The sequence below is a fragment of the Nerophis lumbriciformis genome, linkage group LG11 (assembly GCF_033978685.3).
Source record: "Nerophis lumbriciformis linkage group LG11, RoL_Nlum_v2.1, whole genome shotgun sequence".
NCBI lineage: Eukaryota > Metazoa > Chordata > Actinopteri > Syngnathiformes > Syngnathidae > Nerophis > Nerophis lumbriciformis.
Window position 1 is genome coordinate 53,335,471 of NC_084558.2, and position 144,179 is coordinate 53,479,649.

The 144,179-nt window shown below is 41.7% G+C and overlaps 2 protein-coding genes across 2 annotated transcripts in view; one reads left to right on the forward strand and one right to left on the reverse strand.

The window, feature by feature from the left end:
* Positions 1-8,505: 8,505 nt before the first annotated feature.
* On the forward strand, positions 8,506-87,241 carry LOC133610155 (uncharacterized). Its single transcript, XM_061966241.1, has 26 exons — positions 8,506-8,578; positions 11,283-11,485; positions 15,881-16,463; positions 17,947-18,050; positions 18,121-18,186; positions 24,038-24,214; positions 24,284-24,417; positions 24,489-24,583; positions 24,668-24,722; positions 36,739-36,882; positions 36,955-37,176; positions 37,244-37,307; positions 37,381-37,582; positions 42,642-42,757; positions 49,098-49,383; positions 51,119-51,250; positions 51,492-51,528; positions 53,283-53,384; positions 53,465-61,529; positions 61,615-61,736; positions 61,818-61,915; positions 75,295-75,358; positions 75,444-75,588; positions 75,678-75,762; positions 85,009-85,100; positions 86,944-87,241. The coding sequence occupies exons 1-26, from the start codon at positions 8,564-8,566 to the stop codon at positions 87,239-87,241; spliced, it is 11,706 nt and encodes a 3,901-aa protein (XP_061822225.1). The 5' UTR covers positions 8,506-8,563.
* A 52,374-nt stretch (positions 87,242-139,615) lies between these two features.
* arid6 (AT-rich interaction domain 6) overlaps positions 139,616-144,179 on the reverse strand; it is a 10,384-nt gene continuing 5,820 nt past the window's right edge. The window contains exons 3-6 of the mRNA XM_061966030.1: positions 142,054-142,106; positions 141,519-141,616; positions 141,269-141,434; positions 139,616-141,109 (exon numbers count right to left, since the gene is read on the reverse strand). Of these exons, the coding sequence (XP_061822014.1) occupies positions 139,733-141,109; positions 141,269-141,434; positions 141,519-141,616; positions 142,054-142,106 (1,694 nt within the window). The 3' untranslated portion in view covers positions 139,616-139,732. The remainder of the gene's footprint in view (positions 141,110-141,268; positions 141,435-141,518; positions 141,617-142,053; positions 142,107-144,179) is intronic.

Sequence of the window (144,179 nt, forward strand, 5' to 3'; positions counted from 1 at the left end):
CTAACGACGGAATGCTAACGGTTAGCACGCCGCACATTTCAAGTAACACGGCTGTAAGGTGTACGGCTGCGGAAATGGAAAAAAAAAAGTGTAAAATTAGATGAAAAAAGTTAGCTTGCTAGCATGCTACCTTTAGCACAGTAACGGTTAACAGCTGTCACGTACCGAGTTATGTGACTCTAGGTTAAATGGTTGCAAAATTAGCTCAAAAAGCTTGCACTTTAATTAGGGTGACCATTTCCATGACACCAAAAAGGAGGACATTATGCGGCATATCAATAAATTACTATGGTGTACATAGGACTCTGGTATACTCTTATTTATAGTACAATTTTGAGTGGTTTAAAGATGATGTTTGTGTGGCTGAATAGGAAAAAATATTAAAGTCAAGTGTTTGTTAACAGTATTTGTATTTATTCAATACATTGTGGTGTTCAAAAAGTGACCACTGAGATGAATCTTTTCAAGTGCAGAGTGCCACAAAGCATAACATGTGTGGACTTAAATGTAGTTAACATATATAATTAAAAAAAAATGCCACAAAATTTTTTTCCACATCAACATCAAGGCTGCTTGCTGCATATCTGGTTGCGTTATGCAGAATATGGGCCAAACAGTTTGCAGGGAGCACATCTTTTTGGCTCAGTTTCAGCTTCTGATACACACTGTTATGTTTGCCACAATTGACACTGGCATTGTCTGCTGCATATGCAGACATGTTTTTCACCTCTAAGCCAGACATCTCAAGTTTTGCCAGCAGCTGGTTTGTTATGGCTTCTGACGTTTCGTTGCTGTCACTATAAAAATCCAACAGGACATGTTGGATGCCTTCATCAAAGTGAAAATACCTTACCACAATGGGAAAACACTTATTTGTTCCTTTATTTGAGGCGTCGGTTGCTACGGAAAAGGGTAGGTTGTTTTCTTTTATGTAGTCGGTATGTTCCTGTACCGAATAGTGAGCGATGACGTTCTCGCACAATTCCTTTGCTTTTGTTCGGCCACAGGCCATCCCTTTAGCTGTGGGATAGTCACTGAAAATCTCCCGGTCCACTTTCATGCCGCAGTATATGACACCTGGTCACCCTAACTTTAATGTTAGCATGCTAACATAAACATGTTAACGGTTAGCATGTTTGTTTTTTTACTGTAAATAAAAAAAACCTGCAATTTTACAGTAAAATTTTGGCACATGTGCTGCGAGTTTTTTTTTGTTTAAAAAAAAAAAATCATTATTAGTATTTATTTCTATTTAACAATGGTTTGAATATTTGATCATATATTTTTTTGCATAATAAGACAATATTTAATTGAACATAATTTGTGATTACATGGAGTATATATATTTTTTTCCTCCCAAAATAGAAAGAAAGAATACATTTAGTCAGAAAAGTTACAGTACTTTATTGATACATATTATTTACAGGCTTTCCAGAGCCAAATAAAATGAAGCGGGGGCCCACATCTGGCCCCCGGGCCTTGAGTTAGACACCTGTGCTCTAAAGTCTGGTGCCACGGACTCGGAAGGGTCTTGGTCATACAACTGTAGAAGGGTTACATATTTTTAAACATTTTTATGTTTTATGCACTTTTTGTCAAAACACAGTTTTTTATGGCCACAACAAAATGTGCAATATTTGCTCCCCATTTTCCCCCAAAATGTAATATACAGTATGGTGTGTGTCCATAATTCATAACATTGATTTTAATTCATTATTATTTGAGTAATGAGATTTAAAAACCATAAATAAAACAAATTTCCACTAAAATGACCCCACTCACAAAAGTGTTAAAAATAAGTCAAACATATTTATTAATTTTTTTTACTTTCAATGCTTAAGTCTTTAGATCAACTTCAGATCTATCCGTCAATTATACGTTATTTTTTCCCCATGTTTTTGTTTTATGCCCATTTTGTCAAAGGTAAACTTTTTTTTGTACGGCAAACACGCAAAATATGCAATATTTTCTCCCAAAAAATATTTCAAAGTGGAATTTTTCTATATGCAGTACTTGAAGCTTTAATTAGGTCTAATTCAAAATATTTATTTCACAGAATGTTTATGTACTGAATTTTTACACTATTTTTTTACACTGAATTTTTATGCACTGAATTTTTATACAATTATTTTTTTACACTGAATTTCTATGCGCTGAATTTGTATACAATTATTTTTTACACTGAATTTGTATGCACTGAATTTTTATACAATTTTTCCCATGAATTCTTATGCACTGAATTTTTATATAATTATTTTTTACAATGAATTTTTATGCACTGAATTTTTATACAATTATTTTTTACACTGAATTTTTATACAATTATTTTTTACACTGAATTTTTATACAATTATTTTTTTACACTGAATTTCTATGCGCTGAATTTGTATACAATTATTTTTTACACTGAATTTGTATGCACTGAATTTTTATACAATTTTTCCCATGAATTCTTATGCACTGAATTTTTATATAATTATTTTTTACAATGAATTTTTATGCACTGAATTTTTATACAATATTTTTTTTACACTGAATTTTTATACAATTATTTTTTACACTGAATTTTTATACAATTATTTTTTTACACTGAATTTCTATGCACTGAATTTGTATACAATTATTTTTTTTACACTGAATTAGTATGCACTGAATTTTTATACAATTTTTCCCATGAATTCTTATGCACTGAATTTTTATATAATTATTTTTTACAATGAATTTTTATGCACTGAATTTTTATACAATTATTTTTTACACTGAATTTTTATACAATTATTTTTTACACTGCATTTTTATACAATTATTTTTTTACACTGAATTTCTATGCGCTGAATTTGTATACAATTATTTTTTACACTGAATTAGTATGCACTGAATTTTTATACAATTTTTCCCATGAATTCTTATGCACTGAATTTTTATATAATTATTTTTTACAATGAATTTTTATGCACTGAATTTTTATACAATTATTTTTTACACTGAATTTTTATACAATTATTTTTTACACTGAATCTTTATACAATTATTTTTTTACCCTGAATTTCTATGCGCTGAATTTGTATACAATTATTTTTTACACTGAATTAGTATGCACTGAATTTTTCTCATGAATTCTTATGCACTGAATTTTTATATAATTATTTTTTACAATGAATTTTTATGCACTGAATTTTTATACAATATTTTTTTTACACTGAATTTTTATACAATTATTTTTTACACTGAATTTTTATACAATTATTTTTTACACTGAATTTCTATGCGCTGAATTTGTATACAATTATTTTTTACACTGAATTAGTATGCACTGAATTTTTATACAATTTTTCCCATGAATTCTTATGCACTGAATTTTTATATAATTATTTTTTACAATGAATTTTTATGCACTGAATTTTTATACAATATTTTTTTACACTGAATTTTTATACAATTATTTTTTACACTGAATTTTTATACAATTATTTTTTTACACTGAATTTCTATGCGCTGAATTTGTATACAATTATTTTTTACACTGAATTAGTATGCACTGAATTTTTATACAATTTTTCTCATGAATTCTTATGCACTGAATTTTTATACAATTATTTTTTTACACTGAATTTCTATGCACTGAATTTGTATACAATTATTTTTTTACACTGAATTAGTATGCACTGAATTTTTATACAATTTTTCCCATGAATTCTTATGCACTGAATTTTTATATAATTATTTTTTACAATGAATTTTTATGCACTGAATTTTTATACAATTATTTTTTACACTGAATTTTTATACAATTATTTTTTACACTGCATTTTTATACAATTATTTTTTTACACTGAATTTCTATGCGCTGAATTTGTATACAATTATTTTTTACACTGAATTAGTATGCACTGAATTTTTATACAATTTTTCCCATGAATTCTTATGCACTGAATTTTTATATAATTATTTTTTACAATGAATTTTTATGCACTGAATTTTTATACAATTATTTTTTACACTGAATTTTTATACAATTATTTTTTACACTGAATCTTTATACAATTATTTTTTTACACTGAATTTCTATGCGCTGAATTTGTATACAATTATTTTTTACACTGAATTAGTATGCACTGAATTTTTCTCATGAATTCTTATGCACTGAATTTTTATATAATTATTTTTTACAATGAATTTTTATGCACTGAATTTTCATACAATATTTTTTTTACACTGAATTTTTATACAATTATTTTTTACACTGAATTTTTATACAATTATTTTTTACACTGAATTTCTATGCGCTGAATTTGTATACAATTATTTTTTACACTGAATTAGTATGCACTGAATTTTTATACAATTTTTCCCATGAATTCTTATGCACTGAATTTTTATATAATTATTTTTTACAATGAATTTTTATGCACTGAATTTTTATACAATGTTTTTTTACACTGAATTTTTATACAATTATTTTTTACACTGAATTTTTATACAATTATTTTTTTACACTGAATTTCTATGCGCTGAATTTGTATACAATTATTTTTTACACTGAATTTGTATGCACTGAATTTTTATACAATTTTTCCCATGAATTCTTATGCACTGAATTTTTATATAATTATTTTTTACAATGAATTTTTATGCACTGAATTTTTATACAATTATTTTTTTACACTGAATTTTTATACAATTATTTTTTTACACTGAATTTTTATACAATTATTTTTTTACACTGAATTTCTATGCGCTGAATTTGTATACAATTATTTTTTACACTGAATTAGTATGCACTGAATTTTATACAATTTTTCCCATGAATTCTTATGCACTGAATTTTTATATAATTATTTTTTACAATGAATTTTTATGCACTGAATTTTTATACAATTATTTTTTTACACTGAATTTTTATACAATTATTTTTTTACACTGAATTTTTATACAATTATTTTTTTACACTGAATTTCTATGCGCTGAATTTGTATACAATTATTTTTTACACTGAATTAGTATGCACTGAATTTTTATACAATTTTTCCCATGAATTCTTATGCACTGAATTTTTATATAATTATTTTTTACAATGAATTTTTATGCACTGAATTTTTATACAATTATTTTTTACACTGAATTTTTATGTAATTATTTTTTACACTGAATTTTTATACAATTATTTTTTTTACACTGAATTTCTATGCGCTGAATTTGTATACAATTATTTTTTTACACTGAATTAGTATGCACTGAATTTTTATACAATTTTTCCCATGAATTCTTATGCACTGAATTTTTATATAATTATTTTTTACAATGAATTTTTATGCACTGAATTTTTATACAATATTTTTTTGCACTGACTTTTTATACAATTATTTTTTACACTGAATTTTTATACAATTATTTTTTTACACTGAATTTATATGCGCTGAATTTGTATACAATTATTTTTTACACTGAATTAGTATGCACTGAATTTTTATACAATTTTTCCCATGAATTCTTATGCACTGAATTTTTATATAATTATTTTTTACAATGAATTTTTATGCACTGAATTTTTATACAATATTTTTTTTTACACTGAATTTTTATACAATTATTTTTTACACTGAATTTTTATACAATTATTTTTTTACACTGAATTTCTATGCGCTGAATTTGTATACAATTATTTTTTACACTGAATTAGTATGCACTGAATTTTTATACAATTTTTCCCATGAATTCTTATGCACTGAATTTTTATATAATTATTTTTTACAATGAATTTTTATGCACTGAATTTTTATACAATATTTTTTTTACACTGAATTTTTATACAATTATTTTTTACACTGAATTTTTATACAATTATTTTTTTTACACTGAATTTCTATGCGCTGAATTTGTATACAATTATTTTTTTACACTGAATTAGTATGCACTGAATTTTTATACAATTTTTCCCATGAATTCTTATGCACTGAATTTTTATATAATTATTTTTTACAATGAATTTTTATGCACTGAATTTTTATACAATATTTTTTTGCACTGACTTTTTATACAATTATTTTTTACACTGAATTTTTATACAATTATTTTTTTACACTGAATTTATATGCGCTGAATTTGTATACAATTATTTTTTACACTGAATTAGTATGCACTGAATTTTTATACAATTTTTCCCATGAATTCTTATGCACTGAATTTTTATATAATTATTTTTTACAATGAATTTTTATGCACTGAATTTTTATACAATATTTTTTTTACACTGAATTTTTATACAATTATTTTTTACACTGAATTTTTATACAATTATTTTTTTACACTGAATTTCTATGCGCTGAATTTGTATACAATTATTTTTTACACTGAATTAGTATGCACTGAATTTTTATACAATTTTTCCCATGAATTCTTATGCACTGAATTTTTATATAATTATTTTTTACAATGAATTTTTATGCACTGAATTTTTATACAATTATTTTTTTTACACTGAATTTTTATACAATTATTTTTTACACTGAATTTTTATACAATTATTTTTTTACACTGAATTTCTATGCACTGAATTTGTATACAATTATTTTTTACACTGAATTTGTATGCGCTGAATTTTTATACAATTTTTCCCATGAATTCTTATGCACTGAATTTTTATATAATTATTTTTTACAATGAATTTTTATGCACTGAATTTTTATACAATTATTTTTTTACACTGAATTTTTATACAATTATTTTTTACACTGAATTTTTATACAATTATTTTTTTACACTGAATTTCTATGCGCTGAATTTGTATACAATTTTTTTTTTTACACTGAATTAGTATGCACTGAATTTTTATACAATTTTTCCCATGAATTCTTATGCACTGAAGTTTTATATAATTATTTTTTACAATGAATTTTTATGCACTGAATTTTTATACAATTATTTTTTACACTGAATTTTTATACAATTATTTTTTACACTGAATTTTTATACAATTATTTTTTTACACTGAATTTCTATGCGCTGAATTTGTATACAATTATTTTTTACACTGAATTAGTATGCACTGAATTTTTATACAATTTTTCCCATGAATTCTTATGCACTGAATTTTTATATAATTATTTTTTACAATGAATTTTTATGCACTGAATTTTTATACAATATTTTTTTACACTGAATTTTTATACAATTATTTTTTACACTGAATTTTTATACAATTATTTTTTTACACTGAATTTCTATGCGCTGAATTTGTATACAATTATTTTTTACACTGAATTAGTATGCACTGAATTTTTATACAATTTTTCTCATGAATTCTTATGCACTGAATTTTTATATAATTATTTTTTACAATGAATTTTTATGCACTGAATTTTTATACAATTATTTTTTACACTGAATTTTTATACAATTATTTTTTACACTGAATTTTTATACAATTATTTTTTACACTGAATTTCTATGCGCTGAATTTGTATACAATTATTTTTTTACACTGAATTAGTATGCACTGAATTTTTATACAATTTTTCCCATGAATTCTTATGCACTGAATTTTTATATAATTATTTTTTACAATGAATTTTTATGCACTGAATTTTTATACAATTATTTTTTTTACACTGAATTTTTATACAATTATTTTTTACACTGAATTTTTATACAATTATTTTTTTACACTGAATTTCTATGCGCTGAATTTGTATACAATTATTTTTTACACTGAATTTGTATGCGCTGAATTTATATACAATTTTTCCCATGAATTCTTATGCACTGAATTTTTATATAGTTATTTTTTACAATGAATTTTTATGCACTGAATTTTTATACAATATTTTTTTGCACTGACTTTTTATACAATTATTTTTTACACTGAATTTTTATACAAAAAAAATGTTTGCACTGAATTGCAACTTTTTGTCTTACCATTTCACTTATTTGTTCTTTTATTCCATTTTTGTTTTTTAATAGTATTCTTAGAATGTGTTAAAAAAAAAAAAAGCTGCGGGCAGCAAATGGCCCCCGGGCCTCACTTTGGACATCCCTGCCGTAAAGTATAAAAATAATAATTTCTTCCTCATTTCTCAGTTTTTATTTTTGATATATCTCAATCATTATACTGATACCTTTAATTGTTTGGTTAGGCAATATAATAGGTGAACATTATTAAATCTAAATAAAGATACGAGAGAGTGTCTTTCTCCTTAAATGAGTGCATTGTTGTGAGTCATAATGATCAGCCAATTAGTATTTCCAAAATAATAAAAAGTATATAAAAAATACATTTAAACAGTCCTACAGTACAAAATATATTTACTTTCTTTTATCGCTATTTTCCAACTACATTTCCCACAATGCCTTTCACCGGCGACAAAATATTGCGTCATTGGCAAGATGGCGGACGAGCGTCGTCTGCTCCTTCGTTGCTGATACTTGATGATTAATGGACTTTTATTTCTGCCAGGAAAGGCATTTGTGACGAGGTATGGATTTAAAAAGCGTAGCTTTAAATGAAGAGTAAAGTGTGTGCGGTTTCTTAGGCTGGAACAACAGAAGCGTACGGCTTCTTAGCTGAATGCTAACAACAAGGGTGTGTGAAGCTAACTTACTACTAAACTATTACAACTTCCGTTATTCATCCTTACTAAGTATATATTTTGTTCACTTTAGTTTTGTTTGGTCGTTAAGCCAACTGGCACGACTTGATGCTTGATGGATGGAGACTTGCGTATACATTTAATATATAAAATATATACAGTGAGGTGTTTATTTACTCACCTGCAGAGAGTACTGGGCGTCTATTTGAGTTTACCATCAATTATAAAAATGAACGTTTTTATCCATTCAGGTCATTCAATCGATCTCAACTGGACTTTTCAGTAGTAGCGATGTAGCTGAAAACTGTATCACCATATAAGGGTTTTATATCGGTCATCATTTTGGTATTTGTATGACCTATGGAAAATAAGGGCCAGGAGAAAAAATATATGAAATGTAACTTCCTCTGATTATAATGCCCTCAGCTATGGAGGCAGAAGGGAAATGTCAACACAAGTAAGGCTGAAACGACGCGTCGACGTAGTCGACGTCATCGGTTACGTAAATACGTCGACGCCGTTTTTGTGCGTCGGCGCGTCGCATATTTACGTCACACTACTGTCATGGCGGAGCGCAAAGCAGACGATGCGAGCGAGGGGAAAAAAGCTCGCCAAAAGTCGTCAAAAGTGTGGGACTATTTCAATAAACGGCCTAATAATGTTGTATGCACACTGTGTCGAGCGGAAATGGCCTATCATAGCAGCACAACGGCTATGAACGAACATTTGAAAAGAAAACCCCCGACAGCGTTCTTGCCATCACCATCAACAAGTCAATCGTCCGCGTGCGTATACGTTGTCATCATTACACAAAAACATGAATGTGTCATTTGTATCTGCGTTGTAAATTCATAAACTAAAGCACCGTTTCGCTCTGAGAGGCGCGTTTGGCGTGCCTGTTCAGTGTTTACAAAGACGCGCTCCTCTTTAACGCTGTGGAGAGGCGGCGGCGGCGGCCAGCGAGCGGCGAGGCGGGGCGCGCCGGGAGCGACGCCGCAATCGTGCCCAGGTGCGCGATCCGCGCAGTTGGAAGAGAAAAGACTTTGTGTAAAATTAAAAGATTGTAAACCTGGCAAAGCCGCCTGGCGTTCAGTCTGTCGGTCCTGAAAGAACCCCACGGCACAAGACGTGTCACAAACGCTAACGTTAATTAGTTGTGCAAATACCTTTTACAACATTAACAGTTACATATACTATGTACAAACCAACAATTAACTTTCACTTTAATCATACTATCATTGTTGTGTTATTAAGCAAAATAAGCAATACTTTTACTTTTGTTGAAATGTTTACACTGTACACTTTTTTGTATTGGATGTTTAGCTTTATTTTTGCACATTTTAGCAAATAAGCAATACTTTTACTTTTGTTGAAATGTTTACACTTGTTACAGAATATTTCCGTTTTGCACTTTTTTGTATTGGATGTTTATCTTTATTTTTGCACGTTTTAAAGCAAAATAAGCAGTACTTTTACTTTTGAAATGCTTATACTATTCCAGAATATTAAGATTTGCACTGGATGTTTACTTTTATATTTGCACATTAAAAAGCAAATAAGCTACTTTTAATTTTGTTAAATGTTAAAAGTTTTAAATGTTTACATTGTTACAGAATATTTTGTCATGTTGTTGTCAATGTTGACTGAGTGGCCATACTTTTTTTTTTTGTAAATAAAAGCCATGCCTTTTGAAAAAACTGGCCTACATTTATTTTTTCCTCTTCATTTTAAATAAAAAAAAAAAATCGGTAAAAGGAAAAATAATCTATAGATTAATCGAAAAAAATAATCTATAGATTAACCGATTAATCGAAAAAAATAATCTATAGATTAATCGATAGAAAAATAATCGTTAGCTGCAGCCCTAAACACAAGCATGGAAAACACGCAAACAATGTCAACAAAATAGTAAAATCATATTGAAAACTTAACAATAACTTCTTTAAATGAATAAGGTATCTGTATGAAATGCTTAATAAAGTGCAAGAAAATAGTGCAATGAGTGTAAATGTAAACAGAGAAGAAGTTACAGCTGTGCTCTAAAGCAGTGTTTTTCAACCACTGTGCCGCGGCACACTAGTGTGCCGTCAGATATTGTCTGGCGGGCCGTGGGAAATTATGCCACTTCACCTAATTGGTCCAAAAAATATTTTTTTTTGCAAATCAATAATTATAATCTGCAAATAATGTGTCGTTACCACGTAATACTCCACGTCAGTAGGTGGCAGCAGGTAGTTAATTGCTTTGTAAAAGGTGAGACCAGGGTGGTTTGTTGTGATCCCAATATGCAGACCACAGCGGGAGGCACTGTGCAGGTAAAAAAAGGTATGAATTGTTTAAACCAAAAATGAACAAAAGGAAAAGACAATGAAGCATGGGGATGTCTGTGCAAAGCAAAAGTAAAACTGAACTGGCTACAAAGTAAACAGAAACAAAATGCTGGACGACAGCAAAAACTTACGGCGTCCACAAAGTACATCCGTGGACATCTCTGTGTGGAGTTTGCATGTTATTCTCGTGTACGTGAGTTTTCTTTGGGCTCTTTGGCTTCTTCCCACATCCCAAACATATTCATGGTAAATGATCAATAATGTGAATGCTTATTTGTCTACATGTGCCCTACAATTGAATGGCGGCCCAGTCTCGTTAACAAGATACAAAAAATTGATGGATTTTTTTTTTTTTTTACATGCCCAGGTTGGGATGTTTCGGCGCTCGAGATTCAGCGTTCGTCCCAATGTGGGCGGACCTGGAAGGACGGGTGCCGCGCCGCAGGAAGCCACTCCAGGGGGAAAGGAGGCCAGCCAGGCCCCCAAAGCCATCAGCGAGGGTGCGCCTTTATCCACAGTGGATGACTGCAAGCCTGGTGACACTCCTGTGGCTGCACCTACTGCCTTGGGGTGAGACATTTTTTGATTATAGTGAAATATTATGAATTTTAATTTGTGTTTTTACCCCGAAAGCCCTTTTTCGACACTGAATTTTTGTGTTTGAATTTTGTGAACTGGCATTTTTTACATCAAATTATGCTGAGAATTTAATTGAATAAAAATTCCGTGTGGGAAAATTCAGTGCCGAACTATTTGTTGCTTCAAAACTTAAGACTCACTTCTGGTCATTTAAGACCAAAGCACCTCATTACAAGCGGTAGAAAATGGATGGATGGATTAATTTTTATACAATTATTTTTTTACACTGAATTTTTATACTATTATTTTATAGAATGACTTTTTATCCACTGAAGTTTTATACAAACATTTTGTACACTGAATTTTTATGAACTGAATTTTTATGCAATCATTTTTTTTACACTGAATTTTTATTCACTGAATTTTTATACTATAATTTTTTTAGAATGACTTTTTATCCACTGAATTTTTGTACAAACATTGTTTACACTGAATTTATATGCACTGAATTTTTATACTATTATTTTTTTAGAATTACTTTTTATCCACTGAATTTTTATACTATTATTTTATAGAATGACTTTTTATCCACTGAAGTTTTATACAAACATTTTGTACACTGAATTTTTATGCACTGAATTTTTATGCAATCATTTTTTTACACTGAATTTTTATGCACTGAATTTTTATACTATTATGTTTTTAGAAATACTTTTCATCCACTGAATTTTTATACAAACATTGTTTACACTGAATTTTTATACTATTATTATTTAGAATTACTTTTTATCCACTGAATTTTTATTCACTGAATTTTTATACAATTATTTGTTTACACTGAATTTATATGCACTGAATTTTTATACTATTATTTTTTTAGAATTACTTTTTATCCACTGAATTTGTATACTATTATTTTATAGAAGGACTTTTTATCCACTGAAGTTTTATACAAACATTTTGTACACTGAATTTTTATGAACTGAATTTTTATGCAATCATTTTTTTTACACTGAATTTTTATTCACTGAATTTTTATACTATTATTTTTTTAGAATGACTTTTTATCCACTGAATTTTTGTACAAACATTGTTTACACTGAATTTTTATGCACTGAATTTTTATGCTATTATTTTTTTAGAATTACTATTTATCCACTGAATTTTTATACAAACATTGTTTACACTGAATTTTTATACAATTATTTTTTTACACTTAATTTTTATACAATTAATTTTTATACAATTCTTTTTTACACAGAATTTCCATGCGCTGAATTTGTGTACAATTATTTTTTTACACTGAATTTTTATGCACTGAATTTTCATACAATTATTTTTTTCACTGAATTTTTATGCACTGAATTTTTATACACTTATTTTTTACAATTAATTTTTATGCACTGAATTTTTATACACTTATTTTTTTACACTGAATTTTTATACTATTATTTTATAGAAGGACTTTTTATCCACTGAAGTTTTATACAAACATTTTGTACACTGAATTTTTATGAACTGAATTTTTATGCAATCATTTTTTTTACACTGAATTTTTATTCACTGAATTTTTATACTATTATTTTTTTAGAATGACTTTTTATCCACTGAATTTTTGTACAAACATTGTTTACACTGAATTTTTATGCACTGAATTTTTATGCTATTATTTTTTTAGAATTACTTTTTATCCACTGAATTTTTATACAAACATTGTTTACACTGAATTTTTATGCACTGAATTTTTATACTATTATTTTTTTAGAATGACTATTTATCCACTGAATTTTTATACAAACATTGTTTACACTGAATTTTTATACAATTATTTTTTTACACTTAATTTTTATACAATGAATTTTTATACAATTCTTTTTTACACAGAATTTCCATGCGCTGAATTTGTGTACAATTATTTTTTTACACTGAATTTTTATGCACTGAATTTTCATACAATTATTTTTTTCACTGAATTTTTATGCACTGAATTTTTATTCAATAATTTTTTACAATGAATTTTTATGCACTGAATTTTGATACAATTATGTTTTACACCGAATTTCTATGCGCTGAATTTTTATGCAATTATTATTTGCAATTAATTTTTTTAAACAGAATTTTTATACACTTATTTTTTACACTGAATTTTTATACTATTATTTTATAGAAGGACTTTTTATCCACTGAAGTTTTATACAAACATTTTGTACACTGAATTTTTATGCACTGAATTTTTATGCAATAATGTTTTTACACTGAATTTTTATGCACTGAATTTTCATACTATTATTTTTTTAGAATGACTTTTTATCCACTGAATTTTTGTACAAACATTGTTTACACTGAATTTTTATGCACTGAATTTTTATACAATTATTTTTTTACACTGAATTTTTATACAAACATTGTTTACACTGAATTTTTATGCACTGAATTTTTATACTATTATTTTTTTAGAATGACTATTTATCCACTGAATTTTTATACAAACATTGTTTACACTGAATTTTTATACAATTATTTTTTTACACTTAATTTTTATACAATGAATTTTTATACAATTCTTTTTTACACAGAATTTCCATGCGCTGAATTTGTGTACAATTATTTTTTTACACTGAATTTTTATGCACTGAATTTTCATACAATTATTTTTTTCACTGAATTTTTATGCACTGAATTTTTATACAATAATTTTTTACAATGAATTTTTATGCACTGAATTTTGATACAATTATGTTTTACACCGAATTTCTATGTGCTGAATTTTTATGCAATTATTATTTGCAATTAATTTTTTTAAACAGAATTTTTATACACTTATTTTTTACACTGAATTTTTATACTATTATTTTATAGAAGGACTTTTTATCCACTGAAGTTTTATACAAACATTTTGTACACTGAATTTTTATGCACTGAATTTTTATGCAATAATTTTTTTACACTAAATTTTTATGCACTGAATTTTTATACTATTATTTTTTTAGAATGACTTTTTATCCACTGAATTTTTGTACAAACATTGTTTACACTGAATTTTTATGCACTGAATTTTTATACAATTATTTTTTTACACTGAATTTTTATACAATGATTTTTTTTTACAATTAATTTTTATGCACTGAATTTTTATACAATTATTTTTTACACAGAATTTCCATGCGCTGAATTTGTATACAATTATTTTTTTTACACTGAATTTTTATGCACTGAATTTTTATACAATAATTTTTTACAATTAATTTTTATGCACTGAATTTTGATACAATTATGTTTTACACTGAATTTCTATGCGCTGAATTTTTATGAAATTATTATTTGCAATTAATTTTTTTAAACTGAATTTTTATACACTTATTTTTTACACTGAATTTTTATACTATTATTTTATAGAAGGACTTTTTATCCACTGAAGTTTTATACAAACATTTTGTACACTGAATTTTTATGCACTGAATTTTTATGCAATAATTTTTTTACACTGAATTTTTATGCACTGAATTTTTATACTCTTATTTTTTTAGAATGACTTTTTATCCACTGAATTTTTATGCACTGAATTTTTATACAATAATTTTTTACAATTAATTTTTATGCACTGAATTTTTATACAATAATTTTTTACAATTAATTTTTATGCACTGAATTTTTATACTATTATTTTTTTAGAATTACTTTTTATCCACTGAATTTTTATACAAACATTGTTTACACTGAATTTTTATGCACTGAATTTTTATACAATTATTTTTTTTACACTGAATTTTTATACAATGTTTTTTTTTTACAATTAATTTTTATCCACTGAATTTTTATACAAACATTGTTTACACTGAATTTTTATGCACTGAATTTTTATACAATTATTTTTTTACACTGAATTTTTATACAATTATTTTTTACAATTAATTTTTATGCACTGAATTTTTATACTATTTTTTTAGAATGACTTTTTATCCACTGAATTTTTATACAAACATTGTTTACACTGAATTTTTATGCACTGAATTTTTATACAATTATTTTTTTACACTGAATTTTTATACAATGTTTTTTTTTACAATTAATTTTTACGCACTGAATTTTTATACAACTATTTTGTTTAAACTAAATTTCCATGCGTTGCATTTTTTTACAAATATTCTTTGACACTTTTTACAAATATTCTTTGACACAATGTACTTTAACATACCACATTTTTAAACACACACGGTATTCTTGCAAGTTTTTATCTAATGAAATTGGCAGCATAATTTGATTCAAACAAAATTCAAACACATAACATTCAGGTACATAAATTCAGTGTCAAAAAAGCTTTCATAACAGACACAAATTAACCTCCATAAAATATGACTTGATAAGAAAAGTGATTTTCTGGTTCAGCGATGGAAACGAGCCAAGTGGGGAAGCCTCGTCAGCTGCCGTCCAGAGGAGGAAGCGCTTCTCTGTCAAGCCCAGGGTGGCCCCGGGTCGCCCCTCCATTGTCCCTCGAGTGCCCAAGTCCCCCGCCAAGTTGGTCCCTGAGAGTCCGGCGAAAGTCTCAGAACTTGAGTCGACAACATCAAATGAAGCTAAAAGTCCAGCAGCCACACCCCAGGCCCCATCTTCCCCGATGCCCACGACAGACACCAAGCTACCTCACGTGCAACCCACCTTTTCCCCGCCTGAGGGGTGTGCTGACGCCCTAAAAGAAGCCCCCCCGCTGCCAGACCTTGGCAAACAGACAGAGAAGAGCCCTAACAGTTCCATAAAGGTTCCTCACAGACCGCTGGATAAAGTTTCTCTGCCAGACAGAGAGGCTGCTGAACTGTCAGAGAAGGCCAAGACTCTTCTGTCGTCCAAGGGCAAGAAGTCCATTGCCAGATTCTCCCTGAGCCGACTTTTAAACGACCCCTCAGATATTCAGAGGCTGGAAAATGCTGAGAAGCTACGGGATCTGCTCAGACAGGAGATGCGGAAAGAAAAAGTAAGTAAGGCGTGTCTAACTCTTATTTTGCATCCCTGAAGAGTTTTTCATTATTTATTTTCCAGACCATAGGGCGCAACAGATTATAAGGCGCACTGCCGATGAATGGTCTATTTTTGATCTTTTTTCGTATATAAGGCGCACCGGATTATAAGGCGCATTAAAGGACGCATATTATTCTGATTATTTTCTAAATGTAAAAGACTTCCTTGTGGTCTACATAACATGTAATGGTGCTTCTTTGCTCAAAATGTTGTATAGATGATGATTTACACATGAAGTGTAGTTGGCGGGCCAATTTAGAACAGAAATACCATGGTCCGTAAACCAGGCACGGGTAGATTTTGCGCTGTGTGTAGGCGCCAAGTCCTGTTGGAACTTGAAATCTCCATCTCCATAGAGCAGGTCAGCAGCAGGAAGCATGAAGTGCTCTAAAACTTGCTGGTAGACGGCTGCGTTGACCCTGGATCTCAGGAAACAGAGTGGACTGACACCAGCAGATGACATGGCACCCCAAACCATCACTGATGGTGGAAACTTTACACTAGACTTCAGGCAACGTGGATCCTGTGCCTCTCCTGTCTTCCTCCAGACTCTGGGACCTCGATTTCCAAAGGAAATGCAAAATTTGCATGGTTGGGTGATGGTTTGGGGTGCCATGTCATCTGCTGGTGTCGGTCCACTCTGTTTCCTGAGATCCAGGGTCAACGCAGCCGTCTACCAGCAAGTTTTAGAGCACTTCATGCTTCCTGCTGCTGACCTGCTCTATGGAGATGGAGATTTCAAGTTCCAACAGGACTTGGCGCCTGCACACAGCGCAAAATCTACCCGTGCCTGGTTTACGGACCATGGTATTTCTGTTCTAAATTGGCCCGCCAACTCCCCTGACCTTAGCCCCATAGAAAATCTGTGGGGTATTGTGAAAAGGAAGATGCAGAATGCCAGACCCAAAAACGCAGAAGAGTTGAAGGCCACTATCAGAGCAACCTGGGCCCTCATAACACCTGAGCAGTGCCAGAAACTCATCGACTCCATGCCACGCCGCATTAACGCAGTAATTGAGGCAAAAGGAGCTCCAACCAAGTATTGAGTATTGTACATGCTCATATTTTTCATTTTCATACTTTTCAGTTGGCCAACATTTCTAAAAATCCCTTTTTTGTATTAGCCTTAAGTAATATTCTAATTTTGTGACACACGGAATTTTGGATTTTCATTTGTTGCCACTTCAAATCATCAAAATTAAATGAAATAAACATTTGAATGCATCAGTCTGTGTGCAATGAATAAATATAATGTACAAGTTACACCTTTTGAATGCAATTACTGAAATAAATCAAGTTTTTCAAAATATTCTAATTTACTGGCTTTTACCTGTACTATTTTATTTTTTTGTAAATTTTAAAAACAGTTGGAAGATTTCCATTGGGATCATCTGGGCGATCCGCACACTATCTAAAGAAGTTCATCTCGAATCTTTCAGGGTATCAAGAAGCGGAAGAAGCCCGTAAAGGAATTTAGTGTGGATCCTACCAAAATGACTATGAGGGACCTCATCCGGTACTTACCGCTGTCCAACCCCATGTCGTAAGTGCTTCTTACTTTTTACACTCATCACGCTGCACTTCTTTGTTGACTGGACTCTCACCTGTTTTAGATCCAGTTTAGAGGACGACACCGAGCAAAATGAGACCGTGACTCCGTTTACTCCAAGAATGGAAATGTAAGTTTCCGCTAAGACAGACCTGGGCAAATTAAGCCTTTCTATCTATTCCCAAATCATTTTTTTTACATCTTTAAGTTGGAAACTATAGCTGCCATTATGCTGTGCAGTCATGTTTTCTAATGATCGTAAGTCTTGAACTATATAAAGTATTTCAATGGTTGGAATCTGCGCTTTTGCATGATATACTAGTTACTATGGTCATGTAATTAGTTACTATGGTAATGTAAGTCACAGCAGCTCAGTCGAGGCACCAACAGAGGTGGGCAGAGTAGCCGGAAATTGTACTCAAGTAAGAGTACTGTTACTTTAGAGATTTATTACTCAAGTAAAAGTAAGGAGTAGTCACCCAAATATTTACTTGAGTAAAAGTAAAAAGTATGTTGTGAAAAAACTACTCAAGTACTGAGTAACTGATGAGTAACATACACACACATATTATATATATATATATATATATATATATATATATATATATATATATATATATATATCTATCAATCAATCAATCAATGTTTATTTATATAGCCCTAAATCACAAGTGTCTCAAAGGGCTGCACAAGCCACAACGACATCCTCGGTACAAAGCCCACATAAGGGCAAGGAAAAACTCACCCCAGTGGGACGTCGATGTGAATGACTATGAGAAACCTTGGAGAGGACCGCATATGTGGGTAACCCCCCCCCTCTAGGGGAGACCGAAAGCAATGGATGTCGAGTGGGTCTGACATAATATTGTGAGAGTCCAGTCCATAGTGGATCCAACATAATAGTAAGGGTCCAGTCCATAGTGGGGCCAGCAGGAAACCATCCCGAGCGGAGACGTGTCAGCAGCGCAGAGATGTTCCCAGCCGATGCACAGGCGAGCGGTCCACCCCGGGTCCCGACTCTGGACAGCCAGCACTTCATCCATGGCCACCGGACCTATGCCCCCCCCCCCTCAAGGAAAAGGGGAGCAGAGGAGAAAAGAAAAGAAACGGCAGATCAACTGGTCTAAAGGGGGGTCTATTTAAAGGCTAGAGTATACAAATGAGTTTTAAGATGGGACTTAAATGCTTCTACTGAGGTAGCATCTCTAATTGTTACCGGGAGGGCATTCCATAGTACTGGAGCCCCAATAGAAAACGCTCTATAGCCCGCAGACTTTTTTTGGGCTCTGGGAATCACTAATAAGCCGGAGTTCTTTGAACGCAGATTTCTTGCCGGGACATATGGTACAATACAATCGACAAGATAGGACGGAGCTAGACCGTGTAGTATTTTATACGTAAGTAGTAAAACCTTAAAGTCACTTCTTAAGTGCACAGGAAGCCAGTGCAGGTGAGCCAGTATAGGCGTAATATGATCAAACTTTCTTGTTCTTGTCAAAAGTCTAGCAGCCGCATTTTGTACCAACTGTAATTTTTTAATGCTAGACATAGGGAGACCCGAAAATAATACGTTACAGTAGTCGAGACGAGACGTAACGAACGCATGAATAATGATCTCAGCGTCGCTAGTGGATAAAATAGAACAAATTTTAGCGATATTACGGAGATGAAAGAAGGCCGTTTTAGTAACACTCTTAATGTGTGACTCAAACGGTAGCGTTAGCGTCTTTGTAAACACTGAACAGGCACGCCAAACGCGCCTCTCAGAGCGAAACAGTGTTTTAGTTTATGAATTTACAACGCAGATACAAATGACACATTCATGTTTTTGTGTAATGATGACAACGTATACTCACGCGGACGATTGACTAGTTGATGGTGATGTCAAGAACGCTGTCGGGTGTTTTCTTTTCAAATGTTCCTTCATAGCCGTTGTGCTGCTATGATAGGCCATTTCCGCTCGACACAGTGTGCATACAACAACTGTCAAGTGTTTTGCTTTTTTCGCTGTGCTTATCCCACACTTGAAGGGATGTACCAATGCTGAATGTGGCTTCTGGATTTCACTCAAAAGACCAGACCCTAGTTACTTTTTCCTTTTATTTTCCTTTAGTTTGCAACAGTTTTTCCAACCAAGAAACAGCTTCTTTTTTCTTCTTTAGTCTTTTTAGCAGTCTTTAGCAGTGTTAGTCGACTTTAGTTTCTTTAGCTGTCAGTAGCTGTCTTTAGTAGCCTTTAGTAGCCTTTAGCTTCTTTAGTAGGTGAAAAACCTTTAAGGACAAAACACCACAAGATTAACATGCTGTAAAAAAATCAATCAATTATCAATCCCATAATTTACAACTATTAATTAGGCTATCAAACTCTTAACCATTAAACAAGTGCAAGAAAATGGACACATCTTTTCCCTTTAAGTTAAAACAGATTTTAAATAAATTGTCTCAACATAAATGCACCAAGATACATATAAAATACAATTAAACCCAGAAACACAATAGATAAATGCAACAGAAAACCCAATATGCAAATACATAAATACCTAACCAATTAACCACTTATTTAGATACATATTTAAAATCCATATTCAATATAAATATATTATTAATTTAGCACTCAATCTTAAACGCTGTCTACTGGTAGAAAAATGCCCCTTTTTCTATGCCCTCACCAGCAGCCAATGATCCAACACAGTTAAATCCAACACTTTAAATTGAGCGACTTCACCCTCCTGATGAAGCAAACTGCTTCCAACATTTATCAAACTAAGCAAAGAATATCAACACTAAACAACAGTTACATAACACACTGTGTGTATTTAGCCTCCAGACTAAGCACGCTACATGCACACAACCCCCCCCAATCTCACCAGCGCAACAGGTGCGCCACACCCACGAAGAGAAATATTAAATCTTACATACTTTTGGCACTTCTAACTATCGTGGGATCACACTCCTCAGCCTTCCCGGTAAGGTCTATTCAGGTGTACTGGAGAGGAGGCTACGCCGGATAGTCGAACCTCGGATTCAGGAGGAACAGTGTGGTTTTCGTCCTGGTCGTGGAACTGTGGACCAGCTCTATACTCTCGGCAGGGTCCTTGAGGGTGCATGGGAGTTTGCCCAACCAGTCTACATGTGTTTTGTGGACTTGGAGAAGGCATTCGACCGTGTCTCTCGGGAAGTCCTGTGGGGAGTGCTCAGAGAGTACGGGGTATCGGACTGTCTGATTGTGGCAGTCCGCTCCCTGTATGATCAGTGCCAGAGCTTGGTCCGCATTGCCGGTAGTAAGTCGGACACGTTTCCAGTGAGGGTTGGACTCCGCCAAGGCTGCCCTTTGTCACCGATTCTGTTCATAACTTTTATGGACAGAATTTCTAGGCGCAGTCAAGGCGTTGAGGGGATCTGGTTTGGTGGCTGCAGGATTAGGTCTCTGCTTTTTGCAGATGATGTGGTCCTGATTGCTTCATCTGGCCAGGATCTTCAGCTCTCACTGGATCGGTTCGCAGGTGAGTGTGAAGCGACTGGGATGAGAATCAGCACCTCCAAGTCCGAGTCCATGGTTCTCGCCCGGAAAAGGGTGGAGTGCCATCTCCGGGTTGGGGAGGAGATCTTGCCCCAAGTGGAGGAGTTCAAGTACCTCGGAGTCTTGTTCACGAGTGGGGGAAGAGTGGATCGTGAGATCGACAGGCGGATCGGTGCGGCGTCTTCAGTAATGCGGACGCTGTATCGATCCGTTGTGGTGAAGAAGGAGCTGAGCCGGAAGGCAAAGCTCTCAATTTACCGGTCGATCTACGTTCCCATCCTCACCTATGGTCATGAGCTTTGGGTTATGACCGAAAGGACAAGATCACGGGTACAAGCGGCCCAAATGAGTTTCCTCCGCCGGGTGGCGGGGCTCTCCCTTAGAGATAGGGTGAGAAGCTCTGCCATCCGGGAGGAGCTCAAAGTAAAGCCGCTGCTCCTCCACATCGAGAGGAGCCAGACGAGGTGGTTCGGGCATCTGGTCAGGATGCCACCCGAACGCCTCCCTAGGGAGGTGTTTAGGGCACGTCCCACCGGTAGGAGGCCGCGGGGAAGACCCAGGACACGTTGGGAAGACTATGTCTCCCGGCTGGCCTGGGAACGCCTCGGGGTCCCACAGGAAGAGCTGGACGAAGTGGCTGGGGAGAGGGAAGTCTGGGCTTCCCTGCTTAAGCTGCTGCCCCCGCAACCCGACCTCGGATAAGCGGAAGAAGATGGATGGATGGATGGCTTACAAAAAAACTACATTTGACGGGACTATTAATTGTAATGAAGTTAGCTTACCATGTTTACAGTATGATAATTGTGATAGAAATGTGAATTTTAGGCACATAATATTTTTGACAATTGAACAAGGCAGTAGATTATACAAGCTTGGACAGAAAGTTAATAATGACACCAATTTTTTTTTTTATGGAATTGTTTAGTACTGTTTTACCATTTGTTTACTGTAAAAAGTGTTTATACTTTCAATTAACAAATTGAAGTCTTGTGAAAGGTTGACAGAATAACTGGCATTAACTGTCAAAATAATTTCAAACTATTGAAGTTAGCTTACAGAATAAACATGTCAATCAACCCATATGATATTTGCTGTAATATTTTTGTTTTGAAAAGTCACTGTGACTGATAGAAAAGTGATGGTTTTAACAACATTTTAACCTGTCTGAATGCTAATAATCATTTTGCGTCGGGGGGCGAAGGAACCCCCACCAGGACTTTGTCCTGGACCTACCGGGGCCTGCGGCCCTTGGACCCTGGCTACTAGGTTTTTCTGATTTCAAAAGTTGGCAGGTATGCGTTTGCAATAAGCGTTTGAAAAAAAGAGTTAAAAGTGGGGCCACATGCTGACATATGTTCAACTCATCATGCTTAATATATTACAGCATTTGGGAAGCTTGCAGAGGTGGGTAGTAGAGATGCGCGGATAGGCAATTATTTCATCCGCAACCGCATCAGAAAGTCGTCAACCATCCACAATCCACCCGATCTAACATTTGATCAGAACCGCATCCGCCCGCACCCGCCCGTTGTTATGTATCTAATATAGACGATGAAAGGCATTAGTGAGGTTATAAAGCTTTTGCCTGTTAAAGAAAGGAGACTGATCCAATGCAGCACAGACATTCGCGTGCCACGCTGTCACGACCCAGACGCACACCAGTGCGCAATCATATGGGAGCCGCGCTGAGCGCACCTCCAAGCGCGTCTCGCTGCCGGCGACGGCCGGGTATATGGGCCCGACGCTCCAGCGCCATCCATTTTCAGGGCTAGTTGATTCGGCAGGTGGGTTGTTACACACTCCTTAGCGGGTTCCAACTTCCATGGCCACCGTCCTGCTGTCTATATCAACCAGGGTGAGCCCCACCCCTTTCGTGAGCGCACTGCGCGCGGAGTGACCCCTGTTACGCGCCCCCGGCAACAGGGGTGGCGGGCAGGTAAGCTGCGCGGGCGTAGCGCGTGGAGTGACCCCTGTTACGAGCCCCCAGCCACGGGGGTGGCGGGCAGGTAAGCTGCTTACCTGCTGCGCGTGACGCCGGCCGCGGGACGAGGCGGGGTGTCGGTGCGGTGGGCGCGGTGGTGACCCTGGACGTGCGTCGGGCCCTTCTCGCGGATCGCCTCAGCTACGGCTCCCGGTGGGGCCCTCTCGGGGGAAGGGGCCTCGGTCCCGGACCCCGGCGAGGCGTCCCTTCTCCGCTCCGTAAAAGTGTCCATCTCTCGGACCCTGGCTACTAGGTTTTTCTGATTTCAAAAGTTGGCAGGTATGCGATATTATCGTACATCTCTAATTGTGAGGTTTTATATTAGTGTTCCTAAAAATAGATATATGGGCCCCCAGACACATTTCTTTCTCTAAATTTGGCCCCCCAAGGCAAAATAATTGCCCAGGCCTGCGCTAAGGTCTATAAGCGGCGTGAGTGATTCATCAGTTGTGTGAGACATCATCCTGGCGTCTGTTCCTAGACTGCCAGAGAGAACACAGGAACCGGAAGCAGAAGTTGTCCCCGCCGTGGTGGACCAAACGGAGGAGGAAGAGGAGGACGTTGAGGGGCCAGGCCAGGGTGACGAGGAAGACGACGCACTGATGGTTCCGCAGGTCAAAGTTGCAGAAGATGGAACCCTCATCCTGGACGAGGAGAGGTGGGTGCATGTTTGGACCCATGAAACTGAGTGATGCTTTAAGGCTGTTGTTGTATCTGCTGTTTAAAGTTTGACTGTGGAGGTCCAGAGAGCCAAAGGACCCAACCCGGCAGAGGGCAGAGACCCCATCTTTGAACGCGGCTCCACCACCACCTACTCCAGTTTCAGGGCCTCCACCTACTGCAAGCCTTGGTCCAGCGAAGGTTCGGACTATGGCAGGATGTAGCCAAAACTGTATCTTCAATCCACTGACTTCTTGTCTCCTTCCCCGCAGAGACAGACATGTTCTTCCTGGCGATCAGCATGGTGGGGACGGACTTCTCCATGATCTGTCAGCTCTTTCACAACAGAACGCGGTCAGAGATAAGGGTACGTCAGGGCCACCGCTGCGTCTGTTGGCTTGTCGCAGTAACAAAGTGCCACGTTGATCTTTGTTTGCGTCTAATTTTGCAGAACAAGTTTAAGAAAGAGGAGAAACAGAACTCCTGGAGAGTCGACAAAGCTTTTCGTAAGCATCCCTGTGGCTACACTTTGTGGAAGACCGAGTTAAAAAACAACAATTTGAATACACAGTTGTACCTAGTTGTACATTTGTACCGATACAAGGGTTTTATATCCCTCAATACCGATAATTAGGGCCCGCATGGCCCATTGTAAAAGGAATCCCAACTCAGTGGCCTAGTGGTTAGAGTGTCCGCCCTGAGATCGGTAGGTTGTGAGTTCAAACCCCGGCCGAGTCATACCAAAGACTATAAAAATGGGACCCATTACCTCCCTGCTTGGCACTCAGCATCAAGGGTTGGAATTGGGGGTTAAATCACCAAAAATGATTCCCGGGCGCGGCCACCGCTGCTGCCCACTGCTCCCCTCACCTCCCAGGGGGTGATCAAGGGTGATGGGTCAAATGCAGAGAATAATCTCGCCACACCTAGTGTGTGTGTGACAATCATTGGTACTTTAACTTTTACTTTAACTTTACAATGGGACATAAGGACCTATTGTTTTTCTAAGGTTTTATTATTATTCCGCCGCCTCTTTGAGCACTAATTTGACCCACTTAACATGCTTCAAAACTCACCATATTTGACCCACACATCAGGACCTGCGAAAATGGTCTTTTAATAAAAAAACCGAACCACAAAACTCAAAATTGCGCTCTAGCGCCCCCTAGAAAGAAGACTGCTTATAACTCCCAGTACGAATGTTGTAGAGACATGAAACAAAAACCTCTATGTAGGGCTCACTTAGCCCTACTTTTCATTAATTAATTTCCTCGGGCAAAAATCAACAGGAAGTTGGCAATTCCCCCTTCAAGACAAAAATGTACTAAAAACAGTCACTTTTGCCTCTTTGAGCTGTAATTTGACCCCCTTAACATGCTTCAAAACTCACCATATTTGACCCACACATCAGGACCTGCGAAAATGGTCTTTTAATAAAAAAAACCGAACCCCAAAACTCAAAATTGCGCTCTAGCGCCCCCCTAGAAAGAAAACTGCTTATAACTCCCAGTACGAATGTTGTAGAGACATGAAACAAAAACCTCTATGTAGGGCTCACTTAGCCCTACTTTTCATTAATTAATTTCCTCGGGCAAAAATCAACAGGAAGTTGGCAATTCCCCCTTCAAGACAAAAATGTACTAAAAACAGTCACTTTTGCCTCTTTGAGCTGTAATTTGACCTCCTTAACATGCTTCAAAACTCACCGAACTGAACACACACATCAGGACTGGCAAAAATTGCGATCTAATAAAAAAACCTACGGTAACCCCAAATCTCAAAATTGCGCTCTAAAAATGCAGAAAAAACTGCTCCTCAAAAGTATGGACAAAAGTATTGGGACACTTAGGACTACAACTTGACAAAAGTATTGGGACACTTAGGACGAAAACTGGACAAAGGTATTGGGACACTTAGGACTACCACTGAACAAAAGTATTGGGACACTTCGGACTAAAAGTAGACAAAAGTATTTGGACACTTAGGACTACCACTGGACAAAAGTTTTGGGACACTTACACTGGACAAAAGTATTGGGACACTTAGGACTACAACTTGACAAAAGTATTGGGACACTTAGGACTACCACTGGACAAAAGTCTTGGGACACTTACACTGGACAAAAGTATTGGGACACTTACGCCTAAACTTGACAAAAGTATTGGGACACTTATGACTACCACTGGACAAAGGTATTGGGACACTTAGGACTACAACTTGACAAAAGTATTGGGACACTTACACTGGACAAAAGTATTATTCCGCCGCCTCTTTGAGCACTAATTTGACCCACTTAACATGCTTCAAAACTCACCATATTTGACCCACACATCAGGACCTGCGAAAATTGTCTTTTAATAAAAAAACCGAACCCCAAAACTCAAAATTGCGCTCTAGCGCCCCCTAGAAAGAAAACTGCTTATAACTCCCAGTACGAATGTTGTAGGGACATGAAACAAAAAACCTCTATGTAGGGCTCACTTAGCCCTACTTTTCATTAATTAATTTCCTCGGGCAAAAATAAACAGGAAGTTGGCAATTCCCCCTTCAAGACAAAAAAGTACTAAAAACAGTCACTTTTGCCTCTTTGAGCTGTAATTTGACCCCCTTAACATGCTTCAAAACTCACCGAACTGAACACACACATCAGGACTGGCAAAAATTGCGATCTAATAAAAAAACCTAACCCCAAATCTCAAAATTGCGCTCTAAAAATGCAGAAAAAACTGCTCCTCAAAAGTATGGACAAAAGTATTGGGACACTTAGGACTACAACTTGACAAAAGTATTGGGACACTTAGGACGAAAACTGGACAAAAGTATTGGGACACTTACACTGGACAAAAGTATTGGGACACTTAGGACTACCACTGAACAAAAGTATTGGGACACTTCGGACTAAAAGTAGACAAAAGTATTTGGACACTTAGGACTACCACTGGACAAAAGTCTTGGGACACTTACACTGGACAAAAGTATTGGGACACTTACGCCTAAACTGGACAAAAGTATTGGGACACTTAGGACTACAACTTGACAAAAGTATTGGGACACTTACACTGGACAAAAGTATTATTCCGCCGCCTCTTTGAGCACTAATTTGACCCACTTAACATGCTTCAAAACTCACCATATTTGACCCACACATCAGGACCTGCGAAAATTGTCTTTTAATAAAAAAACCGAACCCCAAAACTCAAAATTGCGCTCTAGCGCCCCCCTAGAAAGAAAACTGCTTATAACTCCCAGTACGAATGTTGTAGAGACATGAAACAAAAACCTCTATATAGGGCTCACTTAGCCCTACTTTTCATTAATTAATTTCCTCGGGCAGAAATCAACAGGAAGTTGGCAATTCCCCCTTCAAGACAAAAATGTACTAAAAACAGTCACTTTTGCCTCTTTGAGCTGTAATTTGACCCCCTTAACATGCTTCAAAACTCACCGAACTGAACACACACATCAGGACTGGCAAAAATTGCGATCTAATAAAAAAACCTAACCCCAAATCTCAAAATTGCGCTCTAAAAATGCAGAAAAAACTGCTCCTCAAAAGTATGGACAAAAGTATTGGGACACTTAGGATTACAACTTGACAAAAGTATTGGGACACTTAGGACGAAAACTGGACAAAGGTATTGGGACACTTAGGACTACCACTGAACAAAAGTATTGGGACACTTCGGACTAAAAGTAGACAAAAGTATTTGGACACTTAGGACTACCACTGGACAAAAGTCTTGGGACACTTACACTGGACAAAAGTATTGGGACACTTACGCCTAAACTTGACAAAAGTATTGGGACACTTATGACTACCACTGGACAAAGGTATTGGGACACTTAGGACTACAACTTGACAAAAGTATTGGGACACTTACACTGGACAAAAGTATTATTCCGCCGCCTCTTTGAGCACTAATTTGACCCACTTAACATGCTTCAAAACTCACCATATTTGACCCACACATCAGGACCTGCGAAAATTGTCTTTTAATAAAAAAAACCGAACCCCAAAACTCAAAATTGCGCTCTAGCGCCCCCTAGAAAGAAAACTGCTTATAACTCCCAGTACGAATGTTGTAGAGACATGAAACAAAAACCTCTATGTAGGGCTCACTTAGCCCTATTTTACATTAATTAATTTCCTTGGGCAAAAATCAACAGGAAGTTGGCAATTCCCCCTTCAAGACAAAAATGTACTAAAAACAGTCACTTTTGCCTCTTTGAGCTGTAATTTGACCCCCTTAACATGCTTCAAAACTCACCGAAGTGAACACACACATCAGGACTGGCAAAAATTGCGATCTAATAAAAAAACCTAACCCCAAATCTCAAAATTGCGCTCTAAAAATGCAGAAAAAACTGCTCCTCAAAAGTACGGACAAAAGTATTGGGACACTTAGGACTACAACTTGACAAAAGTATTGGGACACTTAGGACGAAAACTGGACAAAGGTATTGGGACACTTAGGACTACCACTGAACAAAAGTATTGGGACACTTCGGACTAAAAGTAGACAAAAGTATTTGGACACTTAGGACTACCACTGGACAAAAGTCTTGGGACACTTACACTGGACAAAAGTATTGGGACACTTACGCCTAAACTTGACAAAAGTATTGGGACACTTATGACTACCACTGGACAAAGGTATTGGGACACTTAGGACTACAACTTGACAAAAGTATTGGGACACTTACACTGGACAAAAGTATTATTCCGCCGCCTCTTTGAGCTGTAATTTGACCCCCTTAACATGCTTCAAAACTCACCGAACTGAACACACACATCAGGACTGGCAAAAATTGCGATCTAATAGAAAAACCTAACGCCAAATCTCAAAAATTGCGCTCTAGCGCAATTTTTGAATAAAACGCAGAAAAAACTGCTCCTCGGAAGAAAAAAATGACAAAACTGCCTGTAACTCCCACTGGGAAGGTCGGAGAGACATGAAACAAAAACCTCTATGTAGGTCTCACTTAGACCTACATTTCATAAATTGACAACCCCCAGCAAAAATCAACAGGAAGTTTGCTATTCCCCCTTCTAAACTAAATTTTTGTAAAAACCGGTCACCTTTCTTCAAACATTATCTCCTCTGAGCGCGTTTGTTGTTTCGGCTTCAAACTAACACAGGAGAGAGATTGAACCCTTCTGATTAAAAGTTGGCGAAAGAGTTTTGATACCTGCTCCCGTTTTGATTTTATGACCCTTCAAAGACCCGCTGATGCTGCTGCGCTGCTGTTTTTTTAAGATGGCTGCTTAAAAGCAGGAAGCACCAGCGTGCCCACACAATGCAGACAATATATCATTTACATTTACTTATTTATGAAATATATGTTTTTGTTAACAAGTTAAAGGTGTTTAATGATAATGCAAGCATGTTTAACACATATAGTTAATATTGTTAATAAGTTAAAGGTGTTTAAAGATAATACAAGTATGTTTAATACATATAGTTAATATTGTTAACAAGTAAAAGGTGTTTAAAGATAATGCAATCATGTTTAATACATATAGTTAATATTGTTAACAAGTTAAAGGTGTTTAATGATAATGCAAGCATGTTTAACACATATAGTTAATATTGTTAATAAGTTAAAGGTGTTTAATGATAATACAAGTATGTTTAATACATATAGTTAATATTGTTAACAACTTAAAGGTGTTTAAAGATAATACAAGCATGTTTAACACATATAGTTAATATTGTTAATAAGTGAAAGGTGTTTAAAGATAATGCAAGCATGTTTAACACATATAGTTAATATTGTTAAAAAATTAAAGGTGTTTAATGATAATACAAGTATGTTTAATACATATAGTTAATATTGTTAACAAGTAAAAGGTGTTTAAAGATAATGCAAGCATGTTTAACACATATAGTTAATATTGTTAAAAAATTAAAGGTGTTTAATGATAATACAAGCATGTTTAATACATATAGTTAATATTGTTAACAAGTTAAAGGTGTTTAATGATAACACAAGCATGTTTAACACAGTTAATATTGTTAAAAAATTAAAGGTGTTTAATGATAATACAAGCATGTTTAATACATATAGTTAATATTGTTAACAACTTAAAGGTGTTTAAAGATAGTACAAGCATGTTTAACACATATAGTTAATATTGTTAATAAGTTAAAGGTGTTTAAAGATAATACAAGCATGTTTAATACATATAGTTAATATTGTTAACAACTTAAAGGTGTTTAAAGATAATACAAGCATGTTTAACACATATAGTTAAATGATAAATGGGTTGTACTTGTATAGCGCTTTTCTACCTTCAAGGTACTCAAAGCGCTTTGACACTACTTCCACATTTACCCATTCACACGCACATTCACACACTGATGGAGGGAGCTGCCATGCAAGGCGCTAACCAGCACCCATCAGGAGCAAGGGTGAAGTGTCTTGCTCAGGACACAACGGACATGACGAGGTTGGTACTAGGTGGGGATTGAACCAGCGACCCTTGGGTTGCGCACGGCCACTCTCCCACTGCGCCACGCCGTTAATATTGTTAATAAGTTAAAGGTGTTTAAAGATAATACAAGCATGTTTAACACATATAGTTAATATTGTTAATAAGTTAAAGGTGTTTAAAGATAATACAAGCATGTTTAACACATATAGATTCCTTTCTTTCATGAAGACAAGAATATAAGTTGGTGTATTACCTGATTCTGATGACTTGCATTGATTATGCAGTGGTGCTGATAAGGTCCGCATTTTCGAATGGAGGAGAAAAAAAGTCCTCCTTTCTGTCCAATACCCAGAGGTGGGTAGTAACGCGCTACATTTACTCCGTTACATCTACTTGAGTAACTTTTGGGATAAATTGTACTTCTAAGAGTAGTTTTAATGCAACATACTTTTACTTTTACTTGAGTATATTTATAGAGAAGAAACGCTACTTTTACTCCGCTACTTTTATCTACATTCAGCTCGCTACTCGCTACTAATTTTAATCGATCTGTTAATGCACGCTTTGTTTGTTTTGGTCTGTCAGACAGACCTTCATAGTGCCTGCGTTTCAACAAATACAGTCACTGGTGACGTTCACTCCGTTCCACCAATCAGATGCAGTCACTGGTGACGTTGGACCAATCAAACAGAGCCAGGCGGTCACATGACCTGACTTAAACAAGTTGAAAAACTTATTGGGGTGTTACCATTTAGTGGTCAATTGTACGGAATATGTACTGTACTGTGCAATCTACTAATACAAGTTCCAATCAATCAATCAAAACTGTGAAGGAAAAAAGACCATTTTTTATTTCAACCGTACATCCCGTCAAAAGCCTAAAGACTGACTGCACAGTTCCTGTCTTCACAATAAAAGTGCCGCTCCATCGCGCCTGCGCTTTCAAAATAAGAGTCTCCGAAAGCCTGCGCAAACAAGCTAGCAAGCTACGGAGTTTGCCGCCAATGTATTTCTTGTAAAGTGTATAAAAACGAATATGGAAGCTGGACATATAAGATGCCAAAAACCAACCACTTTCATGTGGTATTAGACAGATAGGAGGAACTTTTTTTCTCCTCCATTTGAAAACGTGGACGTTTGTCATCACTACTGTCTGATTCCAATCAATGCAAGTCATCAGAATCAGGTAATACACCAACTTATATTCTTGTCTTCATGAAAGAAAGGAATCTATATGTGTTAAACATGCATGTATATTCATTAAAACACTATTAACATGTAAACAAAAACGGCAAAAAATATATATATAAATTATATACTGTATATATCAATGTATGTGTATATATATATATATATATGTGTGTGTGTATATATATATATATATGTATATATGTGTGTGTGTGTATGTATATATATATATATATATATATATATATATATATATATATATATATATATATATATATATATATATATATATATATATATGATGTGTGTGTGTATGTTACTCATCAGTTACTCAGTACTTGAGTAGTTTTTTTACAACATACTTTTTACTTTTACTCAAGTAAATATTTGGGTGACTACTCCTTACTTTTACTTGAGTAATAAATCTCTAAAGTAACAGTACTCTTACTTGAGTACAATTTCTGGCTACTCTACCCACCTCTGCCAATACCACATGAAAGTGGTTGGTCTTTGGCATCTTATTTGTCCAGCTTCCGTACTCCTTTGTATACACTTTACAAGAAATACATTGTCGGCAAACTCCGTAGCTTGCTAGCTTGTGCACGCCAGCTTTCTGAGACTCCTATTTTGTTAGCGCAACTGTGCAACTGTGCAGTCGGTCTTTGGAGTTTTGACGACAGGTACGGCGCCAGAGTCTGTTGAAATAAAGTGTTTCTCGCCTTCCAGTCGGTCATTTTAATGAGCTGGCAGCAGCCAGCGTCATCTCAGAAGACCCTCGGGTGCCGTGAATGTCAATCAAGTGACGAAAGTGACGTCATAGTGAAGATTTATGATCGCTCATTTTTAGGACTATTTTTTTTCATGCCTGGCTGGCGATCGACTGACACACCCTCCACGATCGACCGGTAGCTTGCGATCGACGTAATGAGCACCCCTGAGCTACAAGGTAAATGCTGATTTTTGTTCTGCTTGAAGTTTTCGAGCATTGACTTACCAGCCTCCCTGCCGCTGCAGTTAAAGTAGGGACTATCCACAGATCGACACAATCCTGCCCGCCAACATTTGGAACTGAGACAGTGCAAAGGAGGGGGAAAAAAAGAACAGCTGAATCAGAGAAACAAATGAATAAAAACGTCTTACCGGTGAACTACAGTGGGGCAAAAAAGTATTTAGTCAGCCACCGATTGTGCAAGTTCTCCCACTTAAAATGAAGACAGAGGTCTGTCATTTTCATCATAGGTACACTTCAACTGTGAGAGACAGAATGTGAAAAAAAAATGAAAAAATCCAGGAATTCACATTGTAGGAATTTTAAAGAATTTATTTGTAAATCATGGTGGAAAATAAGTATTTGGTCACTTCAAACAAGGAAGATCTCTGGCTCTCACAGACCTGTAACTTCTTCTTTAAGAAGCTCTTCTGTCCTCCACTTGTTACCTGTATTAATGGCACCTGTTTGAACTTATCTGTATAAAAGACACCTGTCCACAGCCTCAAACAGTCAGACTCCAAACTCCACTATGGCCAAGACCAAAGAGCTGTCAAAGGACACTAGGAAAAGAATTGTAGACCTGCACCAGACTGGGAAGAGTGAATCTACAATAGGCAAGCAGCTTGGTGTGAAAAAATCAACTGTGGGAGCAATTATCAGAAAATGGAAGACATACAAGACCACTGATAATCTCCCTCGATCTGGGGCTCCACGCAAGATCTCATCTCGTGGGGTCAAAATGATCATGAGAACGGTGAGCAAAAATCCCAGAACCACACGGGGGGACCTGGTGAATGACCTGCAGAGAGCTGGGACCAAAGTAACAAAGGTTACCATCAGTAACACACTACGCCGACAGGGAATCAAATCCTGCAGTGCCAGACGTGTCCCCCTGCTTAAGCCAGTGCATGTCCAGGCCCCTCTGAAGTTTGCCAGAGAGCACATGGATGATACAGCAGAGGATTGGGAGAATGTCATGTGGTCAGATGAAACCAAAATAGAACTTTTTGGTATAAACTCAACTCGTCGTGTTTGGAGGAAGAAGAATACTGAGTTGCATCCCAAGAACACCATACCTACTGTGAAGCATGGGGGTGGAAACATCATGCTTTGGGGCTGTTTTTCTGCTAAGGGGACAGGCCGACTGATCCGTGTTAAGGAAAGAATGAACGGGGCCATGTATCGTGAGATTTTGAGCCAAAACCTCCTTCCATCAGTGAGAGCTTTGAAGATGAAAGCTTCCAGCATGACAATGATCCCAAACACACCGCCCGGGCAACGAAGGAGTGGCTCCGTAAGAAGCATTTGAAAGTCCTGGAGTGGCCTAGCCAGTCTCCAGACCTCAACCCCATAGAAAATCTGTGGAGGGAGTTGAAAGTCCGTGTTGCTCGGCGACAGCCCTAAAACATCACTGCTCTCGAGAAGATCTGCATGGAGGAATGGGCCAAAATGCCAGCTACTGTGTGTGCAAACCTGGTAAAGACCTATAGTAATCGTTTGACCTCTGTTATTGCCAACAAAGGTTATATTACAAAGTATTGAGTTGAATTTTTGTTATTGACCAAATACTTATTTTCCACCATAATTTACAAATAAATTCTTTAAAAATCCTACAATGTGAATTCCTGGATTTTTTTTTCACATTCTGTCTCTCACAGTTGAAGTGTACCTATGATGAAAATTACAGACCTCTGTCATCATTTTAAGTGGGAGAACTTGCACAATCGGTGGCTGACTAAATACTTGTTTGCCCCACTAGAGAAACAAATGAATAAAAACGTCTTACCGGTGAACTAAGTCAGCCCGACCGCAGCACCGTCAACCCTCGGCAGCATGCAGCCAAAAAGGTCCATTTATCGGACATTTATCCATGAAAAAAAATGGAGTAGCTGCTGATGCAGTATTTGATGTGTTTTAGTTTGGTATGTCTAGTACTGACTCTACAAATTGGCCTGCTGTCAATTCAAATATTTTCATCGTCACTCAAAAACTTCTGTGTGCAACATAAACAACAATAACTCCTTTGGTCCCCATTACATTATTTCATAAAACTTCTGTGGTATTATTTGGAGTGGAAAAAGTTGTTTTTTTCTGACTAAAGTGGTTGAACATGAGCACATGTTATTGTATTGTTTTTCAAACTATATTTCTTATGTACAAGTACATTTTTGCTTTTAAAAGCAGGCTAGATGTTGAAATTGTGGTGTTTTGAGAGGACCGAGCACAGTTTAAATTGATTTTTAATTCATTTAAATGGGGGGAGGCAGAATTGAGATGCGAGTGTTTTGAGGTACTGCACAATTGTAGCCTGTAAGTGGAGGCGCCGCTGTACAAACCCCGTTTCCATATGAGTTGGGAAATTGTGTTAGATGTAAATAGAAACGGAATACAATGATTTGCAAATCATTTTCAACCCATATTCAATTGAATGCACTACAAAGACAACATATTTGATGTTCAAACTCATAAACTTTTTTTTTTTTTGGCAAATAATAATTAACTTAGAATTTCATGGCTGCAACACGTGCCAAAATAGTTGGGAAAGGGCATGTTCACCACTGTGTTACATGGCCTTTCCTTTTAACAACACTCAGTAAACGATTTGGGAACTGAGGAGACACATTTTTGAAGCTTCTCAGGTGGAATTCTTTCCCATTCTTGCTTGATGTACAGCTTAAGTTGTTCAACAGTCCGGGGGTCTCCGTTGTGGTATTTCAGGCTTCATAATGCGCCACACATTTTCTGGCCTGGACTACAGGCAGGCCAGTCTAGTACCCGCACTCTTTTACTATGAAGCCACATTGATGTAACACGTGGTTTGGCATTGTCTTGCTGAAATAAGCAGGGGCGTCCATGGTAACGTTGCTTGGATGTTGCTCCAAAACCTGCATGTACCTTTCAGCATGTGTAAGTTACCCATGTCTTGGCCACTAATACACCCCCATACCATCACAGATGATGGCTTTTCAACTTTGCGCCTAGAACAGTCCGTATGGTTCTTTTCCTCTTTGGTCCGTAGGACACGACGACCACAGTTTCCAAAAACTATTTGAAATGTGGACTCGTCAGACCACTTTTCCACTTTGTATCAGTCCATCTTAGATGAGCTCAGGCCCAGCGAGGCCGACGGCGTTTCTGGGTGTTGTTGATAAACGGTTTTCGCCTTGCAAAGGAGAGTTTTAACTTGCACTTACAGATGTAGCGACCAACTGTAGTTACTGACAGTGGGTTTCTGAAGTGTTCCTGAGCCCATGTGGTGATATCCTTTACACACTGATGTCGCTTGTTGATGCAGTACAGCCTGAGGGATGGAAGGTCACGGGCTCAGCTGCTTACGTGCAGTGATTTTTCCAGATTCTCTGAACCCTTTGATGATATTACGGAGCGTAGATGGTGAAATCCCTCAATTCCTTGCAATAGCTGGTTGAGAAAGGTTTTTCTTAAACTGTTCAACAATTTGCTCACGCATTTGTTGACAAAGTGGTGACCCTCGCCCCATCCTTGTTTGTGAAAGACTGAGCATTTACTTTTATACCCAATCATGGCACCCACCTGTTCCCAATTAGCCTGCACACCTGTGGGATGTTCCAAATAAGTGTTTGATGAGCATTCCTCAACTTTATCAGTATTTATTGCCACCTTTCCCAACTTCTTTGTCACGTGTTGCTGCCATCAAATTCTAAAGTTAATGATTATTTGCAAAAAAAACAAAAAACTTTATGAGTTTGAACATCAAATATGTTGTCTTTGTAGCATATTCAACTGAATATGGCTTGAAAAGGATTTGCAAATCATTGTATTCCGTTTATATTTACATCCAACACCATTTCCCAACTCATATGGAAACGGGGTTTGTAGTTTGTAAAAGACACATTCCGAAAGTTCACTCTTGGTGTTTCTTTGGCAGGGGAGAGACGCAAACTGGACATTGAGTATTTTTCCAAGCTGCTAGAGAAGATACTGGAAGTGCAGCTAAGCCGGAAGAAACTCAAGTCACTCGTGGTGAAGAACCCACCCAAGAAGAGCCAGGGGAAGTCAAAAGGCAGAAAGAGTGAGTGCACCCCGTGATGCGTAAATGAATGATCCATGGTGGGCCTCAACTCCTTTTTTTTCTGCCTAAAAGGGAAGAAAGCCGCTGGCAAGCTCAGCGCCAGCGAGGAGGAAGACGAGGTGGAAGAGGACAGCCTCTTATGCTCGGAGGCGGAGGACGGAGAGAAAGAGAACGAAGGAGGAACCCTGTCCTCTAAAGTCAAGAAGAAACTGAAAAGCAAGGTGGACGCCTCTGCTGCAAAGCCGGCAAAGAAGAAAAGTAAAGCGAGTGAAAAGAGTAGCGAAGAAGGTGAAGGTCAGTCAGCACAGAGCGTTGGTGGTTTTCTTCCACAGCCTGTAATGTTTTACTGATGTCGCCTCAGATGAGGCCTGCCTGCCCGAGGACACGGAAGCAGCCCTTCCTGAAGATCACCCTGACTCGGAAGTGTAAGGAAGCTCCGCTTGAAATTGTGCTTCATCCCATCAGTTCTTATCCGAACATCCTTTCCCAAACAACCAGGTGTGAAAGTGCAGAGACGGAAAAAGCATCCAATGGAGCCACGATCACACCCGCTAAGCTCCCCCGAGGTGGCGCGGCTAAATCCGTGGGCCGAAAGTGCAGTAAAAAGCTCCCTCCCTCTCCTACCACGGCAGCCGAAGATGGAGACGGGGAGTCCGCTAAACAGGACGAGAGTGTGAAGGACGACGCCTCGAAAGACCAGGTGACTTTTACCATTTTTACCGGTCGTCCACCATGCATACCTGCCAACTACTCCGGTTTTCCCGTAATTAGTACGGTTTTCATCAACCTATTCCGGGTTACGGTTGCAGTGATAAAAAATACGGTTTTTCATTCCATCCATCCATCCATCCATCTATCTTCTTCCGCTTATCCGAGGTCGGGTCGCGAGGGCAGCAGCCTAAGCAGGGAAGCCCAGACTTCCCTCTCCCCAGCCACTTCGTCCAGCTCCTCCCGGGGGATCCCGAGGCGTTCCCAGGCCAGCCGGGAGACATAGTCTTCCCAACGTGTCCTGGGTCTTCCCCGTGGCCTCCTACCGGTCGGACGTGCCCGAAACACCTCCCGAGGGAGGCGTTCGGGTGGCATCCTGACCAGATGCCCGAACCACCTCATCTGGCTCCTCTCGATGTGGAGGAGCAGCGGCTTTACTTTGAGCTCCCCCCGGATGACAGAGCTTCTCACCCTATCTCTAAGGGAGAGCCCCGCCACCCGGCGGAGGAAACTCATTTCGGCCGTTTGTACCCGTGATCTTGTCCTTTCGGTCATGACCCAAAGCTCATGACCATAGGTGAGGATGGGAACGTAGATCGACCGGTAAATCGAGAGCTTTGCCTTCTGGCTCAGCTCCTTCTTCACCACAACGGATCGATACAGCGTCCGCATTACTGAAGATGCCGCACCGATCCGCCTGTCGATCTCACGATCCACTCTTCCCTCACTCGTGAACAAGACTCCGAGGTACTTGAACTCCTCCACTTGGGGCAAGATCTCCTCCTCAACCCGGAGATGGCACTCCACCCTTTTCCGGGCGAGAACCATGGACTCGGATTTGGAGGTGCTGATTCCCATCCCAGTCGCTTCACACTCGGCTGCGAACCGATCCAGTGAGAGCTGAAGATCTTGGCCAGATGAAGCCATCAGGACCACATCATCTGCAAAAAGCAGAGACCTAATCCTGCAGCTACCAAACCAGATACCCTCAACGCCTTGACTGCGCCTAGAAATTCTGTCCATAAAGGTTATGAACAGAATCGGTGACAAAGGGCAGCCTTGGCGGAGTCCAACCCTCACTGGAAACGTGTCCGACTTACTGCCGGCAATGCGGACCAAGCTCTGACACCGATTATACAGGGAGCGAACCGCCACAATCAGACAGTCCGTTACCCCATACTCTCTGAGCACTCCCCACAGGACTTCCCGGGGTACACGGTCAAATGCCTTCTCCAAGTCCACAAAGCACATGTAGACTGGTTGGGCAAACTCCCATGCACCCTCAAGGACCCTGCCGAGAGTATAGAGCTGGTCCACAGTTCCACGACCAGGACGAAAACCACACTGTTCCTCCTGAATCCGAGGTTCGACTATCCGGCGTAGCCTCCTCTCCAGTACACCTGAATAGACTTTACCGGGAAGGCTGAGGAGTGTGATCCCACGATAGTTGGAACACACCCTCCGGTTCCCCTTCTTAAAGAGAGGAACCACCACCCCGGTCTGCCAATCCAGAGGTACCGCCCCCGATGTCCACGCGATGTTGCAGAGTCTTGTCAACCAAGACAGCCCCACAACATCCAGAGCCTTAAGGAACTCCGGGCGGATCTCATCCACCCCCGGGGCCTTGCCACCGAGGAGCTTTTTAACTACCTCGGCAACCTCAGCCCCAGAAATAGGAGAGCCCACCACAGATTCCCCAGGCCCTGCTTCCTCATAGGAAGACGTGCTGGTAGGATTGAGGAGGTCTTCGAAGTATTCTCTCCACCGATCCACAACATCCGCAGTCGAGGTCAACAGAGCACCATCCCCACACGGTGTTGACACTGCACTGCTTCCCCTTCCTGAGGCGGCGGATGGTGGTCCAGAATTGCTTCGAAGCCGTCCGGAAGTCTTTTTCCATGGCCTCACCGAACTCCTCCCATGTCCGAGTTTTTGCCTCCGCGACCGCTGAAGCCGCACACCGCCTGGCCTGTCGGTACCTGTCTGCTGCGTCAGGAGTCCTATGAGCCAAAAGAACCCGATAGGACTCCTTCTTCAGCTTGACGGCATCCCTCACCGCCGGTGTCCACCAACGGGTTCTAGGATTACCGCCACGACAGGCACCAACTACCTTGCGGCCACAGCTCCAATCGGCCGCCTCGACAACAGAGGTACGGAACATCGGTTTTTCATTCATTAAAAAATTTTTTTTTTTTTTTAAAGTTTTATTCACGAAATGGCGTAACAACAATGACAATCGACACTGCTTCCCGTAACTTCCTATCGAGCCATTCCGAATGCCATGCGCGAGGCTATTTATAGCACCGCTGCCAAGCACGAGGCACCAGTTGCCATTGTTTCCAAACGAGCGAACGATCATGGAATCAGCCGGAGAAAAATGGCAAACGAGTCTTAAACCGAAAAGAAAAGTGCAGTCATTCCGTGAAGAATATTCAAAAGCCTATCCGGGAATAAATTATCCGTTCCAAAAATGGTGAAAACTACGCGAATTGCACCTTGTGCAGACAAGATTTTTCGATCGGACACGGAGGAATTAGCGATGTAAAAGACCACGTTGGGACAAAAAAACACAAGTCTAATGCCGTTGCTAGCGATACAAGTGGAAAACTTTCAACGTTTTTCGTCGCCCAAACAGTGATGGTTTTAGCAACATTTTAACCTGTCTGAATGCTAATAATCATTTTGCGTCGGGGGGCGAAGCTGAACCCCCCACCAGGACTTTGTCCTGGACCTACTGGGGCCTGCGGCCCCTGGACCCTGGCTACTAGGTTTTTCTGATTTCAAAAGTTGGCAGGTATGATATACTAGTTACTATGGTCATGTAATTAGTTACTATGGTAATGTAAGTCACAGCAGCTCAGACGAGGCACCAAGCAGTGTGGGTGGGGAGCGTTTCCACAGCCTGAAATGCGGGTGTCAGGGACAGACGTGGAGGGAGATTTTTACAACAAAGTTGTAAAGCTTAGTGATGTATCAGATATATCAGATTGTAGGTGCTTTTTTTTTTACCCTTCGCGTTCATATTTCACTGTTGCATTTTTGTTGCATTTCGCTTGATTGTAAAATATGTGGATGGAGAGGGGGTGTGACGTTCATATGTTGTCAATATTCAGTGTTTTATCCTTCATAGTTGATATTGTAAATCCCACATTCTTTATTTTCATGTACATTCTGAATGTCTCATTCAGTAAAAAAAAGGGAAAATTCCATTCTGTTTTTTAAGGCTGTCTGTCATAACGTTTTTAGCATTCAGACATTGTGAGTAGAGACGTCCGATAATGGCTTTTTTGCCGATATTCCGATATTGTCCAACTCTTAATTACCGATTCCGATATAAACCCATATATACAGTCGTGGAATTAACACATTTTTATGCCTAATTTTGTTGTGATGCCCCCGCTGGATGCATTAAACATACCTGCCAACTACTCCGGTTTTCCCGTAATTAGTACGGTTTTCATCAACCTATTCCGGGTTACGGTTGCAGTGATAAAAAATACGGTTTTTCACTAATTACATTTTTTATTTTTTTTAAAGTTTTATTCACGAAATCGCGCAACAACAATGACAATCGACACTGCTTCCCGTAACTTCCTATCGAGCCATTCCGAATGCCATGCGCAAGGCTATTTATAGCACCGCTGCCAAGCACGAGGCACCAGTTGCCATTGTTTCCAAACGAGCGAACGATCATGGAATCAGCCGGAGAAAAATGGCAAACGAGTCTTAAACCGAAAAGAAAAACTGCAGTCATTCCGTGAAGAATATTCAAAAGCCTATCCGGGAATAATTATCCGTTCCAAAAAGGGTGAAAACTACGCGAATTGCACCTTGTGCAGACAAGATTTTTCGATCGGACACGGAGGAATTAGCCATGTAAAAGACCACGTTGGGACAAAAAAACACAAGTCTAATGCCGTTGCTAGCGATACAAGTGGAAAACTTTCACCGTTTTTCGTCGCCCAAACAGATTCTTTGGATGTGATAAATGCCGAAGTTTTATTTACGGAGGCAATACATTTTAATGAAGTAAACTTATAAAGTTACCATATCATTTTTGCAGTATGATCAATCTGATAGAATACATTTGGATTTTAGCCACAAAAAGGTACTGACACCAATGTTATCTATTGGAATTGTTTAGTACTGTTATACTGTTAAACGTGTTTATACTATTTATGCTTTCAAGTCCAAGTTGAAGAAATCTTGTTAAATGTTGACAGCATAACTACCAAAATACAGAAGTATGTCCTTAATATTTTTGCAGTGCTATTTCTGTTGAAAAGTTCAAATGATTACATTAGAGATGTGATGTGCCACTTTTCAAGTGTCTGATGGCTTCAATTAATTTTCATGAATTTTTCATATTTTGAATTCTTTTGAAAGGCTTACAAAAAAACTACATTTGAATTGTAATTCCATGCTATTGACAGGACTATTAATTTTAATGAAGTTAGCTTACCATGTTTACAGTATGATAATTGTGATAGAAATGTGAATTTTAGGCACAAAATATTTTTTACAATTGAACAAGGCAGTAGATTATACAAGCTTGGACAGAAAGTTAATAATGACACCAATTTTTTTTTTAATGGAATTGTTTAGTACTGTTTTACCATTTGTTTACTGTAAAATTTCAATGAACAAATTGAAGTCTTGTGAAAGGTTGACAGGATAACTGGCATTAACTGTCAAAATCATTTCAAACTATTGAAGTTAGCTTACAGAATAAACATGTCAATCAACCCATATGATTTTTGCTGTAATATTTTTGTTTTGAAAAGTCACTGTGACTGATAGAAAAGTGATGGTTTTAGCAACATTTTAACCTGTCTGAATGCAATCAATCATTTTGCGTCGGGGGGCGAACCCTGGACCTAGGCTACTAGGTTTTTCTGATTTCAAAAGTTGGCAGGTATGAGCATGGCCAGACACCAACACCAAGATAGTGTTAGTTCGCATTTTGCACTTGTCTTGTTCGTGTAGTCGTTTATAACGACAAAAACCCCTCCCGCTCTCCTTTAGTTAAAGTGTCCTGCGTACCTTTTTAGGTCAACAAAGAGGCATTACCTTCAAGAGAAGCCAGCGATGATGATGTTGATGACTCCTGTAGCGATGAAGACTCTGGAGATGAAGATTACTCCGTTAAACCTGCGAAACCCACCAGGTACACGTACAAAGTTCTCAAAAATACCAATGACAGGAGTAGGGTTGCAAAATTCCGGGAATATTCAAAGTTGGAAACTTTCCATGGGAATATATGGGAATTAACAGGAATTAAAGCTGCAAGCAGCGTTGGTCGGGCCCGCGTATTTGGCAGGTGCTAGTCCTAAGTGTCCCAATACTATTGTCCAGTTTTAGTAGTAAGTGTCCCAATACTTGTGTCAAGTTGTAGTCCTAAGTGTCCCAATGCATTTGTCCAGTGTAGGTGTCCCAATACTTTTTTCCAGTGGTAGTCCTAAGTGTCCCAATACTTTTGTCCAGTTTTAGTAGTAAGTGTCCCAATACTTGTGTCAAGTTGTAGTCCTAAGTGTCCCAATGCATTTGTCCAGTGTAGGTGTCCCAATACTTTTTTCCAGTTTTAGTCCTAAGTGTCCCAATACTTTTGTCAAGTTGTCGTCCTAAGTGTCCCAATACTTTTGGCCAGTGTAGGTGTCCCAATACTTTTGTCCACTGGTAGTCCTAAGTGTCCCAATACTTTTGCCCAGTTGTAGTCCCAAGTGTCCCAATACTTTTGTCAAGTTGTAGTCCTAAGTGTCCCAATGCTTTTGGCCAGTGTAAGATCCTAATACTTTTGTCCAGTTGTAGTCCTAAGTGTCCCAATACTTTTGGCCAGTGTAAGATCCTAATACTTTTGTCCAGTTGTAGTCCTAAGTGTCCCAATACTTTTGGCCAGTGTAAGATCCTACTACTTTTTTCCAGTTGTAGTCCTAAGTGTCCCAATACTTTTTCCCAGTTGTAGTCCTAAGTGTCCCAATACTTTTGGCCAGTGTAAGATCCTAATACTTTTGTCAAGTTGTAGTCCTAAGTGTCCCAATACTTTTGGCCAGTGTAAGATCCTAATACTTTTGTCCAGTTGTAGTCCTAAGTGTCCCAATACTTTTGCCCAGTTGTAGTCCTAAGTGTCCCAATACTTTTGTCAAGTTGTAGTCCTAAGTGTCCCAATACTTTTGGCCAGTGTAAGTGTCCTAATACTTTTGTCCAGTTGTAGTCCTAAGTGTCTCAATACTTATGTCCAGTGTAAGCGTCCCAATACTTTTGGCCAGTGTAAGTGTCCCAATACTTTTGTCCAGTGTTAGTCCTAAGTGTCCCAATACTTTTGTCAAGTGGTAGTCCTAAGTGTCCCAATACTTTTGTCCAGTTCAAGTCCTAAGTGTCCCAATACTTTTGTCAAGTTTTAGTCCTAAGTGTCCCAATACTTGTGTCCAGTATAGGTGTCCCAAAACTTTAGTCCAAAGGTAGTCCTAAGTGTCCCAATACTTTTGTCCAGTTGTAGTCCTAAGTGTCCCAAAACTTTTGTCTAGTGTTAGTCCGAAGTGTCCCAAAACTTTTGTCCAGTTTTAGTCCCAAGTGTCCCAATACTTTTGTCCAGTTTTCGTCCTAAGTGTCCCAATACTTTTGTCAAATATTAGTCCCCAGTGTCCCAATACTTTTGTCCAGTTTACGTCCCAAGTGTCCCAATACTTTTGTCCAGTTTTAGTCCTAAGTGTCCCAAAACTTTTGTCCAGTTTTAGTCCTAAGTGTCCCAATACTTTTGTCAAGTAGTTGCCATAAGTGTCCCAATACTTTTGTCCAGTGTAAGTGTCCCAATACTTTTGTCCAGTTTTCGTCCTAAGTGGCCCAATACTTTTGTTCAGTGGTATTCCTAAGTGTCCCAATATTTTTTTCCAGTGTAAGTGTCCCAATACTTTTGTTCAGTTTTCGTCAAACTTGTCCCAATACTTTTGTCTACTTTTAGTCCGAATTGTCCCAATACTTTTGTTTAGTGGTAGTCATAAGTGTCCCAATACTTTTGTCTACTTTTAGTCCGAATTGTCCCAATACTTTTGTGTAGTGTACCTACCTTGTCTGCATTGTGTGGGCACGTTGGTGCTGCCTGCTTTTAAGCAGCCTTCTTGAAAAAACAGCAGAGCAGCAGCATCAGCGCAGCGGCTCTTTGAAGGGTCATAAAATCAAAACCGGAGCAGGTATTAAAACGCTGTTCTGTTATTTTATACACAAGGGTTTAATCTCTCTCCTGTGTTAGTTTGAAGCCGAAACGACAAACGCGCTCAGAGGAGATAATGTTTGAAGAAAGGTGACCGGTTTTTACAAAAATGTTGTGTTGAAGGGGGAATAGCAAACTTCCTGTTGATTTTTGCTGGGGGTTGTCAATTTATGAAATGTAGGTCTAAGTGAGACCTACGGAGAGGATTTTGTTTCATGTCTCTCCGACCTTCCCAGTGGGAGTTACAGGCAGTTTTGTCATTTTTTTCTTCCGAGGAGCAGTTTTTTCTCCGTTTAATTCAAAAATTGCTCTAGAGCGCAATTTTTAAATTTGGGGTTAGGTTTTTTTATTAGATCACAATTTTTGCCAGTCCTGATGTGTGCGTTCAGTTTGGTGAGTTTTGAAGCGTGTTAAGGGGGTCAAATTACAGCTCAAAAAGGCAAAAGTGACTGTTTTTAGTACTTTTTTGTCTTGAAAGGGGAATTGCCAACTTCCTGTTGATTTTTGCCCGAGGATATACAATTATGAAAACTACCGTATTTTCCGCACCATAAGGCGCCCTGGGTTAAAAGCCGCGCCTTCAATGAACGGCATATTTCAAAACTTTGTCCACCTATAAGCCGCCCCGTGTTGTAAGCCGCATCTAACTGCGCTAAAGGAATGTCAAAAAAACAGTCAGATAGGTCAGTCAAACTTTAATAATATATTAAAAACCAGCGTTCTAACAACTCTGTTCACTCCCAAAATGTACGCAAATGTGCAATCACAAACATACGTATATCAACATGGACAGAGCTGCGTGAAAAAAGCCACCCGGCCTCTTCGCGTAAACTTAAACTTACCTTAACCACTCGCTCATCTTTTCTTCATCCATCCCTTCGAGTTAGCTTTTATGATGACGCCGGCTGGAAAGGTCTCTTTTGGCAAGGTCTTCCTTTTGAATATCACCATGGGATTTTCTGGCCATTAGCATGGCAAGCTAGAACCACAGTGAAGGATGACTTCTCATTCCCTGTGGTGCGAATATTCACCGTACGTGCTCCCGTTGTATCCACAGTGCGGTTCACAGTAATATCAGTTGCTGTGAAATAGTACCGGTAATCCGTGTGCGGATGGAGAGATTGCGTCTTTTCATGAACCGGATCCCTGACGCTTAGTAGGAGCCATTTTGTGGTCTTTACAGATGTAAACACACAAAGGAAATGAAACGTACGGTGATATCCGCGCGCTTTTTCTTCTTCTACGCGGGCGGGTGGTTGCTTACAGTAGAAGAAGAAGCGCTTCCTGTTCTATGGGGGCGGGTGCTTACCTTGGCGGTTGCTTGCGTAGAAGAAGAAGCGCTTCCTGTTCTACCGGGGAAAAAAATGGCGGCTGTTTACCTAAGTTGCGAGATCGAAACTTTATGAAAATGAATCTTAATATTTATCCATATATAAAGCGCACCGGGTTAAAAGCCGCACTGTCAGCTTTTGAGTAACATTGTGGTTTTTAGGTGCGGCTAATGGTGCGGAAAATACGGTAGGTCTAAGTCAAACCTACATAGAGGTTTTTGTTTCATGTCTCTCCGACCTTCCTAGAGTTACAGGCAGTCTAGTTTTTTTTTTTCCTAGGGGGCGCTAGAGCGCAATTTTGTGTTTTGGGGTTCGGTTTGTTTATTAAAAGGCAATTTTCGCAGGTCCTGATGTGTGGGTCAAATAGGGTGAGTTTTGAAGCATGTTAAGTGGGTCAAATTACAGCTCAAAAAGGCAAAAGTGACTGTTTTTAGTACTTTTTTGTCTTGAAGGGGGAATTGCCAACTTCCTGTTGATTTTTGCCCGAGGATATACAATTATGAAAACTAGGTCTAAGTCAAACCTACATAGAGGTTTTTGTTTCATGTCTCTCCGACCTTCCTAGTGGGAGTTACAGGCAGTCTAGTTTCTTTTTTTCCTAGGGGGCGCTAGAGCGCAATTTTGTGTTTTGGGGTTCGGTTTGTTTATTAAAAGACAATTTTCGCAGGTCCTGATGTGTGGGTCAAATATGGTGAGTTTTGAAGCATGTTAAGTGGGTCAAATTACAGCTCAAAAAGGCAAAAGTGACTGTTTTTAGTACTTTTTTGTCTTGAAGGGGGAATTGCCAACTTCCTGTTGATTTTTGCCCGAGGATATACAATTATGAAAACTAGGTCTAAGTCAAACCTACATAGAGGTTTTTGTTTCATGTCTCTCCGACCTTCCTAGTGGGAGTTACAGGCAGTCTAGTTTCTTTTTTTCCTAGGGGGCGCTAGAGCGCAATTTTGTGTTTTGGGGTTCGGTTTTTTTATTAAAAGACCATTTTCGCAGGTCCTGATGTGTGGGTTCAGTTTGGTGAGTTTTGAAGCGTGTTAAGGGGGTCAAATTACAGCTCAAAAAGGCAAAAGTGACTGTTTTTAGTACTTTTTTGTCTTGAAGGGGGAATTGCCAACTTCCTGTTGATTTTTGCCCGAGGATATACAATTATGAAAACTAGGTCTAAGTCAAACCTACATAGAGGTTTTTGTTTCATGTCTCTCCGACCTTCCTAGTGGGAGTTACAGGCAGTCTAGTTTTTTTTTCTTCCTAGGGGGCGCTAGAGCGCAATTTTGTGTTTTGGGGTTCGGTTTTTTTATTAAAAGACAATTTTCGCAGGTCCTGATGTGTGGGTCAAATATGGTGAGTTTTGAAGCATGTTAAGTGGGTCAAATTAGTGCTCAAAGAGGCGGCGGAAGAATAATAAAGAAAGAATTAAAGCTGCAAGCAGCGTTGGTCGGGCCCGCGTATTTGGCAGGTGCTAGTCCTAAGTGTCCCAATACTTTTGTCTACTTTTAGTCTGAAGTGTCCCAAGACTTTTGTCTAGTGTACCTACCTTGTCTGCATTGTGTGGGCACGTTGGTGCTTCCTGCTTTTAAGCAGCCATCTTAAAAAAACTGCATTGCAGCAGCATCAGCGCAGCGGGTCTTTGAAGGGTCATAAAATCAAAACCGGAGCAGTTAATTGAAAAGCGCTTCTGTTGTTGTAATCACAAGGGTTCAATGTCTCTCCTGTGTTAGTTTGAAGGCGAAACGACAAACGCGCTCAGAGGAGTTCGTTTTTGAAGGAAGGTGACCGTTTTTAAAAAAAAAATTGTTTTGAAGGGGGAATAGCAAACTTCCTGTTGATTTTTGCTGGGGGTTGTAAATTTATGAAATGTAGGTCTAAGTGAGACCTACATTGAGGTTTTTGTTTCATGTCTCTTCGACGTTCCCAGTGGGAGTTACAGGCAGTTAAGTCAGTTTTTTCATCCGAGGAGCAGTTTTTTGTGCGTTTTATTAAAAAATTGCTCAAGAGCACAATTTTGAGATTTGGGGATAGGTTTTTTTATTAGATCACAATTTCTGCCAGTCCTGATGTGTGTGTTCAGTTTGGTGAGTTTTGAAGCATGTTAAGGGGGTCAAATTACAGCTCAAAGAGGCAAAAGTGACTGTTTTTAGTACTTTTTTGTCTTGAAGGGGGAATTGCCAACTTCCTGTTGATTTTAGCCCGAGGATGTACAATTATGAGAACTAGGTCTAAGTCAGACCTACATAGAGGATTTTGTTTCATGTTTTTCCGACCTTCCTAGTGGGAGTTACAGGCAGTCTAGTTTTTTTTTTTTCTAGTGGGCGCTAGAGCGCAATTTTGTGTTTTGGGGTTCGGTTTTTTTATTAAAAGACAATTTTCGCAGGTCCTGATGTGTGGGTCAAATATGGTGAGTTTTGAAGCATGTTAAGTGGGTCAAATTAGTGCTCAAAGAGGCGGCGGAAGAATAATAAAGAAAGAATAAAACCTTACAAATTCAATAGGTCCTTATGTCCCATTGCATAAGGACTCCCTGTGGGAGTCCTTATGCAATGGGCCATGCGGGCCCTAATAATGCCACGTACACCATCTGATGTGTGGAGACATTTCACCCCCACCAATGTAGGCGGAAAGGCGGTGTACATTTGCAAATACTGTGCAAAGAGCTACGTCAGGTATGCAGCAGCATATAGACAAGTGCCCAATAATATATCATTGTTGTAATTCCCCATTCATTCCCATATATTCCCATGGACGGGTGTCCAACTTTGAATAATCAAAAAACGGTCAATATTTCCAAAGTTCCCGAGCTTAATTTACCGTGGTAAATTTCCGGAAATTTACCGTAAACTTTCCACCCCTTTGCAGCCCTAAACAGGAGGCAGTACCCAAGATGTCAACCTCCTAAAAATGCAGCCCCTCCATTAGGACAGCGCTTATATGCGCTCCGCATTCATTTCTGCTCTCCATTTGTTTGTGTTTTGCAGATCCGGGAGGATCCCCAAACCTACTGCACTCTTAAGTTACCCTGCGCCCTCCACTCGGACCGCCCCCAAGAGGGACAGAACAACCAAGGCACCGTCTGCTGCCCCGTCGTCCAAAAAGCCCAAACTTGTTATGCTGAGAGCGACTCAGTCCGAATCAAGTGCGGAGGAGTTGGAGGAGGAAGATATGAAGGAGCTGTGGTGTGACAACAGCACTCAGGCGTTTGTGCCCGCCAGCCTGCGCTCCCCCCACGCCGTAATATGCCAGGTCGAGGAAGCAGTAGAGGAGGTACATTTTATTTTAATTTTTTTGTTGTACCTGTCCATCGAGTGTTTTATTGTCATTTTTGCATCAGTTACAGTGGGGCAAAAAAGTATTTAGTCAGCCATTGATTGTGCAAGTTCTCCCACTTAAAATGATGACAGAGGTCTGTACGTTTCATCATAGGTACACTTCAACTGTGAGAGACAGAATGTGAAAAAAAAAATCCAGGAATTCACATTGTAGGAATTTTAAAGAATTTATTTGTAAATTATGGTGGAAAATAAGTATTTGGTCACTTCAAACAAGGAAGATTTCTGGCTCTCACAGACCTGTAACTTCTTCTTTAAGAAGCTCTTCTGTCCTCCACTCGTTACCTGTCTTAATGGCACCTGTTTGAACTGGTTATCTGTATAAAAGACACCTGTCCACAGCCTCAAACAGTCAAACTCCAAACTCCACTATGGCCAAGACCAAAGAGCTGTCGAAGGACACCAGGAAAATAATTGAAGACCTGCACCAGACTGTGAAGAGTGAATCTACAATAGGCAAGCAGCTTGGTGTGAAAAAATCAACTGTGGGAGCAATTATCAGAAAATGGAAGACATACAAAACCACTGATAATCTCCCTCGATCTGGGGCTCCACGCAAGATCTCATCCCGTGGGGTCAAAATGATCATGAGAACGGTGAGCAAAAATCCCAGAACCACACGGGGGGACCTGGTGAATGACCTGCAGAGAGCTGGGACCAAAGTAACAAAGGTTACCATCAGTAACACACTACGCCGACAGGGAATCAAATCCTGCAGTGCCAGACGTGTCCCCCTGCTTAAGCCAGCCCGTCTGAAGTTTGCCAGAGAGCACATGGATGATACAGCAGAGGATTGGGAGAATGTCATGTGGTCAGATGAAACCAAAATAGAACTTTTTGGTATAAACTCAACTCGTCGTGTTTGGAGGAAGAAGAATACTGAGTTGCATCCCAAGAACACCATACCCACTGTGAAGCATGGGGGTGGAAACATCATGCTTTGGGGCTGTTTTTCTGCTAAGGGGACAGGCCGACTGATCCGTGTTAAGGAAAGAATGAACGGGGCCATGTATCGTGAGATTTTGAGCCAAAACCTCCTTCCATCAGTGAGAGCTTTGAAGATGAAACGTGGCTAGGTCTTCCAGCATGACAATGATCCCAAACACACCGCCCGGGCAACGAAGGAGTGGCTCCGTAAGAAGCATTTGAAAGTCCTGGAGTGGCCTAGCCAGTCTCCAGACCTCAACCCCATAGAAAATCTGTGGAGGGAGTTGAAAGTCCGTGTTGCTCGGCGACAGCCCCAAAACATCACTGCTCTCGAGAAGATCTGCATGGAGGAATGGGCCAAAATACCAGCTGCTGTGTGTGCAAACCTGGTAAAGACCTATAGTAATCGTTTGAACTCTGTAATATAACCTTTGTTGGCAATAACAAAGTATTGAGTTTAATTTTTGTTATTGACCAAATACTTATTTTTCACCATAATTTACAAATAAATTCTTTAAAAATCCTACAATGTGAATTCCTGGATTTTCTTTTCACATTCTGTCTCTCACAGTTGAAGTGTACCTATGATGACAATTACAGACCTCTGTCATCATTTTAAGTGGGAGAACTTGCACAATTGGTGGCTGACTAAATACTTTTTTGCCCCACTGTATGTCTTAGCATGCATTTCATAGTTCATGGCTCACACACACCCCTCCGTCCTCTCCCATTGTCCCGCAAAGCTCGATATCTTGGCGGATATGTCTGTCTTGGACATGTCCCAAGATGAACTGTGCCTCAACTCGTCGTGCGAACGGGCCCAAATTGAGACCGGATCAAGAGAAACTTCTGCGCATCAGCTGGACCTTCTGGTCGTAAGTGTCAACTGCTTAAGGGCATCACACCAAACTAAATACCTCTTCATCTAATTATGGCTAGCGGCGACAACACACTTTCATACTTTTATTTTATTTCCCGCATCTGTCGTTGATGTTTTGCTTTAATTTCATCCAGTGTCATTTAGTTTCAGTGTTCAATAGTTTGTGTTATGATCCATTTTTAGCCAAATGTATGCTTCCTGTTTGCCAACCATGGGATGGTTTGTTTGTCTTTCAGGATGTCATAGACTTACTTTCCTCTGAGCACGCTGGAGGTAGGTAGAGAATGTTTTTTTCTTTTTGTTTACTTTCAAACACAAATGTTGAATAGAGAGAGTATGGCCAACTTGGTTTTAACGTTGGTCCCCAGCATGGCGCCGGGTAGTAGAGATGCGCGGATAGGCAATTATTTCATCCGCAACCGCATCACAAAAGTCGTCACCCATCCGCCAATCCACCCGAACTAACATTTTATCAAAACCGCACCCGCCCGCACCCACCCGTTGTTATATATCTAATATAGACGATGCAAGGCATTAGTGAGGTTATAAAGCTTTTGCCTGTTAAAGAAAGGAGACTGATCCAATGCAGCAGAGACACGCTGTCACGGCCCAGACGCACACCAGTGCGCAATCATCTGGGAGCCGCGCTGAGCGCACCTCCAAGTGCGCTCGCGCCACTCAAACTGCTGCAGGCAGCTGCGTTCTATCTTGTTTTAACATCCTGTGGCACTCTTCTACCAGCCACCCAAGTATGAGCCCACATCCTCCCTACCAGGGGAGGTCTGTGTCATGGGAGACCCACTTTTGCAATGCCGGACATTCAAGTACCTCGGAAGCACAGTGACAGAAAATGCCAAGCTTGATGATGAGATCAAACTGAGGATGGGGAGAGCGAGTGCTGTGTTTGGGAAATTAAGGGAAAGACTCTGGAACAACAGGCATGTCTCTATTTGCGTCAAGTGCAAGGTGTACAGAGCAACTGTGCTAGCTACACTTTTGTACGGTGCTGAAACCTGGACCCTCTACAGGTTGCAAGTCAGAAAACTTCACGCCTACATGATGCGCCACCTTCGGACCATCATGGACATCTCCTGGAGAGACAAAATCCCGAACACAGAGGTCCTAAGTCGTGCTGGACTGCCATCGATGGATGACATCTTAACCCAAACAAACCTGAGATGGGTCGGGCATGTAGAGAGAATGAGTCACGAGCGGCTCCCTCGGCATCTGCTCTACTCACAGCTGGAGGAAGGGAAACGAAACAGAGGGAGGCCAAGGCTACGGTACAAGGACACCGTTAAACGGAATTTGAGGGAACTGAAGATCGACACTGCAACCTGGCAGCTGAAGGCAAAAGACCGGGCTGAGTGGAGGACTATGATCCGACCGAAATGAAACAGTCATTGTCGCGCCCGACAGACTGCTATGATGATGGCACTATTCTGGGATCATGGCGGACGAAACTGCTCATGCTCAGGGTGTTTGTGGAGGTTCGGGGTTTTGCACAAATGTGATGCACCATGTTAGATGTCCCGGTTTTGTGACTGTCGTAGACATAAACAGCATCGCAGCTCTTGCAAATCACGTAGCCAGCATTACTATCATCCTGATTTACAACCTCATAAAAACGAGTGCAAGCTGAACTTTTCTGGCCTTTTTTTCCCCTGGTCTTTACTATTCCCTTTTTTAGTTTGTCGCGTACCACGTTTGCTGCCGGCGTTGCCATCTTTTTTTTTTTTCTTCTTCCGTTGTGGCGTGCGGCAGGTGCCTGCTCGTTTTTCATATGTGGGTAACAACATTTAACTATGTATATATATTTCCGAATTGGTTTAACTGCCACCCGCCTGAATCCGCACACCGCGCATCTCTACCGGGTAGTCACGTGAGGGGCTTTTGACCAATCGGAGATTGGCCTAAAGCCCCTCACGTGGCTCCAGGGTGCCATGTTAGAGACAAAGACTGAAACAAAGTTGGCCATACTCACTCTAAACACAGCTCTGTTGAAAATATTACGTTGTTGCCATCAGTGTCTGAGGTGGAGAGCTACAATGAGGCTGCTCAAACCCTGCTGGCTATCGGCAATGTCTCTCATCCCTCGCAGTCAGACACCACGCAAGGTCAAATCACAGGTTAAATATCCGTCACATTAACACTCCCCGAAGAAGCAGTGTGTTGGTACTTTAGGTCTTACTCTTGTGTTTAATTGCAGGCGTACCGTCGGACAGTGGATATGAAACAAGTAGACGTTTGGAAGAGGAAATTGTTGCGGAGTTCATTGAAGAAAACACCTCCACACCAATTATGTCTGTACCTCTAGACCAGAAAGTCACGGATGCATTTGAAACTGCACCTGTTGGGCCAACAAACGCAGAGTCCTCACCTCACGTTGGTGAGGAGACATGCTGTGAACAGAGACACGTTTCAGATCATGACCTAACCCGACCGTTGCAATCAAACACACGGACCAGAATAGCTCGCTCATCCAAGGTTAAACCAAAACCTAACTTGGCCAAAGCCTTAAGAGCTGCACATTCCAAAACTCAACCAGAAACATCATCACAAGGGTCAACCATGGAGAGCCATAGTGTTGCTCCTGACCTGTCGAAAGACCTCTCTGAAGAACCGTCCTCAAAGATAGCAAAATGTAGTCAATCTTCTGAAAAACAGACTTTTGACATGCATGCCAAGTCTACAGATGCTGAAAAAAGTGAAAGCGAAGCATCTGATGCTGCAGTCACAGAAACACTAGCTCAAGAGTCAGGTTATGTTGCCATGCCAGTTGTACATGAAGGTCAGAACTCTAGCGAACTCCTGTCATCTCGACCTACCAGGACCACAACAAGTAAGGTAGAACCACAGCCAACTTGTACTTTCTCTCCTAAGAAAATCAGTCCAAGTGCCAATTCTTCTTCATCTGTGACAACAACCATGAGTTTGAGCTCTAATCTTGTAGAGGAACTGGCTTCTAGTGGAATGAAGAATACACATACAGGACTTACTAATCAACTCAGTAGTGAATCAAAACCCACGGATGCTGAAAAGAAAAAGGTTGAATGTAGTCCAAATGAAGCGGCAGCATTTGATGATGCAGTCACAGAACCACTAACTCAAGAGTCAAACATGCATTTGATCCAAAAAGGTGAAGATAATGGTGCCATGATAGAGGTACATGAAGGTCAGAACTCTAGCGAACACCGGTCATCTCCACCCTTTAAGAGGAATCGATTCCACCGAGTGAAACCAAAACCAAACCTTTCACAGATATCAAAAAGTGCACGTTCTAAACCTCAAACCACGAACGAGACTAGTGATTCTTCAAAGCTGGAATCAACTTGGACGACAACAAGTATGGTAAACCCACAGCCAACTTGTACCTTCTCTCCTAAAAAAACAAGTCCAAGTGCCAATTCTGCTTCATCTGTGACAACAGCCATGGACATCCGCCCTAATCTGGTACCTCCAGAAGAACTGACTTGTGGTGAGATAGTGACAAGTACTGAAAATTATGAACAGCTCAATATTGAAACAAAATCCACAGATGCTGAACAGTTTGAATTTGGTTCAAATAAAGAGGCAGCAGATGATGATGCAGTCACAGAACCACTAGCTCAAGAGTCTAGCATGCCTTTGATCCAAAAAGGTGGATTTAATGACAACATGCCAGAGGCACATGAAGGTCTGGACTCTAGCGAACTCCTGTCATCTCCACCCTTTAAGATGAATCCATTCCACCGAGTCAAACCAAAACCAAACCTTTCACAGATATCAAAAAGTGCACGTTCTAAACCTCAAACCACGAACGAGACTAGTGATTCTTCAAAGCTGGAATCAACTTGGACGACAACAAGTATGGTAAAACCACAACCAACTTGTACCTTCTCTGCTACGAAAACAAGTCCAAGTGCCAATTCTACTTCATCTGTGACAACAACCATGGACGTCAGCTCTAATCTGGTACCTACAGAAGAACTGGCCTCTGGTGAGATAGTGACAAGTACTGGACAAAATGAACAGTTCAATATTGAAACAAAATCCACAGATGCTGAACAGTTTGAATTTGGTTCAAATGAAGAGGCAACAGCTGATGATGCAGTCACAGAACCACTAGCTCAAGAGTCTAGCATGCCTTTGATCCAAAAAGGCGGATTTAATGACAACATGCCAGAGGCACATGAAGGTCAGGACTCTAGCGAACTCCAGTCATCTCCACCCTTTAAGAGGAATCGATTCCACCGAGTCAAACCAAAACCAAACCTTTCACAGATATCAAAAAGTGCACGTTCTAAACCTCAAACCACGAACGAGACTAGTGATTCTTCAAAGCTGGAATCAACTTGGACAACAACAAGTATGGTAAAACCACAGCCAACTTGTACCTTCTCTGCTACGAAAACAAGTCCAAGTGCCAATTCTACTTCATCTGTGACAACAACCATGGACGTCAGCTCTAATCTGGTACCTACAGAAGAACTGGCCTCTGGTGAGATAGTGACAAGTACTGGACAAAATGAACAGTTCAATATTGAAACAAAATCCACAGATGCTGAACAGTTTGAATTTGGTTCAAATAAAGAGGCAGCAGCTGATGATGCAGTCACAGAACCACTAGCTCAAGAGTCTAGCATGCCTTTGATCCAAAAAGGTGGATTTAATGACAACATGCCAGAGGCACATGAAGGTCTGGACTCTAGCGAACTCCTGTCATCTCCACCCTTTAAGATGAATCCATTCCACCGAGTCAAACCAAAACCAAACCTTTCACAGATATCAAAAAGTGCACGTTCTAAACCTCAAACCACGAACGAGACTAGTGATTCTTCAAAGCTGGAATCAACTTGGACGACAACAAGTATGGTAAAACCACAGCCAACTTGTACCTTCTCTGCTACGAAAACAAGTCCAAGTGCCAATTCTACTTCATCTGTGACAACAACCATGGACGTCAGCTCTAATCTGGTACCTACAGAAGAACTGGCCTCTGGTGAGATAGTGACAAGTACTGGACAAAATGAACAGTTCAATATTGAAACAAAATCCACAGATGCTGAACAGTTTGAATTTGGTTCAAATAAAGAGGCAGCAGCTGATGATGCAGTCACAGAACCACTAGCTCAAGAGTCTAGCATGCCTTTGATCCAAAAAGGTGGATTTAATGACAACATGCCAGAGGCACATGAAGGTCTGGACTCTAGCGAACTCCTGTCATCTCCACCCTTTAAGATGAATCCATTCCACCGAGTCAAACCAAAACCAAACCTTTCACAGATATCAAAAAGTGCACGTTCTAAACCTCAAACCACGAACGAGACTAGTGATTCTTCAAAGCTGGAATCAACTTGGACGACAACAAGTATGGTAAAACCACAACCAACTTGTACCTTCTCTGCTACGAAAACAAGTCCAAGTGCCAATTCTACTTCATCTGTGACAACAACCATGGACGTCAGCTCTAATCTGGTACCTACAGAAGAACTGGCCTCTGGTGAGATAGTGACAAGTACTGGAAATTATGAACAGTTCAATATTGAAACAAAATCCACAGATGCTGAACAGTTTGAATTTGGTTCAAATGAAGAGACAGCAGCTGATGATGCAGTCACAGAACCACTAGCTCAAGAGTCTAGCATGCCTTTGATCCAAAAAGGCGGATTTAATGACAACATGCCAGAGGCACATGAAGGTCTGGACTCTAGCGAACTCCTGTCATCTCCACCCTTTAAGATGAATCGATTCCACCGAGTCAAACCAAAACCAAACCTTTCACAGATATCAAAAAGTGCACGTTCTAAACCTCAAACCACGAAAGAGACTAGTGATTCTTCAAAGCTGGAATCAACTTGGACGACAACAAGTATGGTAAAACCACAGCCAACTTGTACCTTCTCTGCTACGAAAACAAGTCCAAGTGCCAATTCTACTTCATCTGTGACAACAACCATGGACGTCAGCTCTAATCTGGTACCTACAGAAGAACTGGCCTCTGGTGAGATAGTGACAAGTACTGGACAAAATGAACAGTTCAATATTGAAACAAAATCCACAGATGCTGAACAGTTTGAATTTGGTTCAAATAAAGAGGCAGCAGCTGATGATGCAGTCACAGAACCACTAGCTCAAGAGTCTAGCATGCCTTTGATCCAAAAAGGTGGATTTAATGACAACATGCCAGAGGCACATGAAGGTCTGGACTCTAGCGAACTCCTGTCATCTCCACCCTTTAAGATGAATCCATTCCACCGAGTCAAACCAAAACCAAACCTTTCACAGATATCAAAAAGTGCACGTTCTAAACCTCAAACCACGAACGAGACTAGTGATTCTTCAAAGCTGGAATCAACTTGGACGACAACAAGTATGGTAAAACCACAAGCAACTTGTACCTTCTCTGCTACGAAAACAAGTCCAAGTGCCAATTCTACTTCATCTGTGACAACAACCATGGACGTCAGCTCTAATCTGGTACCTACAGAAGAACTGGCCTCTGGTGAGATAGTGACAAGTACTGGACAAAATGAACAGTTCAATATTGAAACAAAATCCACAGATGCTGAACAGTTTGAATTTGGTTCAAATGAAGAGGCAACAGCTGATGATGCAGTCACAGAACCACTAGCTCAAGAGTCTAGCATGCCTTTGATCCAAAAAGGCGGATTTAATGACAACATGCCAGAGGCACATGAAGGTCTGGACTCTAGCGAACTCCTGTCATCTCCACCCTTTAAGAGGAATCGATTCCACCGAGTCAAACCAAAACCAAACCTTTCACAGATATCAAAAAGTGCACGTTCTAAACCTCAAACCACGAACGAGACTAGTGATTCTTCAAAGCTGGAATCAACTTGGACGACAACAAGTATGGTAAAACCACAGCCAACTTGTACCTTCTCTGCTACGAAAACAAGTCCAAGTGCCAATTCTACTTCATCTGTGACAACAACCATGGACGTCAGCTCTAATCTGGTACCTACAGAAGAACTGGCCTCTGGTGAGATAGAGACAAGTACTGGAAATGATGAACAGCTCAATATAGAAACAAATTCCACAGATGCTGAACAGTTTGAATTTGGTTCAAATAAAGAGGCAGCAGCTGATGATGCAGCCACAGAACCACTTGCTCAAGAGTCTAGCATGTCTTTGATCCAAAAAGGTGGATTTAATGACAACATGCCAGAGGCACATGAAGGTCTGGACTCTAGCGAACTCCTGTCATCTCCACCCTTTAAGATTAATCGATTCCACCGAGTCAAACCAAAACCAAACCTTTCACAGATATCAAAAAGTGCACGTTCTAAACCTCAAACCACGAACGAGACTAGTGATTCTTCAAAGCTGGAATCAACTTGGACGACAACAAGTATGGTAAAATCACAGCCAACGTGTACATTCTCTCCTGAGAAAACAAGTCAATGTGCCAATTCTGCTTCATCTGTGTTAACAACCATGAACCTCAGCTCTAATCTGGTACCTACAGAAGAACTGGCCTCTGGTGAGATAGTGACAAGTACTGGAAATGATGAACAGTTCAATATTGAAACAAAATCCACAGATGCTGAACAGTTTGAATTTGGTTCAAATGAAGAGACAGCAGCTGATGATGCAGTCACAGAACCACTAGCTCAAGAGTCTAGCATGCCTTTGATCCAAAAAGGCGGATTTAATGACAACATGCCAGAGGCACATGAAGGTCAGGACTCTAGCGAACTCCAGTCATCTCCACCCTTTAAGAGGAATCGATTCCACCGAGTCAAACCAAAACCAAACCTTTCACAGATATCAAAAAGTGCACGTTCTAAACCTCAAACCACGAAAGAGACTAGTGATTCTTCAAAGCTGGAATCAACTTGGACGACAACAAGTATGGTAAAACCACAGCCAACGTGTACATTCTCTCCTGAGAAAACAAGTCAATGTGCCAATTCTACTTCATCTGTGTTAACAACCATGAACCTCAGCTCTAATCTGGTACCTACAGAAGAACTGACTTTTAGTGAGATAGAGACAAGTACTGGATGTGATGATCAGCTCAGTAGTGAACCAAAATCCACAGATGCTGAAGAGATTGAATATGGTGCAAACAAAGAGGCAGCATCTGATGATGCAGTCACAGAACCACTAGCTCAAAAGTCAAGCATGCCTTTGATCCATAAAGGTGGATTTAAGGATTCAATGCCAGAGGTACATGAAGGTCAGAACTCTAGCGAACTCCAGTCATCTCCACTTTTAAAGAGAAATCGATTTCAACGAGTCAAACCAAAACCAAACCTTACACAGATATCAAAAAGAACACGGTCTGAACCTCAAGTCATAGAAGAGACTAGTCAATCTTCAAAGCTGGAATCAACGTGGACGACAACAAGTAAGGTAGAAACACAGCCAACTTGTATCTTCTCTCCAGAGAAAACAATTCAAAGTGCCGATTCTGCTTCGTTTGTGACAACAACCATGAACTTGAGCTCTAATCGGGTACCTACAGAGGAACTGGCTTCTAGTGGGATGAAGAATACAAGTACAAGACTTGCTAATCAGCTCAGTAGTGAACCAAAACCCATGGATGCTGAAAAGAAAAAGGTTGAATGTAGTCCAAATAAAGAGGCAGCATCTGATGATGCAGTCACAGAACCACTAGCTCAAGAGTCAAGCATGCCTTTGGTACAAGAATGTGGAAATAATGACTCCATGCCAGAGGTACATGAAGGTCAGAACTCTAGCGAACTCCAGTCATCTCAACCCTTTAGAAGGAATCGATTCCACCGATTCAAACCAAATCTTTCACACATATCAAAATGTGCACGGTCTAAACCTCAAGCCACAAATGAAACCAGTCAGTCTTCAAAACTGGAATCAACTTGGACGACAACAAGTAACTTCCTTCCTGAGGAAGCAAGTCCAAGTGCCGATTCTGCATCATTTGTTGCAACAGCCATGAACTTTAGCACTATTCAGGTATCTAAAGAGGAACTGTCTTCTAGTGAGGTGAAGACAAGTACTGGACTTTCTAATCAGCTCAGCAGTGAGCCAAAACCCACAGATGACGAAAATATTGAATTTGGTCCTCATAAAGCGGCAGCATCTGGTGATGCAGTCACAGAACTGCTAGCTCAGGAGTCAAAGACGTGTTCAATCCAAGAAAGTGGAGGTCATGACACCTTGCCAGAGGTTTATGAATGTCAGAGGTCTAGCGAACCCCCGCAATTTCAGCCCACCAAGAGGAGTCGACTCCAAAGGGTCAAACCAAAACCAAACCTTTCACAGATATCAAAAAGTGCACGGTCTAAACCTCAAATCACAAAAGAAACAATTATGTCTACAAATCTGGAATGCACCGGAAAAATAACAACTAAAGTAGAAACACAACCAACTTGTACTTTCTCCCCAGAGAAACCAAGCCCAAAAGATTCAGTTGTGACACCATCCATGGATTCCAGCACCAGTCTGGTACCTAGAGCGGAACTAACTTCTACTCAGGAGAAGAAGGCAGTTGAACTTACTTACCAGGAAGAGTCTAGTTTACCAGTGGTGGATGCGAGAAAAGAAAACACAGGAGTCAAAGAAGCAATATTTGGACCTGCAAATGAGACTGTGAGGTTTAATGCAGAACTAACTCAGAGTTCTTCTAATAATTTGGTACCATCAGATATAATCCCAGAATGTCAAGTTGGAGTTGGAGCTAATGCAAACCAGTCTACAATTCACAAAGTTAGCAACCATTTGGAAAAAGCCTCAAAATCCGATTTAAAGTGTGAATCTTCTGACGACAGAAGCGTTGAAGCTGAATCACCATCAACCTCTGAGACGAGTCAAAGTGTCACTTTGCCATTGGAAATATGCCTCGCATATCAGCCTACAGAAGACTTGTCATCGTCCAGAGATACAAATAAGAAAGCTGACTCAGAGGCACCAAAACACACTCCAGGAACAATTCAAAGACGGCAACACCTCCCCAAAGTCAAACCCGCTTTGAGGTTCCCCGCTAGAGCGATACGCTCAACATCGCAGTCAAAAGATGGTGGTGAATCCTTTAATATAACCTCAGAATGTCAAGTTGTAGAAAAAAAGAAGAAAGTTGTCATGGAAACTGAAGAAAAGAGCAATGAAGAAGGCTACAATGCTCCTTGTCAGGACAAAAAGGAGGATAGGACCTACTTGAAATCTGATGACCAACATATTGCTGCCGCACCCTCAAACACACAGCTGCTTCATCAAGATACTGTCCCGGAACATTCTAAAACTGTACAAACCAACAAAATGATGACAGAGACACAGCCCCTTCAAAGGTAAGCTCGATATCTTTATTGCAGGATAGGTTATCAACACGACTGTCTGCTGACTTATGTTTTTCCTTTTACCTTACATTCAAAGCGCTAACGATCCGCCGTTGCCAAAAACCACAGCAACTCGAAGAAGCAGACTTGTCAAACCCAAACCCAACCTTGGAAAAAGTGGTCGTCAGGCCCGACAAGTGGCAGCCAAAGCAGATTCAGGTTTTAATAGTCAAGACTATGAACGTTTGTTTTGGAATATGTTTTCCTTCATTCTTCAAAATCTTCAATTGTTGCCCCTAGATGCTGTCAAAGCGCCTGGTTCTCAAGAGATCTTGCCTGAGCCCGTGCAGCCAGTAGAGGGTGCTATTGGGCTATCGGCAATGGAGTGTACCACCCAGGTAAGGGAGTGTAAAAGTGCAGTTTTGCATTAGTGATGGGATCGGCAGTTCTTTTGACTGTACTGAATCACTAGAATCAGTTCCTTAAATTGAGTCGTTCAAAAAATTTGTTCACCGAAGTTTCAAGTTTATTCACAATACCATATAACAAATACAATAGTAGTAAAATATCATCATTTAAAGATGTTGGTACGTGAAAGGGTCCCCCAAATAAGCTAGAAGAAGCTTTTGACAGGGGGTCCAGAGGATAGAATATACATGAAATGATGGAATATACATGGAATGATGGAACATGGTAGCAAGTACAACAACAAAAAACAAAACAAAAAACAACGCTATATGATTAACACAAGATAATAGTACTAAAGCAAGCATACACATACATACCGTATTTTCCGCACTATAAGGCGCACCGGATTATTAGCCGCACCTTCAATGAATTACATATTTCATAACTTTGTCCACCAATAAGCCGCCCCGGATTATAAGCCGCGCCTACGCTGCGCTAAAGGGAATGTCAAAAAAACAGTCAGATAGTTCAGTCAAACTTTAATAATATATTGAAAACCAGCGTTCTAACAACTCTGTCCCAAAATGTACGCAAATGTGCAATCACAAACATAGTAAAATTCAAAATGGTGTGGAGCAATAGCAACATAATGTTGCTCGAACGTTAATGTCACAACACACAAAATAAACATAGCGCTCACCTTCTGAAGTTATTCTTCATTCGTAAATCCTTCGAATTCTTCGTCTTCGGTGTCCGAATTGAAAAGTTGCGCAAGCGTGGGATCCAAAATGGCCGGTTCCGTCTCGTCGAAGTCATCGGAGTCAGTGTCGCTGTTGTTGTCCAGTAGTTCTGTGAATCCTGCCTTCCGGAAAGCTCGGACCACAGTTGTGACCGAAATATCTGCCCAGGCATTTACGATCCACTGGCAAATGTTGGCGTATGTCGTCCGGCGCTGTCTCCCTGTCTTAGTGAAGGTGTGTTCGCCTTCGGAGCTGTGTGAAAAAAGCCACCCGGCCTCTTCGCGTAAACTTCCCTTAACCACTCGCTCATCTTTTCTTCATCCATCCATCCCTTCGAGTTAGCTTTTATGATGACGCCGGCTGGAAAGGTCTCTTTTGGCAAGGTCTTCCTTTTGAATATCACCATGGGTGGAAGTTAGCATGGCAAGCTAGAACCACAGTGAAGGATGACTTCTCATTCCCTGTGGTGCGAATATTCACCGTACGTGCTCCCGTTCCACAGTGCGGTTCACAGGAATATCAGTTGCTGTGAAATACGGTAGTAATCCGTGTGCGGATGGAGAGATTGCGTCTTTTTATGAACCGGATCCTTGTCGCTTAGTAGGAGCCATTTTGTGGTCTTTACAGATGTAAACAGGAAATGAAACGTACGGTGATATCCGCGCGTTTTTTCTTCTTCTTCCGGGGGCGGGTGGTTGCTTACAGTAGAAGAAGAAGCGCTTCCTGTTCTATGGGGGCGGGTGCTTTCCTTGGCGGTTGCTTGCGTAGAAGAAGAAGCGCTTCCTGTTCTACCGGGAAAAAAGATGGCGGCTGTTAACCGAAGTTGCGAGATCGAAACTTTATGAAAATGAATCGTAATAAAGCGCACCGGGTTATAAGGCGCACTGTCAGCTTTTGAGAAAATTTGTGGTTTTTAGGTGCGCCTTATAGTGCGGAAAATACGGTACATACATTCATTCAACCATGCAAAACCCAACAGTAGTCTACCCTACATGAGGCATTAAATATAGGTGGTTAATAGATAAGTTTTTAGTTTATTTTTGAAGTTGGAGAATGGATACAGCATCTTGAGGTTCTCATTAAGCCGGTTCCAAATCTTTGGTCCCCTGCATACAACACTTCGAGCGGTACAATCCAGTAAACGATGTTTCCCTGATATCAAATCTAAGTTAGGAGTGTTGTGGGCATGCTGGGGATGGTAGATAGGAACCAAGCTACAGAGCCTTAAATTCAGCCTGTAAATGACTTGATAGGTTAAACAAGCATTTTGATAAATATTGAACTCTGTCAGTCTTAAGAGATGATAATTATGGAATAGATGTGGAGTGGGGGCATTAAACTTGGACCATGACAGGGCCCGTATAATTTTCTTTTGCATAGATTCTAATTTGTGGAGGTAGGTAGGGAAGGTGTTACACCAGATGACATTACAGTAGTTTAGATGTGGTTCAAAGAGAGTTTTATATAGTGTGAGTAGAGCATAAAGAGGAAGATAATGACGAAGGTGAAAGAACAGGCCAACATATTTGGATAATTTGTTTAACAGATGGCTAATGTGACATTTGAAATTGAGGTATTCGTCAATGATGACCCCCAGGAATTTTGTGGAGTACACTCTCTGTATTTCCTGCCCATTGATGTTGATATGGCAGTGCTCAGTATTTGTCCGCTTTTTATTAGAACGAAATAGAATAAAATTTGTTTTATTTACATTAAGTGAGAGCTTATTGCATTTGAACCAGGAATCTACTTTCACAAGCTCTGAATTGACAGTTACTTGTAGATGGTGTAGGCTCCTGTGTGAGGTAAACAAATTTGTATCGTCAGCAAAAATTATTTTATGAAAAGTTTCGGAGGAGTTTACAAAATCATTTATGTATAGGATAAAAAGGAGAGGCCCCAAGATGGATCCCTGGGGAACCCCATAATTTATGGTCATACAGGGTGAATTGTGATCATTGACGCATACACATTGCTGCCTTCCGTATAGGTAAGAGCGGAACCAATCGAGAGGTACCCCTCTGACACCATAGTGATATAGTTTATACAATAAGATCTCAAAGTCTATTGTGTCAAAGGCCTTGGATAGATCCAAAAAAATGCCAATACCGCATTTTCCTTCTTCAATACAGTCATTGACCTTTTCCAAAAGGTCGAGTTTAGCCATACAGGTGGTGCTTTTTTTACGAAAACCATATTGGGAGGGGACAAGGATATTTAGTTTTTCCAGAAAGCCATTCAGTCGGTTATAGACCACTTTCTCAAATATTTTTGAAAATGTTGGTAAAATTGAAATTGGCCTATAATTGTTCATATTATTTTTATCACCTGATTTAAAAATTGGGATTATTTTTGCCACTTTGGACATTTTGGGTACAATGCCAGCACTAAGTGACAGGTTTATACAGTGACAGAGAGGATTTATGATCACATTTGCTAGGTTCGCGAGTCCTGATTCTGAATGAGTGACTTGAGTGCAGCGCGAACCTGAATCACGTCCTCAGCGACAACCAGTCAGTTCTTGTAGGTTCGTGAAGCGAACCTGAATCACTCAGCTACAGTTCTGTGGGCCAGAGGGCGACAGACGTGAATCGCTCTCTGCCCTGACAGACTCCCCTTGACGTTCGCAAACAGACATTGCAGCTGTAGTAGAGATTCTGTTACTTTTAAAAACACTGTGTGTTAGAGATGCGCGCATAGGCAATTATTTCATCCGCAACCGCATCAGAAAGTCGTCAACCATCCGCCATCCACCCGACCTAACATTTGATCAGAACCGCACCCGCCCGCACGCGCCCGCACCCGCCTTTTATATATCTAATATAGACGATGCAAGGCATTAGTGAGGTTATAAAGCTTTTGCCTGTTAAAGAAAGGAGACTGATCCAATGCAGCACAGACATTCGCGTGCCACGCTGTCACGACCCAGACGCACACCAGTGCGCAATCATATGGGAGCCGCGCTGAGCGCACCTCCAAGCGCGTCTCGCTGCCGGCGACGGCCGGGTATGGGCCCGACGCTCCAGCGCCATCCATTTTCAGGGCTAGTTGATTCGGCAGGTGGGTTGTTACACACTCCTTAGCGGGTTCCGACTTCCATGGCCACCGTCCTGCTGTCTGTATCAACCAGGGTGAGCCCCACCCCTTTCGTGAGCGCACTGCGCGCGGAGTGACCCCTGTTACGCGCCCCCGGCAACAGGGGTGGCGGGCAGGTAAGCTGCGCGGGCGGAGCGCGCGGAGTGACCCCTGTTACGAGCCCCCGGCCACGGGGGTGGCGGGCAGGTAAGCTGCTTACCTGCTGCGCGTGACGCCGGCCGCGGCGAAGGCGGACGAGGCGGGGTGTCGGTGCGGTGGTGACCCTGGACGTGCGTCGGGCCTTTCTCGCGGATCGCCTCAGCTACGGCTTCCGGTGGGGCCCTCTCGGGGGAAGGGGCCTCGGTCCCGGACCCCGGCGAGGCGTCCCTTCTCCGCTCCGTAAAAGTGTCCATCTCTTTTTTTTTTTCTTCTGTTGTGGCATATGCAGCAGGTGCCTGCTCGTTTTTCGTATGTGGGTAACAACATTTAACTATGTATATATATTTCCCAATTGGTTTAACTGCCACCCGCCTGAATCTATTTAAAATCTAACTTTTTTTTATTTTAACCGCCCGACCCGACCCGCGGATAAAATCTAATTTTTTTTTATTTCATCCGCCCGATCCGCGGATAATCCGCGGACTCCGCGGTTGTGCCCGCAAACCGCGCATCTCTACTGTGTGTGCGTTTCCGGCCTGTCCAATAAACAAAGTGTGACTAAATGTCTTGGTTGTTAAATATGTTTTATTGCACTGAAATGAAAATAAGAAATAAATAAAAGTGGGAATAAAAAAAATAGTTATAGCCTACTAAAATGCTTGCAATCAACAGTTAAATAAATATGCCTCGTTTGTTTAGTGCAAAAACAAATATTAAATTAAGAAACCCTTTGTCATGTCTGTGTAATCATGTTTTGTTTTAAGTCATGTTTTGTTTAGTTATAGGACTCTTTAGTTTCTGTCTTTTCACTCCCTTGTCTTGTTTCCATGATTACCCCATTAGTTTCACCTGTTCCACGTTTGGACTCATTGTGCACTCTTGATTGTCACCATAGCAACCCATTAGTTTTCACCTGTCACGTCACGCACCTGTTTTCGTTAATCAAGTCTGTAGTATTTAAGTTCAGTGTTTTTAGTTTGTCTTGCTGGTGACATCCCCACATTTATGCTCGACACATTTCTAACTCCTTTTCATGTCCATCGTTCACGCTGCTCCTTTTTTGTCCATGCCAAGTACGTTTTCTTTATTCAAGCCATAGTTTACAGATCGCTAAAAATGAGTAGCGAGCGGAATGTAGATAAAAGTAGCGGAGTAAAAGTAGCGTTTCTTCTCTATAAATATACTCAAGTAAAAGTAAAAGTATGTTGCATTAAAACTACTCTTAGAAGTACAATTTATCCCAAAAGTTACTCAAGTAGATGTAACGGAGTAAATGTAGCGCGTTACTACCCACCTCTGCCTACACTTTACCCCCCCGCCCCTCCCCCTCGCGTCGCTGCTGCTCAGCCTTGCCCTGCACTGACTTTCTTTCTGTCTCCTCTACTCTCATAACTTGATGTGTTGAGATAATGGGGACGGTGTTTGTTTTCATGTGGCTTGGGTCAACATTAGCCGTTAGCTTGGAGAACGAATGGAGAACGGATGCCAATGGCATGAAACATATCCCCGCGACGGGAGGAGAATCACTCGCGGCATTGGGGCGAGCAGAGCAGAGAGCGAGAGCGTTGTCGTTCACTGAGTGATTCATGTCGTTAACCCGCGGTGAACGAATCGTTCGCTCAGTCCCTCCCCCACGCCCCCATGACGAGTAGCTGGCTGCGTCGTTCGCCGACGTCACAGAATGCGCCAGTTCCACTCCAGTGCCGGCCCAAGCCTCCATGGGGCCCTAAGCAAAATTTGATTTTGGGGCCCTCTATTTCTGCCAATAATATTGATTGTTGATCATTCACACACCTACTATAAACTCATTGCGGCTCTGGCAGTGTTGTTTACATGATCCTATTGTCAGCCTGGCATGTCTTTACAAATGACATGTCATTTATAAAGATATGGGGGTGGCCCAGTTAAGAACATAAATACCGTATTTTCCGCACTATAAGGCGCACCGGATTATTAGCCGCACCTTCAATGAATTACATATTTCATAACTTTGTCCACCAATAAGCCGCCCCGGATTATAAGCCGCGCCTACGCTGCGCTAAAGGGAATGTCAAAAAAACAGTCAGATAGTTCAGTCAAACTTTAATAATATATTGAAAACCAGCGTTCTAACAACTCTGTCCCAAAATGTACGCAAATGTGCAATCACAAACATAGTAAAATTCAAAATGGTGTAGAGCAATAGCAACATAATGTTGCTCGAACGTTAATGTCACAACACACAAAATAAACATAGCGCTCACCTTCTGAAGTTATTCTTCATTCGTAAATCCTTCGAATTCTTCGTCTTCGGTGTCCGAATTGAAAAGTTGCGCAAGCGTGGGATCCAAAATGGCCGGTTCCGTCTCGTCGAAGTCATCGGAGTCAGTGTCGCTGTTGTTGTCCAGTAGTTCTGTGAATCTTGCCTTCCGGAAAGCTCGGACCACAGTTGTGACCGAAATATCTGCCCAGGCATTTACGATCCACTGGCAAATGTTGGCGTATGTCGTCCGGCGCTGTCTGCCCGTCTTAGTGAAGGTGTGTTCGCCTTCGGAGCTGCATGAAAAAAGCCACCCGGCCTCTTCGCGTAAACTTCCCTTAACCACTCGCTCATCTTTTCTTCATCCATCCATCCCTTCGAGTTAGCTTTTATGATGACGCCGGCTGGAAAGGTCTCTTTTGGCAAGGTCTTCCTTTTGAATATCACCATGGGTGGAAGTTAGCATGGCAAGCTAGAACCACAGTGAAGGATGACTTCTCATTCCCTGTGGTGCGAATATTCACCGTACGTGCTCCCGTTCCACAGTGCGGTTCACAGGAATATCAGTTGCTGTGAAATACGGTAGTAATCCGTGTGCGGATGGAGAGATTGCGTCTTTTTATGAACCGGATCCTTGTCGCTTAGTAGGAGCCATTTTGTGGTCTTTACAGATGTAAACAGGAAATGAAACGTACGGTGATATCCGCGCGTTTTTTCTTCATCTTCTGGGGGCGGGTGGTTGCTTACAGTAGAAGAAGAAGCGCTTCCTGTTCTATGGGGGCGGGTGCTTTCCTTGGCGGTTGCTTGCGTAGAAGAAGAAGCGCTTCCTGTTCTACCGGGAAAAAAGATGGCGGCTGTTTACCGAAGTTGCGAGATCGAAACTTTATGAAAATGAATCGTAATAAAGCGCACCGGGTTATAAGGCGCACTGTCAGCTTTTGAGAAAATTTGTGGTTTTTAGGTGCGCCTTATAGTGCGGAAAATACGGTAATACCAATGAATGAACGAATGATGTCCAGAGTGCCACATATGGTTCCTAATCTTAAAATGTAGAAAACATTCAGCTACAAGAGTGGCCTGGGGTTGAACAGTCCAAGTGATAAAGCTTTGTATTTACAGTAAAAGTGTCATCTTGTCTCATCAGTCTTGTACATATTAGTCTTTAATTACTAGTTTATATTTTTAGTTAATTGTTCATATTTAATGTTTACTTTGTACAAAGAGAGCACAGTCTACTGAAGTTAAATTCATCAATAGTTTTCCCCTTTGAAAGACGCAAGGCAAATTCCTTCCATTTCACCATGTTGCTACAATGATCTTCACTGTTTTCATGCTGTTTCAGCAGTGCACCTATGTTGACCCCATCCCGCTGTCCCTCGGCTGCCAGTTTTAAGGACTTTTTGGAAAATAATTTGCAGCAAAAGCAATAGACTGCATCTTTACTTCTTGAATAAGTCAGCCAGCTACGCTTGACTTTTTCCCCATTGACTAGCTGTCTGTAGGTATAATGAATGAAATAAGTTTATTTCGGTCATATAATCAACCATCAACCATTAACCATTTTGTGTGACCAGTTTAAAAGTACAGACTATACATATACAGTATAACAATCATACACATTTACACACAAAAGGAAAAGAAAAGAAAAGAAAAAGCATGACCGAAAAAGGAATAGGCTGAAGCCAAAGCTTATATTTGCCTATCCTATACCTTCACTGAAAATAAGATTACCTGGAACATCAATGTTAAAAAAAAATAAAAATCAATGGAATGAAAGTAATTGTTACTATATTTTATCATTTTCAATTATCTCACCTTTCAATGTTTTCTTAAACCTTAACAAAGAAGTACATGTCTTCAACTCATCACTGAGCTTATTCCACCATTTAACTCCTAAAACTGAAATACATTTGTATTTAATATTCGTTCTTGCTTTACCTATTTCAAAAATCAATACCCCCCGTAAATTATGGGTTTCTCCTCTTAATTGAAATAACCTAAGCATACAAGCTGGAAGGCTGTTGTTCTTTACTCGAAACATAATTTCCATTGTTTTTAAAAACACAATATCTGAAAATTTTAACACATTAGAACTTATAAATAATGGATTGGTATGTTCATAGTAGCACGCTTTGTGTATTATTCTTATTACCCTTTTTTGAAGTTTAATTATTGGGTCTATGTTTGTTCTATAAACATTTCCCCAAACTTCAACACAATATGTTAAATATGGAAAAATAAAAGAATAATATAACATATGCAAACATTTCTTATTCAGCATGTGTTTTACTTTATAAAGAATGGCAATGGATTTGGATATTTTTCCCTTTATATATTCAATATGCGGTTTCCAACATAATTTATGATCAATTATTATTCCCAAGAATTTAGTTTCATATACTCTATCAATTTCCACTTGATTTAATTTTAGTTTTACTTCACGATTTGTTCTTGCACCACTAAACACCATAAATTTAGTTTTCTTATCATTTAATGATAACTTATTGATATCAAACCATTTTTTTAGCTGAAACAACTCAACCTCTATTACCCTCAACACTTCCTTCAAGTCTTCTCCTGAACAATATACATTTGTATCATCTGCAAACATAATAAATTTCAATTTATTAGATACTGAACAAATATCATTTAAATATAGTATAAATAACTTAGGTCCCAATACCGAGCCTTGTGGAACCCCACAAGTTACTCTTCTTGGCTGTGATTTAGTCTTATTGATTTCCACATATTGAGATCTATTACTTAAATAACTACTTAACCACTCTTGTGAAACACCTCTTATGCCATAGTTTTCCAATTTTTGCAGAAGTAAGGAATGATCGATTGTGTCAAAAGCTTTACATAAATCAATAAATACTCCAACGGTGTGTTGCTTTTTTTCTATTGCTGTAGCTACGTTTTCTACAAAGTCCATCACTGCTAGGGATGTAGATGGATTACTCCTGAACCCATACTGATGGTCATTCAGTAGCTCATGTTTGTCAATGAACTTATCAAGTCTATATACAAATAATTTCTCAAGAATTTTTGCAAATTGAGGTAGTAGAGACACAGGTCTATAATTTGAGACCATATGTTTATCACCATTTTTATAAATCGGAATAACTTTAGCAATTTTCATTTTGTCAGGAAAAGTTCCAGTTGATAAAGATGTATTACATATATAAGTAAACGGCTTCAGGACACAATCCATCACTTCTTTAACAAGTGACATATCCACGTTGTTACCATCGACAGATTTTTTGTTTTTAAACTTTCTTACCACTTCTAACACATCACTTTCACAAACTCCGCCAAGAAACATTGAATTTTTAATGTCAGATACACGCCTTAACTTTTTTTCATCATTCATATTAAACTTAATATTTTTTGCCAAATTTGTGATAATGAAAACTTCGGCCATCATGCCGTTTGGGGAATGAAAAGTTCTCCTTAATAGACAGTGGTCCTCTGATCACCTGCTCAGTCCTGTCTGAATCTGAGAGGAAAGAAGGCCACTCAGCTGGGTCAACTGGCGGAGCTGATGATGGTCCATGGTGTGAAGGGGGACGTTGTGGTGGAAGTTGCTGAGGAAGTGACCAAAGAAAGACAATGACTAAAAAAGAAGGACCTATAAGGTCATTAAATTGCACTGTTGGACATAATTATTAATCTCAGAATGTTCTGCAGTACAATGAGCAATTATAAAGGGTGTTTTGCAGTTAACTTACTAGATAAATCAGCTGTGGTTTCAGACATGGAGGGGACAGTGGGCACAGAGGGTGGAGGTGTGTGAGAGAGCACTGTAGAGGATGGAGATGGACCTAAGATGAAATACATACATACATACATACATATAGGCACACATATTAATGAGATACTTTTGACTACCGTATTTTCCGCACCATTAGCCGCACCTAAAAACCACAAATTTACTCAAAAGCTGACAGTGCGGCTTTTAACCCGGTGCGCTTTATATATGGATAAATATTAAGATTCATTTTCATAAAGTTTCGATCTCGCAACTTAGGTAAACAGCCGCCATCTTTTTTCCCGGTAGAACAGGAAGCGCTTCTTCTTCTACGCAAGCAACCGCCAAGGTAAGCACCCGCCCCCATAGAACAGGAAGCGCTTCTTCTTCTACTGTAAGCAACCACCCGCCCCCGGAAGAAGAAGAAAAAACGCGCGGATATCACCGTACGTTTCATTTCCTGTTTACATCTGTAAAGACCACAAAATGGCTCCTACTAAGCGACAAGGATCCGGTTCATGAAAAGACGCAATCTCTCCATCCGCACACGGATTACTACCGTATTTCACAGCAACTGATATTCCTGTGAACCGCACTGTGGATACAACGGGAGCACGTACGGTGAATATTCGCACCACAGGGAATGAGAAGTCATCCTTCACTGTGGTTCTAGCTTGCCATGCTAATGGCCAGAAACTTCCACCCATGGTGATATTCAAAAGGAAGACCTTGCCAAAAGAGACCTTTCCAGCCGGCGTCATCATAAAAGCTAACTCGAAGGGATGGATGAAGAAAAGATGAGCGAGTGGTTAAGGTAAGTTTAAGTTTACGCGAAGAGGCCGGGTGGCTTTTTTCACGCAGCTTCGTCCATGTTGATATACGTATGTTTGTGATTGCACATTTGCGTACATTTTGGGAGTGAACAGAGTTGTTAGAACGCTGGTTTTTAATATATTATTAAAGTTTGACTGACCTATCTGACTGTTTTTTTGACATTCCCTTTAGCGCAGTTAGATGCGGCTTACAACACGGGGCGGCTTATTGGTGGACAAAGTTTTGAAATATGCCGTTCATTGAAGGCGCGGCTTTTAACCCAGGGCGCCTTATGGTGCGGAAAATACGGTATATTAATTTCCCTTCAGGTGTAATGTTTATACTAAGAAATGAAATGTATACTGTATGGTGACAGTCTTTTCCTCACCTGATTCATCACTCACAGTTGAGCCTGAGGATGTGGACTGGCTCTGGGCTGATTCTGTGCCTCCAAAGTATTTGAACAATGCTCCTGGGGAAGTTTCACATAACTTATGAGTTGATGTAAAAAAATAATGTTCATTTTACTCACATAAATTACCGTGCTCTGCTGCAAACAATTTGTGCAAACAACATATCTCACTAGTAACCTGATGCTAAAAACATATTGCTAGCTAGCTAACGTCACCTAGCTAAAGCTAATTACAGCTACAAATCTCTTTGATAAACTTTTTATTACCAAGTCATGCAAACATACCTTTATCATGGCATTTTTTCTCCTCTTCCACTTTCTTCTTCTTCCTTTTTTCTGCACCTGAAGGGTATGTCCGTTTTTGTGACATTGCTTTGCCTCTATCTGCGCTTTTGATGCCCAGTGCGCACTGGCATTGCACGGCAGGCGGCAAACGTCACAGGTGCAGCAGAGGCAGCTTTACATTTAAAGACAGGCAGGAAGAATCACTAGCAGCACTCTGTTGACCTAAAATTGTGTTTTTGTACAATAATATATCTTTGATCATTTAGAAATCATCAGTCCGACTCGTACCGTATTTTCCGCACTATAAGGCGCACCGGATTATTAGCCGCACCTTCTATGAATTACATATTTCATAATTTTGTCCACCAATAAGCCGCCCCGGACTATAAGCCGCGCCTACGCTGCGCTAAAGTGAATGTCAAAAAAACAGTCAGATAGTTCAGTCAAACTTTAATAATATATTAAAAACCAGCGTTCTAACAACTCTGTCCCAAAATGTACGCAAATGTGCAATCACAAACATAGTAAAATTCAAAATGGTGTAGAGCAATAGTAACATAATGTTGCTCGAACGTTAATGTCACAACACACAAAATAAACATAGCGCTCACCTTCTGAAGTTATTCTTCATTCGTAAATCCTTCGAATTCTTCGTCTTCGGTGTCTGAATTGAAAAGTTGCGCAAGCGTGGTATCCAAAATGGCCGGTTCCGTCTCGTAGAAGTCATCGGGAGTCAGTGTCGCTGTTGTTCTGTGAATCCTGCCTTCCGGAAAGCTCGGACCACAGTTGTGACCGAAATATCTGCCCAGGCATTTACGATCCACTGGCAAATGTTGGCGTATGTCGTCCGAGGCTGTCTGCCCGTCTTAGTGAAGGTGTGTTCGCCTTCGGAGCTGTGTGAAAAAAGCCACCCGGCCTCTTCGCGTAAACTTCCCTTAACCACTCGCTCATCTTTTCTTCATCCATCCATCCCTTCGAGTTAGCTTTTATGATGACGCCGGCTGGAAAGGTCTCTTTTGGCAAGGTCTTCCTTTTGAATATCACCATGGGAGGAAGTTTCTGGCCATTAGCATGGCAAGCTAGAACCACAGTGAAGGACGACTTCTCATTCCCTGTGGTGCGAATATTCACCGTACGTGCTCCCGTTCCACAGTGCGGTTCAGTTGCTGTGAAATACGGTAGTAATCCGTGTGCGGATGGAGAGATTGCGTCTTTTTATGAACCGGATCGCTTAGTAGGAGCCATTTTGTGGTCTTTACAGATGTAAACAGGAAATGAAACGTACGGTGATATCCGCGCGTTTTTTCTTCTTCTTCCGGGGGCGGGTGGTTGCTTACAGTAGAAGAAGAAGCGCTTCCTGTTCTATGGGGGCGGGTGCTTTCCTTGGCGGTTGCTTGCATAGAAGAAGAAGCGCTTCCTGTTCTACCGGGAAAAAAGATGGCGGCTGTTTACCGAAGTTGCGAGATCGAAACTTTATGAAAATTAATCGTAATAAAGCGCACCGGGTTATAAGGCGCACTGTCAGCTTTTAAGAAAAATTGTGGTTTTTAGGTGCGCCTTATAGTGCGGAAAATACGGTACATGCAAAAAATAAAAAATAAGAATTTTTTGTTAATTGCTTTTGGGGGCCCCCTGGTGGCCGCGGGGCCCTAAGCAAGCGCTTAGCTTATGCCTTGGTCGCGGCGGAGCTCAACTGAACTGAGAAAGGGACGAATCAGTTCATGAAGTGATTCGGTTCAGTACGTTCACTCAAAAGATTCGTTCGTTCGAACGAAGCGTTCGCGAACGCCACGACATTATTTTGCATGTGTTTTTGGGTCACGCCTGCCCAGCTGGTTCTTGTGACATTTGGTCTTCATGAATTAAAGGTTTGTTTCTGTCCCTGACGATTGTAGGATGAATCCACGTCAAGCACCGGACAGGAGCAGACTTTTGCAAGTCTCTCAATACTTCAAGACGGTTGGTGGTTTAGTTCTAATGTTGCTATGCTGCGTGTGCGCTTCAATCAACACGTTGACCAGCAATGTGTCTTCTCCCACCTCAGCACTGTCAGTACCCTCGGATCCCGACGAACCGTTTTTCATCCTATCCCTGACTGAGATACCCGTTGACACCGTCGAGGAGGTGTTGAACCCCAGCACCCAGCTGCCTCCTTTCATCTGTCACCCAAATCAGTCAGTGCAGCAAAGGTCAGTGCCTTAAATCAGCTTTGTCTTCAGTATCCAGTATTCTTGGTCTTCAATGGCCGCCCCTTTTTGTCCAACCCCCCGCACTCCAGTCTTGCTGTGGAGAATGTGATAGCAGGGCCAGATGGTTCAACGCCTGATGTCCTCGTGTCCACCGAACAGACGGCAACCACCATGGTAATGCACGGAATAGCATATTGTTCAATGGATTGTAATAATAACACTACAATGGCAACATGGCATTTAGATTTTGGAAGACATCTTCGATTAAACCAGGGGTGTCCAAAGTGCAGTCCACAGCTAATTTTTTTTTTACAGCCTGCGGCGCATTTTAAAAATACTATTTAAAAAAAAAGCTCCTCGGTGGCAAGGCCCTGGGGGTGGATGAGATCCGCCCGGAGTTCCTTAAGGCTCTGGATGCTGTGGGGCTGTCTTGGTTGACAAGACTCTGCAGCATCGCGTGGACATCGGGGGCGGTACCTCTGGATTGGCAGACCGGGGTGGTGGTTCCTCTCTTTAAGAAGGGGAACCGGAGGGTGTGTTCTAACTATCGTGGGATCACACTCCTCAGCCTTCCCGGTAAGGTCTATTCAGGTGTACTGGAGAGGAGGCTACGCCGGATAGTCGAACCTCGGATTCAGGAGGAACAGTGTGGTTTTCGTCCTGGTCGCGGAACTGTGGACCAGCTCTATACTCTCGGCAGGGTCCTTGAGGGTGCATGGGAGTTTGCCCAACCAGTCTACATGTGTTTTGTGGACTTGGAGAAGGCATTCAACCGTGTCCGTCGGGAAGTCCTGTGGGGAGTGCTCAGAGAGTATGGGGTAGTCCGCTCCCTGTATGATCAGTGCCAAAGCTTGGTCCGCATTGCCGGCAGTAAGTCGGACACGTTTCCGGTGAGGGTTGGACTCCGCCAAGGCTGCCCTTTGTCACCCATTCTGTTCATAACTTTTATGAACAGAATTTCTAGGCGCAGTCAAGGCGTTGAGGGGATCCGGTTTGGTGGCTGCAGGATTAGGTCTCTGCTTTTTGCAGATGATGTGGTCCTGATGGCTTCATCTGGCCAGAATCTTCAGCTCTCACTGGATCGGTTCGCAGCCGAGTGTGAAGCGACTGGGATGAGAATCAGCTCCTCAGCCTTCCCGGTAAGGTCTATTCAGGTGTACTGGAGAGGAGGCTACGCCGGATAGTCGAACCTCGGATTCAGGAGGAACAGTGTGGTTTTCGTCCTGGTCGTGGAACTGTGGACCAGCTCTATACTCTCGGCAGGGTCCTTGAGGGTGCATGGGAGTTTGCCCAACCAGTCTACATGTGTTTTGTGGACTTGGAGAAGGCATTCAACCGTGTCCGTCGGGAAGTCCTGTGGGGAGTGCTCAGAGAGTATGGGGTATCGGACTGTCTGATTGTGGCAGTCCGCTCCCTGTATGATCAGTGCCAAAGCTTGGTCCGCATTGCCGGCAGTAAGTCGGACACGTTTCCGGTGAGGGTTGGACTCCGCCAAGGCTGCCCTTTGTCACCCATTCTGTTCATAACTTTTATGAACAGAATTTCTAGGCGCAGTCAAGGCGTTGAGGGGATCCGGTTTGGTGGCTGCAGGATTAGGTCTCTGCTTTTTGCAGATGATGTGGTCCTGATGGCTTCATCTGGCCAGGATCTTCAGCTCTCACTGGATCGGTTCGCAGCTGAGTGTGAAGCGACTGGGATGAGAATCAGCTCCTCAGCCTTCCCGGTAAGGTCTATTCAGGTGTACTGGAGAGGAGGCTACGCCGGATAGTCGAACCTCGGATTCAGGAGGAACAGTGTGGTTTTCGTCCTGGTCGTGGAACTGTGGACCAGCTCTATACTCTCGGCAGGGTCCTTGAGGGTGCATGGGAGTTTGCCCAACCAGTCTGCATGTGTTTTGTGGACTTGGAGAAGGCATTCAACCGTGTCCGTCGGGAAGTCCTGTGGGGAGTGCTCAGAGAGTATGGGGTAGTCCGCTCCCTGTATGATCAGTGCCAAAGCTTGGTCCGCATTGCCGGCAGTAAGTCGGACACGTTTCCAGTGAGGGTTGGACTCCGCCAAGGCTGCCCTTTGTCACCCATTCTGTTCATAACTTTTATGAACAGAATTTCTAGGCGCAGTCAAGGCGTTGAGGGGATCCAGTTTGGTGGCTGCAGGATTAGGTCTCTGCTTTTTGCAGATGATGTGGTCCTGATGGCTTCATCTGGCCAGGATCTTCAGCTCTCACTGGATCGGTTCGCAGCCGAGTGTGAAGCGACTGGGATGAGAATCAGCACCTCCAAGTCCAAGTCCATGGTTCTCGCCCGGAAAAGGGTGGAGTTCCATCTCCGGGTTGGGGAGGAGATCTTACCCCAAGTGGAGGAGTTCAAGTACCTCGGAGTCTTGTTCACGAGTGAGGGAAGAGTGGATGGTGAGATCGACAGGCGGATTGGTGCGGCGTCTTCAGTAATGCGGACGCTGTATCGATCCGTTGTGGTGAAGAAGGAGCTGAGCCGGAAGGCAAAGCTCTCAATTTACCGGTCGATCTACGTTCCCATCCTCACCTATGGTCATGAGCTTTGGGTTATGACCGAAAGGACAAGATCACGGGTACAAGCGGCCCAAATGAGTTTCCTCCGCCGGGTGGCGGGGCTCTCCCTTAGAGATAGGGTGAGAAGCTCTGCCATCCGGGGGGAGCTCAAAGTAAAGCCGCTGCTCCTCCACATCGAGAGGAGCCAGATGAGTTGGTTCGGGCATCTGGTCAGGATGCCACCCGAACGCCTCCCTAGGGAGGTGTTTAGGGCACGTCCGACCGGTAGGAGGCCGTGGGGAAGACCCAGGACACGTTGGGAAGACTATGTCTCCCGGCTGGCCTGGGAACGCCTCGGGGTCCCACAGGAAGAGCTGGACGAAGTGGCTGGGGAGAGGGAAGTCTGGGCTTCCCTGCTTAGGCTGCTGCCCCCGCGACCCGACCTCGGATAAGCGGAAGAAGATGGATGGATGGATGGATATTTAAAAAAAACCCAAAAAACAAGTAGAATAGAAGAGCAAACAGGTCCAATATAATGACAACATGTTGCGACGTTGACTCAAATAACAGTTTTATTTACTTTAAAGCTGTCGTTGCTCAAAAGAAAAAATAATGTAACAAAATCAATGTTGGTATGAATTCTAAACAATCATTATTGTTTAGAATGATGGACCTATTCATGGCCCCAATTACTTCACATCAAATATTCTACTTTTATAGGGAAACTATTGCATTATTTTGTGTGTTCGCCTTATAAATAAAACACAAGTTTTCTTTATAAGGCGTTGTGATTTCTTTGGAGAAATCACTGCAGGTAAGCGGCAAAGCAATCCCTCTGGCGGTACTGCATCAAAAAGCGACATCGGTGTGTAAAGGATATCACCACATGGGCTCAGGAACACGTCAGAAAACCACTGTCAGTAACTACAGTTGGTCGCTGCTAGGGATGTCCCGATCCAGGTTTTTGCACTTCCGATCCGATACCGATATTGTTTTTGCATTTCCGATCCGATACCGATACTGACCGATACCGATACTGGCCGATACTGGCCTATCCGAGCATGTATTAAAAAGTTTAAAGTTATTTAGCCTACTTAGTTGTCAGAATCATGTTGAAAAGGGTTTTAGTACTCTTGATAACAACTAGCCAGCTGAATTAGGGGAGTTTGAATAATACACAATGGTTGGTAACAAGAAACTGACCTGTTTATTCAAGGATAAACACAAAATAGACAAAATTATACATGACAAACAGAAATGGCATCATTGAAACTAGGGCTGGGCGATATGGCCTTTTTTTAATATTGCCATATTTTAAGGCCATATTGCGATACACAATATATATCTCGATATTTTGCCTTAGCCTTGAATGAACACTTGATGCATATAATCACAGCAGTATGATGATTCTATGTGTTTTGATTGATTGACTGAGACTTTTATTAGTAGGTTGCACAGTGAAGTACATATTCCGTACAATTGACCACTAAATGGTAACACCCCAATACGTTTTTCAACTTGTTTAAGACGGGGTCCACTTAAATTGATTCATGATACAGATATATACTATCAGATATATACTATCATCATAATACAGTCATCACACAAGATAATCACATTGAATTATTTACATTCTTTATAATCCAGGGTGTGGAGGGTAAGTGTCAAAAAGACAGCCAAAAGAGTTTGATATGAGAATAAATCTAAAGTTAAAATATAGGGTAGAAATGCACCCATTTGCAGGAAATGTAGTCTTGATTTTCAAAATGTTCTTTCAAGGCTTGCATGTCTACATTAAAACATTCTTCTTCATACTGCATTAATATATGCTACTTTTAAACTTTCATGCAGAGAAGGAAATCACAACTAAAAAAATCACTAATTTTTTCATATGGTGTTGATGTGGAAATGTTTGCCTCTGCATTTTGATGGTGTGGACGTGTGGCACCGAATGGAGATAAGCGTCTCGACAGACGTCACAATATTTGAACAATGATGACGAAAACTGTTTTCTCTGTCGTGTCCGTGTGTCGAAAATTGTTTTGCGCTTATTTTTTTATTTGATTTTGTGCGTGGCATAGATTTGCTATGCGCAGAGGACGCTTGAGCGGTGCGCAATTGCACAGGCGTGCACCTTAGAGGGAGCGTTGCTCGCACGGCTGCGCTAGCATCACAGCTAACGTTAGCCATGCTGCTACCTCTCTTCTCGGGGAGGACGTATACGTATGTGACGTATGACGTGAAAGTACAGGTAAAAGCCAGTAAATTAGAATATTTTGAAAAACTTGATTTATTTCAGTAATTGCATTCAAAATTTGTAACTTGTACATTATATTTATTCATTGCACACAGACTGATGCATTCAAATGTTTATTTCATTTAATTTTGATGATTTGAAGTGGCAACAAATGAAAATCCAAAATTCCGTCTGTCACAAAATTAGAATATTACTTAAGGCTAATACAAAAAAGGGATTTTTAGAAATGTTGGCCAACTGAAAAGTATGAAAATGAAAAATATGAGCATGTACAATACTCAATACTTGGTTGGAGCTCCTTTCGCCTCAATTACTGCGTTAATGCGGCGTGGCATGGAGTCGATGAGTTTCTGGCACTGCTCAGGTGTTATGAGAGCCCAGGTTGCTCTGATAGTGGCCTTCAACTCTTCTGCGTTTTTGGGTCTGGCATTCTGCATCTTCCTTTTCACAATACCCCACAGATTTTCTATGGGGCTAAGGTCAGGGGAGTTGGCGGGCCAATTTAGAACAGAAATACCATGGTCCGTAAACCAGGCACGGGTAGATTTTGCGCTGTGTGCAGGCGCCAAGTCCTGTTGGAACTTGAAATCTCCATCTCCATAGAGCAGGTCAGCAGCAGGAAGCATGAAGTGCTCTAAAACTTGCTGGTAGACGGCTGCGTTGACCCTGGATCTCAGGAAACAGAGTGGACCGACACCAGCAGATGACATGGCACCCCAAACCATCACCCAACCATGCAAATTTTGCATTTCCTTTGGAAATCGAGGTCCCAGAGTCTGGAGGAAGACAGGAGAGGCACAGGATCCACGTTGCCTGAAGTCTAGTGTAAAGTTTCCACCATCAGTGATGGTTTGGGGTGCCATGTCATCTGCTGGTGTCGGTCCACTCTGTTTCCTGAGATCCAGGGTCAACGCAGCCATCTACCAGCAAGTTTTAGAGCACTTCATGTTTCCTGCTGCTGACCTGCTCTATGGAGATGGAGATTTCAAGTTCCAACAGGACTTGGCGCCTGCACACAGCGCAAAATCTACCCGTGCCTGGTTTACGGACCATGGTATTTCTGTTCTAAATTGGCCCGCCAACTCCCCTGACCTTAGCCCCATAAAAAATCTGTGGGGTATTGTGAAAAGGAAGATGCAGAATGCCAGAGCCAAAAACGCAGAAGAGTTGAAGGCCACTATCAGAGCAACCTGGGCTCTCATAACACCTGAGCAGTGCCAGAAACTCATCGACTCCATGCCACGCCGCATTAACGCAGTAATTGAGGCAAAAGGAGCTCCAACCAAGTATTGAGTATTGTACATGCTCATATTTTTCATTTTCATACTTTTCAGTTGGCCAACATTTCTAAAAATCCCTTTTTTGTATTAGCCTTAAGTAATATTCTAATTTTGTGACACACGGAATTTTGGATTTTCATTTGTTGCCACTTCAAATCATCAAAATTAAATGAAATAAACATTTGAATGCATCAGTCTGTGTGCAATGAATAAATATAATGTACAAGTTACACCTTTTGAATGCAATTACTGAAATAAATCAAGTTTTTCAAAATATTCTAATTTACTGGCTTTTACCTGTATGTGACGTATGACGTGACAGTATGTGACGTATGACGTGACAGTATGTGACGTATGACGTGACAGTATGTGACGTATGACGTGACAGTATGTGACGTATGTAAGAAGGTGCACTTGCTGTCTGTGAGAGGGAGACACAGGAAAGAGTGAGAAGAGCCTGTCGTGTAATGCCAGCAGCTAAAAGCAACTGCGTGAGAATTCACAGACCTGTGGATGTGTTGAAGGTGTGCTGGAAAATGCGGAACGGAAATTACGGAGCAGCAGAAAAGTGGAATGTATTATTTAAATCGGTGCGTTGGAAAACACGGACCGGAGTTTTTTTTTTAAACCGGATCTGGATCGGCATTTTCCCATGCCTTGCCGATACGCAATTTTTGGCAAATATCGGCAGCCGATCCGATCCAAATATCGGATCGGGACATCCCTAGTCGCAACATCTGTAAGTGCAAGTTAAAACTCTACTATGCAAATCAAATCAAATCAAATCAAATCAACTTTATTTATAGAGCACATTTAAAATTTACCACAGGGTTAGCCAAAGTGCTGTACAATGAGCAGGTTAAAAGATAAAACGAGTACCGAGCAAACACAACACAACACAAACAGAACACGATAGAAAATAAATAATTAAAATAGAATTAATAAAAACATAAAAACATAAAAACAGGATCACAGCAGGTGTATTATGGGGCGCCATTGCAGGATGGATATCACTCAGTGTTAAAAGCCATGGAATAAAAGTATGTTTTTAAGAGAGATTTAAAAACAGGAAGAGAGGAGGCTTGTCTAACACTCAGGGGTAGGTCGTTCCAGAGCTTGGGAGCAGCAACGGCGAAAGCTCTGTCACCTCTAAGCTTCAGCCTTGTGTCAGGGACCGTCAACAGCAGCTGATCGGCTGATCTTAAGGATCGGGTGGGGCAGTAAGGCTGAAGGAGGTCGGAGAGATAGGTTGGCGCGAGGTTGTTTAGACATTTAAAAACAAATAAAAGGAGTTTAAAATGTATTGGGTAACGCACAGGGAGCCAGTGAAGGGACGCTAAAATAGGGGTGATGTGCTCACGTCTGCGGGTCTGTGTTAGCAGACGAGCAGCAGAGTTCTGCACGAGCTGCAGGCGGGCGAGGGAGGCCTGGCTAATGCCAACATACAGGGCATTACAATAATCAAGACGAGTCGAGATAAAAGCGTGGATTAATTTCTCAAGATCATGTCTTGATAGAAGCGGTTTCACTTTCGCTATTTGGCGTAATTGATAAAAGCTTTTTTTGAACGACGCTGCTGATTTGTTTTTCGAATTTAAAATCGGAGTCAAACTTTACCCCCAGGTTTGTGACAGAGTCGCTGAGATACGGGGTCAGAGTGCCGAGGTCAACGTTGGGGGAGGGAGAGCGACTTGGACCGAACAACATACCGTATTTTCCGCACTATAAGGCGCACCTAAAAACCACAAATTTTCTCTAAAGCTGACAGTGCGCCTTATAACCCGGTGCGCTTTATTACGATTCATTTTCATAAAGTTTCGATCTCGCAACTTCGGTAAACAGCCGCCATCTTTTTTCCCGGTAGAACAGGAAGCGCTTCTTCTTCTACGCAAGCAACCGCCAAGGTAAGCACCCGCCCCCATAGAACAGGAAGCGCTTCTTCTTCTACTGTAAGCTACCGCCCGCCCCCGGAAGAAGAAGAAAAAACGCGCGGATATCACCGTACGTTTCATTTCCTGTTTACATCTGTAAAGACCACAAAATGGCTCCTACTAAGCGAAAAGGATCCGGTTCATAAAAAGACGCAATCTCTCCATCCGCACACGGATTACTACCGTATTTCACAGCAACTGATATTCCTGTGAACCGCACTGTGGATACAACGGGAGCACGTACGGTGAATATTCGCACCACAGGGAATGAGAAGTCATCCTTCACTGTGGTTCTAGCTTGCCATGCTAACTTCCACCCATGGTGATATTCAAAAGGAAGACCTTGCCAAAAGAGACCTTTCCAGCCGGCGTCATCATAAAAGCTAACTCGAAGGGATGGATGGATGAAGAAAAGATGAGCGAGTGGTTAAGGGAAGTTTACGCGAAGAGGCCGGGTGGCTTTTTTCACACAGCTCCGAAGGCGAACACACCTTCACTAAGACGGGCAGACAGCGCCGGACGACATACGCCAACATTTGCCAGTGGATCGTAAATGCCTGGGCAGATATTTCGGTCACAACTGTGGTCCGAGCTTTCCGGAAGGCAGGATTCACAGAACAACAGCGACACTGACTCCCGATGACTTCGACGAGACGGAACCGGCCATTTTGGATACCACGCTTGCGCAACTTTTCAATTCGGACACCGAAGACGAAGAATTCGAAGGATTTACGAATGAAGAATAACTTCAGAAGGTGAGCGCTATGTTTATTTTGTGTGTTGTGACATTAACGTTCGAGCAACATTATGTTACTATTGCTCTACACCATTTTGAATTTTACTATGTTTGTGATTGCACATTTGCGTACATTTTGGGACAGAGTTGTTAGAACGCTGGTTTTCAATATATTATTAAAGTTTGACTGAACTATCTGACTGTTTTTTTGACATTCCCTTTAGCGCAGCGTAGGCGCGGCTTATAGTCCGGGGCGGCTTATTGGTGGACAAAATTATGAAATATGTAATTCATAGAAGGTGCGGCTAATAATCCGGTGCGCCTTATAGTGCGGAAAATATGGTACCTCCTTAAACAGGCGAGGTGGGAGGGCATCTGCAGGAGAACCAGAGGGCTTCATATGACTAACTGTGTCACTTCAAAAAGAAAAGGACACCGGCTCAAACTGATGGAAAACAGAAGAGAAATGCAGAGGAACAGAAGGGTCATATGAAGGCTGGGATAGACTGGCTCTAGTTGACACAATTTAGTCAGTGAATAAATGGAGACAATTTTCACAGAATTCAAAAGAAGCATCAAAACCAGCAGATTTGGGAGCATCAATGACAGTGTTAATAGTTTTAAACAGAACTCATCTTTGTTATTAAATCACACAGGCCTTACTGCGTTAGACTCCTAATATGTGATTTTTTTTTTTTTTTTAACGTCAGACTCCAGCCATTGTGGATCCTGTCGCCCCACCAGAGCGCCACCAGGGGTGTGCTTCGGCCGGACCGTCGAGCACAGCAAGTTCTCCCAAAAGGTGACAAAGGGTTGGTCCATAAGACCCATGTGAACGTCCTACCTACAACAGCACAGTGTAGTACCGTATTTTCCGCACCATTAGCCGCACCTAAAAACCACAAATTTACTCAAAAGCTGACAGTGCGGCTTTTAACCCGGTGCGCTTTATATATGGATAAATATTAAGATTCATTTTCATAAAGTTTCGTTCTCGCAACTTCGGTAAACAGCCGCCATCTTTTTTCCCGGTAGAGCAGGAAGCGCTTCTTCTTCTACGCAAGCAACCGCCAAGGTAAGCACCCGCCCCCATAGAACAGGAAGCGCTTCTTCTTGTACTGTAAGCAACCACCCGCCCCCGGAAGAAGAAGAAGCGCGCGGTGCATGCTGGGATATGTGACGTTTCATTTCCATTTGTGTGTTTATGTAAAGACCCCAAAATGGCTCCTATTAAGTGTGTTGTCTGTCTAATTATAAATAATGCAGACGAGGCGTGTTAACTGAGTTCTCAACGTTTTCTCACAGCGTGCTCATAACCACATTCTAACTGCCAGCATACAACAACGCTTCTCAGGGCTACCGCGCATGCTCGTAACTATCGTTGCATGCTGGGTAGTGTAGTTGTTATATTTGCTAGCTCATAACATCACTTTAAGAGACACGCTTACGCGCTTAATTCAATACTCGCCGTCATTCCGGGTGGATTGACAAAAGACCTCCAGCCGCTAGATATTGGTGTCAACAGGGCATTCGAAGCTAGACTGCTAACTGCGTGGGAACAATGGATGACAGAAGGCGAACACACCTTCACTAAGACGGAGGCAGCGCCAGACGACGCCAACATCTGCCAGTGGATCGTAAATGCCTGGGCAGATATTTCGGTCACAACTGTGGTCCGAGCTTTCCGGAAGGCAGGATTCACAGAACTGCTGAACAGTGACACTGACTCCGATGACTTCGACGAGACGGAACCGTCCATTTTGGATCTCACATTTGCCCAACTTTTCACTTCGGACACCGAAGACGAAGGATTTACGAATGAAGAATAACTTCAGAAAGTGAGCGCTATGTTTATTTTGTGTGTTGTGACATTAACGTTCGAGCAACATTATGTTGCTATTGCTCTGCACTATTTTGAATTTTACTATGTTTGTGATTGCACATTTGCGTACATTTTGGGACAGAGTTGTTAGAACGCTGGTTTTTAATATATTATTAAAGTTTGACTGACCTATCTGACTGTTTTTTTGACATTCCCTTTAGCGCAGCGTAGGCGCGGCTTATAGTCCGGGGCGGCTTATAGGTGGACAAAGTTTTGAAATATGCCATTCATTGAAGGTGCGGCTAATAATCCGGTGCGCCTTATAGTGCGGAAAATACGGTACTCTTAAATGAAGTGGAACCCCCTCAAGTCACTTTCACACTTCCATGCGAGGCGTACCTTGCGAGAGTCGAGTTCAGGCCGCGGCTGAAGGATTACCGCGGCGAGCGCGTTCTACCTTTTTTTGGCCTTTTTTTTTGGGACACTCGACCCAAAAGAAGCGGCAGCCTCAACAAAGGCAAGAAGTGAAGAAGAAGAAGAAGAATAAACGCAGGAAGTTAACGCGAAGTAAGCAGACTCACTTGCTGTTGAAGTTAAGGGAGACTTCTACCTTTGCTATGTAGTGCTTCGCTTCTTTTTACGCTTGTGTGACAATTAAGATTGTTAACAAAAGGCTTTTATTGTTAAAGTTGCAGTTTTTAAAATGAACATTTTGTGTGTGCTAAAATGCTAAATTGATAGCCACAGTTTGACCCTGAAACAAGATTATATTTCCTACGATCAATTCTTCCATTTGATGTGCCGATTTGTTTTTGTTTTATAGGAAACCCAAAGGTTTTCTCTCCTTTTTGTCAAGGACGCCCAGTGTGGGCAAAGCTGCTCCCAGACGCTCGCGGGGAAAGAAACCCACGACAACCACGCACCCACCGGCGGAGACCCACTTAGCCGCGGCTGAGCTTAGCAGCGCTCCACAGCGCCACCTCCGCCTCCACGCCAACGACGACGCTCCCGTTGCGCCGTCGCAGGTTTCAGCGTGCGAGCGCGACGACGGCGAGGCGGTCCAGCAGGAGCCCAGCGACGTGTCCCAGTTCTTCTTAAGTGACATATTTACTGAAGTCTAGCAGACATGAACTAGCTCACTTATTAATTTATTACAATTATTGTGTTCATTTTGCAAGCACTTTATGTACCTGTATATTTTCAATTGACTCAGATGCATTATTTTTTTAAGTAGCCATAATAAAAAACAATATATTGACTTGTCACTCGTGCAGCTTTGTCCCTGATAATAGTGTGAAAGTTGAATATACTGTGCACATGCATTGACCTTTTTCCACCATATTTTATGTTGTGGTATTAGACAACTCTTCTACAAATCCCTCTTGAAACCCTTCAATCAAATATGCACCATAAGTCATGTCTTTGCCATGCAAATAAAAACATTCTTCCACATGCAGTATAGAAACAACAACTTGTTCCTCGGAAGTTTTGTTTCTGTTCCTTCAATTTTGCCACGTGGCGAGACAAAGTTTATTGTTTACGTTCATTTCGAACGTGCGTACAATTACAATGTGATACATCACCTTTTTTCACTTTCTCATCACATACTGGAAAACATACTTGCCAACCTTGAGACCTCCGATTTCGGGAGGTGGGGTGAGGGGGGTGGGGGTGGGCGTGGTCGGGTGGGAGGGGGCGTGGCTAAAAGGGGAGGAGTATATTTACAGCTAGAATTCACCAAGTCAAGTATTTCATATATATATATATATATTTTATATATATATATATAATATATATATATTATATATATATATAACAAATACTTGACGTTCAGTGAATTCTAGCTATATATATATATATATATTAATTTTATTATATATATATATATATATATATATACGTATATATATATTTTTTATTATATATATATATATATATATATATATATATACGTATATATATATATATTAATTTTATTATATATATATATATATATATATATACAGGTAAAAGCCAGTAAATTAGAATATTTTGAAAAACTTGATTTATTTCAGTAATTGCATTCAAAAGGTGTAACTTGTACATTATATTTATTCATTGCACACAGACTGATGCATTCAAATGTTTATTTCATTCAATTTTGATGATTTGAAGTGGCAACAAATGAAAATCCAAAATTCCGTGTGTCACAAAATTAGAATATTGTGTAAGGCTAATACAAAAAAGGGATTTTTAGAAATGTTGGCCAACTGAAAAGTATGAAAATGAAAAATATGAGCATGTACAATACTCAATACTTGGTTGGAGCTCCTTTTGCCTCAATTACTGCGTTAATGCGGCGTGGCATGGAGTCGATGAGTTTCTGGCACTGCTCAGGTGTTATGAGAGCCCAGGTTGCTCTGATAGTGGCCTTCAACTCTTCTGCGTTTTTGGGTCTGGCATTCTGCATCTTCCTTTTCACAATACCCCACAGATTTTCTATGGGGCTAAGGTCAGGGGAGTTGGCGGGCCAATTTAGAACAGAAATACCATGGTCCGTAAACCAGGCACGGGTAGATTTTGCGCTGTGTGCAGGCGCCAAGTCCTGTTGGAACTTGAAATCTCCATCTCCATAGAGCAGGTCAGCAGCAGGAAGCATGAAGTGCTCTAAAACTTGCTGGTAGACGGCTGCGTTGACCCTGGATCTCAGGAAACAGAGTGGACCGACACCAGCAGATGACATGGCACCCCAAACCATCACTGATGGTGGAAACTTTACACTAGACTTCAGGCAACGTGGATCCTGTGCCTCTCCTGTCTTCCTCCAGACTCTGGGACCTCGATTTCCAAAGGAAATGCAAAATTTGCATGGTTGGGTGATGGTTTGGGGTGCCATGTCATCTGCTGGTGTCGGTCCACTCTGTTTCCTGAGATCCAGGGTCAACGCAGCCGTCTACCAGCAAGTTTTAGAGCACTTCATGCTTCCTGCTGCTGACCTGCTCTATGGAGATGGAGATTTCAAGTTCCAACAGGACTTGGCGCCTGCACACAGCGCAAAATCTACCCGTGCCTGGTTTACGGACCATGGTATTTCTGTTCTAAATTGGCCCGCCAACTCCCCTGACCTTAGCCCCATAGAAAATCTGTGGGGTATTGTGAAAAGGAAGATGCAGAATGCCAGACCCAAAAACGCAGAAGAGTTGAAGGCCACTATCAGAGCAACCTGGGCTCTCATAACACCTGAGCAGTGCCAGAAACTCATCGACTCCATGCCACGCCGCATTAACGCAGTAATTGAGGCAAAAGGAGCTCCAACCAAGTATTGAGTATTGTACATGCTCATATTTTTCATTTTCATACTTTTCAGTTGGCCAACATTTCTAAAAATCCCTTTTTTGTATTAGCCTTAAGTAATATTCTAATTTTGTGACACACGGAATTTTGGATTTTCATTTGTTGCCACTTCAAATCATCAAAATTAAATGAAATAAACATTTGAATGCATCAGTCTGTGTGCAATGAATAAATATAATGTACAAGTTACACCTTTTGAATGCAATTACTGAAATAAATCAAGTTTTTCAAAATATTCTAATTTACTGGCTTTTACCTGTGTATATATATATATATATATATAAAAAATAAATACTTGAATTTCAGTGTTCATTTATTTACACATATACACACACACACCACTCATCTACTCATTGTTGAGTTAAGGGTTGAATTGTCCATCCTTGTTCTATTCTCTGTCACTATTTTTCTAACCATGCTGAACACCCTCTCTGATGATGCATTGCTGTGTGGCACGCACCAAAGTGCTTTCATCAAATGCACTAGATGGCAGTATTGTCCTGTTTAAGAGTGTCACAACATTGCTGTTTACGGCAGACGAACTGCTTTACGGTAGACAAAAACCGGTAGACAAAAACGTGACTGCTGTTGTTGTGTGTTGTTGCCGCGCTGGGAGGACGTTAATGAAACTGCCTAACAATAAACCCACATAAGAAACCAAGAACTCGCCCTCCATCATTCTACAGTTATAACGTGATTGGGCAGGTATGCTGGTTATATTGTGGGTTAGCGGACTCAGGTCCTCATGGACCTGAGTCCGCCTGAATTTCGGGAGAAAATTTGTCCCGGGAAGTTTTCGGGAGAGGCGCTGAATTTCGGGAGTCTCCCGGAAAATCCGGGAGGGTTGGCAAGTATGCTGGAAAAGGAGTAGGAAGAAGCAGAGCTTATTTAATCCTTCTCCTTTTCCATTTCATAGCAATTACTAACATATTTGTTCAATTCCTGTTCTCTATTTGTATACACAATTTACGCCACAATCAATAAATTATGAAGTTCTAAATAAATAGTTAAATTGGTTTTGTTTATCTATGATTATTGCTTATTATATTTTTATTATTTATAAACAAAAGACCATTATACTTTTGTATTATTTTTAAATGTTTTATTTATTTATATATATATATATATATATATATATATATATATATATATATATATATATATATATATATATATATATATATATATATATATATATATATGTATGTATGTATGTATGTATGTATATATGTATGTATATATATATAATGTGTATGTATATATATATATGTATGTGTATATATGTATGTATATGTACAGTATATATATGTATGTATATGTATATGTGTATGTATATATATATATATATATATATATGGGTGTATATATATGTATATACATATATACATATATATATATGTGGGTATGTATATGTTTGTGTACATATATATATATATGTGTGTATATGTATATACATATATATATGTGTATATATATATATATTTTTTTCAATCAAGTCAATGTATATTCCTTATAAAATAATACCAATTAATATTACGTTTAAAAAAACAAAATGTTTCAATTAACTTAAACTTACATGCAACAAAAGTAAGACACGTAACTTTGTCCAAAATCACGACAATAATTGTTGTTTTTTTTAGCAAACTTTAACATTGATAATTCCTTTTAATGCACTAATGCGATTTTTGACACGCTATCGGCACCTTTATTATTATTATTTTTTTACATTTTGTGTTTTTGTTCCGCGAGTGTTTTTGTGCCAAATTGTAAAGTCAAAAGTTTTCATTAAAATGTGAACTTATTTAATTATCTCAATTGTGACATAGAATAATAATTCAATAACTATAGTCCAATTATTTGATATTCATGACCAAAATACTTTATGATCAAGTTGCTCCTTCAACAACAAAAAAGAAATATATATCAACTTACAATAAAGAATAATTGTATTAACATTATTTTTTAGCCTGTAACAGAAAAGATTTAAAGTACATCAATTTGACTGTTAAAAAAAAGTAAGTTGCCTGAAGTAATAAAGAATAAATTATCCTTTTTTAATACTGTAAATATCTTTTGACCGACTTGAACCATTTGATACGGAAAATTGTGTGATGGAAAACCTAAGAAAAAAATTGTTCTAAAAAAAAAATGACGTGTTTATGTTAGCATAATAACATGCTAACATTAGCATACTTACAAGATGGTACCAAGTATCAAAATCCCAGATTTTTATTTTTTAAACATAGCTAAATTACTAAAAGAATGTGTTAGCATCAGCCTTCCCGGTAAGGTCTATTCAGGTGTACTGGAGAGGAGGCTACGCCGGATAGTCCAACCTCGGATTCAGGAGGAACAGTGTGGTTTTCGTCCTGGTCGTGGAACTGTGGACCAGCTCTATACTCTCGGCAGGGTCCTTGAGGGTGCATGGGAGTTTGCCCAACCAGTCTACATGTGTTTTGTGGACTTGGAGAAGGCATTCGACCGTGTCCCTCGGGAAGTCCTGTGAGGAGTGCTCAGAGAGTATGGGGTATCGGACTGTCTGATTTTGGCGGTCCGCTCCCTGTATGATCAGTGTCAGAGCTTGGTCCGCATTGCCGGCAGTAAGTCGGACACGTTTCCAGTGAAGGTTGGACTCCGCCAGGGCTGCCCTTTGTCACCCATTCTGTTCATAACCTTTATGGACGGAATTTCTAGGCGCAGTCAGGGCGTTGAGGGGATCTGGTTTGGTGGCTGCAGGATTAGGTCTCTGCTTTTTGCAGATGATGTGGTCCTGATGGCTTCATCTGGCCAAGATCTTCAGCTCTCACTGGATCGGTTCGCAGCCGAGTGTGAAGCGACTGGGATGGGAATCAGCACCTCCAAATCCGAGTCCATGGTTCTCGCCCGGAAAAAAGGGTGGAGTGCCATCTCCGGGTTGGGGAGGAGATCTTGCCCCAAGTGGAGGAGTTCAAGTACCTCGGAGTCTTGTTCACGAGTGAGGGAAGAGTGGATGGTGAGATCGACAGGCGGCGTCTTCAGTAATGCGGACGCTGTATCGATCCGTTGTGGTGAAGAAGGAGCTGAGCCGGAAGGCAAAGCTCTCGATTTACCGGTCGATCTACGTTCCCATCCTCACCTATGGTCATGAGCTTTGGGTCATGACCGAAAGGACAAGATCACGGGTACAAGCGGCCGAAATGAGTTTCCTCCGCCGGGTGGCGGGGCTCTCCCTTAGAGATAGGGTGAGAAGCTCTGTCATCCGGGGGGAGCTCAAAGTAAAGCCGCTGCTCCTCCACATCGAGAGGAGTCAGATGAGGTGGTTCGGGCATCTGGTCAGGATGCCACCCGAACGCCTCCCTCGGGAGGTGTTTCGGGCACGTCCGACCGGTAGGAGGCCACGGGGAAGACCCAGGACACGTTGGGAAGACTATGTCTCCCGGCTGGCCTGGGAACGCCTCGCGATCCCCCGGGAGGAGCTGGACCAAGTGGCTGGGGAGAGGGAAGTCTGGGCTTCCCTGCTTAGGCTGCTGCCCCCGCGACCCGACCTCGGATAAGCGGAAGAAGATGGATGGATGGATGGATGGATGTGTTAGCATGCTAACGGTAACATGTCACCAAGTATCAAAATCCATATTTTTATAATGCTCAAATGAATACAATTAGCTATAATACTAGCATAACATTTTAGCATGATAACGTGGATAAGTTAGCATATATTTTAACACGGCAATGTAAAGAGAAAAAAAATGCTAAAATGCTATGGTTAGCATGATAACATAGGAAAATATAGCAACTTCGAAGATGGCTCCAAGTATCAAAAGCCAGGATATTTAGGTTTAAATTAATACAATTAGAAAAAAATGCTTGTATAAACAAATTGGTAATTCAAACAAAAATTGATGAAACTATTCGTGATGATTTTTTTTTTTATTAAAATGAGGAAGTCAGGATTAATGGCTACAATGAGCACGTTTTATAGTGCACAGCTTTTCAAGCTTCTTTTTTTTTTTTAATGGCGCTGGCATTTTTTAATGTTACATTCCTTCTTTACTGTTTACATTGCAGTGTACACTTTGTTGTATGTTATCTGAACATGACGTGTTATTCTATTCTATTGTCCTAGCGGACTAGAGCCACAGACCCCAGACTCAACTTTGACTTGATGAGTTGCGAGGTAAGCATATTTTCATGTATTTTTTTATTCTTATTAATTATTGCTATTAATATATTTCGTGGTTTTACATTGCTACTGGCATTTTGTTCCACGTTTCCAATTCCCCACTCCAAATGTGTCAGGGTGCAATGTGTTATCAAATACAGCAGAGCTGGGCAAATATTTTGACTCGGGGGGCCACATTGAGAGAAAAACATGTGTCTGTGGGGGCCAATGTGTATGTGTGTAGAAATGATGTATACACATTTAGCTGTAACAATCTGCTGTAAAAATGTGTGTTGGGGTCCCTTTTTTTCAGGAACACTAATACCAAAAGTCACACAGTCCCATAGAGTTCTAAAAACAAACCACCTCAAATACACGGAATGGAATTTTACAGTTTTTTACCGAATGGGACGCCCAAAATGTACATTCGAATAAAGAAAGGGGGATTTACAATATTAACTATGAACAATAAAACACTGAATATTAACAACATATGAACATATTTTACTTCTCAGACCAAGCAAAACACAACAAAATGTAAAAAAAATAGCAAAATATGAATGCAAAATCTAATAAATACCTAAAATATGATATATTATCACTTTTATGCAGACATTTGCTGTGAAAATAATATATACATATTTAGCTGTAAAAATGTGTGTTGGGGTCCCTTCTTTTCAGGAACACTAATACCAAAAGTCACAATGTCCCATAGAGTTCTAAAAACGTTATGACAGACCACCTAAAAAAACCGGAATGGAATTTACAGTTTTTTACTGAATGGGACGCCCAAAATGTACATTCGAATAAAGAAAGGGGGATTTACAATATTAACTATGAACAATAAAACACTGAATATTAACAACATATGAACATATTTTACTTCTCAGACCAAGCAAAACACAACAAAATGTAACAAACAGCAAAATATGAATGCAAAGTGTAATAAACACCTAAAATATGATATATTATCACTTTTATGCGGACATTTGCTGGGAAAATGATATGTACACATTTAGCTGTAACAATCAATCAATTTGGTTTGCAGCAGTAGTCATTAAATCAAGGTTCAGCAGTAAAACGAGGTGCAACAGTAAAAAACAAGGTACAACAGTAAAAACGAGGTACAACAGTAAAAACGAGGTACAACAGTAAAAACAAGGTACAACAGTAAAAACGAGGTACAACAGTAAAAACGAGGTACAACAGTAAAAAACGAGGTACAACAGTAAAAACGAGGTACAACAGTAAAAACGAGGTACAACAGTAAAAACGAGGTACAACAGTAAAAACGAGGTACAACAGTAAAAACAAGGTACAACAGTAAAAAACGAGGTACAACAGTAAAAACGAGGTACAACAGTAAAAACGAGGTACAACAGTAAAAACGAGGTACAACAGTAAAAACGAGGTACAACAGTAAAAAACAAGGTACAAACAGTAAAAACGAGGTACAACAGTAAAAACAAGGTACAACAGTAAAAACGAGGTACAACAGTAAAAACGAGGTAGAACAGTAAAAACGAGGTACAACAGTAAAAATGAGGTACAACAGTAAAAACAAGGTACAACAGTAAAAACGAGGTACAGCAGTAAAAACGAGGTACAACAGTAAAAAACGAGGTACAACAGTAAAAACGAGGTACAACAGTAAAAACGAGGTACAACAGTAAAAAACAAGGTACAAACAGTAAAAAACAAGGTACAAACAGTAAAAACGAGGTACAACAGTAAAAAACAAGGTACAAACAGTAAAAACGAGGTACAACAGTAAAAAACAAGGTACAAACAGTAAAAACGAGGTACAACAGTAAAAATGAGGTACAACAGTAAAAACGAGGTACAACAGTAAAAACGAGGTAGAACAGTAAAAACGAGGTACAACAGTAAAAATGAGGTACAACAGTAAAAACAAGGTACAACAGTAAAAACAAGGTACAGCAGTAAAAACGAGGTACAACAGTAAAAAACGAGGTACAACAGTAAAAACGAGGTACAACAGTAAAAACGAGGTACAACAGTAAAAACGAGGTACAACAGTAAAAAACAAGGTACAAACAGTAAAAACGAGGTACAACGGTAAAAACGAGGTACAACGGTAAAAACGAGGTACAACGGTAAAAACGAGGTACAACGGTAAAAACGAGGTACAACGGTAAAAACGAGGTACAACGGTAAAAACGAGGTACAACAGTAAAAACGAGGTACAACAGTAAAAACGAGGTACAACAGTAAAAAACGAGGTACAAACAGTAAAAACGAGGTACAACAGTAAAAACGAGGTACAACAGTAAAAACAAGGTACAACAGTAAAAAACAAGGTACAAACAGTAAAAACGAGGTACAACAGTAAAAACGAGGTACAACAGTAAAAACGAGGTTCAGCAGTAAAACGAGGTACAACAGTAAAAACGAGGTACAACAGTAAAAACGAGGTAGAACAGTAAAAACGAGGTACAACAGTAAAAATGAGGTACAACAGTAAAAACAAGGTACAACAGTAAAAACGAGGTACAGCAGTAAAAACGAGGTACAACAGTAAAAACGAGGTACAACAGTAAAAACGAGGTACAACAGTAAAAACGAGGTACAACAGTAAAAAACAAGGTACAAACAGTAAAAACGAGGTACAACGGTAAAAACGAGGTACAACGGTAAAAACGAGGTACAACGGTAAAAACGAGGTACAACGGTAAAAACGAGGTACAACGGTAAAAACGAGGTACAACAGTAAAAACGAGGTACAACAGTAAAAACGAGGTACAACAGTAAAAACGAGGTACAACAGTAAAAAACGAGGTACAAACAGTAAAAACGAGGTACAACAGTAAAAACGAGGTACAACAGTAAAAACAAGGTACAACAGTAAAAAACAAGGTACAAACAGTAAAAACGAGGTACAACAGTAAAAACGAGGTACAACAGTAAAACGAGGTACAACAGTAAAAACGAGGTACAACAGTAAAAACGAGGTACAACAGTAAAAACGAGGTACATCAGTAAAAACGAGGTACAACAGTAAAAACGAGGTACAACAGTAAAAAACAAGGTACAACAGTAAAAACGAGGTACAACAGTAAAAACGAGGTACAACAGTAAAAAACGAGGTACAAACAGTAAAAAACAAGGTACAAACAGTAAAAACGAGGTACAACAGTAAAAAACAAGGTACAAACAGTAAAAACGAAGTACAACAGTAAAAACGAGGTACAACAGTAAAAACGAGGTACAACAGTAAAAACGAGGTACAACAGTAAAAAACAAGGTACAAACAGTAAAAAACAAGGTACAAACAGTAAAAACGAGGTACAACAGTAAAAACGAGGTACAACAGTAAAAACGAGGTACAACAGTAAAACAAGGTACAGATACATAAAATACATACAACATACAAACCACCATGAAGGCATTGAGCTAAAAACTAAAAACATTTGTAAAACAATAAAAACGAATCATCACACGTGGCTTCCCACTAAAGTGACTGCATAGCAGCTAAGCTTGTTTAAGAAGCTCATGTATAAAGTCAACAGCTGAGGGAACAAAGGATCTTCTGTATCTGTTGTTTTTGGCCTTTCTATTAGTAGGGGCGTACCTGCATCCTGAGGGCAAGAGTCTAATATCTGAGAAGAGAGGGTGCTGAGGGTTGACCAGAATAGCCTTTGCCTTCTGGATGACTCTGGCCTGATAGGTCTGGTTCAGGGGGTTCAAGGTAGTACACTGTACCCTTGCACAGTATCTCAGCACGCTCTGGCGAAAGATTGTACTCCTCCTCCTTTATTTGACTTTCTCCGACCACCTGACCACAGCTGCTTCCAGAGGGAAGTGGGTCGTAAACAGCGTTGCCTTTGGTTACCGGACAGTTCAAAAGGAGAGGTCGTAAAATAGTTCAAAAAGGAGGTTCAAAAAGAGGTCGTCTGGAAATTGGGCAGATCCTGTCTTCTCACCGCTTTGAAGTCCTTGGGTTAGAACAATATCTTTCTGTTGATTACCATACATGAAAGAACACAGAAAACACTTCATGTGGCTTTCCACCCTACACAGTGGAGTTTTTTTACGAGCCTTCTTCTTGGTAGGTTTCAAAGACAGCTTTTGTCTTCTCACCGGGCACTCAAATGTAACACAACGTTTTTGTGATCATTTACAAACAATTATTCTAGCATACAGTGGGGCAAAAAAGTATTTAGTCAGCCACCGATTGTGCAAGTTCTCCCGCTTAAAATGATGACAGAGGTCTGTAATTTTCATCATAGGTACACTTCAACTGTGAGAGACAGAATGTGAAAAAAAAATCCAGGAATTCACATTGTAGGATTTTTAAAGAATTTATTTGTAAATTATGGTGGAAAATAATATTTGGTCAATAACAAAAATTCAACTCAATACTTTGTAATATAACCTTTGTTGGCAATAACAGAGGTCAAACGATTACTATAGGTCTTTACCAGGTTTGCACACACAGTAGCTGGTATTTTGGCCCATTCCTACATGCAGATCTTCTCGAGAGCAGTGATGTTTTGGGGCTGTCGCCGAGCAACACGGACTTTCAACTCCCTCCACAGATTTTCTATGGGGTTGAGGTCTGGAGACTGGCTAGGCCACTCCAGGACTTTCAAATGCTTCTTACGGAGCCACTCCTTCGTTGCCCGGGCGGTGTGTTTGGGATCATTGTCATGCTGGAAGCTTTCATCTTCAAAGCTCTCACTGATGGAAGGAGGTTTTGGCTCAAAATCTCACGATACATGGCCCCATTCATTCTTTCCTTAACACGGATCAGTCGGCCTGTCCCCTTAGCAGAAAAACAGCCCCAAAGCATGATGTTTCCACCCCCATGCTTCACAGTAGGTATGGTGTTCTTGGGATGCAACTCAGTATTCTTCTTCCTCCAAACACGACGAGTTGAGTTGATACCAAAAAGTTCTATTTTGGTTTCATCTGACCACATGACATTCTCCCAATCCTCTGCTGTATCATCCATGTGCTCTCTGGCAAACTTCAGACGGGCCTGGACATGCACTGGCTTAAGCAGGGGGACACGTCTGGCACTGCAGGATTTGATTCCCTGTCGGCGTAGTGTGTTACTGATGGTAACCTTTGTTACTTTGGTCCCAGCTCTCTGCTGGTCATTCACCAGGTCCCCCCGTGTGGTTCTGGGATTTTTGCTCACCGTTCTCATGATCATTTTGACCCCACGGGATGAGATCTTGCGTGGAGCCCCAGATCGAGGGAGATTATCAGTGGTCTTGTATGTCTTCCATTTTCTGATAATTGCTCCCACAGTTGATTTTTTCACACCAAGCTGCTTGCCTATTGTAGATTCACTCTTCACAGTCTGGTGCAGGTCTACAATTCTTTTCCTGGTGTCCTTCGACAGCTCTTTGGTCTTGGCCATAGTGGAGTTTGGAGTCTGACTGTTTGAGGCTGTGGACAGGTGTCTTTTATACAGATAGCGGATTAAAGTGCAAATGGACTGGACTCTCACTATTATGTGAGATCCACTATGGACTGGACTCTCACTATTATGTGAGATCCACTATGGACTGGACTCTCACTATTATAATAGATCCACTATGGACTGGACTCTCACTATTATGTTAGATCCACTATGGACTGGACTCTCACTATTATGTTAAATCCACTATGAACTGGACTCTCACTATTATGTGAGATCCACTATGGACTGGACTCTCACTATTATAATAGATCCACTATGGACTGGACTCTCACTATTATGTTAGATCCACTATGGACTGGACTCTCACTATTATGTTAAATCCACTATGAACTGGACTCTCACTATTATGTGAGATCCACTATGGACTGGACTCTCACTATTATGTTAGATCCACTATGGACTGGACTCTCACTATGATGTTAGATCCACTATGGACTGGACTCTCACTATTAGGTTGGATCCACTATGGACTGGACTCTCACTATTATGTTAGATCCACTATGGACTGGACTCTGACTATTATGTGAGATCCACTATGGACTGGACTCTCACTATTATAATAGATCCACTATGGACTGGACTCTCACTATTATGTTAGATCCACTATGGACTGGACTCTCACTATTATGTTAAATCCACTATGAACTGGACTCTCACTATTATGTGAGATCCACTATGGACTGGACTCTCACTATTATGTTAGATCCACTATGGACTGGACTCTCACTATTATGTTAGATCCACTATGGACTGGACTCTCACTATTATGTTTGATCCACTATGGACTGGACTCTCACTATTATAATAGATCCACTATGGACTGGACTCTCACTATTATGTTAGATCCACTATGGACTGGACTCTCACTATTATGTTAAATCCACTATGAACTGGACTCTCACTATTATGTGAGATCCACTATGGACTGGACTCTCACTATTATAATAGATCCACTATGGACTGGACTCTCACTATTATGTTAGATCCACTATGGACTAGACTCTCACTATTATGTTAAATCCACTATGAACTGGACTCTCACTATTATGTGAGATCCACTATGGACTGGACTCTCACTATTATGTTAGATCCACTATGGACTGGACTCTCACTATGATGTTAGATCCACTATGGACTGGACTCTCACTATTATGTTAGATCAACTATGAACTGGACTCTCACTATTAGGTTAAATCCACTATGGACTAGACTCTCACTATTATGTGAGATCCACTATGGACTGGACTCTCACTATTATGTGAGATCCACTATGGACTGGACTCTCACTATTATAATAGATCCACTATGGACTGGACTCTCACTATTATGTTAGATCCACTATGGACTAGACTCTCACTATTATGTTAAATCCACTATGAACTGGACTCTCACTATTATGTGAGATCCACTATGGACTGGACTCTCACTATTATGTTAGATCCACTATGGACTGGACTCTCACTATGATGTTAGATCCACTATGGACTGGACTCTCACTATTATGTTAGATCAACTATGAACTGGACTCTCACTATTAGGTTAAATCCACTATGGACTAGACTCTCACTATTATGTTAGATCCACTATGGACTGGACTCTCACTATTATGTTAGATCCACTATGGACTGGACTCTCACTATTATGTTAGATCCACTATGGACTGGACTTTCACAATATTATGTTAGATCCACTATGGACTGGACTCTCACTATTATGTTAGATCCACTATGGACTGGACTTTCACAATATTATGTTAGATCCACTATGGACTGGACTCTCACTATTATGTTAGATCCACTATGGACTGGACTTTCACAATATTATGTTAGATCCACTATGGACTGGACTCTCACTATTATGTTAGATCCACTATGGACTGGACTCTCACACTATTATGTTAGATCCACTATGGACTGGACTCTCACTATTATGTTAGATCCACTATGGACTGGACTCTCACTATTATGTTAGATCCACTATGGACTGGACTCTCACTATTATGTTAGATCCACTATGGACTGGACTCTCACTATTATGTTAGATCAACTATGAACTGGACTCTCACTATTAGGTTAAATCCACTATGGACTGGACTCTCACTATTATGTTAGATCCACTATGGACTGGACTCTCACTATTATGTTAGATCAACTATGAACTGGACTCTCACTATTAGGTTAAATCCACTATGGACTGGACTCTCACTATTATGTTAGATCCACTATGGACTGGACTCTCACTATTATGTTAGATCCACTATGGACTGGACTTTCACAATATTATGTTAGATCCACTATGGACTGGACTCTCACTATTATGTTGGATCCACTATGGACTGGACTTTCACAATATTATGCCAGACCCACTCGACGTCCATTGCATCCGGTCTCCCCTAGAGGGTGGGAGTCACCCGCATATGCGGCCCTCTCCAAGGTTTCTCATAGCCATTCACATCGACGTCCCACTGGGTTGTGAGTTTTTCCTTGCCCTTATGTGGGCTCTGAACCGAGGATGTCGTTGTGGCTTGTGCAGCCCTTTGAGACACTCGTGATTTAGGGCTATATAAATAAAAATGGATTGATTGATTGATTGAAATACTTGAATTTATCTATGACATGTGATAAAAGTTCAGCCTCAACGCCAAGAATGTAACACAATCCTGTTACGACATAGCACCTTTGATCGGATCTTCACTTCTTCTTCCCAGGGGTTTTGTTGCAAAGAAAGCTCGGCCTTGTCTTTTTCACCCGACTGCAAAACACGTTCAACCGCTGCGTTGATAAGATTCAGCGATAGTGGCGACCTAAAAGAATCTGGGCTGACGAGGGAACAAATATTATCACTGAATTAGCAATCTTACGCTCGATTTTAGTCACGAACACACGTGTTAATCACAGAGATTCATATTTATTGGACACTTGAACTTACACTCAGGGTCAGGCTGACTAGAAAAACAAGTTCTAATGAAATATACTGCATAACTGCTCCTAAGCCTTCTACACAAGGATACGGACCCCTCTGTGTACCAAGACGAGATAGACCTATTTATTAGGTGGTGTGACACTAACCATCTCATTTTAAATGTGACCAAGACACAGGGAATGGTTTTGGATCCGAGGAAAGAAAATTATTTCCAACTCACAACACCCACTCTTCCCTGAATATGGAACCATGCCATCAGGGAGAAGACTCCGGGTCCCACTATGCAAATCTAACCGCCTTAAATTATCATTTGTCCCAGCCTCCATTAAGCTGACCAACAATGTGCAATAGAATTTTAATACATAGGTTAGCACTTTTTTAGCACATAGCACTTTAGAACTAAGCACTTTAGCACACAGCACTTTATCCATGAGCTCTAGTGCAATGCACATTGGTACTTTATCTTTATCTCCATACTGTAGATTTTATGCCTACATCAAAGTGCCACCTATGTCTATCAAGCTCCATGTTCTGATGTTTAAATGTTAGTTGTATGATTGTGGTTGTGTCTGTGCTTGTGTTTTTGTTCTGTTGTTTTTGGGTATGTTAAGAAAGCAATGATGCACTGTGCACAAGACAAATTTCCCCGCGGGGGACAATAAAGTTGAACCTAGAACCTTGAACCTTGAGGGTGAGAAGCTCTGTCATCCGGGAGGAGCTCAAAGTAAAGCCGCTGCTCCTCCACATGGAGAGGAGCCAGATGAGTTGGTTCGGGCATCTGGTCAGGATGCCACCCGAACGCCTCCCCTAGGGAGGTGTTTAGGGCACGTCCAACCGGTAGGAGGCCACGGGGAAGACCCAGGACACGTTGGGAAGACTATGTCTCCCGGCTGTTCATAACTTTTATGGACATAATTTCTAGGCGCAGTCAAGGCGTTGAGGGGATCCGGTTTGGTGGCTGCAGGATTAGGTCTCTGCTTTTTAAACATGATGTGGTCCTGATGGCTTCATCTGGCCAGGATCTTCAGGTCTCACTGGATCGGTTCGCAGCCGAGTGTGAAGCGACTGGGATGAGAATCAGCACCTCCAAGTCCGAGTCCATGGTTCTCGCCCGGAAAAGGGTGGAGTGTCATCTCCGGGTTGGGGAGGAGATCTTGCCCCAAGTGGAGGAGTTCAAGTACCTCGGAGTCTTGTTCACGAGTGAGGGAAGAGTGGATGGTGAGATCGACAGGCGGATCGGTGCGGCGTCTTCAGTAATGCGGACGCTGTATCGATCCGTTGTGGTGAAGAAGGAGCTGAGCCGGAAGGCAAAGCTCTCAATTTACCGGTCGATCTACGTTCCCATCCTCACCTATGGTCATGAGCTTTGGGTTATGACCGAAAGGACAAGATCACGGGTACAAGCGGCCGAAATGAGTTTCCTCCGCCGGGTGGCGGGGCTCTCCCTTAGAGATAGGGTGAGAAGCTCTGTCATTCGGGGGGAGCTCAAAGTAAAGCCGCTGCTCCTCCACATGGAGAGGAGCCAGATGAGGTGGTTCGGGCATCTGGTCAGGATGCCACCCGAACGCCTCCCTAGGGAGGTGTTTAGGGCACGTCCGACCGGTAGGAGGCCGCGGGGAAGACCCAGGACACGTTGGGAAGACTATGTCTCCCGGCTGGCCTGGGAACGCCTCGGGATCCCCCGGGAAGAACTGGACGAAGTGGCTGGGGAGAGGGAATTCTGGGCTTCCCTGCTTAGGCTGCTGCCCCCGCGACCCGACCTCGGATAAGCGGAAGAAGACGGATGGATGGATGGTGATTGAGGAATGCACAGTGAAGGGTTGAAATTCTACTAAATTTGCATTAAATCAGGTTGTTTTAGCTAATTATCATGCTGCAAGATCTAGCATGTTGCATTCAATGTTTATTCCCGTTAATTAGGGCCCGCATGGCCCATTGTAAAAGGAATCCCAACGGGAGTCCTTTTGCAATGGGACATAAGGACCTATTGAATTTGTAAGGTTTTATTATTCTTTATTCTTCCGCAACTTTGCGCTGTAATTTGACCCCCTTAACATGCTTCAAAACTCACCAAATTTGACGCACACATAAAAAAACGCGAACAAAACTCTTTGGTGAAAAAACCTAACCCCAAAACTCAAAATTGCGCTCTAGCGTCCCCTAGAAAGAAAACTGCCTATAACTCCCAGTACGATTGTTGTAGAGACATGAAACAAAAACCTCTATGTAGGTCTCACTTAGACCTACTTTTTATTAATTAATTTCCTCGGGCAAAAATCAACAGGAAGTTAGCAATTCCCCCTTCAAGACAAAAAAGTACTAAAAACAGTAACTTTTGCCTCTTTGAGCTGTAATTTGACCCCCTTAACACGCTTCAAAACTCACCAAACTGAACGCACACATCAGGACTGGCAAAAATTGCGATCTAATAAAAAAAACCTAACCCCAAATTTAAAAATTGCGCTCTAGAGCAATTTTTGAATAAAACGGAGAAAAAACTGCTCCTCGGAAGAAACAAATGACAAAACTGCCTGTAACTCCCACTGGGAAGGTCGGAGAGACATGAAACCTCACTTAGACCTACATTTCATAAATTGACAACCCCCAGCAAAAATCTACAGGAAGTTTGCTATTCCCCCTTCAACACAACATTTTTGTAAAAACCGGTCACCTTTCTTCAAACATTATCTCCTCTGAGCGTGTTTGTCGTTTCGGCTTCAAACTAACACAGGAGAGAGATTGAACCCTTTTGATTAAAAGTTATCGAAAGAGTTTTGATACCGGCTCCGGTTTTGATTTTATGACCCTTCAAAGAGCCGCTGCGCTGATGCTGCTGCTCTGCTGTTTTTTCAAGAAGGCTGCTTAAAAGCAGGAAGCACCAGCATGCCCACACAATGCAGACAAGGTGGGTACACTAGACAAAAGTCTTGGGACAATTCGGACTCAAAGTAGACAAAAGTATTGGGACACTTATGACTACCACTAAACAAAAGTATTGGGACAATTCGGACTAAAAGTAGACAAAAGTATTGGGACAAGTATGACGAAAACTGAACAAAAGTATTGGGACACTTACACTGGAAAAAAATATTGGGACACTTAGGAATACCACTGAACAAAAGTATTGGGCCACTTAGGACGAAAACTGGACAAAAGTATTGGGACACTTACACTGGACAAAAGTATTGGGACACTTATGGCAACTACTTGACAAAAGTATTGGGACACTTAGGACTAAAACTGGACAAAAGTTTTGGGACACTTAGGACTAAAACTGGACAAAAGTATTGGGACACTTGGGACGTAAACTGGACAAAAGTATTGGGACACTGGGGACTAATATTTGACAAAAGTATTGGGACACTTAGGACGAAAACTGGACAAAAGTATTGGGACACTTGGGACTAAAACTGGACAAAAGTTTTGGGACACTTCGGACTAACACTAGACAAAAGTTTTGGGACACTTACGACTACAACTGGACAAAAGTATTGGGACACTTAGGACTACCTTTGGACTAAAGTTTTGGGACACCTATACTGGACACAAGTATTGGGACACTTAGGACTAAAACTTGACAAAAGTATTGGGACACTTAGGACTTGAACTGGACAAAAGTATTGGGACACTTAGGACTACCACTTGACAAAAGTATTGGGACACTTAGGACGAAAACTGGACAAAAGTATTGGGACACTTGGGACTAAAACTGGACAAAAGTTTTGGGACACTTCGGACTAACACTAGACAAAAGTTTTGGGACACTTAGGACTACAACTGGACAAAAGTATTGGGACACTTAGGACTACCTTTGGACTAAAGTTTTGGGACACCTATACTGGACACAAGTATTGGGACACTTAGGACTAAAACTTGACAAAAGTATTGGGACACTTAGGACTTGAACTGGACAAAAGTATTGGAACACTTAGGACTACCACTTGACAAAAGTATTGGGACACTTAGGACTAACACTGGACAAAAGTATTGGGACACTTACACTGGCCAAAAGTATTGGGACGCTTACACTGGACATAAGTATTGAGACACTTAGGACTACAATTTGACAAAAGTATTGGGACACTTAGGACTAAAACTTGACAAAAGTATTGGGACACTTAGGACTTGAACTGGACAAAAGTATTGGGACACTTAGGACTACCACTTGACAAAAGTATTGGGACACTTAGGACTAACACTGGACAAAAGTATTGGGACACTTACACTGGCCAAAAGTATTGGGACGCTTACACTGGACATAAGTATTGAGACACTTAGGACTACAACTGGACAAAAGTATTAGGACACTTACACTGGCCAAAAGTATTGGGACACTTAGGACTACAACTTGACAAAAGTATTGGGACACTTAGGACTAAAACTTGACAAAAGTATTGAGACACTTAGGACTACAACTGGACAAAAGTATTAGGACACTTACACTGGCCAAAAGTATTGGGACACTTAGGACTAACACTGGACAAAAAAGCCGGAGAAAAATGGCAAACGAGTCTTAAACCGAAAAGAAAACTACAGTCATTCCGTGAAGAATATTCAAAAGCCTATCCGGGAATAATTATCCCTTCCAAAAAGGGTGAAAACTACGCGAATTACACCTTGTCCAACCAAAAAAAAAAAAAAAAAAAAAAAAAAAAAAACAAAGAAAAAAAAAAAACGGAAAAAAAAAAAAATACGAAAAAAAATAAATAAATTAAAAAAAAAAAAAAAAACACAAGTCTAATGCCGTTGCTAGCGATACAAGTGGAAAACTTTCAACGTTTTTCGTCGCCCAAACAGATTCTTTGGACGTGATAAATGCCGAAGTTTTATTTACGGAGGCAATAATTGAGCATGGACTTCCAATCGCACTGGCTGATCACATGGGACAGTTATTTCGGAAAATGTTTCCCGACTCGAAAATCGCCCAAAAATATGGATGTGGTCGAACCAAAACATCAAACATTATTCAGTGTCTTGGAACGGAATCCTCAAAAAGTATCGCCGATGTCATGAAGACGGAACCATTTAGCATGTCGACTGACGGCAGCACCGATTACGACGATGTAAAACTGCACCCCATTTGTGTTCCATATTTCGATGACGACATTGGAAAAGTATTGTCAGTACTTCTGTCTTTGAGGGAATGCAATACGGCTTCCACAGGCGAAAACATTTACAAAATACTCGCGGAAGAAATAGACTCAAACGAAATTCCTTGGCAGAATTTGCTTTGCTGCAGTGATGATGGGATCTAAAAAGGGTGTTGCAGCTTTCATTACGGAAATGTCTCCTTCGGTTTACATCGCCGGTAAGTACAGTTCGTAGCATAAAAAAACTCACAAAACATAACATTTTAAGTCCATCTTTTATTACATAAACAATAAATCAAATCAAAAATAATTTCTGTGTACAGTATATCTTTTTAATTGTCATAACGATAACATGTTCAAAACAAGTAAGTTAATAATGACACCAATTTTTTTTTTAATGGAATTGTTTAGTACTGTTTTACCATTTGTTTACTGTAAAAAGTGTTTATACTTTCAATGAACAAATTGAAGTCTTGTGAAAGGTTGACAGGATAACTGGCATTAACTGTCAAAATAATTTCAAACTATTGAAGTTAGCTTACAGAATAAACATGTCAATCAACCCATATGATTTTTGCTGTAATATTTTTGTTTTGAAAAGTCACTGTGACTGATAGAAAAGTGATGGTTTTAGCAACATTTTAACCTGTCTGAATGCAATCAATCATTTTGCGTCGGGGGGCGAACCCTGGACCTACCGGGGCCTGCGGCCCCTGGACCCTGGCTACTAGGTTTTTCTGATTTCAAAAGTTGGCAGGTATGATAACTCACAAAAAATAATGCACATACAATTATGTTGTCAATAAAATAAAGTGCAAATGAACATACAGCTCCGCTACTTTAGTCATAATTTTTGCGCTTAAGAAACTTCTCTATGACTAAAACCCTAATCTTAACTCAGGGGTCGGCAACCCAAAATGTTGAAGGAGCCATATTGGAACGAAAATACTAAAACATAATAGCCTTATTTATACAAGTGTTATGATGAAGGCAACACATGATGTAAGTGTCTATATTAGCCTACTATCAAAATGACTTTACAAGTCTTATATAAGTGTTATAATGAAGGCAACACATAATGTAAGTGGCTATATTAGCCTACTATCAAAATGACTTTAAAAGTCTTATATAAGTGTTATAATGAAGGCAACACATGATGTAAGTGTCTATATTAGCCTACTATCAAAATGACTTTAAAAGTCTTATATAAGTGTTATAATGAAGGCAACACATGATGTAAGTGTCTATATTAGTTGTATTAGCCTACTATCAAAATGACTTTAAAAGTCTTGTATAAGTGTTATAATGAAGGCAACACATGATGTAAGTGTCTATATTAGCCTACTATCAAAATGACTTTAAAAGTCTTATATAAGTGTTATAATGAAGGCAACACATGATGTAAGTGTCTATATTAGCCTACTATCAAAATGACTTTACAAGTCTTATAAAAGTGTTATAATGAAGGCAACACATGATGTAAGTGGCTATATAAGCCTACTATCAAAATTACTTTAAAAGTCTTATATAAGTGTTATAATGAAGGCAACACATAATGTAAGTGGCTATGTTAGCCTACTATCAAAATGACTTTAAAAGTCTTATATAAGTGTTATAATGAAGGCAACACATGATGTGTCTATATTAGCTATATTAGCCTACTATCAAAATGACTTTACAAGTCTTATATAAGTGTTATAATGAAGACAACACATGACGTAAGTGTCTCTATTAGTTATATTAGCCTACTATCAAAATGATTTTAAAAGTCTTATATAAGTGTTATAATGAAGGCAACACATGATGTAAGTGTCTATATTAGCCTACTATCAAAATGACTTTAAAAGTCTTATATAAGTGTTGTAATGAAGGCAACACATGATGTAAGTGTCTATATTAGCCTACTATCAAAATGACTTTAAAAGTCTTATATATGTGTTATAATGAAGGCAACACATGATGTAAGTGTCTATATTAGCCTACTATCAAAATGATTTTAAAAGTCTTATATAAGTGTTATAATGAAGGCAACACATGATGTAAGTGTCTATATTAGCCTACTATAAAAATGACTTTACAAGTCTTATATAAGTGTTATAATGAAGGCAACACATAATGTAAGTGGCTATATTAGCCTACTATCAAAATAACTTTAAAAGTCTTATATAAGTGTTATAATGAAGGCAACACATGATGTAAGTGTCTATATTAGCTTACTATCAAAAACTTTAAAAGTCTTATATAAGTGTTATAATGAAGGCAGCACATGATGTAAGTGTCTATATTAGCTATATTAGCCTACTATCAAAATGACTTTAAAAGTCTTCTATAAGTGTTATAATGAAGGCAACACATGATGTAAGTGTCTATATTAGCCTACTATCAAAATAACTTTAAAAGTCTTATATAAGTGTTATAATGAAGGCAACACATGATGTAAGTGTCTATATTAGCCTACTATCAAAATGACTTTAAAAGTCTTATATAAGTGTTATAATGAAGGCAACACATGACGTAAGTGGCTATATTAGCTATGATAGCCTACTATCAAAATGACTTTAAAAGTCTTATACAAATGTTATAATGAAGACAACACATGATGTAAGTGTCTATATTAGTTATATTAGCCTACTATCAAAATGACTTTAAAAGTCTTATATAAGTGTTATAATGAAGGCAACACATGATGTAAGTGTCTATATTAGCCTACTATCAAAATGACTTTACAAGTCTTATAAAAGTGTTATAATGAAGGCAACACATGATGTAAGTGTCTATATTAGCTATATTAGCCTACTATCAAAATGACTTTACAAGTCTTATATAAGTGTTATAATGAAGGCAACACATGATGTAAGTGTCTATATTAGCTATATTAGCCTACTATCAAAATGACTTTACAAGTCTTATATAAGTGTTATAATGAAGACAACACATGACGTAAGTGTCTCTATTAGTTATATTAGCCTACTATCAAAATGATTTTAAAAGTCTTATATAAGTGTTATAATGAAGGCAACACATGATGTAAGTGTCTATATTAGCCTACTATCAAAATGACTTTAAAAGTCTTATATAAGTGTTATAATGAAGGCAACACATGATGTAAGTGGCTATATTAGCTATATTAGCCTACTATCAAAATGACTTTACAAGTCTTATATAAGTGTTATAATGAAGGCAACACATGATGTAAGTGTCTATATTAGTTATATTAGCCTACTATCAAAATGATTTTAAAAGTCTTATATAAGTGTTATAATGAAGGCAACACATGATGTAAGTGGCTATATTAGCCTACTATTAAAATGACTTTAAAAGTCTTATACAAATGTTATAATGAAGGCAACACATGATGTAAGTGGCTATATTAGCCTACTATCAAAATGACTTTAAAAGTCTTATATAAGTGTTATAATGCAGACAACACATGATGTAAGTGGCTATATTAGCCTACTATCAAAATGACTTTAAAAGTCTTATATAAGTGTTATAATGAAGGCAACACATGATGTAAGTGTCTATATAAGCCTACTATCAAAATGACTTTAAAAGTCTTATATAAGTGTTATAATGAAGGCAACACATGATGTAAGTGTCTATATAAGCCTACTATCAAAATGACTTTAAAAGTCTTATATAAGTGTTATAATGCAGACAACACATGATGTAAGTGGCTCGTAATATCATGGCTTACGTGCAGTGATTTCTCCAGATTCTCTGAACCTTTTGACGATATTACGAAGCGTAGATGGTGAAATCCCTAAATTCCTTGCAATACCTGCTTGAGAGAGGTTTTTCTTAAACAATTTGCTCAGGCATTTTTTTTGGCATTTTTCGTTTGTGAATGACTGAGCATTTTCATGGCTTTTATACCCAACCATGGCACCCACCTGTTCCCAATTAGCCCGTTCACCTGTGGGACGTTCCAAATAAGTGTTGGATGAGCATTCCTCAATTTTCTCCGTCTTTTTTGGCCACTTGTGCCAGCTTTTTTTGAAACATGAACAAATGAGCTAAAATTTGCAAAAAATAACAACGTTTACTAGTTTGAATAGGAAATATCTTGTCTTTGCAGTCTATTCAATTGAATATAAGTTGAAAAGGATTTGTTGTATTCTGTGACAACTTCACTGCTTCACTGCTTTTGTAATTCTATCACACCATACCAGCATTAAGGGACAAGCGGTAGGAAATGGATGTATTGATAGCAGCATTAAAAGGGTGTAACGACACAATTTGAAATGGAAATAGTAGGAAATAGAAAGAATCCATTGAATTGGGTCTTGGGGACTCAATACATTGAACACAACATCCTAAACTAGAACTGGTGAGGCTGGTCAAGGTGAGGATTTCTCCACATTCCTCTTCTTACCAATCATTGCGTCAACTCTGCCCCTTGCTGAGAGTGAGGCCTGTTTGGAATCTGTGATATCACGGAATGTGTGTCCTCACCATTCTTGCACACAAGCTAAGTCAAGTCCCCAAAATGACAAAGTGTGTGAAAAACACAAACAGGCCTGACATCACCGTGGAAATGATGCACTGCACACTTCCTTCTGTCAACGTCCACCGGAGACGTACGGTACACAGAACAAGTCAACACAGTGACTGACAGCCGCTTTCATAAACAAGCTTCTACAAGTCCATCCATCCATCCATCCATCCATCTTCTTCCGCTTATCCGAGGTCGGGTCGCGGGGGCAGCAGCCTAAGCAGAGAAGCCCAGACTTCCCTCTCCCCAGCCACTTCGTCCAGCTCCTCCCGGGGGATCCCGAGGCGTTCCCAGGCCAGCCGGGAGACATAGTCTTCCCAACGTGTCCTGGGTCTTCCTCGTGGCCTCCTACCGGTCGGACATGCCCTAAACACCTCCTTAGGGAGGCACTCGGGTGGCATCCTGACCAGATGCCCGAACCACCTCATCTGGCTCCTCTCGATGTGGAGGAGCAGCGGCTTTACTTTGAGCTCCCCCCGGATGACAGAGCTTCTCACCCTATCTCTAAGGGAGAGCCCCGCCACCCGGCGGAGGAAACTCATTTCGGCCGCTTGTACCCGTGATCTTGTCCTTTCGGTCATAACCCAAAGCTCATGACCATAGGTGAGGATGGGAACGTAGATCGACCGGTAAATTGAGAGCTTTGCCTTCCGGCTCAGCTCCTTCTTCACCACAACGGATCGATACAGCGTACGCATTACTGAAGACGCCGCACCGATCCGCCTGTCGATCTCACGATCCACTCTTCCCTCACTCGTGAACAAGACTCCAAGGTACTTGAACTCCTCCACTTGGGGCAAGATCTCCTCCCCAACCCGGAGATGGCACTCCACCCTTTTCCGGGCGAGAACCATGGACTCGGACTTGGAGGTGCTGATTCTCATCCCAGTCGCTTCACACTCAGCTGCGAACCGATCCAGTGAGAGCTGAAGATCCTGGCCAGATGAAGCCATCAGGACCAAATCATCTGCAAAAAGCAGAGACCTAATCCTGCAGCCACCAAACCGGATCCCCTCAACGCCTTGACTGCGCCTAGAAATTCTGTCCATAAAAGTTATGAACAGAATCGGTGACAAAGGGCAGCCTTGGCGGAGTCCAACCCTCACCGGAAACGTGTCCGACTTACTGCCGGCAATGCGGACCAAGCTCTGACACTGATCATACAGGGAGCGGACCGCCACAATCAGACAGTCCGAAACCCCATACTCTCTGAGCACTCCCCACAGGACTTCCCGAGGGACACGGTCGAATGCCTTCTCCAAGTCCACAAAGCACATGTAGACTGGTTGGGCAAACTCCCATGCACCCTCAAGGACCCTGCTTCTACAAGTATATGTTTTTATTCTTCTTTCAGAATCAGCTTTATTGTCATTACGCAAGGTAACGAGATTGAGGCCATTCCATACAGTGCGATGTGTGCATGCTAGAAAAACAATGTGCAAATATATAAAAATATAAAAAATGTAGAAGTGCAATGAATATGGTGTGAAATGAATATATACATGAAAAAACAAAACAAAAACAGGGTGGTTGGTGGAATGGGTTATTGCACCGAAGAGAAGGCAGTTATGAGGGACAATGGGGCAGTCCGTTCAGGATGGTTATGGCCCTGGGGAAGAAGCTGTTCTTTAGCCTGTTTGTTTTGGTTTTAATGCACCTGTAGCGCTTCCCAGAGGGCAGCAGGTGGAACAGGTCAGAGCCAGGGTGGGTGCTGTCTTTGATGATGGCACTGGCTCTGTTGAGGCAGCGGGAGGTGTAGATGTCCGTCAGAGAGGGGAGAGGGCGGCCGATGATCTTCTGAGCCGTCTTGACCACTCTTTGCAGCCTCTCCCTGTCTGCTGCAGTGCAGCTGCCGTACCATACCGTAATACAGTAGGTCAGCAGGCTCTCGATGGACGAGCGGTAGAAGGTCAGCAGCAGGTCAGGCTTCAGGTTGTACTTCCCGAGGACTCTAAGGAAGTGTAGCCGCTGCTGAGCCTTCTTGACGATTGATGTGGTGTTGACTGTCCAGGAGAAGTCATTAGAGATGTGGACTCCAAGGTACCTGAAGGTGTGGACCCTCTCTACACGCTCGCCGTTGATGTAGAGGGGGGCAGGGTCGGTGCTGCTCCTCCTGAAGTCGACGATGATCTCTCTGGTCTTGCTGGTGTTGAGAGCGAGGTTGTTCTCCGAAGACCAGGCCGTCAGCTTCAGGACCTCCTCTCTGTAGGCAGCCTCGTCACCCCTGGAGATGAGCCCGACCACTGTGGTATCGTCGGCGAACTTGACGGTAAGGTTGTCACTGTGGGCCGGACTGCAGTCATGGGTGTAAAGGCAGTAGAGGAGGGGGCTCAGCACACAGCCCTGTGGGGAGCCGATGCTCAGCGTGCACACACAGGCTTTTACCTGTGTGTGTATATATATATATATATATATATATATATATATATATATATATATATATATATATATATATATATATATATATATATATATATATATATATACAAACCCCGTTTCCATATGAGTTGGGAAATTGTGTTAGATGTAAATATAAACGGAATTCAATGATTTGCGAATCCTTTTCAAGCCATATTCAGTTGAATATGCTACAAAGACAACATATTTGATGTTCAAACTCATAAACATTTTTTTTTTCTGCAAATAATCATTAACTTTAGAATTTGATGCCAGCAACACGTGACAAAGAAGTTGGGAAAGGTGGCAATAAATACTGATAAAGTTGAGGAATGCTCATCAAACACTTATTTGGAACATCCCACAGGTGTGCAGGCTAATTGGGAACAGGTGGGTGCCATGATTGGGTATAAAAGTAGATTCCATGAAATGCTCAGTCATTCACAAACAAGGACGGGGCGAGGGTCACCACTTTGTCAACAAATACGTGAGCAAATTGTTGAACAGTTTAAGAAAAGCTTTCTCAAGCAGCTATTGCAAGGAATTTAGGGATTTCACCATCTACGCTCCGTAATATCATCAAAGGGTTCAGAGAATCTGGAGAAATCACTGCACGTAAGCAGCTAAGCCCGTGACCTTCCATCCCTCAGGCTGTACTGCATCAACAAGTGACATCAGTGTGTAAAGGATATCACCACATGGACTCAAGAACACTTCAGAAACCCACTGTCAGTAACTACAGTTGGTCGCTACATCTGTAAGTGCAAGTTAAAACTCTCCCATGCAAGGCGAAAACCGTTTTATCAACAACACCCAGAAACGTTGTTGGCTTCGCTGGGCCTGATATCATCTAAGATGGACTGATACAAAGTGGAAAAGTGTTCTGTGGTCTGACGAGTCCACATTTCAAATTGTTTTCGGAAACTGTGGACGTCGTGTCCTCCGGACCAAAGAGGAAAAGAACCATCCGGATTGTTATAGGCGCAAAGTGTAAAAGGCAGCATGTGTGATGGTATGGGGGTGTATTAGTGCCCAAGACATGGGTAACTTACACATCTGTGAAGGCACCATTAATGCTGAAAGGTACATACAGGTTTTGGAGCAACATATGTTGCCATCCAAGCAACGTTACCATGGACGCCCCTGCTTATTTCAGCAAGACAATGCCAAGCCACGTGTTACATCAACGTGGCTTCATGGTAAAAGAGTGCGGGTACTAGACTGGCCTGCCCATTTGCAAAAAAAAAAAAAAAAAAGTTTATGAGTTTGAACATCAAATATGTTGTCTTTGTAGCATATTCAACTGAATATGGCTTGAAAAGGATTTGCAAATCATTGTATTCCGTTTATATTTACATCTAACACCATTTCCCAACTCATATGGAAACGGGGTTTGTAATACATTACCACAGTCACTAGTATATCATGCAAAAGTGCAGATTCCGACCCTTGAAAGACTTACGTTCACATCCTCTCCTCCATGGCGACAAATAAAATAAGTTTCTTACAAGTAGCATTATCACTGGAGGACGAGGAATAGCTAAACATGCTTCACTACACACCGTAGGAGGATACCTACACTCTTAAACATAGTGAAACCCAATATCTAAGTTACATTTAAACCAGGGTAAAGTGTCTTGCCCAAGGACACAACGGCAACCGAGCTATACCGCCCCCCCCCCCGCAATCAAAAATATATGATTCCTTAAAGCGGTGTTTTTCAACCTTTTTTGAGCCAGGGCACATTTTTTCGGCACACCACCAGCAGAAATCATTAAAAAAAAACGAGTTGCCAGTAAAGAGTCGTCGTGGCAATCGTTGGATATGACTTGAAAGCATAACCAAGCATGCGTCAGTAGCTCTTGTCTCAAAGTAGGTGTACTGTCACCACCTGTCACATCACACCCTGTTTTAGTTCTTGTCTTGCGCTTCTATTTTGGTGGCTTTTTCTCTTTTTTTGGTATTTTCCTGTAGCAGTCTTCCTTTGAGCGATATTTCCCGCATCTACCGTATTTTTCGGACTATAAATCGCAGTTTTTTTCATAGTTTGGCCGGGCTCCAGTACGACTTATAAATGTTTTTTTCCTTCTTTATTATGCATTTTCGGCAGGTGCGACTTATACTCCGGAGCGACTTATACTCCGAAAAATACGGTACTTTTGTTTTATCAATTAAGACTATTTCAGTGGTTTTTATCCTTCTTTGTGGGGACATTGTCGATTGTCGTGTCATGTTCGGATGTACATTGTGGACGCCGTCTTTGCTCCGCAGTAAGTCTTTGCTGTCGTCCAGCATTCTGTTTTTGTTTACTTTGTAGCCAGTTCAGTTTTAGTTTTGTTCTGCATAGCCATCCTAGATATTTGATGTTCAAACTCATAAACTTGATTTTTTTTTTTTGTTGCAAATAATAATGAACTTAGAATTTCATGGCTGCAACACGTGCCAAAGTAGTTGGGAAAGGGCATGTTCACCACTGTGTTACATGGCCTTTCCTTTTAACAACACTCAGTAAAGGTTTGGGAACTGAGGAGACACATTTTTGAAGCTTCTCAGGTGGAATTCTTTCCCATTCTTGCTTGATGTACAGCTTAAGTTGTTCAACAGTCTCCCTTCTCATATTTTAGCCTTCACACATTTTCAATGTCTGGACTACAGGAAGGCCAGTCTAGTACCCGCACTCTTTTACTATGAAGCCACGTTGATGTAACACGTGGCTTGGCATTGTCTTGCTGAAATAAGCAGGGGCGTCCATGGTAACGTTGCTTGGATGGCAACATATGTTGCTCCAAAAGCTGTATGTACCTTTCAGCATTAATGGTGCCTTCACAGATGTGTAAGTTACCCATGTCTTGGGCACTAATACACCCCCATACCATCACACATGCTGCCTTTTACACTTTGTGCCTATAACAATCCGGATGGTTCTTTTCCTCTTTGGTCACGACGTCCACAGTTTCCAAAAACAATTTGAAATGTGGACTCGTCAGACCACAGAACCCTTTTCCACTTTGTATCAGTCCATCTTAGATGAGCTCGGGCCCAGCGAAGCCAACAACGTTTCTGGGTGTTGTTGATAAACGGTTTTTCGCCTTGCATGGGAGAGTTTTAACTTGCACTTACAGATGTAGCGACCAACTGTAGTTACTGACAGTGTGTTTCTGAAGTGTTCTTGAGTCCATGTGGTGATATCCTTTACACACTGATGTCACACACTGAAATGTGGACTCGTCAGACCACAGAACACTTTTCCACTTTGTATCAGTTCATTTTAGATGAGCTCGGGCCCAGCGAAGCCGACGGCGTTTCTGGGTGTTGTTGATAGCTCACCGGCGTCACAATGTAAACAAACGCCATGGGTGGATCTACACCTGACATCCACTGTAATGATACCAAGTACAATAGTGTATCTAGTCAATACTACTATGATTACATCGATATCATTGTGCCAGAGGTGGGACCAAGTCATTGTTTTGCAAGTCACAAGTAAGTCTCAAGTCTTTGCCCTCAAGTCCGAGTCAAGTCCCGAGTCAAGACAGGCAAGCCCCGAGTCAAGTCCAAAGTCAAGACTGGAAAGTCTCAAGTCAAGTCCTAAGTCCTGCATTTTGAGTTTCGAGTCCTTTCAAGTCCTTTTAACCACAGACTAATATATTAACACAGATTGTGTATGCTTTTCAAACGCTGTATTTATTTATTAAAACAAGTGCATTTTAAATTGCAGGAAAGAAAATTGTGCTGACATTGCACTTTATAATAGCACTATTAACCAGTCATTTGAAACATTAACTCATTCCTTTACAGAACAAACACATTGAAAAATAAAGTGCAAATGTACTTATTTGTACAAAAGTGTTAACATTGAAAAAACATGACATATACGTGAACATAACAAAAAAGTTGTACTTTTTATATGTCAGGGCCCTATGCGGCATTGCATTTGCAAAAGACCAAATTAGCCAAGAGTCTGTCAGTCATTTGTGCACGATGGGGGCGTAGTATGATGCCACCATGGCTGAAAACTCGCTCCACTGGAGCACTGGAGGCAGGCACTGCCAAGACTCTCATGGCCACTCGGAACAGTGAAGGAAGAGTCTTCATGTTCAATGCCCAGAACAAAAGGGGGGAGAGAGTTGTTTTGGGTTGGTGCACTACTTGTAAGTGTATCTTGTGTTTTTTATGTTGATTTAATTAAAAAAATAAAAATAAAATAAAAAATTCTTGTGTGGCCCGATACCAATCGATCCACGGACCAGTACCGGGCCGCGGCCCGGTGGTTGGGGACCACTGAGGTAAACAACCAACAGTATGTCAGAAAGCTAGCTAAAACGGTACACATATTCATAATATAGTATACATTTTAACTGACCTTTATTTGACTATTTTTGTCTTTTTTTAGGTGGCTAAAATACGCGGTGCTGCTGACCGCCGTCTAACGTTACGTGTGATATATTGACTAACGTAACCCTGCTTGAAAAAAATCACTGAACAAAAAGTATGAATAAGGTAGTGAACTGCAACAGATTCCCGTGTTTGCAATAACGTTATAACGTTAGCAGTGAGTTTACAGCCTCACTGATTTAACTACACAGCAAATAAAAGTCACGTTACTTAGCCAATAAACGTTATCTTACATTCAAAACTTACCGTTCTTTGTGCAACTTCAAATGCCGGACGAAGTTGGAAGTTGTTGCCTCTCCATCAGTCATTTTGGAACCGCATGTGTTGCATACTGCAAACCGTTTTGTGTTGACCACCTCGTAATTTTTGTACCCAAACGAAATTATTTTAGGTATCATTTTTTGTTCACTGGCGTGTGGTTTGGACATGTCTTCTTCCTTGGTTGTCCTGCAATTTGATTGGATGAATGCTGTGTGATGAAAACAAAGTAGATCTAATTTGATTGGCTGTTGTACTGAGAGCACACCAGCTGACACACGCAACGCTGATAGACAAGTACACAATGAAAAATACGGAGCGCTCCACGAATAACTTTTTCATCTTTGGGTTTTGGGGAAAGTAGCAAGTCATGTCAAGTCATGTCAATTCAAAAGGCTCAAGTCCAAGTGAAGTCACAAGTCATTGATGTTAAAGTCGAAGTCGAGTTGCAAGTCTTTTTACATTTTGTCAAGTCGAGTCTAAAGTCATCAAATTCATGACTCGAGTCTGACTCGAGTCCAAGTCATGTGACTCGAGTCCACACCTCTGCATTGTGCTACATTTTATACTGTATGTGTGAAAAGTGCTGTACAAATAAAGTTTGATCATATATTGAATGTGCTCCACACTGAACAAAACATGTATAAATCTAAATACTTCACGTTATGTAACGCGGCCGCACATTGCTTCTCGTTTGACTCCGGAGAAAGTGCAGTTGCCCTGCGAGGGTGCAGGTGTTATTTACAAGAACGTACGCCGCATCATATTCACAATAAATGACCTGTTTGGTCTGTTTGCCCGGACTGGTTCCTCCGAGGCAAAATGGTAATTAGGGTAATTAAGTCATCACTCATTGTTCTGCCTGCAACTCTGACAGCCAATTGTGACTCGGCGACATCCACGGGCCCTCGGACACGGGCGGTTACACTCCCATGCCGCCAGCACCCTCGAACCAGGTCCGGGTACCACAGATATTCCCCAGGGATAATTGGATTTAATTGTTCCCAAACACCTCTCCGCATGATTTGCGGCGAGTGCGCGGCGAGCGTGGCGGGCGGGAGTCGTCACGTAGTCAAAGGTGGAAAGGTATTGTGGCGCTTGTGTGCACAGCGAGGTCAAGCGCCGTGTCGTTGCGTCAGTGCAGCCGCACAATGGGCCTCAATTACATCATAGCCATGATAAATGCTCCAAAATGGGTCTTTTCACCCGGCTTTCTATTTGATGGATTTGTTTGCCTTGTAATTATTCACCTGCGCTTCACCAGAAGCACACCCCCGTTTTATTTGCACGACTCTTGGCCGTGTTTATTCTGAGAAGTGAGACAGAACATGTGGAGATGCCAACTAGCAAGAGTTAACGAGCCTACGGTGTGTTGGTGTGCCTTCACATCCTCATAGCATGCTGTGTGTGTGTGTGTGTGTGTGTGTGTGTGTGTGTGTGTGTGTGAGAGCCAAGTGCAGGCGCTGGAATCAACCCAAGTTAAAGTGGAGTTGCATTTTTTATTCTAATGTCGTCTATGATTCACAATCCCGAGACAAGAACACGCATTTTTGTTCTTCTAAATCGTAAATAAAAGCTAGCAAAAATCAGCTCACAACGACGTCAACAAGAGTGCTCCGAAAACCTCCAAAAACCTCCATCGTTGTTCGATATACAAGCTGTAAGTATACATGAAATACAAACCCCGTTTCCATATGAGTTGGGAAATGGTGTTAGATGTGAATATAAACGGAATACAATGATTTGCAAATCCTTTTCAAGCCATATTCAGTTGAATATGCTACAAAGACAACATATTTGATGTTCAAACTCCATCCATCCATCCATCTTCTTCCGCTTATCTGAGGTCGGGTCGCGGGGGCAGCAGCTTAAGCAGGGAAGCCCAGACTTCCCTCTCCCCAGCCACTTCGTCCAGCTCTTCCTGTGGGACCCCGAGGCGGTCCCAGGCCAGCCGGGAGACATAGTCTTCCCAGCGTGTCCTGGGTCTTCCCCGTGGCCTCTTACCGGTTGGACGTGCCCAAAACACCTTCCTAGGGAGGCGTTCGGGTGGCATCCTGACCAGATGCCCGAACCACCTCATCTGGCTCCTCTCCATGTGGAGGAGCAGCAGCTTTACTTTGAGCTCCTCCCGGATGGCAGAGCTTCTCACCCTATCTCTAAGGGAGAGCCCCGCCACTCGGCGGAGGAAACTCATTTCGGCCGCTTGTACCCGTGATCTTGTCCTTTCGGTCATAACCCAAAGCTCATGACCATAGGTGAGGATGGGAACGTAGATCGACCGGTAAATTGAGAGCTTTGCCTTCCGGCTCAGCTCCTTCTTCACCACAACGGATCGATACAGCGTCCGCATTACTGAAGACGCCGCACCGATCCGCCTGTCGATCTCACGATCCACTCTTCCCCCACTCGTGAACAAGACTCCGAGGTACTTGAACTCCTCCACTTGGGGCAAGATCTCCTCCCCAACCCGGAGATGGCACTCCACCCTTTTCCGGGAGAGAACCATGGACTCGGACTTGGAGGTGCTGATTCCCATCCCAGTCGCTTCACACTCGGCTGCGAACCGATCCAGTGAGAGCTGAAGATCTTGGCCGGAGGAAGCCATCAGGACCACATCATCTGCAAAAAGCAGAGACCTAATCCTGCAGCCACCAAACCAGATCCCCTCAACGCCCTGACTGCACCTAGAAATTCTGTCCATAAAGGTTATGAACAGAATCGGTGACAAAGGGCAGCCTTGGCGGAGTCCAACCCTCACCGGAAACGTGTCCGACTTACTGCCGGCAATGCGGACCAAGCTCTGACACTGATCATACAGGGAGCGAACTGCCACAATAAGACAGTCCGTTACCCCATACTCTCTGAGCACTCCCCACAGGACTTCCCGGGGTACACGGTCGAATGCCTTCTCCAAGTCCACAAAGCACATGTAGACTGGTTGGGCAAACTCCCATGCACCCTCAAGGACCCTGCCGAGAGTATAGAGCTGGTCCACAGTTCCACGACCAGGACGAAAACCACACTGTTCCTCCTGAATCCGAGGTTCGACTATCCGGCGTAGCCTCCTCTCCAGTACACCTGAATAGACCTTACCGGGAAGGCTGAGGAGTGTGATCCCACGATAGTTGGAACACACCCTCCGGTTCCCCTTCTTAAAGAGAGGAACCACCACCCCGGTCTGCCAATCCAGAGGTACCGCCCCCGATGTCCACGCGATGTTGCAGAGTCTTGTCAACCAAGACAGCCCCACAGCATCCAGAGCCTTAAGGAACTCCGGGCGGATCTCATCCACCCCCAGGGCCTTGCCACCGAAGAGCTTTTTAACTACCTCGGCAACCTCAGCCCCAGAAATAGGAGTTCAAACTCATAAACTTAATTTTTTTTTGCAAATAATAATTAACTTAGAATTTGATGGCAGCAACACGTGACAAAGAAGTTGGGAAAGGTGGCAATAAATACTGATAAAGTTGAGGAATGCTCATCAAACACTTATTTGGAACATCCCACAGGTGTGCAGGCTAATTGGGAACAGGTGGGTGCCATGATTGGGTATTGTCGGAGGCAGATGTTTACATATATCCGAATTTAAGTGTTACTTCTTTTATTTCATAGTCATATTTGAAAACAGCTCGTGTTTTTCCATTTGTTCTCTTTCTGTTTGTCTGCAAGTAAACTGTGTGTGTTAACCTTGAAGCTTTGGAATGTTAGAAAGAGCGATAATGGGCATTTGTTTTGGCTAGAGAGACATGACTGCCAGGGACTTAAAAGGGGAGAGGGTTTGGTCGGGGGGGACAGACGATCTTAGGGGCGCAATTGAATGTTCTATGCTGGACTGGTCTCAATGTTTATCTGCAAAGCTTTGCAAATATATTACAAAATACCTATTCTGTCTCTGGTGGTTTTTCAACTCAGCTTTAAGTGTCGTAAAGAGCTTGGGAGCGACTTGTGACTTGAGTTCCCTGGGAGGAACAACTGGTCCAAAACGCAACAGTATAAAAACAGCTTCCCAAAAAAATGCTCAGTCTTTCACAAGAAGGGATGGGGCGAGGTACACCCCTTTGTCCACAACTGCGTGAGCAAATAGTCAAACAGTTTAAGAACAACGTTTCTCAAAGTGCAATTGCAAGAAATTTAGGGATTTCAACCACTACGGTCCATAATATCATCAAAAGGTTCAGAGAATCTGGAGAAATCACTCCACGTAAGCGGCATGGCCGGAAACTAACATTGAATGACCGTGACCTTTCGATCCCTCAGACGGCACTGTATCAAAAACCGACATCAATCTCTAAAGGATATCACCACATGGGCTCAGGAACACTTGAGAAAACCACTGTTACTAAATACAGTTTGTCGCTACATCTGTAAGTGCAAGTTAAAGCTCTACTATGCAAAGCCAAAGCCATTTATCAACAACACCCAGAAACGCTGCCGGCTTCTCTGGGCCCGAGATCATCTAAGATGGACTCATGCAAAGTGGAAAAGTGTTCTGTGGTCTGACGAGTCCACATTTCAAATTGTTTTTGGAAATATTCCACATCGTGTCATCCGTACCAAAGGGGAAGCGAACCATCCAGACTGTTATCGACGCAAAGTTCAAAAGCCAGCATCTGTGATGGTATGGGGGTGCATTAGTGCCCAAGGCATGGGTAACTTACACATCTGTGAAGGCACATACAGGTTTTGGAACAACATATGCTGCCATCTAAGCGCTGTCTTTTTCATGGACGCCCCTGCTTATTTTAGCAAGACAATGCCAAGCCACATTCAGCACGTGTTACAACAGCGTGGCTTCGTAAAAAAAGAGTGCGGGTGCTTTCCTGGCCCGCCTGCAGTCCAGACCTGTCTCCCATTGAAAATGTGTGGCGCATTATGAAGCGTAAAATACGACAGCGGAGACCCCCGGACTGTTGAACGACCGAAGCTCTACATAAAACAAGAATGGGAAAGAATTCCACTTTCAAAGCTTCAACAATTAGTTTCCTCAGTTCCCAGTCGTTTATTGAGTGTTGTTAAAAGAAAAGGGGATGTAACACAGTGGTGAACATGCCCTTTCCCGACTACTTTGGCACGTGTTGCAGCCATGAAATTCTAAGTTAATTATTATTTGCAAAAAAAAAAAAAAGTTTATGAGTTTGAACATCAAATATGTTGTCTTTGTAGCATATTCAACTGAATATGGCTTGAAAAGGATTTGCAAATCATTGTATTCCGTTTATATTTACATCTAACACAATTTCCCAACTCATATGGAAACGGGGTTTGTAGAATAGAAAACGCTCTACAGCCCGCAGACTTTTTTTGGGCTCCGGGAATCACTAATAAGCCGGAGTTCTTTGAAGGCAGATTTCTTGCCGGGACATATGGTACAATAAAATCGACAAGATAGGACGGAGCTAGACCGTGTAGTATTTTATACGTAAGTAGTAAAACCTTAAAGTCACATCTTAAGTGCACAGGAAGCCAGTGCATGTGAGCCAGTATAGGTATATATATATATAGTAGAGATGCGCGGATAGGCAATTATTTAATCCGCAACCGCATCAGAAAGTCGTCAACCATCCGCCATCCACCCGATGTAACATTTGATCAGAACCGCAACCGCCCGCACCCGCCCGTTGTTATATATCTAATATAGACGATGCAAGGCATTAGTGAGGTTATAAAGCTTTTGCCTGTTAAAGAAAGGAGACTGATCCAATGCAGCACAGACATTCGCGTGCCACGCTGTCACGACCCAGACGCACACCAGTGCGCAATCATATGGGAGCCGCGCTGAGCGCACCTCCAAGCGCGTCTCGCTGCCGGCGACGGCCGGGTATATGGGCCCGACGCTCCAGCGCCATCCATTTTCAGGGCTAGTTGATTCGGCAGGTGGGTTGTTACACACTCCTTAGCGGGTTCCAACTTCCATGGCCACCGTCCTGCTGTCTATATCAACCAGGGTGAGCCCCACCCCTTTCGTGAGCGCACTGCGAGCGGAGTGACCCCTGTTACGCGCCCCCGGCAACAGGGGTGGCGGGCAGGTAAGCTGCGCGGGCGGAGCGCGCGGAGTGACCCCTGTTACGAGCCCCCGGCCACGGGGGTGGCGGGCAGGTAAGCTGCTTACCTGCTGCGCGTGACGCCGGCCGCGGCGAAGGCGGACGAGGCGGGGTGTCGGTGCGGTGGGCGCGGTGGTGACCCTGGACGTGCGTCGGGCCCTTCTCGCGGATCGCCTCAGCTACGGCTCCCGGTGGGGCCCTCTCGGGGGAAGGGCCTCGGTCCCGGACCCCGGCGAGGCGTCCCTTCTCCACTCCGTAAAAGTGTCCATCTCTTTTCTTTTTTTTTCTTCTGTTGTGGCATATGCTGCAGGTGCCTGCTCGTTTTTCGTATGTGGGTAACAACATTTAACTATGTATATATATTTACCAATTGGTTTAACTGCCACCCGCCTGAATCTATTTAAAATCAAATTTTTTTTAATTTCAATCGCCCGACCCGATCCGACCCGACCCGCGGATAAAATCTAATTTTTTTTAATTTCATCCGCCCGATCCGCGGATAATCCGCGGACTCCGCGATTGTGCCCGCAAACCGCGCATCTCTAAAAGCTTTTGCCTGTTAAAGAAAGGAGACTGATCCAATGCAGTACAGACATTCGCGTGCCACGCTGTCACGACCCAGACGCACACCAGTGCGCAATCATATGGGAGCCGCGCTGAGCGCACCTCCAAGCGCGTCTCGCTGCCGGCGACGGCCGGGTATATGGGCCCGACGCTCCAGCGCCATCCATTTTCAGGGCTAGTTGATTCGGCGGGTGGGTTGTTACACACTCCTTAGCGGGTTCCGACTTCCATGGCCACCGTCCTGCTGTCTATATCAACCAGGGTGAGCCCCACCCCTTTAGTGAGCGCACTGCGCGCGGAGTGACCCCTGTTACGCGCCCCCGGCAACGGGGGTGGCGGGCAGGTAAGCTGCTTACCTGCTGCGCGTGACGCCGGCCGCGGCGAAGGCGGACGAGGCGGGGTGTCGGTGCGGTGGGCGCGGTGGTGACCCTGGACGTGCGTCGGGCCCTTCTCGCGGATCGCCTCAGCTACGGCTCCCGGTGGGGCCCTCTCGGGGGAAGGGGCCTCGGTCCCGGACCCCAGCGAGGCGTCCCTTCTCCGCTCCGTAAAAGTGTCCATCTCTTTTCTTTTTTTTTCTTCTGTTGTGGCATATGTAGCAGGTGCCTGCTCGTTTTTCGTATGTGGGTAACAACATTTAACTATGTATATATATTTCCCAATTGGTTTAACTGCCACCCGCCTGAATCTATTTAAAATCAAATTTTTTTTTATTTCAATCGCCCGACCCGATCCGACCCGACCCGCGGATAAAATCTAATTTTTTTTAATTTCATCCGCCCGATCCGCGGATAATCCGCGGACTCCGCGGTTGTGCCCGCAAACCGCGCATCTCTAAAAGCTTTTGCCTGTTAAAGAAAGGAGACTGATCCAATGCAGTACAGACATTCGCGTGCCACGCTGTCACGACCCAGACGCACACCAGTGCGCAATCATATGGGAGCCGCGCTGAGCGCACCTCCAAGCGCGTCTCTCTGCCGGCGACGGCCGGGTATATGGGCCCGACGCTCCAGCGCCATCCATTTTCAGGGCTAGTTGATTCGGCAGGTGGGTTGTTACACACTCCTTAGCGGGTTCCGACTTCCATGGCCACCGTCCTGCTGTCTATATCAACCAGGGTGAGCCCCACCCCTTTCGTGAGCGCACTGCGCGCGGAGTGACCCCTGTTACGCGCCCCCGGCAACGGGGGTGGCGGGCAGGTAAGCTGCGCGGGCGTAGCGCGCGGAGTGACCCCTGTTACGAGCCCCCGGCCACGGGGGTGGCGGGCAGGTAAGCTGCTTACCTGCTGCGCGTGACGCCGGCCGCGGCGAAGGCGGACGAGGCGGGGTGTCGGTGCGGTGGGCGCGGTGGTGACCCTGGACGTGCGTCGGGCCCTTCTCGCGGATCGCCTCAGCTACGGCTCCCGGTGGGGCCCTCTCGGGGGAAGGGGCCTCGGTCCTGGACCCCGGCGAGGCGTCGGGGGCCTTCTCCGCTCCGTAAAAGTGTCCATCTCTTTTCTTTTTTTTTCTTCTGTTGTGGCATATGCTGCAGGTGCCTGCTCGTTTTTCGTATGTGGGTAACAACATTTAACTATGTATATATATTTCCCAATTGGTTTAACTGCCACCCGCCTGAATATATTTAAAATCTAATTTTTTTTTATTTCAACCGCCCGACCCGACCCGACCCGACCCGCGGATAAAATCTTTTTTTTTTAAATTTCATCCGCCCGATCCGCGGATAATCCGCGGACTCCGCGGTTGTGCCCGCAAACCGCGCATCTCTAATATATAGGTATATACAGTGGGGCAAAAAAGTATTTAGTCAGCCACCGATTGTGCAAGTTCTCCCACTTAAAATGAAGACAGAGGTCTGTAATTTTCATCATAGGTACACTTCAACTGTGAGAGACAGAATGTGAAAAAAAAATCCAGGATTTCACATTGTAGGAATTTTAAGGAATTTATTTGTAAATTATGGTGGAAAATAAGTATTTGGTCACTTCAAACAAGGAAGATCTCTGGCTCTCACAGACCTGAAACTTCTTCTTTAAGAAGCTCTTCTGTCCTCCACTTGTTACCTGTATTAATGGCACCTGTTTGAACTTGTTATCTGTATAAAAGACACCTGTACACAGCCTCAAACAGTCAGACTCCAAACTCCACTATGGCCAAGACCAAAGAGCTGTCGAAGGACACCAGGAAAAGAATTGTAGACCTGCACCAGACTGTGATGAGTGAATCTACAATAGGCAAGAAGCTTGGTGTGAAAAAATCAACTGTGGGAGCAATTATCAGAAAATGGAAGACATACAAGACCATTGATAATCTCCCTCGATCTGGGGCTCCACGCAAGATCTCATCCCGTGGGGTCAAAATGATCATGAGAACGGTGAGCAAAAATCCCAGAACCACAAGGGGGGACCTGGTGAATGACCTGCAGAGAGCTGGGACCAAAGTAACAAAGGTTACCATCAGTAACACACTACGCCGACAGGGAATCAAATCCTGCAGTGCCAGACGTGTCCCCCTGCTTAAGCCAGTGCATGTCCAGGCCCGTCTGAAGTTTGCCAGAGAGCACATGGATGATACAGCAGAGGATTGGGAGAATGTCATGTGGTCAGATGAAACCAAAATAGAACTTTTTGGTATAAACTCAACTCGTCCTGTTTGGAGGAAGAAGAATACTGAGTTGCATCCCAAGAACACCAAACCTACTGTGAAGCATGGGGATGGAAACATCATGCTTTGGGGCTGTTTTTCTGCTAAGGGGACAGGCCGACTGATCCGTGTTAAGGAAAGAATGAACGGGGCCATGTATCGTGAGATTTTGAGCCAAAACCTCCTTCCATCAGTGAGAGCTTTGAAGATGAAACGTGGCTGTGTCTTCCAGCATGACAATGATCCCAAACACACCGCCCGGGCAACGAAGGAGTGGCTCCGTAAGAAGCATTTGAAAGTCCTGGAGTGGCCTAGCCAGTCTCCAGACCTCAACCCCATAGAAAATCTGTGGAGGGAGTTGAAAGTCCGTGTTGCTCGGCGACAGCCCCAAAACATCACTGCTCTCGAGAAGATCTGCATGGAGGAATGGGCCAAAATACCAGCTACTGTGTGTGCAAACCTGGTAAAGACCTATAGTAATCGTTTGACCACTGTTATTGCCAACAAAGGTTATATTACAAAGTATTGAGTTGGATTTTTGTTATTGACCAAATACTTATTTTCCACCATAATTTACAATTAAATTCTTTAAAAATCCTACAATGTGAATTCTTGAATATTTTCTTTTCACATTCTGTCTCTCACAGTTGAAGTGTACCTATGATGAAAATTACAGACCTCTGTCATCATTTTAAGTGGGAGAACTTGCACAATCGGTGGCTGACTAAATACTTTTTTGCCCCACTGTATGCTAGAATAATTGTTTGTAAATGATCACAAAAACGTTGTGTTACATTTGAGTGCCCGGTGAGAAGACAAAAGCTGTCTTTGAAACCTACCAAGAAGAAGGCTCGTAAAAAACTCCACTGTGTAGGGTGGAAAGCCACATGAAGTATTTTCTGTGTTCTTTCATGTATGGTAATCAACAGAAAGATATTGTTCTAACCCAAGGACTTCAAAGAGGAGAGAAGACAGGATCTGCCCAATTTCCAGACGACCTCTTTTTGAACTGGTTTACGAAAGTCTTTTTGAACTATTTTAAGACCTCTCCTTTTGAACTGTCCGGTAACCAAAGGCAACGCTGTTTACGACCCACTTCCCTCTGGAAGCAGCTGTGGTCAGGTGGTCGGAGAAAGTCAAATAAAGGAGGAGGAGTACAATCTTTCGCCAGAGCGTGCTGAGATACTGTGCAAGGGTACAGTGTACTACCTTGAACCCCCTGAACCAGACCTATCAGGCCAGAGTCATCCAGAAGGCAAAGGCTATTCTGGTCAACCCTCAGCACCCTCTCTTCTCAGATATTAGACTCTTGCCCTCAGGATGCAGGTACGCCCCTACTAATAGAAAGGCCAAAAACAACAGATACAGAAGATCCTTTGTTCCCTCAGCTGTTGACTTTATACATGAGCTTCTTAAACAACATCACTGCTCTCGAGAAGATCTGCATGGAGGAATGGGCCAAAATACCAGCTACTGTGTGTGCAAACCTGGTAAAGACCTATAGTAATCGTTTGACCACTGTTATTGCCAACAAAGGTTATATTACAAAGTATTGAGTTGAATTTTTGTTATTGACCAAATACTTATTTTCCACCATCATTTACAAATAAATTCTTTAAAATTCCTACAATATAAATTCCTGGATTTTTTTTTTTACATTCTGTCTCTCACAGTTGAAGTGTACCTATGATGAAAATTACAGACCTCTGTCATCATTTTAAGTGGGAGAACTTGCACAATTGGTGGCTGACTAAATACTTGTTTGCCCCACTGTATGTATATAAAGGTATATACAGTATAGGCGTAATATGATCAAACTTTCTTGTTCTTGTCATAAGTCTAACAAGTGTATTTTGTATTGATGCGCAGTACTTCACAGTACTTTATTTATCAACGTAAGCCTAGCGCCAAGCGTAATACTCGGACAGTGGTAACTTGTCATTCATGTTTTCAGTAGTGTAAAGTGTTTTGGTAGTTTTCAATGTGCATCCCTACTCGGGTGGAATTATTGTTCAGTGTTAGCGAATACATTTCAGGAGGAAACTTTTTAACGATGGCAAAGGCACACGGGGACACTTCCTGGTGTGACGCAAGCAACGGATGACTTGCATGCGGTCGGACAATTTCCAGAAATCCAAAGTAGTAATGGTCCTTATTATATTGATGCTAATATTGTTTGTGCCGCGTCGTCATGACTGCTCGCAAATGTCCCCGCCCTTTAAAATAATATCTTGGAATGTGGCAATTAGAAAATGCGTGCTTCATCTAATTGCGGGCGTCGACAGATACTTTTCTGATTATGAGTTCCCACCCTGAGAACGCTGCTCTGCCTGTTTGGCGTCTACTGTGAGGCGTTTGATGAAATGTCAACATGATGATAAGTGAATATTTATTTGCAATTTGTTCAAATGCTGAACATTTGTGTTGCTCAGTCAAAATGACCATATTAACGTTTGCAAACACATTTATTAACATAGGGTACATAATAATAATAGATTTTATTTGTAAAAAGCACTTTACATTGAGACATAACATGTGGAGATGCCAACTAGCAGAGTTAACGAGCCTACGGTGTGTTGGTGTGCCTTCACATCCTCATAGCATGCTGTGTGTGTGTGTGTGTGTGTGTGTGTGTGTGTGTGTGTGTGTGTGTGTGTGTGTGTGTGTGTGTGTGTGTGTGAGCCAAGTGCAGGCGCTGGAATCAACCCAAGTTAAAGTGGAGTTGCATTTTTATTCTAATGTCGTCTATGATTCACAATCCCGAGACAAGAACACGCATTTTTGTTCTTCTAAATCGTAAATAAAAGCTAGCAAAAATCAGCTCACGACGACGTCAACAAGAGTGCTCCGAAAACCTCCAAAAACCTCCATCGTTGTTCGATATACAAGCTGTAAGTATACATGAAATACAAACCCCGTTTACATATGAGTTGGGAAATGGTGTTAGATGTAAATATAAACGGAATACAATGATTTGCAAATCATTTTCAAGCCATATTCAGTTGAATATGCTACAAAGACAACATATTTGATGTTCAAACTCCATCCATCCATCTTCTTCCGCTTATCCGAGGTCGGGTCGCGGGGGCAGCAGCTTAAGCAGGGAAGCCCAGACTTCCCCCTCCCCAGCCACTTCGTCCAGCTCCTCCCGGGGGATCCCGAGGCGTTCCCAGGCCAGCCGGGAGAGATAGTCTTCCCAGCGTGTCCTGGGTCTTCCCCGTGGCCTCTTACCGGTTGGACGTGCCCGAAACACCTTCCTAGGGAGGCGTTCGGGTGGCATCCTGACCAGATGCCCGAACCACCTCATCTGGCTCCTCTCCATGTGGAGGAGCAGCGGCTTTACTTTGAGCTCCCCCCGGATGACAGAGCTTCTCACCCTATCTCTAAGGGAGAGCCCCGCCACTCGGCGGAGGAAACTCATTTCGGCCGCTTGTACCCGTGATCTTGTCCTTTCGGTCATGACCCAAAGCTCATGACCATAGGTGAGGATGGGAACGTAGATCGACCGGTAAATCGAGAGCTTTGCCTTCCGGCTCAGCTCCTTCTTCACCACAACGGATCGATACAGCGTCCGCATTACTGAAGACGCCGCACCGATCCGCCTGTCGATCTCACGATCCACTCTTCCCCCACTCGTGAACAAGACTCCGAGGTACTTGAACTCCTCCACTTGGGGCAAGATCTCCTCCCCAACCCGGAGATGGCACTCCACCCTTTTCCGGGAGAGAACCATGGACTCGGACTTGGAGGTGCTGATTCCTATCCCAGTCGCTTCACATTCGGCTGCGAACCGATCCAGTGAGAGCTGAAGATCTTGGCCGGAGGAAGCCATCAGGACCACATCATCTGCAAATAGCAGTGACCTAATCCTGCAGCCACCAAACCAGATCCCCTCAACGCCCTGACTGCACCTAGAAATTCTGTCCATAAAGGTTATGAACAGAATCGGTGACAAAGGGCAGCCTTGGCGGAGTCCAACCCTCACCGGAAACGTGTCCGACTTACTGCCGGCAATGCGGACCAAGCTCTGACACTGATTATACAGGGAGCGAACTGCCACAATAAGACAGTCCGTTACCCCATACTCTCTGAGCACTCCCCACAGGACTTCCTGGGGTACACGGTCGAATGCCTTCTCCAAGTCCACAAAGCACATGTAGACTGGTTGGGCAAACTCCCATGCACCCTCAAGGACCCTGCCGAGAGTATAGAGCTGGTCCACAGTTCCACGACCAGGACGAAAACCACACTGTTCCTCCTGAATCCGAGGTTCGACTATCCGGCGTAGCCTCCTCTCCAGTACACCTGAATAGACCTTACCGGGAAGGCTGAGGAGTGTGATCCCACGATAGTTGGAACACACCCTCCTGTTCCCCTTCTTAAAGAGAGGAACCACCACCCCGGTCTGCCAATCCAGAGGTACCGCCCCCGATGTCCACGCGATGTTGCAGAGTCTTGTCAACCAAGACAGCCCCACAACATCCAGAGCCTTAAGGAACTCCGGGCGGATCTCATCCACCCCCGGGGCCTTGTCACCGAGGAGCTTTTTAACTACCTCGGCAACCTCAGCCCCAGAAATAGGAGTTCAAACTCATTAATTTTTATTTGCAAATAATAATTAACTTAGAATTTGATGCCAGCAACACGTGACAAAGAAGTTGGGAAAGGTGGCAATAAATACTGATAAAGTTGAGGAATGCTCATCAAACACTTATTTGGAACATCCCACAGGTGTGCAGGCTAATTGGGAACAGGTGGGTGCCATGATTGGGTATTGTCGGAGGCAGATATTGACATATATCCGAATTTAAGTGTTACTTCTTTTATTTCATAGTCGTATTTGAAAACAGCTCGCGTTTTTCCATTTGTTCTCTTTCTGTTTGTCTGCAAGTAAACTGTGTGTGTTAACCTTGAAGCTTTGGAATGTTAGAAAGAGCGATAATGGGCATTTGTTTTGGCTAGAGAGACATGACTGCCAGGGACTTAAGAGGGGAGAGGGTTTGGTCGGGGGGGACAGACGATCTTAGGGGCGCAATTGAATGTTCTATGCTGGACTGGTCTCAATGTATATCTGCAAAGCTTTGCAAATATATTACAAAATACCTATTCTGTCTCTGGTGGTTTTTCAACTCAGCTTTAAGTGTCGTAAAGAGCTTGGGAGCGACTTGTGACTTGAATTCCCTGGGAGGAACAACTGGTCCAAAACGCAACAGTATAAAAACAGCTTCCCAAAAAAATGCTCAGTCTTTCACAAGAAAGGATATAATAATAATAATAATACTAGGCGTTTGATGAAATGTCAACATGATGATAAGTGAATATTTATTTGCAATTTGTTCAAATGCTGAACATTTGTGTAGCTCAGTCAAAATGACCATATTAACATTTGCAAACATATTTATTAACATAGGGCACATAATAATAATAGATTTTATTTGTAAAAAGCACTTTACATTGAGTAAACAACCTTAAAGGGGAACATTATCACAATTTCAGAAGGGTTAAAACCATTAAAAATCAGTTCCCAGTGGCTTATTTTATTTTTCGAAGTTTTTTTTCAAAATTCTACCCATCGCGCAATATCCCTAAAAAAAAGCTTCAAAGTGCCTGATATTTTTCCACGATTTCAGCACTCAGGTTAACCATACCTAAATAGACACAAAATACTGCATTACACAAGACTACCCGAATGTACTCGAATGATTGAAAAAAATAAGCTAAATTATTGGTAAACACGGTTTATGTATAATAATTTACGTAAAAAACCGCGAGTAATGAATAAAGTTTTCATCAATTAATATATTCTGTAGACATACCCTCATCCGCTCTCTTTTCCTGAAAGCTGATCTGTCCAGTTTTGGACATCCAGGGGGTTTAGCTCGCCCGTCTGCGGGAACAAACTGCCGCCATTGCTTGCCGTGCTACCGAGGTCCTTTGTCCCTGAATAGCTCACACACTCCGGCAGATTCAACGGGGGTCTGGCGGCAGATTTCTTTGACCTTATGGTTGGAAATGCATCTGCTTTGAGTGTCGCAGGATATCCACACATTCTTGCCATCTCTGTCGTAGCATAGCTTCCGTCGGTAAAGTTTGCGGAACAAACGACTGACCATTTTCGTCGTCTTTCCCCACACCCTCGTATTTTGAACAAATTTCGTCCAATTTCTTGCCACTTTGGCATCTTTGGGCCACTGGTGCAACTTGAATCCGTCCCTGTTGGTGTTGTTACACCCTCCGACAACACACACCGACAACGTTGTGACGTCATCGCTCCGAGAGCGAATAATAGAAAGGCGTTTAATTCGCCAAAATTCACCCATTTAGAGTTCGGAAATCGGTTAAAAAAATATATGGTCTTTTTTCTGCAACATCAAGGTATATATTGACGCTTACATAGGTCTGGTGATAATGTTCCCCTTTAAAGTGCTACAGTGTATTTTTTAAAAGAAGGGGTTTTAAGCCTTTTTTTAAAACCATCCACAGTCTGTGGAGCCCTCAGGTGGTCAGGGAGAGCGTTCCCCAGACTGGGAGCGGCGGAGCAGAAAGCCCGGTCTCCCATTGCTCGTAGCTTTGTCCTCGGAGGTTGGAGGAGGTTAGCCTGTCCGGAGCCGAGGTGTCGTGTGGAGCAGTGTTTTTCAACCTTTTTTGAGCAAAGGCACATTTTTTTTCATTGAAAAAATCCTGAGGCACACCAAAAGCAGAAATCATTATAAAACTAAACTCAGTAGCCTCAGCCTTCCCGGTAAGGTCTATTCAGGTGTACTGGAGAGGAGGCTACGCCGGATAGTCGAACCTCGGATTCAGGAGGAACAGTGTGGTTTTCGTCCTGGTCGTGGAACTGTGGACCAGCTCTATACTCTCGGCAGGGTCCTTGAGGGTGCATGGGAGTTTGCCCAACCAGTCTACATGTGTTTTGTGGACTTGGAGAAGGCATTCAACCGTGTCCGTCGGGAAGTCCTGTGGGGAGTGCTCAGAGAGTATGGGGTAACGGACTGTCTTATTGTGGCGGTCCGCTCCCTGTATGATCAGTGTCAGAGCTTGATCCGCATTGCCGGCAGTAAGTCGGACACGTTTCCAGTGAGGGTTGGACTCCGCCAAGGCTGCCCTTTGTCACCCATTCTGTTCATAACCTTTATGGACAGAATTTCTAGGCGCAGTCAAGGCGTTGAGGGGATCCGGTTTGGTGGCTGCAGGATTAGGTCTCTGCTTTTTGCAGATGATTTGGTCCTGATGGCTTCATCTGGCCAGGATCTTCAGCTCTCACTGGATCGGTTCGCAGCTGAGTGTGAAGCGACTGGGATGAGAATCAGCACCTCCAAGTCCGAGTCCATGGTTCTCGCCCGGAAAAGGGTGGAGTGCCATATCCGGGTTGGGGAGAAGATCTTGCCCCAAGTGGAGGAGTTCAAGTACCTCGGAGTCTTGTTCACGAGTGAGGGAAGAGTGGATGGTGAGATCGACAGGCGGATCGGTGCGGCGTCTTCAGTAATGCGGACGCTGTATCGATCCGTTGTGGTGAAGAAGGAGCTGAGCCGGAAGGCAAAGCTCTCAATTTACCGGTCGATCTACGTTCCCATCCTCACCTATGGTCATGAGCTTTGGGTTATGACCGAAAGGACAAGATCACGGGTACAAGCGGCCGAAATGAGTTTCCTCCGCCGGGTGGCGGGGCTCTCCCTTAGAGATAGGGTGAGAAGCTCTGTCATCCGGGGGGAGCTCAAAGTAAAGCCGCTGCTCCTCCACATGGAGAGGAGCCAGATGAGGTGGTTCGGGCATCTGGTCAGGATGCCACCCGAGCGCCTCCCTAAGGAGGTGTTTAGGGCATGTCCGACCGGTAGGAGGCCACGAGGAAGACCCAGGACACGTTGGGAAGACTATGTCTCCCGGCTGGCCTGGGAACGCCTCGGGATCCCCCGGGAGGAGCTGGACCAAGTGGCTGGGAAGAGGGAAGTCTGGGCTTCCCTGCTTAGGCTGCTGCCCCCGCGACCCGACCTCGGATAAGCGGAAGAAGATGGATGGATGGATTATTGTCAAAACATGTTTGTTTAAATATTCACATACAATTGATGTCAACAACATTTTGAGAGTTTGCTGCAAAATGTGCCATGTTTTTGAGGCTTTACAATAACAATTTGTGATTTTTATGAATTGGTCGTCAATGTCCAGACCTGTCTCCCATCGAAAATGTGTGGCGCATTATAAATACGACAGCTGAGACCTCGGACTGTTGAACAACTGAAACTCTACATAAAACAAGAATGGGAAAGAATTCCACTTTCAAATCTTCAACAATTAGTTTCCTCAGTTCCCAATTGTTTATTGAGTGTTGTTAAAAGAAAAGGGGATGTAACACAGTGGTGAACATGCCCTTTCCCGACTACTTTGGCACGTGTTGCAGCCATGAAATTCTAAGTTAATTATTATTTGCAAAAAAAAAAAAAAAAAAGTTTATGAGTTTGAACATCAAATATGTTGTCTTTGTAGCATATTCAACTGAATATGGCTTGAAAAGGATTTGCAAATCATTGTATTCCGTTTATATTTACATCTAGCACAATTTCCCAACTCATATGGAAACGGGGTTTGTAGAATAGAAAACGCTCTACAGCCCGCAGACTTTTTTTGGGCTCTGGGAATCACTAATAAGCCGGAGTTCTTTGAATGCAGATTTCTTGCCGGGACATATGGTACAATACAATCAGCAAGACAGGATGGAGCTAGACCGTGTAGTATTTTATACGTAAGTAGTAAAACCTTAAAGTCACATCTTAAGTGCACAGGAAGCCAGTGCAGGTGAGCCAGTATAGGTACATATATATAGTAGAGATGCCTCGGATAGGCAATTATTTCATCCGCAACCGCATCAGAAAGTCGTCAACCATCCGCCATCCACCCGATGTAACATTTGATCAGAACCGCACCCGCCCGCACCCGCCCGTTGTTATATATCTAATATAGACGATGCAAGGCATTAGTGAGGTTATAAAGCTTTTGCCTGTTAAAGAAAGGCGACTGATCCAATGCAGCACAGACATTCGCGTGCCACGCTGTCACGACCCAGACGCACACCAGTGCGCAATCATATGGGAGCCGCGCTGAGCGCACCTCCAAGCGCATCTCGCTGCCGGCGACGGCCGGGTATATGGGCCCGACGCTCCAGCGCCATCCATTTTCAGGGCTAGTTGATTCGGCAGGTGGGTTGTTACACACTCCTTAGCGGGTTCCGACTTCCATGGCCACCGTCCTGCTGTCTATATCAACCAGGGTGAGCCCCACCCCTTTCGTGAGCGCACTGCGCGCGGAGTGACCCCTGTTACGCGCCCCCGGCAACAGGGGTGGCGTTTTTGAGGCTTTACAATAACAATTTGTGATTTTTATGAATTTGTCGTCAATGTTTTCCTCGTAACCTCACCTCAAAAAGCACAGGATCGCAACAAAAAAAAATACTCTCATTCCATAGCACACATACTTAAAAGTACACACTCATGGCTCATTATCAAATGACTGTTTTGATTTATTCAAACGTATTATCGCCCGCCTGCTCCGTCGTCCACAAGTTGCAGGCATTCTCCGTGTATGTTTTACGCATGAAAAGTGTTTGTCCTTCTTAAAGGGTAACTGCACTTTTTGGGGAATTTTGCCTACACTTATGAGAGACAAGAACACAAAAGGCTTTTTTGCATTCTAACGTGTAAACATTGTTTCGTTACGGGTGGCTAACAATGCAGCTAATGGGAGCAATCAAGTCTACCTTTAAATCACTTTGAAAATACATTCAAAAAGCGTCAACAACACTTCATTTACGTTCTGTAACCTGCATAATAACCAAGCTGTAGCAACATTGTTATTGTCAGAGCGTAATGACACATTGGCGTGCTTCGGTATTAGCCGTAAAAGCTAACTACAGAAAGAGATAAGCTAGTTTCTACGTCAACACGAAAGACATTTGAGTTTGTAATGCACAACAATGCGATCGGACACCAAGCTGTACTGACTGAAAAACATGAACAATCATATTACAGTGCCTGTAAAGTATTAGCCCGCATTTCATGTTTTGTTTGTACACAGCTCGCCAGACAGCGTGTGTACTGTAGTTGTAATAACACGCATGACGTGCTGTGTGTATCATGAGCAATATAAAGTGTGACTCACTCCATGGACACTTGTCTGTTTTGGTCCAGCTGGCCGAGGGCATTTTTTTCCCGTTTAATTTGGGTAAGCACTCCATTTATGTCAAAATAGCTTGGCTCCAAGTTCCACATTTACAGCGTCAGAGACACGCCGACCGCACTCTCTCGGCAGTCTATTCAATTGAATATAAGTTGAAAAGGATTTGTTGTATTCTCTTTTTATTTACCATTTACACAACGTGGGACCCCGAGGCGTTCCCAGGCCAGCCGGGAGACATAGTCTTCCCAACGTGTCCTGGGTCTTCCCCGCGGCCTCCTACCGGTCGGACGTGCCCTAAACACCTCCCTAGGGAGGCGTTCGGGTGGCATCCTGACCAGATGCCCGAACCACCTCATCTGGCTCCTCTCCATGTGGAGGAGCAGCGGCTTTACTTTGAGCTCCCCCCGGATGGCAGAGCTTCTCACCCTATCTCTAAGGGAGAGCCCCGCCACCCGGCGGAGGAAACTCATTTCGGCCGCTTGTACCCGTGATCTTGTCCTTTCGGTCATAACCCAAAGCTCATGACCATAGGTGAGGATGGGAACGTAGATCGACCGGTAAATTGAGAGCTTTGCCTTCCGGCTCAGCTCCTTCTTCACCACAACGGATCGATACAGCGTCCGCATTACTGAAGACGCCGCACCGATCCGCCTGTCGATCTCACCATCCACTCTTCCCTCACTCGTGAACAAGACTCCGAGGTACTTGAACTCCTCCACTTGGGGCAAGATCTCCTCCCCAACCCGGAGATGACACTCCACCCTTTTCCGGGCGAGAACCATGGACTCGGACTTGGAGGTGCTGATTCTCATCCCAGTCGCTTCACACTCGGCTGCGAACCGATCCAGTGAGAGCTGAAGATCCTGGCCAGATGAAGCCATCAGGACCACATCATCTGCAAAAAGCAGAGACCTAATCCTGCAGCCACCAAACCGGATCCCCTCAACGCCTTGACTGCGCCTAGAAATTCTGTCCATAAAAGTTATGAACAGAATCGGTGACAAAGGGCAGCCTTGGCGGAGTCCAACCCTCACTGGAAACGTGTCCGACTTACTGCCGGCAATGTGGACCAAGCTCTGGCACTGAGCATACAGGAAGAGCTGGACGAAGTGGCTGGGGAGAGGGAAGTCTGGGCTTCCCTGCTTAGGCTGCTGCCCCCGCGACCCGACCTCGGATAAGCGGAAGAAGATGGATGGATGGATGGATGGATGGATGGATTTACACAACGTGACAACTTCACTGCTTTTAGGTTTTGTACATTACCCTGAAGGCTTCGCGCTGCAGACTGGAACCAGAAGTTGGTCTGAGGTGTGGATCCTTGTTGTTCCTGCTTCGCCAATTTAAGGAACAAACATACATTTAGGTTTAACAGTTGATGTGTGCGTATGAGCGAAGCTCGCGAACAAGGTCGATTGGCGAAAATGATGCTGAGTCGCCAAAATATATGGGGAAGTGGCAAGTTTTGGACAGAGTAATTGACGTGATTGGTTACATTTGCGTGTATCGGCGCGATCGGGACATTGCAAAATCCAGGAAAGACTGAATATTTTGTAATTAGGATCAACAAAATGAAGACACCCAGAAAAAAAATCAAGAAGTATTTATATTTACATGTAAATAGGTGATTTACAAAACAGGAAACAAGCATAGTGCCATGCACATTGTCAAAATGGAACTCATTGGACGGATTTAAGGCAGTCTGTGCCGGCACATGGCCGCATGCGTCACGAAGAGCTGGAGATGATTTTCTTTAGCTTCATCACCTCCTCACTGGTGAGCTGCAGCACTGAGGCAGAGCCAGAATTCATCATCAGCAAAGACGATGACGAGAGCCTCGTCTCGACCGCCTTCGGACTTGCCGGCTTGATGTCGCCGTGGCGGCTCGTCGTCACCGTGAGGTCTTGCGGAACTGCAGGGGGACTCGGGGGTCTCTCCTTAGCGAGGGCCTCCCAATACGTTGGGGGTTTGGATCTGTGTGGTAAAGACATTCCCTGCGAGGGAAACGGACAGACATCCACGGTGGCGGCAGGTTTTTGAACGCTGCTGGAAGGCGAGTAGTCGGGGAAACTCTTGTGGCTTCGGACCTGGGGAGTCGCTGCTGCCTGGCCGCTCGACCTCGGGCTTGGCACTTTTCTGTTCACCACCCTCAGATCTTCGATTGTGGAGCTCTGCCGGTGGGAGGTAAAGTGAAATGATAGATTGGTTGGGAGCATGCCCTTGCTCCTTCGCTCCGCTTCCTCCACCTGCAGGTGGCGAGGTACCTGCTGAAGTAGCTGCTGAGGTAGCTGCTTCGCGTTGTTTGCCGCACCGTGCGGGCCGTACAGCCGTAGCCAGTTGTGGAACACGGACAGAGGGATTTCAATCTCCATTTTGCTGTTGTTTTCGGCAGGTATGTGACTGGGATTGAGTCTCCTCCCTTCTGGACTCGCCAGTTGCTCTTTTGTCATATTTCCGCAATCTGTCGGGCTTCCGTCATACTCTGGGCTACTCTTCGAGGTGAGGTCCACCATGACGTCCTCCCTCACTTTTTCGGGGTATGGCACTAATCCTGCAGCCGTTGCTTCATCCGGCTTTCTGCTTTCTTCTTTCCCGGTGAGGTCCACCACGACGTCCTCCCTCGCTTTTTCGGGGTATGGCACTACTCCTGCAGCCGCTGCTTCATCCGGCTTTCTGCTACCTTCTTTCCTTGCTACCTGCGGGTATTGTGGCGTGTACAGCGAGGAGGGCGTGTTCAAAAACTTTGGTGTTTTGCCGGACAAAGGCGGTGCGAATGATGACTTTGGGATTTTGTCGGTCCTCTGACACGGTGCTTTAATGCTCAGGTTGAGAGGCTCACTCAGTCCAGATGAAGACTTATACTGTTCCGCCAGGTAGCGCAAATGCTCCAGAGGCTCCTTCACCCTCTCTTTAGGCTTTGGTCCACATGGGGGGAAAGAGAATTTGGTCGGGGGGACTGTTGGTTGGTTGCGCGATGCCACAACAGAGGGAGGCATGGGGACGTAAGGGGGAAGAACCGAGGGACTCGGGTGGTAGTAGTGTGGGGGTCGGAATGGTAGAGGAAAGAGGCTCCGATGAGTGCCTGACTGGAGGTTGGAGGGGTTCTGTTATAGATAAAAGTGATTTGGATGTTAATTGGGATTCCTTCATTCAGCGTATTAAAGCAAATATTTGTGACTGCAGTGTCAATGGTTAAAAGGGCTAAAGAACATCTTCTTCCAGCATGACTGGAAAGAGTAACAGAAAAGTAACATTTGACCAACCTGGTGGTGCAGCGGCATTGACATCAGCTTGCGTTTGGCCGGTCTGGGGCCGTCGCAGACTCTGTCTTCCGGGCTATAACCGTGGTAGCGAAAGTGTTCCATGGGGTGCGGCAGTATGGCGCTCATCCGCTGTCCCTTCAGATGGCATTCGTACGGCAGCAGCAGCCTTGGCGTAACGAAGACAAAAAGCCAGTCAGGTTAGAAAACACCTCCACCCCTCACATCACACTCCTTCCCTGCCGTGACTCACTTCTCATAGTGGCGGCGGGTGCAGGTGGCCGCGCTCGTGCTGCGTGGGTTCCCTCCCAGCGAGTTGTAGACTTGCTTCCAAAGCTGCTGGGCCGTCACCTGTCGGCACACAGGCGAACAACACGAGACGGTATTAGGTTTTTGGAGGTTTTCAGGGTGTGCAATGTGACCATCAAGCAATCCTGTCCAGTTCGGTTCACCTTGGTACGGTTTGAATCAATAAATCCTGATCCGGATAACTGCGTCGGCTTCTTAAGTAGCGTGGCATCATGACTTTTCTGATTGATTAACCAAGATACGCTCGTCAGGCAGTCGCAACGTTTCTCAGTGGGAGTTTTTCCTTCCGTCTTTCGCCAACGATTCCAATTCCAGTGACCATTTTACTAACCAACCAATGCATTGCAGCATGCGCCACCCTACATGGTTCAAACTGTACTGTAGGTTGCTAAACAGTTCTGCCAACCTTTGCGAAAGAAAACAACTAAAGATGCGTTCCGAACTGAACCGAACGGTACAACTTGGCGGTGAAAACGTACCTGGTGGTAGCCCCCAAAGCTTCTGACCGTCTTGAACATGACGTATAGATCAACTGTGGGGGGAAAAAACACGATTCAGGCACAATTCACTGATAAACAATGTGTGACATATAACGTGTGCAAAATGATTAGGCAAATTGTGTTTTTTGTAAACATAGGGAGACTATTATTGTGCACCTAAATGAATGTTTCTGTGCTCCCTTGCCAATGTTTTGGCACTTTCCAGAGTGCTGCATCTGCCCTGAAAGACAGTTGAATGTTTCTTTTGTCTCATTTTGCCCCGGGGGGAAAAAAAGCTGCCTAATAATTTGCTAATAACTCCGTGGACCACACCCTCCCTCGTTACTCAGATAGCAGGTATGCTGAAAGGGGAACTGCACTTGTTTTGGAATCTTACCTGTCATTCACAATAAGACAAGAACGTAAATGTTTATTGCTTCTTTTTTTTTTATGCGTTCTAAATCGTAAAATACGGCAAGTACGTGGTGGCTAACAATGCAGCTAAAGGGAGTACCGTATTTTCCGCACTATAAGGCGCACCGGATTATTAGCCGCACCTTCAATGAATGGCATATTTCATAACTTTGTCCACCAATAAGCCGCCCCGGACTATAAGCCGCGCCTACGCTGCGCTAAAGGGAATGTCAAAAAAACAGTCAGATAGGTCAGTCAAACTTTAATAATATATTGAAAACCAGCGTTCTAACAACTCTGTCCCAAAATGTACGCAAATGTGCAATCACAAACATAGTAAAATTCAAAATAGTGCAGAGCAATAGCAACATAATGTTGCTCCAACGTTAATGTCACAACACACAAAATAAACATAGCGCTCACTTTCTGAAGTTATTCTTCATTCGTAAATCCTTCGAATTCTTCGTCTTCGGTGTCCGAATTGAAAAGTTGGGCAAATGTGGGATCCAAAATGGCCGGTTCCGTCTCGTCGAAGTCATCGGAGTCAGTGTCACTGTTCAGCAGTTCTGTGAATCCTGCCTTCCGGAAAGCTCGGACCACAGTTGTGACCGAAATATCTGCCCAGGCATTTACGATCCACTGGCAGATGTTGGCGTATGTCGTCCGGCGCTGTCTCCCTGTCTTAGTGAAGGTGTGTTCGCCTTCGGTCATCCATTGTTCCCACGCCGTTCGCAGTCGTGATTTGAATGCCCTGTTGACACCAATATCCAGCGGTTGGAGTTCTTTGGTTAATCCACCCGGAATGACGGCGAGTGTTGTATTTGTGTGCTTCACTTGTTTTTTGACACCATCTGTGATGTGGGCGCGCATGGAGTCGTATATCAACATGGACGGAGCTGTGTGAAAAAAGCCACCCGGCCTCTTCGCGTAAACTTCCCTTAACCACTCGCTCATCTTTTCTTCATCCATCCATCCCTTCGAGTTAGCTTTTATGATGACGCCGGCTGGAAAGGTCTCTTTTGGCAAGGTCTTCCTTTTGAATATCACCATGGGTGGAAGTTTCTGGCCTTTAGCATGGCAAGCTAGAACCACAGTGAAGGACGACTTCTCATTCCCTGTGGTGCGAATATTCACCGTACGTGCTCCCGTTGTATCCACAGTGCGGTTCACAGGAATATCAAAAGTCAGTGGAACCTCGTCCATGTTGATAATGTGCTCTGGCCGGATCTTTTTTTCAGCTATCTTGTTTTTACAATATGCACGGAAAGTAGCCAGCTTTTCTTTAAAGTCGTTAGGCAGTTGCTGTGAAATAGTGGTCCGTGTGCGGATGGAGAGATTGCGTCTTTTCATGAACCGGAAACACCAAGAAGCACCACCTTTAAAATCATCCAGGTGAAGTTCGCTTGCTAGCGTTGTTGCCTTAATTCGAATAGTGATGGTGCTGACACTTCTGCTTGCTGCTCTCTGCTCAACAACCCACTGTTCCAGTTTGTCCTCCAACAGTTGCCATCTTGCTTTGTTCCCTCGGAAACTCTGTTTTGTCTTCTTTACCTGGCGCAGGTCATCTTCTTGCTTCCTCCACCTACGCACCATTGATTCATTTATGTTATATTCTCTTGCTGCTGCTCTATTTCCGTGTTCTTCGGCATGACTTATTGCCTTAAGTTTAAATTCTGCGTTATACGCGTGTCGCTTAGTAGGAGCCATTTTGT

What these genes read in the sequence shown, in the direction of transcription:
- LOC133610155 (XM_061966241.1), top strand. An exon ending in CCGCTGTCCAACCCCATGTC is followed by an intron (nt 18,051 to 18,120) that starts GTAAGTGCTTCT and finishes CACCTGTTTTAG; the next exon opens with ATCCAGTTTAGAGGACGACA. An exon ending in CAATGGAGTGTACCACCCAG is followed by an intron (nt 61,916 to 75,294) that starts GTAAGGGAGTGT and finishes TGACGATTGTAG; the next exon opens with GATGAATCCACGTCAAGCAC.